General features: G+C 39.2%; 1 pseudogene; it reads left to right on the top strand.

Moving 5' to 3' along the window:
- Nucleotides 1-49,531: 49,531 nt before the first annotated feature.
- On the top strand, nt 49,532-98,440 carry LOC148837826 (uncharacterized; annotated as a pseudogene).
- The last annotated feature ends 45,739 nt before the right edge of the window (nt 98,441-144,179 follow it).

The raw sequence follows: 144,179 nt of genomic DNA, 5'->3' as shown, positions 1-144,179 counted from the left end.
CACAAAGAGAAAAAAAGGCTGCAAAGGAAGACAAGACAGAGAAACAAAAAAAGAAGAAAAATCATCTTCCCCAAGGCATGAGCTGCGCTAAACATCCTTGTTTTAATCAGTCTTGGAGACCAGATTCAGGCTAGGTAACTTGAGCATTATTTTAAGAAAGCTTGCTTACTTTATTTCTAATTTATTGTAGGGAATTTCTACAGCGCAGCATCCTCAAACAAAAAACATTCAATCATATTTTGTTAAAGTATTCTAAGAATATGGAAGTTAGTGTCAGTTAAGACATTCAAAAGCTATGGACAAGTTTTACAGCCCAACAATTACAGAAAAACTGGAAGCAACCCCAAATACTCTACTTATCATTTTTTGACTTGATATATGATACGATTATGATATATGATTCATTAGGTAAAAAAATGTATAAATTCCCCAGAAGCTGTGGTTAGTTACCTCCCATCCTTTGTCATTTGACCAACTGGTGTAAGACAATTGGGTGGGTTTATCTCTGGATAAATAAATATTTTCAAAATGTTATTCAGATTATGTAGAATTATTCAATCAAGTACAAGGGATGGGTGGAAGTTGGTTAAATAAAACAGGGAATGCTCTAGTTGGTCATCAGAGCATGTTGCGGCATTGATGCAGTTATCAATGTATCACCTGTAGAGGTCTGGGACAAAGCCGGCGTAGGAAGCAAAGAAGGATTCTTCTACCCAAATGACAAAAATATTGTCGGCTGGCAATATGTCTGCTACTCTTCTTACTCTGGAAAAATACCTATCCATTAATTATCCATGACTCTCTACTTCTGTCTATTACAAACACAGATTCACACAGTTATCTCCTGTATCTTAAACCTTGCAAATACTAAAAACTCTTTCCTTTTTTCACTGTTCTTCAGGCTCTGACGATTTTGCAGTGAAGACAAAGACTTCCATAACCAAGCCCTCAAAATCCACTCTTTTTTTTCATTAACAGAGGATACCCCACCCATGTTATTGACAGCACCCTCTCCCGAGCCAAAAATAGCCCTACGATCATCAACCCAAACTCCCTGACTCACAACCCCATTCCATATGTGCTTCCCTACCACCCTAACACCCCTTTCTATTCTCAAGACCATTATTGAGAACTTCTCCATTTTACAGGATGATCCCTCCACTGGTACCCTTTCATTTGACTACATCAGGCACTTTCCCCTGCAACAGAACTGACTGCATCACCTTTAAATACTGTATATCCAATACTACACATATTCAAGGCCCCTCTGGACAATTCTGGATTACCTAAATAACATCATGTATTTACAGCAACCTAATTTACTGCATCTTTTACAGAAAATGCCTAGTTATTTACATTGGTAAGACAAGAAGGAGACTGGGAGACCATTTTAGGGAAGATGTCAGGGATGTGAGGATCAAAGAACTCTCCAGACCCATAGTTTTCATTTCATCTCTAAAATCCATGATCTCTCCTTCTGCTTCCTTACAGAGGGGTTTTAGAACTCCTATTGCAGAAAGATATCTGAAACCAAAATAATCCTGAAACTAGGATCACACCTTCTCCCTTCTCTTAACAACAGACTAATTTCCTTCTAATCCTGTCTATTCATTTCCAGGTTTTGACTTCATACTTCTCTTCCAGTTCTCACTGTCAATACTCCTTCTCTCCTGCTCCCGCCTCTCTCAACTCTCGTCTTTTGTTCTTCCATGCTTCATCAAATGCTGGTTTCCCTCTCTCCCTTACACCTGAAGAAGGCTCCACAGCCAAAATGTCTGTTTCACATCCTGTGTAATGTCTTGCTTCAGATGTTGTGTTGATGTAAATTATTTTACAGAAATGGAATGTGTACATACTGTAACTAATTATAGGTATGCTACAACTCAAAGGCCATGAGATTGTGTGGATAGCTTAGGCTATGGTCCCCCTGATTGTAATTGCAATGTTAACTAATTGACTATACACAATGTGATGTTTCTTGTTAACCTGTACATTCAATTACTAAAAGTGCCTGTGAAAGGCACCACAGCTATAGAATACTATTGGATGAAAATGAAACAGAACAAATATACAAAGATCTTATGAAAACTGATTAAAACTGAACAGACAGAATAAGAACACAAGTACCAGCAGCTCTATTAGAAAAGATTCAGAAAACGGCAGGATTACAGAATGAGACTGAGTCTGAAAAAATATAAAAACACTGTCTCCTCAGTTTTTACTTTACAAGTGCTTCCATGACTGCCACATGTATTTGTCCAGACCCTGTCAACAAGGTAATCCTGAAGTGCTTGAGGCAACACAAATGGTACTGGCAGCCAAATAATCACAGTGAACACATTTGATTCAGGCAAATTGTTTGAAAGGCTTTTATCTGTTAACTTTGTGTAAGATATAGTGCAAAATGTTCTGTACATAAGTACTATCACTAACATTCAAAGGGTTAAAGCGGAACAAAAACAGGTCTAAAAAAATAAAGCATTGGAAGACTAAGTCATTGGAATTATAAATAACTACAGCCTCTTTTGTATCCAGGATTGGCTCAGTGTGCCCTTCGTGAGAATCTAATGAAGCCAGAGCCTCATTGGTATCACTGGCAACAGTCTCTCGAAATGCATCATCATGCTCCAAGAGTTTTGTGTGTCTTGATGGGCTGCTTCATTTTCTTGCCCAAAACAAGCATAGTATAAGTGTAACCAAGCACAAATAAATAATGTTCATTCACTGGTAAATGGGACAGGGAATAGAAGCTCATGCCTCTGAAAGTGGCGAATTACGTACTGTATATCATATCGGACAGCTTTGCACTCAACATTTTCCAGAACTCAGATGCTTGATTTCTGAAAGGACATATGTGACCCATAATATAATCAACAAATCAATCAATCTCTTTACAATGGACATCTTACAAAGACTGCTTACAAGATATACATAAGATGGGATTTTATTCTATCCTAGAAAACATCTGACTACATTATTTTGCCAGGTAGACAGATATTACAGAATATTACATCAAACCAGCGGACAAAGGAGGCGCTGTTGTGGTGTGGCGTAAGGATCTATACATCTCTGAAGCCTCTAGACAACTAACTGACACTTCTGCCTACCTCCCTCTCCAACAGGACCCTACCACTGACTACCAAAAGGAAGTGGTATCCACCATTTCTCTTCTTATCAGCAGTAATGAGCTCCCCCAGGAGGCAAACCGGCTCATCATGGAACATCCACAGGTATCTCAATTTTACCTCCTCCCCAAAATCCACAAACCGGACACCCCTGGACGCCCGATCGTATCAGCATGTAACTGTCCAACTACTTACATCTCAGCCTTTCTCGACAGCCTCATGAGACCGCTGGTTGAAGATCTTCCCTCATACATCAAAGACACCAACCACGCGCTCCAACTTTTTAATGATTTCCAATTTCAGGGTACCGAATGCTACATTTTTACCATGGACATCACATCTCTGTACACCGTCATTCCCCATAATGACAGCCTTACAGCACTCAAGCACATGCTGGACAAACGCACAGTGCTTGATCCACCCACCCACACCCTGGTACGCCTTGCAGAATTGGTCCTCACACTGAACGCATTCTCTTTCAATAATCTTTTTTACCAACAGGTCAGTGGAGTTGCCATGGGCACCAGAATGGGACCCAGCTATGCCAACATTTTTGTCGGCTGGGTAGAAGAACGCTTCTTCGCTTCCTACACTGGCTATGTCCCTGACCTCTACAAACGATATATTGATGACTGCGTCGGTGCCGCCACATGCTCCAACGATCAGCTTGAGTTCTTCCTGCACCATTTCACCAACTTCCACCCATCCCTCAAATATACGATTAACATATCTTCCACTACTCTTCCGTTTCTAGACATCCACTTGTCTATCAATTACCCCCGACTGTCCACTTCAGTTTATTACAAACCCACGGATTCACACAGCTACCTCCTGTACAGCTCATTTCACCCCAACCACACTAAAAACTCTCTTCCTTTTTCACAGTTCCTTAGGTTACGACGATTATGCAGCGACGACATCGACTTCGAGAACCAAGCCCTCGAAATGTACTCATTTTTCATCAACAGAGGATACCCCAGCAGTGTGATTGACAGGGCCCTTGCCCGAGCCAAAAACACCCCCCGGACCATCAACCCGATCAGGAACTCCCGCCGCAACAACCGCATTCCTCTGGTGCTTCCTTACCACCCTAACACACTTCCTATCCCCAGGACCATTAAACACAACTTTTCCATCCTACAGGATGATCCCTCCATTGGGGCCCTCTTTTCTGATCGCCCTATCATCTCATATCGCCAACCACCTAATCTGCGTAACCTCCTTGTTCACAGCTCCCTTGACCGCCCTCAACAACCATCCACACCAGGCACTTTCCCTTGCAACAGAGCTCGCTGTATCACCTGCAAATACACAGCCACCACCACACTCATTCAAGGCCCCTCAGGACAATTCCGGATCACCCAGACAGCATCTTGTACCTCCAGCAACCTTATTTACTGTATCTCTTGCAGTAAATGCCCAGCCATCTACATTGGAGAAACAGGAAGGAGACTCGGAGACCGTTTCAGAGAACACGTCAGGGCTGTAAAGATTAAAGATCTCTCCAAGCCCATTGTTTCTCATTTCACCTCTGATGGCCACGACCACTCTAATCTCTCCGTCTGTGTTCTCAAAGACGGTTTTCCAAACTCATACATCGGAAAGACCACCGAAACTAAAATTATTCTGCAGCTAGGATCACACCTTCTCCCTTCCCTTAACGACAGACTACTGTTCTTTTAAATTTTCTCCATTCATTGGAAGTTTCATTTCACACCTCTCTGCACCCATTCTGACTTCACACCTCTTGATTGGCCTCTCTTTCTGTCCCCTGCTCCCGCCTCTCACTCCTCCTCCCTCCCAACCTTTGTTCTCCCGCTACTTTACCTTTGCCTACTGCCCTGTCTCTCTCACACCTGAAGAAGGCTCCACGGCCGAAACGTTGTGTTCTCTTTCTTCTTTTTTTCAGCATGGAATAAACCTATTACTTGTTCCTTTGCAGCCTACGCATGCTGACGCAGCTACCCACCTGAGATATTACAGAATACAAGAAGATTCCATTGGTGTTGTTGATTTGCCTAAGCTCCACAATCTGTTCTAAATTACATGGTGCAACCATGGGCTAATAAAGACAAAATACATATTTTATGTATCAAAGGCATATAATTGTGCAGTTTATAGGTCTTGTCATATATGGCACACTGCTGTGGTGTAAAACATATTAAAATGTGTTGCTCAAATAAAAGTACTGTTACTTTACAAAACATGTATGCTAATGTAAAAGTTCCCTTCTACAAAACTACTTGAATAAAAATATGTAGTATCATCTCTTAACAGTACTTACATATTTGAAGCACCTACTCATAAATTCTTAAAATCTTCTATTACCTTGACTTTCACAGCAGTTCTATTTACTAGAGGCATTGCAATATTACACAAACCTACTGTATGGCTATATGTTTAAACAATTCAAGGGTACAGTGATAAAATAGGAAATTCCACTTTGAAACTTTTCATAGATTTCTCTTACTATTATGAATAACTAAATACTTCCTCCAAAGCCAAACAAGAGCAAACCAAATTCACTATCAGTTGACTTTTTATCGACTTGATCATTGTCACGATTATAGTCTCTCCCCCTTAAGGGCGCTCCAGCCCTTTCACTTCAGACTTCATTTTGTGCACCCGTCCCCTGTTCCCAGTCCACCTTAAAAGCCAGGCGCTGATGTTAATCCGGGCTCTGCACCTGATCTCCGTATCGTGCGAGTCCAGGACCTGGAAGCACCTGGTCCCGTTAAGGTTTTATTCTCTGTTCCTGTTCCCCTTCCGCTGGTTCCGACCCGGTTCCAGTTTTTATCTTGTCTGTTCTTGGATGGACCCCTCGGTTTTGGACTTTGCTCGCATTTGGATTCCCCCTTTGGATTTCTACTGGATTATTTGCCCCAGACTCACCCCCCTGGACACCTGTGCACTTTGGATACGCCCCCCTGTTTTCCTCCCCATATTCCTGCATGACTTTTTCCTAGTGTTTCCTCACTCCATTCCGAATTGTGTCGTTCGCATAGGGTCTGGAAAGAACTGTTGTGTTACAATTATTACATTGAAATATTATATTATTATAAAAATGAAGAAACTCTCACAGGCGGAAGAACTGATGAACACCTCCTCTATAGTAGGGGATGACTTCAGATGATCCCTGTTGTCTACAGAACAGACCAAATATTCTTTAAGTAAAATATTTGTTAAGTTTGAGCTACTTAATTTCTTGTGTGCAAGAAAATGTCATAGAAGCAAAAAAGGCATCCAGTAAGGGCTCCATGTGCTGCCAGACTTGTAAAATAAAATTTATAACCTTACTGAACTGTATACTATGTTAATGTGACACAAATGTGACATACAGAAAATTAGGAAACTAAAATAATTGCATTATATAATGTCTACCAAACAGCTTTCAGAACTAGCAGGTTTTTCTTTCCATATACTGTATGCCTCTGGAATGTGAATAGCAAATCACATTTTAAATCAATCTAATAAATAATTTTTAAATGTCATTTAAACCTTTCAACAGTGGTTGCATGTTCCATTTCCAAATATAAGACTGTTACGATTCTAGAAATGATCACATCAACTATAATGAAAGAGTTTAAAATTCCAGATGCAAAAGCAAAAACGTAAATTAGAAGTGAAAATCACTTCTTCCTTATATTTATACAGTACATTCACCCATCTTCTTACCATTTCATCCAATACATGGAATTAAATTAAAGGCACCAGAGGCTTATCTCACCAAGCAATGGGCACAATAATATTCCCTTAAGCCAGTTAACCTACCAGTCTACGAATAGTTCCCCAGGTCTGAAATTAAACCCAGGGCCTCGGCACTGTGAGATAGCAATGCTAACCACTGCACCACCATGCCACCTATTATTTATAGTGTATAGGTTATTTATAGACATTACTCAGTGGATGGTTACCACACCAAATATCACAAGTTGAATGCATATGAATGTTTAAAAACTTAAAAAAAAATTAAAAATCTAGTAAAAATTCTAATAATAATAGTGTCCATTCAGAGATTTTAGCATGTAATAGATTATTTGACTTTTGTTACCGTCTTATCTCTGGCTTGAGATTCATCATTCAGTCTGCCATATACATGATAGAGCTTACATCGATTGGCTAAGTAACTTAAAGATCGATTTCTCAGCTTTTTGATAATAGCATCTGGTCCAATGTCTAGAACTATTGCAGTATAATGGCAGATGAGATCAACTCCAAGTTCTTAAGCATTTTGTCAAATTGCTCATTAATGCCACATTGAAAGGCATCTGTCATAGCCTTAAAGAAAGCCATCTTTGCTGGATTAAGCTTGAGACAACTTCTGCATGGTACGAACATAAATATGATATTTCTGCAAATTCTAATGCACAATTAGTATTTATTTACAGTTTACAAAATAATTAGATTTACAAATAATGGTACAGAGGACACAGCAAAGTTTGGACACCCTAAAAATCATACCTTTTTCTCTTCTTGCTTTTGGATTTTTTCCCCACTCTTCTTTGTAGAACTTTTCTGTCTCAGAAATATTCTTTGGCCTCCATGTACTGCATGTTTGAGATATCTCCACAGGTTTTAAAAAATACTGGGGACTGTGAAGGACATTCCAAAACATCATTTCTGTAAATACTTCATGAGAGATTTAGAGTTATGAGTAATTATTTTGAGTTGAGTTTTAATTTATTCACTGACTCTGGGAGATTAGCTTCTAAGATTTGTTGATATTTATTTGAATCCATTCTTTCTTTCATTCTTCCTTCCACCATCACAGTATTTCTTGAGCCACTGTCTGCCACACAACCCCAAAGCATAATAGATCTACTCCCATGCTTAACTGTTGGCAAGGTGTTCTTTTCTTCAAACACTTCACCCATTTTTCTTCAAATGTATCTGCTGTAGTTGTGACCAAAAAGCTCAATTTTCATTTAATCAGTCCACAGCATTTTTGTTCCCAAAAGATTTTGGCTTATCAGGGTTTTATTTTGAATACTTTAAATGTTGAATTTTGTGGTGAGGTCATAGGAAAGGTTTCCTTCTGACAGCTTTTCCATGCAGATCATTTTTTGTGTATGCATTGTTGTACTGTGGACCTGTTGACAACTACAGATGCAGGCATTTAAAACTCATGAAGTATTTCGCGGTACACCATGGTGGGCGTGTCGCATGAAAACGCAGTAAAACGCAGTAACACGCGGTGTAACACGTCATTTGACGTCATGCCGGAAAGTATCCGGAATCACCTTGTAAAACCGCCAGGAGGAGCCAATAAAGCTTAACCTCTCATGTACAGCATTTGAGCTTTTAAATTTAAACTGTGTATTACAGCATGTTAATCATCAGTCATTAAAAAGTTGGTATATTTTATGAAAGCAAGATTGCTCAGTTGGACAAAAGTACACAACCTACCTTTATCATAAATATTTTAATTATGCAGAAATATTTTATGCATCAAAGCCTTTACCGAAGATATTACTAATAGTATTAATAATGAATGACTTTGCACAAGCTGTAAACTCAAAGTATTATGCTGGTCCACATTCTTTCTAACCATCATTTTAAACAAAAAGACTTTTATTTTTTTCTTTGACAAACACGACAGCATTTCATTGATCTAACTAACGAGGACAGGACATTAGCTAGCCAATATGATAAAGGAATAAATTACTTTTTTTGCTAATTTCTTTAGCACATTTGTACAAGCACTTGGAATCTGTCCAAGCCCTACTTTGTAAGGCATTTTCTTTTACTGTAACAGACATAAAAACTCCCTTGCTTTTAACAGAGCGTTTCATAATTTCTAACAACGAAAATTATTTAAACTACAACACTTATCATTCAACCAGAGCTCAAAATATCACATGGATCCTCAAGAGCACAGATCAAATCTAGCTGGTGCCACGACATTTCTTTTAACAAACATTTCTTTGAAAAAATAGAATAGCAACATTATGGACAATTAATTGACAATAAATATAGAAAAGCACATATTAAATTTGGGAAATTGTTTTAATATGTAAATAGTTCCCTGGTTCAGCACCCCTGGGTGTTTCTCTCTCTCTCACTCGCCCTCCCTCCCCTCTCTTCTCTCTCGCTTGCCCTCCCCTCTTCAATTCAATTTAAGGTGCTTTATTAGCAGGGCTCGTCATGTGTCTCTCTCTGGTCGGGGCGCGGGAGAGCTCACTGGCAGATGGTGACGGAGAAGAAAATAAAGGCAGCTTTTAACTCCAGAAGTCTGGGTTTTTAGGTCCGTCCTATCCGAACCCGAAATCGTTACACTATCATTCTGTCCATCGAAAACCTGTTTATATGTGACCTTTCAGAACACCTATCTATTTTCTTCCTAGCACAATTTATGAGCACTCTGTGATTAAATTAATTCTAATTACATTATCATTCTCACTATGCATAACAAGGAAGATTAATAAATATAAGGTTGTTTAATGAAAATCTATTGTTTATCTCATGGCTAAATAGTCAAGTCTAGCCAAAAGAGAAAATATTGACTTTATTTAAACTCCAGCGAAAGTATTAATGGTTTTTAATTACCATACTTTTATGGTACATGACTTTGCTTAAATGTATTTAAAAATAAAAACGATTGTTTTTTACTTTGTCAGAGAGTCTTCGTGATTTTGGCCATAGTCCGTCTCCTTACCAAAGCGATACAGTGGTGCAGCTTGAAGTCTGTGCCTGTATACAGTATGGTACAGATAAACTTGCACCATACAGATGAGCTAATACCTGGGAAAGACACTCCTATCTTATTTAAAACACAATACGCAAGTAAATGTGTCTGATGCATTAGCAAGTTAAATAAAAATTGCGTCGAAAAGCCAGGCGTAACAATTGTTTCCTTTTTCTGATCACTCACTGTTTGGATACTCGTCTCACCTGCCCTGTTTTTTGTTTTCATTTGCTGTGTATTCCTGCTGCGATCCACTCCTGCCCTCACACCTAAAAAAGACTATTTTCAAATCATTCCTAATAGAAATTATTTACCTAAATTATTTAATCCCGGTCCCGCCAGGGATTAAAAAAAACATGGAATCACGTATCTAAAGACGATACATAGACTTTTAATTATTTTAAACTGTATTACAGCAGCATAATGTGCTTTATCACAAAACTTCCTAGAGTAACGAAATGTCTTGCGTTGTACAGCTTTTCAGCTAAATATATTTATCGCTTACGCCTGACATAAGAGGTGCCCGATAAAAACGGGTTGAACAGCTCTGTTGGAGGTTTCGTGAAAAAGGAGGTTTCTCTCTAGGAGGTTTCGTGAAAAAGCTACAGGCATGCCAATCGTAATCATTTTTATTTTTAAATACATTTTAGCAAAGTCATGTCCCATAAGAGTACGGTAATTAAAAACCATTAATACTTTCGTTGGAGTTTAAATAAAGTTGATGTTTTCTATAGGAGCTGCTCGCCTGCGCGGTGACATCACCGCATTTCCCTATGAATAGCGACTAATAAGGTGTGAAAACATTTGTCTGTCTTTCCTTTGGGGAAAGGGAATCTGATCTGATCTGCATGACACTTTGGCTACAAAACTAAAAATAAGATACACTCTACAGACATTCACAACAGCGACATATCATAAAAAACATTTGCACATACTGTATTGTTAAATTATTACTTGTTTTTCAGGAAGTTAAAAAACACTTGAATTACTTATCCAGTCTCTCGAAATAAAATTATTTTTCAAGCAATGTGATGCAAGATGCTTTTTTAACCTCGGGCAATGTGTTTTTTCTCGAAAAAAAACTGCGAGCCTGCACTACAGCGACCACAGTACAGTATGGAGACCAAGAGCTTTTACGGGAACAGACGAGGTGCTTCTGCCGCCCCGGCTTGCAAAGAGTGAAGGATAAGCAAATACAGCAGGCTTCATCTGAAATATGCGATTATAGCACATATTACAAGGTATTATTGCCGTTTTGGATTTTACATTCAATTATAAATATTTCTTCGCAGCCTGTTCTTCAGGAAAACACCGCACGGGCGAAAAAATCTTCAAAATCTACCACCAGGACAGTAAAAAAGAAAGTGGTAAGACGGATGAAAAGAAAAGTTTATTTTGACGTCTGTTCCGCAATTGATGAATACTACTTTGTGACTTTATTTCTTACATGAATTATGTTATTTTGCCACAGGCTGTGGGTCTCTGCTCTCCGCCACTGGCCAGGGTGCCAACCTGTAGAAGCAGCACCTGTATGGAGACTTTTCAGCAGCAGCGGAAGCAGTACGACGCATTACTGGGGAGGATTGGGAGGTTAGACACACTCCTGAAGATGCAGAAGAAGGAGACAGTATGTTCAGGCATACTTGTGACTTTTGAAATTTACTGGGGGTGGACCACATCCGTAAATTTCGATGGGTCCAGAGGCAAAAATGCCTTGCCTTGCAATCTCCGAGAAACCATTAGTATCATGGTGAATCGGAGATTCTCAACACTTACTTCGTGCGACTGGAAAATAATTTGTGATCGGATCAACCACATGCTTTGAAGAAGGAGGTGCTCTTTTCCTCTAGTTTTACAGTCTGTCCAGAAACAAAACATTCGTGTTAAACAAGAGGAATGTAAAAAAAATGTGTACAAAAGTAAAAAAACAATTACTTTTTGACAATGAAAACCGGTGTGTGTGTCTCTCCCTCTCTGCAGGCGCGCGGGCGCGGTGGGGTGCTGTGCCAGCTGTACAAAACATTAAAGTATCCCTTTCCATTCAACGGGTGTCTGATTCGCTGTGTTTCAATGTCACCGAGCTAAACCCAGCACAAAGCAAGAACTGATCAATGTGATCTACACATTCTGGGAGGAAGAACTGACCGAACAAAATTGCAACAATTTTATTACAGGCTGTTTCGTGTTCTTCCTAGGATTGTTGAGCGGAGCAGGGCTGGCCGGGGCGGGGGGGACATTCGGGAATGTGAATCTGATTAAGAATGAATAAAAGCATTTTATTAAAAACGTGTTTGCGTTTGTCTGGGTGCTGACAAAGTAAAAAACAATTACTTTTTGACAATGAAAAACTGTGTGTGTCTCTCTCTCTGTCTCCGCTGGCGTTTGTAATCATTTTTATTTTTAAATACATTTTAGCAAAGTCATTAAACAACCTTATGTTTATTAATCTTCCTTGTTATGCACAGTGAGAATGATAATGTAATGAGAATTAATTTGATCACAGAGTGCTCATAAATTGTGCTAGGAAGAAAACAGATACAGATGCAGCCATTCAAAGTGCGTGTTACAGACACGTACTGCAGGTGGCGTCGCGCATTGTGACGCAAGATGACGCGCGGCACCGCAGTACGTGATTGGTTGACCGACAGGGGCACTCGTGGTCCGTTGGTCTGTCGTAGAAAGACTTACAGTAAACGTCTTTGCTGTGCCCGTTGTAGATATTGAATTTTACCACTGAAGGGAAATCTTAGTAGCTGAGAAAAAAAATGAATAGGAGCATACTGTAACGCGTGTGAAGGCCATAAACGATATTAATTTTGGAACATAAACATACAGTATATGGCTGGTCTTGGTACTTTAAAGAAAAAATACACACCAGTATTCCATTTCTCCCTACACATTTTAAGCATCGAAGTCTTTAACTAAAGAGATACCGGAGTCAACAGGCATACTTTTAGAATTTGATTAAAAGGGAATATAATATTGAATCGCGTATATATTTTATGAAAGCAAGATTGCTCAGCTGGACAAAAGTACACAACCTACCTTTATCAGAAATATTTATGCATCAAAGCCTTTACCGAAGATATTACTAATAGTATTAATAATGAATGACTTTGGACAAGCTGTATACTCAAAGTATAATTTCTTTAGCACATTTGTACAAGCACTTGGAATCTGTCCAAGCCATACTTTGTCAGGCATTTTGTTTTACTTCACCGGGCATAAAAACTCCCTTGCTTTTAACAGGGCGTTTCATAATTTCTAACTACGAAAATGATTTAAAATGCAACACTTATCATTCAACTAGAGCTCAAAATATCACAAGGATCCTCAAGAGCACAGCAAAGACTGTATTAAAAGATACTTGTATGAGATACATGAGAATCCAGGCTTTTTTTATCAATGCTTTCTTTTCCGTATACCAGATTTTATGGAACCACTTCAGAAGGGTGTCAGCCAGTCAGATTCCAGGAATCGGTACTTTAAAGGAAAAATACACACCGGTATTCCATTTCTCCCTAAACATTTCAAGCATCGAAGTATTTAACTAGCATGTGAAATAGCGTGTGAAAAAGTGGTAGTTTTAAGCTTTTCTGCTAATATAATATGGAATCGCATATCTAAAGAATTTAATAACGATATGATTATATTCGTGTACTGCGACAGGGCTGTGTAGGGCTGTTTCGCTTCTCTCTTCATGCGACTGTACCAGGAAGAGGATTTCTTTCTATTTGAAACGTGTATTTTAAAAGTTTAAGAAGTAAAAACCTTACAGCGTACACAGATTTCTAAACTGATCAGGATCGTTATCTTTGACTTATGCATAATAATGTTCACCGCTCTGTCCAGCAAATTAATAATAAACTTTATTTTATATAGCGTTTTAAACGAATAAGTAATTAGATTGCTCATAAACCTAATCACTTGCTTTTTCTTTTTATTTAGGCTCAGATTTCAACTATAGATCGTATTATTAATAACCATAATAACAACCAACCAACAAAAACAACCATATAAACATAATACCAACCAAAAACATAGATAACGACCACAATACAAAATCAAATATATCAAACCATTATACTCTCGCAAATTCCTCCAATTATCATAATCCCGCCCCTTATGCAAAACCAAACCCTCCTCCCATCCCAGTTTATCCTCTTTATCATAAACAAAATCCACCTCAATTTTCAACATAAAGCCTTACTGCTTACTGGGTTTTTGAGGGGGAGGGGGGAGGTGTCTTTCGCTGGAAATCTCGCCTGCTTCTACTTTACGAGTACAACCCCCTCTCTGCAGGAGTGCTGGCTGTGACGAATTAAACCGGTTTCACAGGTATTTTTAAAGTAGGAAGTACAGTGTTAACTGGTAGCTGGGCACCTCAATTAAGTCGCTTTAACGTGCTAATGCGTTGGTGTAACAGTCCGGGAGTGGCAAGCTTCTAATGTCAACTCGACTCGATTGGAAGACAATGTACGTATTTTAGCCCTAAATGAATTAATAGCAAACATGGTTTACATAAAATACATTTTTCCAAGAAAGTTTATAATAATGCGATCTATAGTTGAAATCTGAGCCTAAATATAAAGGAAAAGCATTTTCAGAGAGCAATCACGCTGTGTTTATGTAGAAAAAGCGATTAGGTTTATGAGAAATCTAATTACCTATTCGCCTAAAACGCTATATAAAATAAAGTTTATTTAGAGATGAATGATCAGTGTCGCAGTTTAAATAATTTTCGTAGGAGGGCTTGGACAGATTCCAAGTGCATTTTTGCAATTTACGTTGTAATACAGTTTAGAATACAGTTAGTCTAAGCTTTATCAGCTTTATTTATGGATTGCGATTTAGAAAAAGTCAAAAACCGCACTCAAAATGCAATTTAGAGCTTTCTGGCAAGGGGAGACACCCAAATTATAATGTAACATGCCACTGTTTGTGCATGAACAAAGTTATACTGCAATTTTCCTTAGATACGCGATTAAAAAAAATAAATTTTTTGAATCCCCGGCGGAACACACTCCATAAGAATCAGCGCTTTTATACAGTATATCGCCTTTAAACACATATATTTAAACACGCGTTTATGATTTAAATCAAAACGCGATTCAAATCAATATAAATGTTTATTTTGTAACGCATAGGTGACTATTCATTGTTATTAAAAAGACTTAAATTCGATCATGTTGTGATATTTAGAAATATAAATTTGTTTGGTGCGAGTGAGGTTTTATTTAATCTCTGACCAAGGGAAACGTTTCATTTTTTCAAAGAAATGTTTGTTAAAAAATAAAGTCATAGTTCCATGGGATTCAATCACAGACCATGTGACATGGGAGTCAGGAAACTAACACACAGCGCCACCAGATTTGATAACGCTATAAAAACGCTATAAAATAATGTGACTACGCACAGAACAAGTTTACAGCACAGTACAATAATAAATGCTGACCATGACTTTAGAAGCATAACTTACCTTACACTCAATTTAAACACAAGCTGTCTTTAGCCCTCTAAGCTGGTTCATACAGAAATGTAGAGATCCAGGCTCAGAACACACAGCTTCATTAGCGAATACATATGCAGGACAACTAGAGAAGACGTTTTACAGAGGATGGATTTTTAGAAACATCCCATCAGTGACATCACTGAAGTCAACTCCTACTGTGGGTAACTGTCGTGTGGATAGTTTCACAAGAATCAGACAAAGGTTTAAGCATCGCTTGTTCTAGATAAAACTGCAAAAAAAAACAACAACCCATAATGTACTTCTTTGCGGCTCTGTTTGCCCAAATCATATATTCACAACATTAAATTAGAAAATAATATTACGTAACCAAAATCCGCAATATGGAAACAGAACCTGTGTAATTGTTGACAGATGACGTTCTCGTAACATTTTTACAAGACAAACTACAACATTTAAAAAATGACTTGTATGTACTTGATATCTCTAATCAATCCACGGCAATATAGTTAAAGCAGTCCCCGCACAAAACGAAACTAAAACGCCCTGGGCATACCGTTTCGCGCTTCTTATCAGTTGCTCAAAAGTAATTTGACCGTATGAAATGCATAATATAAACCTAGAAACATATACAGTACGTGAGCAGTATTTACGTAGTATCGGTGTCAAGACATACCTCTCAAATACTGTAAATCAAGTTAAAAATATCTCAAGACCGATTCTGGTCATAATGGAACCATGTTTCGTGTATGTTTTCTTTAAAGTACCGAGACCAGCCATATACTGTATGTTTATGTTCCAAAATTAATAGCGTTTATGGCCTTCACACGCGTTGCAGTATGCTCCTATTCTTTTTATGCTCAGGCACTAAGATTTCCCTTCAGTGGTAAAATTCCATATAAATATTCAATACTTAAACGGGCACAGTTAAGACATTAAATATACATATACATACTGTATACAGTACAGTTTGCATACGGTAATATGTTTATGTTCCTAAATCAATCTCTTTTATGAGCATGTGTAAGGCATGATGAATCGATTCTCAAAAATTACTGTACTTTGCATGATTGGAAAAAAATGCGTGATTGCGAAATGCGGTGGTGTTACTTTTACAAAGACGGTCAATGAAAAAAATAATGTGGACCAGGGCAATACTTTGAGTTTACAGCTTGTCCAAGGTCATTTATTATTAATACTATTAGTAATATCTTCGTTAAAGAATTTGATGGCGACAGCTCAAACATGAGAGGTTGAGCTTTATTAGCTCCACCTTGCGGAAATTCCGGATACTATTATTTTGCTAGCGGTATTTACCGGTAACTTGCGGTATTTACCGGTAACTTGCGGTAGACTGCGTACAGCGTACCGGAAAATAATGCGGTATCGCCTGCGCATTTTGAATGGCTGCATCTGTAGGTGTTCTGAAAGGTCACATATAAACAGGTTTTCGATGGACAGAATGATAGTGTAACGATGACGGACACAAAAACTCAGACTTGCGGAGTTAAAAGCTGCCTTTATTATCTTCTCCGTCACCCACCGCCTGCCTGCCGGCTCTCCCGCGCCCCGACCAGAGAGATCTCTGTGATTAAATTAATTCCCATTACATTACCATTCCCACTGTGCATAACAAGGAAGATTAATAAACATAAGGTTGTTTAATGACAATCTATTGTATATCTCATGGCTAAATAGTCAAGTCTAGCCAAAAAGAGAAAACATCGACTTTATTTAAACCCAAGCGAAAGTATTAATGGTTTTTAACTACCATACTTTTATGGTACATGACTTTGCTAGACCCTTCTACTTTGAAAATACCTGTGAAACCGGTTTAATTTGTCACAGCCAGCACTCCCACAGAGAGTGATGAAAACCGCGCTGCGCCACTCCTATTTGGCATTTTAGTTATGGAGGCGGAAAGACACACCCCCCACCTCTGGGTGCATTTTAATATCAATCAAAATGTAAGTAGGACTTTGATTGGCGTTGAAAATGTATCGATGACATGCAAATCTGTAAAAACAAGTGATGAGCTAATGCTCCTTCTGAAAGTTTGCTGACTCCACTTCTAAACACAAATAATTCTAAGTGCTAACACATCTCTAAAATTGTTTCATAATTCGGAGAGGACCTGTTATTAAAAGAAAATCCATGCTTTATTATATGTAGTCACTGTATAACACATTTTTTTAGCTGGATTTTTTTTAAATTGTTATTATTTTTAAATTATTAAACAGAAAATTAGAAATTAGAGAACACAGAGAACAATGTAATAATCCCACCCCTATTATTGGAGGTACTGTATGTACATCCTCCAAATAACTAATAAAAGAGACTAAAAATGACTAATCCCAGACTAAAATTAGGCTAAAAGTGGTAAATATCATACAAAAATGTGGTCACTATGTCAGAAACAGCACTTCAAGCTATACTATCCCCATCTTTGGCACCAGGAATCAGAGTAGTACAAAACTGCATATTAAATTTTATCAAGTGAGGACAGAATCCACTTCATGTGATATTGTCTGTGTAGAATCAAATATATTCTATAAAGAAAATCTAAGTAAAGCATTTGAATATTTTGATTTTTGGTATTGTAATATCCTATATATATTCCCAATAATTATCTTACGAGATTCATCTTCAACATTCAAGTGCATATTCCAAACAGTTAACTGGTCATAAGGTTATGGTTAAAGCCTGGAATAGCCAAAAACATTATCAGCCAATTAATTTGATTTAGTTCTGCAAAGACATAATGCAGTGTGTGCATAGACAGTCTTGATTCTTAGGTTCTTTGAGGTTACAACAGACAAGAATTACAGAAAAAAAATCTAAGAAACTCGATTTAGATTAATAATTATGTAGTAAGAAGAATCACTAAAAATATGCTAGAATGTGGATTCCTTTGAAACCACAATGTGAAAAAATATATACCCAGATGTAGCCATCTTGAATGTATGAGGTACTATTAGTTATAGAGCGGTAGACAACGCAGTGTCATGGACTCAAGGACAGCATATTTTTATTTTTATTTTCAAGTAATCTGATGCAGGTCTCCACTACTCTAAAAAACTGCTAGATGGTGCATTGAATTTTTAAAGTACCACAGCTCTGGTTGTCAGAAGAATCTGAACAGTTTTAAACGTTTAATAACCCATTAGTGCTTTCCTGCGCTTATCATACTGTACACATACTAGTGACAAACAGTTTCATTAAATACAATGACTACATTGTTATGACAGGATGTTGTTACTTGACCTTATATCTAGGTATATAAAAATAGTTAAAGCAAAAGAAAATGTTGAACATGGTACAGTATCACAAAAACATACCTTGCTTGTTAACATTGCTTGTTAACAGATTTGGAAGGGAATGTATTCTGTATTGTATTTGAATTGGAACATATTTGAGTTGCCGTGTAGCACAGATGTGTAAATCTATTTTTCAACCTCACTGTCCTGCAGATCCCACCCAGGCCTTATTATATATTTAAACTACTAGCTGTGACATACTGCAAGGGGACAAAGACGAAACACATACAGTATATTTAGAATAGTTTTGGATTTGAGTGTCATTTATTGATTTTACATTTCTAAAATAATTTTCTTTTTTTATATTTTTAAAGATTTTTTTAATGATACAGGAAGTGTATCCATCACCAAATGTAATATTTTTTTTTAATCCGGTGTGTGAGCCGAATGCATATACAAAAAAAAAACATTTCCCAATATTCCACATACTGTACATTAAGAACATGTGAAGTAATATCCATACATATCCATACATCAACTATTTCTTCTTGCAGACTGCATTCATTTAGATGCAATTGTTTACATCATAGCAATGATTTAAATGACATTAAAATATTTTGAGCAGTGGATAACTCAACAATATAACTGAAAATTGCAATAGTAACAATTTCAGTTGTTTTGATTATATTATAGTCATTCCATGAAATTCCTTCTTTTCTGAGATGTTCTGTGAAACCAGGCATATTAAAAAATCAAGTTTCAATCCAGGCTCCATTCGTGGCATGTAGTTCCCTTTTCACAAAAAAAAGCTAGGCCATGCTTTTCCATTGTATAAGTTAACATAACATAGAAAATATTTTCAAGAGATATAGAGCTTTTTTTTACTTAAAGGGTTGTAGGAATATGGAACGAAGTACCCAGCCTTGTTTTTTAAAACTGCTAAGAAAAAAATGTTGAATGAAACTACCATTTCAGTAACATCTAACGTAACACATGTACTACCTAGTGATCTGTTCTGAGCAGTGAAAGGCTGAAAGTGGTTTTGACTGTGTATTACCACAGGCTGCTTTCTTCTGATGTGAGTTTAATGTACATTCTAGATGGCTGCATCTGTATATATACTGTACACTACCTCATAAAAATAGGTTTCTGTGCTCTCTAAATGCCTTCAAGTTATGCTATTACCAATTTTTCTTTAAGTTTCTTTAAGTGGAGGCTAATATATAGGCATGTTAGGGTTCAATTAAACAGTTTGTGAGCTTAAAACAAAGGAGTTTAAATTAAAATGCAAATTTGAGAAAGCCAGGCTCCCTGCAGAACTGCCATGCTGTAAAATAGAGATTTCAATGTAATCTATCCCAACTTCCTAATGTGGAATTTCAGCTCTAAAGCTTTTAAAGCTAAAAATCATGGAAGGAAGCACATTTGAATTAATTTTTAATTCAGTTATGGAAAAATATGCTTAAACATAATTTGTTCATTTCAGTCAGTCCAAAATAAAGAAGAGTGAGTCTCATTACCAAGTTATCTAAATGGTTTTAGTTTTCTTAATTGCAAAATGTAATGACAGTAATGCAGATTTTGACCAATTCATTTCATATCAAATGAAACTCCATGCTATATCAGATGACGTCAAGCAATCAATCTTGTCTTAAACAATCCAAACAACAAAAAGATTTCCATAACTATCAGCAGCCATATCACCTTGCAACTCACAACTGGCAACCCACTAAAGTTAAGCAGGTGTGAGCCTGGTCAGTACCTGGATGGGAGACCTTCTGGGAAAAACTAAGGTTGCTGCTGGAAGAGGTGTTAGTGGGGCCAGCAGGGGGTGCTCATCCTGCAGTCTATGTGGGTCCTAATGCCCCAGTATGTGGGATACTATACTGTAAATAAGCGCCGTCCTTCAGATGAGATGTAAAACCGATGTCCTGACTCTCTGTGGTCATTAAAAATCCTAGGTCGTCTCTCGAAAAGAGTAGGGGTGTAACCCCGGCATCCTGGCCAAATTTCCCATTGGCCCTTACCAATTATCCTAATAATCCCCATCTATGAATTGGCTTCATCACTCTGTTCTCCCTCCCAATAATAACTGATGTGTGGTGAGTGTTCTGGCACACTGTGGCTGCCGTTGCATCATCCAGGTGGGGCTGCACATTGGTGGTGGTAGAAGGGAGTCCCCATTACCTGTAAAGCGCTTTGAGTGGAGTGTCCAGAAAAGTACTATATAAGTGTAAGCAATATATTCACACCATGTTCATTTTTTTTTGTCTTTATCATTCATTAAGACAAAACAAGAGTTGAAAAGATAAAATATTGACATTTCAGCAACAAAGAATTTGTTACTTTTGAGCCAAGCAAAAAAGGATAAAATCTGGGCCAAAAAATGTCAGATTAGATTTAGGAGTAATGACATCAATGCCAGGTAATTTACTTGTTTTAATAACTTGCACTTTAGCACTGACTGGGATACTGATGCTTCCAACTTTGCTGCCTCTGCAGGAGATGGGCTCACAATCTGCAATTCAAATCTTCAGGAGGCTGAATGTTTAAAAAGATTGAGAGATTATTGAAGATTAGTCTCTGGTGTTTCTTTTATCAAATTGAATGTATTGTTCAATGTATTGTACAATGTATTATACAATTTAGATTTAAACAGGCAAAGTTTGAAGTTTATCTGCACAGGATCTGACAATAATACTCCTAATAGAAAACGAAGTAACAGTTAATTTTCAATGCAGCAACTTCATGAAAATTAAAAGGTTGAGTATGTTTTAAAAAAGCTAACATTCTAATTAATTAATTCCTCTAAGATTATTTATGCAAGTTTTATGCAAAGTTAATACTAGAATTATATTTAAGAATTATATTTAATTATATTATACTTTTACTGAATCCCATAAAATGTGAGATTCACTGGAACTTTTTACTTACTTTTAACTTAAAGGCCATGGGAGTAAGGAACAAGGTACCTGCCTTGTTTTTGAAAATGGTGTCCTGGGTTGTTTCAAGAAATGGTTGGATAAGATACAGATGCAGCCATTCAAAACAAGCAGGCGATACCACATTATTTTGCGGTGCGCTTGTCGCGGTGTAACACAAGTTACCATATTAATACCGTATATTCTCGTATAGTACCGCATGGTACCGCAAGTAAAATAATAGTATACGGAATTTCTGCAAGGTAGAGCTAATCAAAGTCTTTACCGAAGATATTACTAATAGTATTTATAATGAATGACCTTGGACAAGCTGTAAACTCAAAGTATTGCCCTGGTCCACATTCTTTTTTTCATTGACCGTCTTTGTAAAAGTAACACCACAGCATTTTGTTGATCCAATCACACATTTGTTTCCAATCATGCAAAGTACAGTAATTTTTGAGAATCCCAGATTCACCATGCCTTTCACATACTCATAAAAGATATTGATTTAGGAACATAAACATATTACTGTATGCAAAACTGTACTGTATGCAGTATGTATATGTATATTTAATGTCTTTACTGTTCCCTTTTAAATATTGAATATTTATACGGAATTTTACCACTGAAGGGAAATCTTAGTAGCTGAGCTTAAAAAGAATAGGAGCATAATGCATGTGAAGACCATAAACGATATTAATTTTGGAACATAAACATACAGTATTACAGTATGTAAACTGTATACAGTATGGCTGGTCTTGGTACTTTAAAGAAAAAATACACACCAGTATTCCATTTCTCCCTAAACATTTTAAGCATCGAAGTCTTTAACTAACATGTGAAATAACGTGTATAAAAAGTGGTAGTTTTAAGCTTTTCTGCAAATACACTCGATACCGGAACAAACAAGCATACTTTTAGAATTTGATTAATAGGGAATATAATATGGAATCACGTATCTAAAGAAATTAATAACGATATAATTATATTCATGTACTGCAACACAAGAATAGTATATGCTGTACAATGTCTGTTAATACTGTATGTGTAGGGCTGTTTCACCACTCCTCATGTGATCTTGTGAGTGGCGCTGTGGTGCTAGACTTGTAAGTGACAGGTTGGCTGTTCAAATCCAGCCAGCGCCATGACTTTTCTTTTAACAAACATTTCTTTGAAAAAATAAAATAGCAATATTATGGACAATTAATAGACTTTTTATATTTCTAAATATCACAACATGTTCGAATCTAAGTCATTTTTTAATAACAGTGAATAGTCACCTTCTTTCCTTCTGACAACGGTTCCTGCTTCTGCTTCCTGCTTCTATCGTGTGGGGAACCCTTTAGATCTCCCTTCAGATTTAAAAGGTTATTAATAATATCTTTGGTGTGTATGGCTGGTCTTGGTACTGTATTTAAAGAACAAATACACACCAGTATTCCATTTCTCCCTAAACATAATTCTCTTTGTTATATTTGAGGAAAAAAAATATTTATTCATTTGGAATTAGCTTGCTAATTCCAACAAAGCAAGCTCTCATAATGAGAATAAACAGCCATCTGAGGATAGTAAATTAAGTGCATGTATTATATAAAAACCTATGTAATCTATCTTCTTCCTTTTCTTATTACAATGGAATATTTCCACCCTTTAGTAACGGATAAGAGCTGTTACAATTGCTGTTAAAAGCCACACCTTCATGCATATTGCAAGCAGAATATCTTTCCCTGAACTGATAATATGTGGTATATGTGGTTGATTGATGTGGTATTGATGGAAATCTATTAATATTGAGAACAAGTGACCATGCCAATTTTACCAAGCAAAGCGAAATATACTGTAGTATAAACTGAGTTGCTTTCCGTTGTAGCGGCAATGCTTGTGAAGAAGACAGAATTAAGTGTTGCTGTGCTTTCCCAAATGAGGCCCCATCTCTCTCTTCATCTCTGTGGTGCAGCCACAGAGAAGTTATTCATGCAGGCTGAGTTAAGGTTTTCTTTTGATAACGGACAGCTCCCAAATGGGGATGCACTTAGCTAAGCCTGGCTATCATGATCAATGATCATCCATTGGCGCCAATCCATCTAGGGAGTGCCAGATGGACATCTGGACTGCATTCCTAAGTGTCAGGAGTAAGTGACTCATATCTCACCTTGATCAACCAATCAGGGACTGGTAGGGCCGAGTAACCCACGTAGGTCTCTGATGCCCATGAAACTTTCAGCCAATGAAGGACCTGAAGTTCCTCCAGGTAAAAACAGGCAGCACAGAGAGCCTGAAGAACAATTCCAAAAAGAACAATTGCAAAGAGGACAATTCCAGGGCAGGACAGCCTGCAGGCCAGAACAATTGGGAAGCGCAGGACATTCTCTCAGCGCGCCTCCTAAACATCCTCAGACTCAGCCCGGACAACCACGTAACGGCCAGTGTGTCAGAGTGCCAGAACTTTCCTTTGTTCTTAGAGTCGAGAGCAGAGGTTGCCAGCATAACCGAAGGATCCACCCAAAGTTGGCATCAGCAGCAAGCCTCGTGAACAAGTCGGAACTGTGGACAGCTGAATCAGTATTCAGAACTAGCGCATCATCAGGAATGAACCGGTCTTCTTCCTGACCTGCTGGGACCCACAGTCATCTTTTCTCCTATGCACCAACTTTGCTAGTTAAAGCCAACACTAACTAGCCGGTCTTCAGAGAGCAGCGCAGCAGGAATCTCTCCAGCCGCACCGAGCACTGCCTGGCACCGAGCCAGAGAGGGCGGATTGGACAGCAACAAGCCTGCAACTGTTTCTTTGCTTGTGTCTGCAGGAGATCTAAATCCCCATAGATTGGATGAGTATTCAACTTACTGCATTACAGCTCGAGAATTAAATTGTTATCCCAACCAGTTGATATCAATTTAATTCCTAAGAGTTATGTACTTGTTTTGAGTATCTGGTGTAGAAGTTGTAACCAAGTTCATTTACGAAATGGTCTAAATGAACGATATACTGAACATATGTCCCTCTTGATATGTGTAACTCTTTGTGACTGAATGAATACCTTTTGTATTCTGCTAACCCTCACGATAAGATCTGTTAGGTTTACATGCACATTCTATGTATTAATGAATGTATTCTTGTGTATTAGTACCTGTGTGTGCGCGTTGTTTGATTTATACCGCATGGTTGGATTCTAAGACCATTAAAATAATCATTTTGTGACTTACTGCTACAATTAATAATTGTCCCAGTAAATGCCCAAACCCCTACAGAACTGGTGCCTCGTGAGAGCACGCTACACCGTTTAGGATAGCGACCAGAGTCCCTTATCATAAAATGGGATTTCTAACCATTACCAATTCTGAATACTGTAAGTTTTTACTAGAACCTATTAGTCCTACTGTACCAATATAGAAAAGCACATATTAAATTTGGGAAATTTGGTTTCAAAAGTCCTCATATCAACGATGCCTATATTGTTTTCCTCTACAGTATGCTAATCTATTGTAGCGCATTCGCACCAGGCAGCGGCCAAAGAGCGCCCGGCTGGGGTACGCGGTGAGGGGCAGGACAGGAGTGGAAGTGGTCAGGGCGGGGTATAGTAAGGCCACTGACCAGTGCAGCTGTCCCACAGTGAAACGGGCATACAGTCTGGGAAGATCGCCCATTTTTCATGTAAATAGTTCCCTGGTTCTGCACCCCTGGGTGTTTCTCTCTCTCTGGCTCGTTCGCACGTTCACTCACCCTCTCTCTCTCTTGCACCTCCCCCCCCTCTCTCTCTCGCTTGCCCTCCCCCCCCGCTCGGTGAATAATATCACCGAAGATATTATTAATAACCTTTTAAATCTAAAGGGAGATCTAAAGGGTTCCCCACGCAATAGAAGCAGGAAGCAGAAGCAGGAACCGTTGTCAGAAGGAAAGAAGGTGACTATTCACTGTTATTAAAAAATGACTTAGATTAGAACATGTTGTGATATTTAGAAATATAAAAAGTCAATTAATTGACCATAATAATGCTATTTTATTTTTTCAAAGAAATGTTTGTTAAAAGAAAAGTCATGGCGCTGGCTGTGAAAACAGCGACAAATGACCCTGAACAAAATACAGTTTGAAATTATTTTTAATAATTTAATATTGTTAATTGTGATCAGATACGTTATTATAGTTCGGTTTCAGTGGTGTTTTTAACATCGCATTATTATTCTCAATTATAATTGTAATATATACTCTTTCGTTTTAAGGGTTGTTTTAAAGGCTTGTCTTGAATTGCCCTATTGGGATACAGTATTTTTTAATTGAATTTAATTAAACCAGTTTAACTGTTGATAATATTCACATTTGCTCATTCATATGTTTATTTTTGAATAGTTTTTTTTTTTGTTGCAAGAAAAACACATGCCTTGCTTGGGATTTGAACACTAACTTCCCAGTTGAATAACAAGCACCTAATCCACTATACCAAACTGGGATTTAGAGAGAGTGCTGAAACAGGTTGAAATGTTTCCAAGATAATCACGAGCGAATGATTCAAAGAAGTTGATGCAGATGTTTACAAAGAAAGTGGAATACGAAAATACTTTGAGCTATATAAATATATTTAGATCCTTAAATATCATTATTAATTTCTTTGGACATGCGATTCCATATAATATTCCCTATTAAACGGATTCTAAAAAGTATGTTTCTTTTTAATTGCAATAACGGGCTCCAAGTATTCATAGAAAAGGTTCAAACATTATAACTATTTATAAAGTATATAAACTTAATATAGTCAGAAGGAGCACGTTAAAAGTTTTCCAAAATAATGACAGTAATTAACCGAGTAAAAGACTTTGATGCCTAAAATGTTTATGAAGAAAGTGGAATACTGTTGTGATTTTTTATTGAAACAACCACTACCAGCCATATGCAGTTTGTATAATATATTTATATTCCTTTATTAAAATTGTTTATGACCTTCAGAGATGTTATGCTCCTCCTATTTTTATGCTCAGCTACCAAAATTTCCCTTTAGTTTATTAAACATATTAGCATATTTAAACATGCACAGTTAAGAGAAGCAATCGTTTCCCTAACAACTAATTCACCACAAGTGCCACCTCTTGGTCATTTTGGCCAATGAATCACATACACCACAGATTATTCGCCGAAGTACAGGTTTTTACCACACATTTTGAATCACTACATCTGTAAAATTAATGCTTTATTTACTTCCCTGGCACAGCAAAATAGCAGAATAAGAGGCATAGTTAATATGCCTCATTTAAAACTAACAGTAGACTTACAAAACTAACAGAAGGTAATACTGGTATGTGAACAATAAAACACCTTCCACAGTGCAATCTACTCATTAAAACTGATGGACAATTATGAGAACCAGATAATGCATTACAGTTACCATCTAGAGGGTACTAAAAGAAAATAAAGTCCATCCTTCCTAAAATATAAGAAAGCACAGCCCATTTTTCCTGAACTTTTCTATCATCTGTTCTGTGATAGCGATAGGTAGAAATAGCTATTATGTTACATTTCCCAAAATTTTGTCCACAGTGATTGAACTTTGGACCTGTAGGCAGATGGAATTCGTTCATAGCATCTCATTTCTACCAATCCAGACAATGAGAGAAAATGATTTAATTAGAGTTATGGTAAAACCTATTTATAATATAATTACAGATGCAGCCATTCAAAGTGCGCGGCACAGACATGTACCGCGGGCAATTGGCTACGTCATCACGAGTCATACTGCGGTACGTGATTGGTTGACCAACGGGCACTCGTGGTGCGTTGTTCGGTCGTAGAAAGATTTAGATGTCTTTACTGTTGAAGAAAGATGTGAAGACGGGGGTTTGAATTTAATCTTTTCTGTAGGGGGTTTAGACTTCTAAGTCACAAGCTGGGGTTTATGGCAGGAAAGGGGGTTAACTGATAAGGATTGCAGATGCAAGCTAGGAACCCCCCTGGGTGTAATGTTAAACTGACCGTTTGTCCAGAACATCGTAAACTGGCCAAATACCATGAACCCCCTCTCTTTACCATCAGACCGAGTGACGTCAGAAACGGAGAAGAAAACACTATATAACCCAAAAGTTTGTAACAGTACAGGGAACAATACTTCGGTTTTGTTGTTTCTTGCTGGAAACAAGACTTCGGCTTTATTGTTCCTTGCATGCAATAAACTCATCTGTTTTACTTCATCTCGGGATCAAGAACCTTATTTCTTCAGTTACAACAAATTTGGCGTAGTCGGCGGATGCTCCAGAAGGCGCAGAACTTCCCATCGGCAGGAGAGACGGTCAGCGCGCACATTACTAAGAGGTAAGGACTCCTCTTTTATTTAAAAGTCCCGACTCTCTCTGACCGATTGGGAAGTCTCTGCTCCCTGCGAGAATCGCCCGAGATGACTGAGTAAACGTGAGTTCCCGAATTCCTCTGGCCCGGGGAAGACACCGGTGTATGTAATGGGTTGTTTGCTGTAAGCCCAGAATTTGGTCTGGCAGGCGGTCCGCGGTATTGTGTACAGGCGTTCGAAGCTGGTGTATGCCTTAATTGCGCGTGGAGTTTTCAAACGGGTTTTGGACCTTTACCGCGAAGTTCAGGACTGGTGTGGGCCTTAATTGCGCCCGGAGTTCTGAAGGTCAGAACTGGTTTGGGCCTTAATTGCGCCCGGAGTTCTGAGGCTCAGAATCGGTGTGGGCCTTAATTGCGCCCGGGGTTCTAGAGCAAGTGGTGCATTAAATGCACGTAGTTCAGGACTGGTGTGGGCCTTAATTGCGCCCGGAGTTCTGAAGGTCAGAACTGGTGTGGGCCTTAATTGCGCCCGGAGTTCTGTGGCTCGGGATCGGTGTGGGCCTTAATTGCGCCCGGGGTTCTGGAGCTGAGTGGTGCATTAAATGCACGTATAATCCAGGGTTGGTGTGGGCCTTAATTGCGCCCGGGGTCCTGAGATTAGCTACGCCTTGATCGTGCACGGATTGGCGTGGAGTGGTTTTTTGTTTTAAAGGAAACAGGAGTAGAAGTGATATATATATATGTATGTATGTTTTTGGTGTTTTCCTTGTTTGTGAAATACATATACACATGCACGACACTAACATAAACACACCTCATAATAAAAGAGCAAAGCATTAAGTAGCAGGATTTAAAGGACGTTGAGACCCGAGAATCGCCCTGATTGAGCTCAGTGCGTAAGTCCACCCCGGGGCAAAAGCAGCGATGCTGGCGTTCTGGGGATGGTGAATTACTGATCAAGAAAGGGGGTTTTCGAGGTCTCGTTTCTTACCTGTGAACAGTGCAGTGTAAGTCCTCTCTAAAGTCTCGGAGAGGCATTTAGATCTGGAGGTAACAGACGCCCTTAGCTGAATGAGTGCAGTAATGCACAGGTTTTTCCAAGTGAAAACATCCCCCTACTGAATGAGCTGTTACCTCACACACGACAAAAGTAAATCTTAAAGAAACCAAACATGTGTGCTAATTGGGTGTTTGAGAAAGTGGTGGAAGTATCTGATTACATATCGGAAAAGTGTAAATTGACTGAAAGGGAAGAGAAATATAGGAAGAAGCTGAGTCTGTCAGAAGGAGTTTGGGGCGAAGATGCCTGTAAAAAAGCGTATGAACATTGGAACAAAAACAAAGATTTAGCTGTAGCCCTGGTGATCGGCCGACACCTGAGGTGGCAGATTAGCATGAAGGAGAAATCAGAATGGGATAAAAAAGAGAAGGAGTTCACAGAAAAAATAAAAGCGTTAAATGAGAGGAAAGATAATTTATTCGCAGCAAAAGAGGTACTAGAAAAAAAGCTAAAAGAGGCAGTACAGGAGAATAAGAAACTAAAGAAGGAATTAACTCCTGGTCACGCTGAACTGGTTAATGTGCTACAGCCGGCGACTAAGTTATATCCTGCTCTCCCACAGGGGAACAAACAGGCAGGAAACGAAAATAATTGGGATCAATTCCCACAGTGGCCATATGGAGATGGGGGGTCTGATTGGGATAACACTTGGTATGAGTGTGATAAAGACGGATCAGGGTCTCCCCTATTAGAGGGAGGGCGCCCGCAGGTCTGTACTCTCACTCGAAGTGGGAAAGGACTTGATGTAGCAGGGGCTGGCGCCGTTGATGACAGCGCCACTCTAACTCCGTCTCGCACCCCGCCGAGGGGGTCCGTTCTCGCACCTACCTTCCCTGAACCCCCAATACAATCAAATCCAAAACCGGAGGATATTGACCGGTGGGCTAGAGAAGTACCGCACCCAAAATTAGGGATGCAGCGAACCTGGAGTGCGCTTCAGGAATTAAAAGATACTTATGGTATCTCCCCCCTGACTGCCGCTATGATCCTCAGAAGGACAGGGGAAAAGCGTGTCGCAGAACTTAAACAATTGTGTGAGGATAACGGCAGAGGAGGGTGATGGGAATGGGTTTGGCGATGGCTTAAACAAAATTATCCACCAAAGACAGATTGGAAAAAGATATCTGCGTGTCAGCAAAAAGAAAGCGAGGATGTGGCTGACTTCACTGACCGCTTCGTCACACTCTGGCTGGAATGCTCAGGACTGAGTGACGAAGATGATGTGAATAGCGACGCCTCTGCTGTGATTAAACAAATTTATTTGGGCGGTCTTAAGCCTGATATAGCCAAAGCCCTTCAGTTAAAAGAGCCCGAAATAGGGCAAGATACGACCAAACAATTTGAGGAAATAGTTAAAATGGCATGGCAAATCGAGAGAAATATGTATGCTAAGGTGCGGGCAATACAAACAGGGTGGACACCCCCCATACTGAAGGGTGGAGCTGGCCCTGACACCCGACTAAATCCAAAAGGCGAAATTACAACTTGGTGCCATTATTGTAAAAATTTCGGACATTGGCAAAAGAATTGCAAAAAGCGATTAGCCAGTGAGGGCAGGATTGGAAGATACCGAGATCCCCCTTTCAATCCCTCGAATCGAGAGGGGCAAAAAAACCTGTTGTCACAATTACAGGATTTGAGCGAAGCAGACAAACGCGCTATCAGGGAGCTTTTAAACTAGGACTCCCCCTAGTGGCCTCCCTACGCCTATCTCAGGAACTGAGTGAAAAAGAGCTCAAATTACAATGCACGATTAATGGGATTCAAATGTCACTTTTATGGGACACTGGGGCTCAATTATCTTGTTTATCTGAACAGTCAGCCAAACGGTGTGGTGTCATGTTCACAGGGAGGGAGCTGGAGGCCACTGGTGTAGGGGGTAATCGAATAACACTCAGAGAAACTCAAAAACTCAAGATTAGACTAGGAGATGGGGAGGTAACATTTAATGCTGTCATGTGGGTAGGATCTACCCCAGATCTGTTGGGATGGGATGCTCTGAAATACCTACAAGGGGTTACATTAACCGTACATGAGGAGAGGGTGGAGGTAAACATCTGGTCCCTCCAAAAAGACGAACTAAAAGGGCATTCAATTTGGACTATGGATAAGGACGAATGCGGGCTTCTGGATATGGAACCCGCCACATTTACTGGGAAATCCCCGCCATACACAAAGCCATATAAAATCAACAAAGAGGCGGAGGAAGGGGTTCGACCAGTAATACAAAAACTATTGACTCAAGGCATTGTACGAAAAACACATAGTACAAGCAACAGTCCAATATGGCCCGTAAAGAAAGCCAGCGGAGCATGGCAATTCACAGTTGATTACTCAAAAGCTAATCAACACATCAACCGTCTCACCCCCTTAGTAGCAGACCCCTCTGCTATTTTTCAACTACTGACCCCTGAGCACCAGGTGTTTTCAGTAATTGACATGGCTAATGGGTTCTGGTCTGTTCCTCTACACCCAGAGGTACAAGATTGGTTCGCTTTTGTTGTAGATGGAGAACAATATACTTGGACCAGGTTACCACAGGGGTTTCATAACAGCCCCACCGTGTATCACATGGCACTTTGGAGGCATCTCCGGGAGCTGCCTCAAGTGTCCTCCGTCGTTATCCAATATGTGGATGATATTTTAATCGCGTCTCCTGACGAGGAAACCCACAAGAAGGACCTCCAAATTATTCTCGACCATTTGGTTAAAAAAGAACACATGGCTAGTTATAGCAAAGCACAGTTATGCCTAGACACCGTAATTTACTTGGGACAAAAGATTAGTCAGGGAAAAAGGGAATTGACAGAAGATCGGGCCCAGGCAATCCGAACACACCCTAGTCCCAATACGGTGAGAGAGCTCCGATCATTTCTGGGTCTGTGCAATTTCAATAGAAATTGGGTTGATGCTTTTTCTGAAAGGGCCAAACCACTTACAGACCTATTAAAGGGGGGAGGGAGGTCCCTTGATCCTATTGCTTGGAGTCCTGAAGCTGAACATGCTTTTAATGATTTAAAACAAGCTCTGTTACAGGCTCCTGCTTTGGGGTTTCCTCAGACAGATCAACCATTCTACCTCTACGTAAGTGAAAAGAATGGATTTTGGACAGCTGTACTAACACAGGAACATGGGGGTAGGTACCGCCCGGTAGGGTATTACTCTGGATCCTTGGACGAGGTAGCCAGGGGCTGGGGTCCATGTCTACGAGCCGCTCAGGCAGTCTGTCTAGCAGTACAGGCAGTCAATAACATAGTGCTAGATCAACAACTGATTGTTCGATGCCCACATGCGGTACACACCCTCATGTCCCTGAATCGGGTCAGTCAGGTTAATGCGATACGATGGAGCAACTGGCAGGTCTTGTTAGAGGCTCCAAATATTACCATTGAACGTGAAGGAGCTCTAAATCCAGCCACATTGTTACCTGACCCATCAGAAGCCTACATGTTAGAACACAGCTGTGATGTTTGGGCAATGGGAGAAGATGAGGGCATCAAAATAGCCGAGCAACCACTAAGGAATGTAGACCTTATCCTCTTCACTGATGGAACTTCATTCATAAATTCTAGTGGGGAGAGGAAAGCGGGTTGGGCTGTGACTACAGAACATGATATCCAATGTGGGGGAAGATATGAGGTACCCACGTCAGCACAGCGAGCTGAACTGAAAGCGTTGGTGGAAGCCTGTAAATTAGCAAAAGGCAAGACCACCACAATATACAGATGCAGCCATTCAAAGTGCGCGTCACAGACACGTACCGCAGGTGACGTCGCTCAGTATGACGCAAGATGACGCGTGGCACCGCAGTACGTGATTGGTTGACCGACAGGGGCACTCGTGGTCCGTTGGTCTGTCGTAGAAAGACTTACAGTAAAAACGTCTTTGCTGTGCCCGTTGTAGATATTGAATTTTACCACTGAAGGGAAATCTTAGTAGCTGAGCATAAAAAGAATAGGAGCATACTGTAACGCGTGTGAAGGCCATAAACGATATTAATTTTGGAACATAAACATACAGTATATACTGTAGCTGGTCTTGGTACTTTAAAGAATAAAATACACACCAGTATTCCATTTCTCCCTAAACATTTTAAGCTTTGAAGTCTTTAACTAACATGATACCGGAGTCAACAAGCATACTTTTAGAATTTGATTAAAAGGGAATATAATATGGAATCGCGTATCTAAAGAATTTAATAACGGTATTCGTGTGCTGCGACAGGGCTGTGTAGGGCTTTTTCGCCTGCCTGTTCATGCGAGCTGTCTTCTAGCCGACTGGTCTAGGTGCGTGACTAGCAACTGGGAGGTTGTGTGATCGAATCCAGCTGGTGCCGGACTTTTCTTTTAACAAACATTTCTTCGAAAAAATAGAATAGCGATATTATGGACAATAAATTGACTTTTATATTTCAAAATATCGCAACATGAACGATATTTGCGATATTTTGAACATATCTTCCCTTCTGACAGCGGTTCCTCCTTCTATTGTGTGTGTGTGTGCAACAGAGTAAATTTTTATAGAGAAATGGAGGCTGGACAGTATGCGTTACAATATAAACATTTATATTGATTTAAATCGTGTTCTGATTTAAATCGCAAACGCGTGTTTAATTATGTGTTTTTTAATCATAATCAGGCTAATGCATTTCTACATTTTCTGTATGAACCAGCTTAGAGGTTCATACAGAAAGACAGCTTGTGTTTAAATTGAGTGTAAGGTAATTTATGCTTCTAAAGTCATGGTCAGCATTTATTATTGTACTGTGCTGTAAACTTTTTCTGTGCCTAGTCACATTATTTTATAGCGTTTTTATTGCGTTATTAAATCCGGTGGCGCTGTGTGTTAGAGTAGTTTCCTGACTCCCTTGTCACATGGTCTGTGATTGAATCCCATAGAACTATGACTTTATTTTTTAACAAACATTTCTTTGAAAAAATGAAACGTTTCCCTTGGTCAGAGATTAAATAAAACCTCACTCGCACCAAACAAATTTATATTTCTAAATATCACAAAATACGTTCATTGTCTTCCAATCGAGTCGAGTTGACATTGGAAGCCTGCCACACCCGGACTGTTAAACCAACGCATTAGCACGTCAAAGCCCATCGAGGGTATTGAGCCAGTATTGCCTTTAGTATTCCCCCCTCTCCCCTCAATTCAATTCAATTCAAGGTGTTTTATTTGCATGACAGATGGGTACAAGCAGTGTTGGGTATGTATATTGTAACGCTTACGGCAGACAGGCACTGTGTAAGAGCCGGCGCACCAGAGCAGCGCACCGAGGGAGCGTCTGCATTTCTAACTTAGTTTTTAAAATTAGTCAAGCAATATGAAGCATCTCCTTTTACTTAGTGCCTGAGCATAAAAAGAATAGGAGCATACTGCAACGCGTGTGAAGTCCATAAACGATATTAATTTTGGAACTTAAACATACAGTATATGGCTGGTCTCGGTACTTTAAAGAAAACATACACACCAGTATTCCATTTCTCCTAAACATTTTAAGCATCGAAGTCTTTAACTAACGCGATACCGGAGTCAACAAGCATACTTTTAGAATTTGATTAAAAGGGAATATAATATGGAATCGCGTATCTCAAGAAATTAATAACGATATAATTATATTCATGTTGCAAAAGAACTGCAACGGACATAAAAACTCCCTTGCTTTTAACAGAGCGTTCCATAATTTCTAACTACGAAAATGCCAGGTGAAAGGATTTGTAAACATATTTTGTTAAAGCAAGTCAGAACCCATTCAGAGCCTACATTACATTTTAGCGTTTCATTCTGAGCAGAAGACCCTCACACCTGAAGAAGGGGGAGGTGTTTTTCGCTGGAAATCTCGCCTGCTTCTACTTTACAACCGGAGTGCTGGCTGTGACGAATTAAACCGGTATTACAGGTTACAATCACAGACCATGTGACATGGGAGTCAGGAAACTAACACAGCGCCACCAGATTTGATAACGCTATGAAAACGCTATAAAATAATGTGACTAGGCACAGAACAAGTTTACAGCACAGTACAAAAATGCTGACCATGACTTTAGAAGCATAAATTGCCTTACACTCAATTTAAACACAAGCTGTCTTTAGCCCTCTAAGGTGGTTCATACAGAAATGTAGAGATCCAGGCTCAGAACACACAGCTTCATTAGCGAATACATATGCAGGACAACTAGAGAAGACGTTTTACAGAGGATGGATTTTTAGAAACATCCCATCAGTGACATCACTGAAGTCAACTCCTAGGTACTGTAACTGTCGTGTGGATAGTTTCACAAGAATCAGACAAAGGTTTAAGCATCGCTTGTTCTAGATAAAACTGCAAAAAAAAACAACAACCCATAATGTACTTCTTTGCGGCTCTGTTTGCCCAAATCATATATTCACAACGTGAAATCTAGAAAATAATATTACGTAACCAAAATCCGCAATATGGAAACAGAACCTGTGTAATTGTTGATAGATGATGTACTCGTAACATTTTTTCAAGACGAACTACAACATTTAAAAAATGACTTGTATGTACTTGATATCTCTAATCAATCCACGGGTCCCAGCACGAAACGAAAGTAAAACGCATACCGTTTCGCGCTTCTTATTAGTTGCTCAAAAGTAATTTGACCGTATGAAATGCATAATATAAACCTAGAAACATATACGTGAGTAGTACTTAAGCACTGTAGTATCGGTGTTAAGACATACCTCTCAAATACTGTAAATCAAGTTAAAAATATCTCAAGATTCTGGTCATAATGAAACCATGTTTCGTGTATGTTTTCTTTAAAGTACCGAGACCAGCCATATACTGTATGTTTATGTTCCAAAATTAATATCGTTTATGGCCTTCACACGCGTTGCAGTATGCTCCTATTGTTTTTATGCTCAGCTACTAAGATTTCCCTTCAGTGGTAAAATTAGATATGAATATTCAATACTTAAACGGGCACAGTTAAGACATTAAATATACATATACATACTGTATACAGTACAGTTTGCATACGGTAATATGTTTATGTCCCTAAATCAATCTCTTTTATGAGCATGTGAAAGGCATGGTGAATCACTGTACTTTGCATGATTGGAAAAAAATGCGTGATTGCGAAATGCTGTGGCGTTACTTTTACAAAGACGGTCAATGAAAAAAAGAATGTGGACCAGGGCAATACTTTGAGTTTACAGCTTGTCCAAGGTCATTTATTATTAATACTATTATTAATATCTTCGTTAAAGACTTTGATGGCTACAGCTCAAACATGAGAGGTTGAGCTTTATTAGCTCCACCTTGCGGAAATTCCGGATACTATTATTTTGCTAGCGGTATTTACCGGTAACTCGCGGTATTTACCGGTAGCTTGCGGTAGACTGCGTACAGCGTACCGGAAAATAATGCGGTATCGCCCGCGCATTTTGAATGGCTGCATCTGTACACAGACTCACGATACCCATTTGGAGTATGCCATGACTTTGGAAGATTATGGAGTAATAGGGATTTTTTAACCTCTGCTGGCACTCCGGTAAAGAATGCAGATCTGGTGTCTGAGCTGCTTGCGGCTCTCCAACTCCCAAAGCAGGTAGCTGTAGTCAAATGTAAGGGCCACAGCAGAGAGGACACTCCCGAGGCCAGGGGCAATAAGCTGGCAGACTGGACAGCACGTCAAGCTGCCCTGGGGCAATGGGAGGAGTGGGCTATAGAAAAACCTCTTCAGATTATTTCAGTTTGCACAGTGAACATACAGGCACTCCGGACAGAACAGCTCAGCGAGCTCCAGGCCCAGGCCCCAAGGATTGAGAAATGGACCTGGATGGAACGCAATGTGGGGCTGCAGAAGGATGGGACCTGGAGGTGCCAGCGTACAGGCAGACCCGCCTGTCCCAAGCAACTAATGCCCTACCTGGCACAGCAAATACACTCCACAGGGCACCCAGTATTGCAAGTTGCTGACAGAGGCCACCCAAGGAGCCCGCGAGCAGGTCCTGGAGGCGTGGGGACCACCACCTGAAGGAGGGCACGACCTCATCCCAGGAGAGTGGGTGTGGATCAGGAAATTTCCTTCACAGGTTCTCCAGCCCAGGTGGGACGGACCCTACCAGATCCTGTTGACAACCGAGTCTGCGGTTCGAGTGGAAGGAAAAGATCGCTGGATCCACGCGTCACACTGCCGACGAGCCTCATCCCCATTTACAGACCCAGAATGAAATCATTTCTGTCAATAATGATAATTGTTGCTGTAGGACTATGTTCCGCAGGGATTAATGATCATCTCTCCCACAAAGGAGAACATGGAATTAATTCCTTTTTAGGCCTCTCCTATCTGACAGCTAAGAAAACCAACCAAAGTGCCTGCTGGGTGTGTGCCACATTACCCAAATATGTACAGGGAGGACTTCCTATGGGGGCCATTCCTTGGCGTCTCGAGGAAGTCATAGGCATGATCATTTGGAGGGATAATTTAGGAGATTTTAATATGACAAACTATGGGGGTTGCCATAACACAACTTTAACCTGCACAACATTACAATATCTACAGGAGCGAGGCTTAGAGCCCACGAGTTTCACAGGCTCTTACGCTCCTAAATATAACAGAAGCCATACACCACCATACCTGACTCTAAATAAGGAACGTGAGGGAAACATATGTTTTCAGCACACTAATGGTCTGCACTTGGTTGGATGGAGTCGTTGCAACCTTACCATCGCTGCAGATATATCCACCTCTACCTTCCAAATTCCAGGATGGGATCGGCACACCCCACAATTCGGTATAAGTTTCTTATTTTCAGAGGCATGGGGAGCGCCAAACGGAACATATTTCATTTGTGGAAAACGAGCCTACCCATGGTTGCCAGCCCAGTGGTCTGGCTCATGTTATTTAGGATATGTGGTTCCTCATATCCGTGTTCAAACCCACAGCCCCTTCGGACCTAACCACAGACCACAAAGAAAATTGGCTGATTGGGAATATTATTTAGGTATAATATTTCCACAAGCCGGCATGAACTTTCTGAGTCGAGAGTTAATTCAAATGGCCTCGACTTTAGAAGAATTAACAAATTCTACCTCATCTAGTCTGAAGGCTGTTAATGATGAGATGGTAGCCCTCAGAACAGTGGCCATGCAGAACCGACTAGCTTTAGATTATGTACTGGCGGCCCAAGGAGGAACTTGTGCAGTAATTGGCACTGAATGCTGCACATATATCCCTGATAATTCTGAGCACATCTCAGATCTGGCCCAACACATTTACAATGAGGGACAGAAATATCAGGACTATTATACTGAAAATTGGGGAATTGGATCTTGGGTAAAGTCTGTGTTTGGGGCCTGGGGCGGAATTTTTTTACAGTGTTTATTTGTAGGAATAGTATTGTTTATATGTATAATTGTAATCATCACGTGCACAAAAACATGTATCACATCTTGCTATAACCGTGGAACGTACAATGTCATGGCAATACATACCTGTTCGCCAAGAAAGGAAAGATCTGCCCTGACATTGTATGTATAAAAATAGGCTACACTGACGTATGCCATATTTTATAAGGGGGGAATGAAGAAAGATGTGAAGACGGGGGTTTGAATTTAATCTTTTCTGTAGGGGGTTTAGACTTCTAAGTCACAAGCTGGGGTTTATGGCAGGAAAGGGGGTTAACTGATAAGGATTGCAGATGCAAGCTAGGAACCCCTCTGGGTGTAATGTTAAACTGACCATTTGTCCAGAACATCGTAAACTGGCCAAATACCATGAACCCCCCTCTTTACCATCAGACCGAGTGACGTCAGAAACGGAGAAGAAAACACTATATAACCCAAAAGTTTGTAACAGTACAGGGAACAATACTTCGGTTTTGTTGTTTCTTGCGGGAAACAAGACTTCGGCTTTATTGTTCCTTGCATGCAATAAACTCATCTGTTTTACTTCATCTCGGGATCAAGAACCTTATTTCTTCAGTTACAACACTGTGCCCATTTAATATTGAATATTTATATGGAATTTTACCACTGAAGGGAAATCTTAGTAGCTGAGCATAAATAGAATAGGAGCATAACGCATGTGAAGGCCATAACCGATATTAATTTTGGAACATAAACATACAGTATAACAGTATGTAAACTGTATACAGTATGGCTGGTCTCGGTACTTTAAAGACAAAATACACAACAGTATTCCATTTCTCCCTAAACATTTTAAGCATTGAAGTCTTTAACTAACATGTGAAATAACGTGTATAAAAAGTGGTAGTTTTAAGCTTTTCTGCAAATACGCTCGATACTGGAGTAAACAAGCATAATTTTAGAATTTGATTAATAGGGAATATAATATGGAATCGTGTATCTAAAGAAATTAATAACGATATAATTATATTCATGTACCGCAACACAAGAATAGTACACGCTGTACAATGTCTGTTGATACTGTATGTGTAGGGCTGTTTCACCACTCCTCATGTGACCTTGCAAGTGGCACTGTGGTTTAAGTGCTGGACTTGTAAATGACAAATTGGCTGTTCAAATCCAGCCAGTGCCATGACTTTTCTTTTAACAAACGTCTCTTTGAAAAAATAAAATAGCAATATTATGGACAATTAATTGACTTTTTATATTTCTAAATATCACAACATGTTCGAATCTAAGCCATTTTTAATAACAATGAATAGTCACCTTTTTTCCTTCTGACAACGGTTCCTGCTTCTGCTTCCTGCTTCTATCGTGTGTGTGTGTGGGGGGGATCCCTTTAGATCTCCCTTCAGATTTAAAAGGTTATTAATCATATCTTCGGTGTTGCATCTTCCCAGTGTAGCTGATCTTTTGCTGCCTGGGTAAACTATCACAAAGCTTTAGAGAACTTAACATTTCTATTATCAACAAATTGTAAATACGACGTTTACATTGGCATTATTAATTTTTCACTTGAGTGTATGGAGGATTGTCAGCTGTCACTGAGAGCAGACCCCCCCTCTTAGGCTGCGCAAACGATTTTTTAGATTTTTATAGAGAAATGGAGGCTGTACAGTATGCGTTACAATATAAACATTTACTGTCAAACTTTAAACCAACAATTGATTTAAAGACGATCTGTCAAAGTGCAATGAAATACAATATTGTTGTTGTTTGTTAGTGTTGTTTTTATCCCGTAAAGCGCTTTGAGAAGCCACCTTTAAAGGCGCTATATAAAGGCGCTGATTCTTATGGAATGTGTTTTCTTTCTTCTTTTTTTCAGCATGGAATAAACCTATTACTTGATTCTAATGGACGTCCGGTCCCACCAGGGATTAAAAAAAAAAACATGGAATCGCGTATCTAAAGAAATAACAGTATACTGTAACTATGTTCATGCACAAACAGTAGCATGTTACATGATTAATTTGGGTATCTCCTCTTGCCAGAAAGTGCTAAATTCCATTTTGAGTGCGGCTTTTGACTTTTTTTTAAATTACAACCCATAAATAAAGTTGACACTGCTTAGACTTTTAATTATTTTAAACTGTATTACAGCAGCACAATGTGCTTTTTCACGAAACCTCCTAGAGTAACGAAATATCTTGCGTTGTACAGCTTTTCAGCTAAATATATTTATCTCTTATGCCTGACATAATGTGTCTGATCCATTAGGAAGTTAAAAAAAAATTGCGTCGAAAAGCCGGGCATTACAATGGTTTCCTTTTTTTGACAACTCACTGTTTGGATACTCGTCTCACCTGCCCTGTTTGTTTTCCTGTTATTTGCTGTGTATGCCTGCTGTGATTCACTCCTGCCCTCACACCTAAAGAAGACTATTTTACATTTCTTTGTGCGGTTCATAGTGCAATTAACCCTTGCTAGTACCTTTGCGGCCTTTTGAAAGTCTGTGCTGTCCTTTGAAAGCGAGATGATAATGTGAAAAAGACACAAATCGAAACCTGTTTTTAAAGCTTTTAAAGTCGTGCAATGTGTAAGCAGGAACACATCATTACATCTTATATATGAAAAATACATAATATAGCACCCAAACAAACTCAAACATGTTTTTAATAAAATGCTTTTATTCATTCATATTTTTAATTAAATGCTTTTATTCATTCATATCCCAAGTTATTTGAATCGCCACAATTCAAATAGAGAAAAAAGAGCTGACTGACTGACAAGATTTAAGATGTGGCTGTGTTCTTCCTGCGTTTGTGTTTGTCTGGGCGCTGACAAAGTAAAAAACAATTATTTTTTGACAATGAAAAACTGTGTGTGTGTGTGTCTCTCTCTCTGCTGGTGCGTGGGCGCGGTGGGGTGCTGTACCAGCTGTACAGAAAATAAAATGCCCCTTTCCGTTCAATGGGTGTCTGAGTCGCTGTGTCCTATCTTCCGACAGTCGCTGTTGTGAATGTCTGTAGAGTGTATCTTATTTTTAGTATAAGATATATGAGCTCCACCAGTCAGGACAGGAGGCTCTACTGTACACAGAGAGGGGTGGGAGGGGGGAACAAGCCGATACATACTCTTAGAGTTTGATTAATAGGAAATATAATATAAAAATATAGTACTAAAAATAAGATACACTCTACAGACCTTCACAACAGTGACTGTCAGAAGATAGGACACAGCGATTCAGACACCCGTTGAATGGAAAGGGGCACTTCAATTTTCTGAACGGCTAATATTAAAGCAAATACTTTAATATTCTTTTCTGTATGTTTATCAATAGTGGGTACTGGCCTAATTCGGCCCTGCACCCATTGTTAGGTGTTTTTCTCTGTACAGGAGGATGTTTCTACAGATCTACATGTGCAGAGTTTCTGTGGGGTGTTTGTCCCATTGAGTGTACTCCTGGTCTGTGACTCCACACTTCACTGCCGTATAGGGCAATGGGTTGGATTACACTCTCAAATATTTGGAGCCAGATTCTTGTTGGTGGATTGATGTTGAAGAGCCTCCTTCTTATTGCTTAGAAAGCCCTGAGTGCCTTCTCCCTCAGTGCCTTCACTGCCAGGTCAAAACTTCCAGATGAGCTGATGGTATATGTGATACAGTATGTGATATGCAGAGATATGTGTAGCTGGATGAGTGCTCCAATGTGTTGTTGTTAAGTGTGAATTTGTACCTGTTTCCCTGAGGTCTGGCTTTTTTCTGGAAAACCATAACTCTGGTCTTGTCCAGATTGACTGTCAGTGCCCAGGTCTGACAGTGCTGCACCAGCAGTGCCAGGTTCTGCCACAGCCCCTGTTCTGTGGGCGACAGCAGGACCAGAGCTTGCACAACTACTGTATAACTAAAAAAGACCTCTTCACTGTGTGAAAATACAACCTTTATAAGTTTATGCAGGTAAATAATTTCTATTAGGAATGATTTTTTAATATATCAATGTTAGATTAAATAAAACACATTGCTCGACATTAGAAAGCATCTTGCATTTCATTGCAAAATTTTATTTAGAGAGACTGGATAAGTAATTCAAGTGTTTTTTAACTTCCTGAAAAACAAGTATTAATTTAACAATATGTGCAAATGTTTTATGATATGTCGCTGTTGTGAATGTCTGTAGAGTGTATCTTATTTGCCTGTCCTGACTGGTGGAGCTCATTCAGCTGCGTCACTTTGGATAAAGGCACCGTCTCTTCAAGATAACGATCCGAAACACACAGCAGCAAGGGCAAAGCTTATAGCAGAAGGAGTGAACTGGGTGAAAACTCCAGCCGAATCCCCAGATTTAAATCCAATAGAGATGGTTTAGCATTCACTGAAAGACTATGTTCGGAAAACTGCTAAACCCAGCACAAAGCAAGAACTTATCACTGCGATCTACAAGTTCTGGGAGGAAGAAGTGACCGCAACAATTTTATTAACAGGCTGTTTTGTGTTCTTCCTAGGATTGTTGAGTGGGGCAGGGGGCATTCGGGAATGTGAGTCTGATTAAGAATGAATAAAAGCATTTTATTAAAAACGCGTTTGCGTTTGTCTGGGTGCTGACAAAGTAAAAAACAATTACTTTTTGACAATGAAAAACTGTGTGTGTCTCTCTCTCTCTCTGCTGGCGTTTGTAATCATTTTTATTTTTAAATACATTTTAGCAAAGTCATGTACCATAAAAGTATGGTAATTAAAAACCATTAATACTTTCGCTGGAGTTTAAATAAAGTCGATGTTTTCTCTTTTGGCTAGACTTGACTATTTAGCCATGAGAAAAACAATAGATTGTCAGTAAACAACTTTATGTTTATTAATCTTCCTTGTTATGCACGAGAGCGAGAGAGAGAGAGAGGGCGAGCGAGTGAGCGAGAGAGAGAGAAACACCCAGGGGTGCAGAACCAGGGAACTATTTACATGGAAAACAAGTCTCCCCAGACTGTTTGCCCGTTTCACTGTGGGACAGCTGCACTGGTCAGCAGCCTTTCTATACCCCGCCCTGACCACTTCCACTCCTGTCCTGCCCCTCACCGCATCTCTTTGGCCGCTGCCCGGGGCGAATGCACTACAATAGATTAGCATACTGTAGAGGAAAACAGTATAGACATCATTGATGTGAGGACTTTTGAAACCAAATTTCCCAAATTTAATATGTGCTTTTCTATATTTATTGTCAATTGTCCATAATATTGCTATTCTATTTTTTCAAAGAAATGTTTGTTAAAAGAAATGTCATGGCACCAGCTAGATTTGAACACCCACCTTGTGGTTTACAAGTCAGGCACAAGTCAGACCACAGTACCACCTGCAAGGTCACATGAGGAGTGGTGAAACAGCCCTACACAAACAGTTTCAACAGTCATTGTACAGCGTGTACTATTCTTGTGTTGCGGTACATGAATATAATTATATCGTGATTAATTTCTTTAGATACGCGATTCCATATTATATTCCCTTTTAATCAAATTCTAAAAGTGTTTGCTCAAAATTACCACTTTTTATACACGTTATTTTACATGTCAGTTAAAGACTTTGATGCTTAAAATGCTTAAAATGTTTAAGGAGAAATGGAATACTGGTGTGTATTTTTTCTTTAAAGTACCAAGACCAGCCATACTGTATACAGTTTACAAACTGTAATACTGTATGTTTATGTTCCAAAATTAATATCGTTTATGGTCTTCATACGTGTTATGCTCCTATTCTTTTTATTAGCCCCACCTTGCTGAAATTCCGGATACTATTATTATACTTGCAGTATCTTGTGGTACTATACGAGAATATACGGTAACTTGTATTACACCGCGAGAAGCACACTGCAAAATAATGTGGTATCGCCCGCTTGTTTTGAATGGCTGCATCTGCATATCCCCTTTTATATTTAGAGTTTATACTGTACTTCTGCTTTCTGTATGTAGCACACTGTATTTTTATTTTTTATCAATATTCAACTTAAAATATATAATAATGGTACTTGTGACTCTTAAAATGCACTATGGTATGAACTATAGCAGTTTCATTGAATTAGTCTTTTGTATTTTATTTTCCTAAAATACAGAGAGTATGCAAATAAATCCCAGAGCTATTGTGTCAGACAGGACACTGACCTGCTTTTACTGTTATAATAGCAGGTGCTTAGGTATCTCAACAGCAACAGGTTAAAGTGAGCTCTCAGCTGACTTCAAGCTTCTCAGACCTTTCAGTTGACGCTGAAATTTCCAGTAACTCCAACTTAGTTCTTTTAGAGTTCAAATCATAGAATTACTATTGTGTATATGACTGTGTAGTGTATGTGAATTTCAGCAACTATATCACCCTGCATCTTACAACTGACAACCCACTGAATCTAAGCAGGTATGCCTTTGGCCACTACCTGGATGGAAGACCTACTTGGAAAACTACGTTTGCTGCAGGAAGATGTGTTATTGGGACCAATAGGAGCGCTTACTCTGTGGTGTGAATTGTTTCCTAATGCCCCATTATTGTGATGGGACTATTATAATGAAAAATGACCCAGCCTGTCTTGCCCTTCTCTGTCCTGTCCTTAGTTTCCTATGCTTTGCTGTCTTTCCGGTGTCTCTATCTCTCTGGGGCTATATATTTCTGTGTCATTCTTCACCTTCACTCAGCATTGACGTTCGGATGTCCTGAGACCCGCCTAGTACCAGGTCGCCCCACTTCCACTGCCTGAGGGCATTGGTTTCTATACAACTCCTGAACTGCTGAGCCCGAGCTAATCCCCTGTTCCGCCGCTACGCATATGGATCTTTTTCCACTCTCTTGCCATTCCGCGGTTCGTCCCTTCCGACATCTGTGACACCGCCCTTTGGATAACATATAAAACTGAGTTCTTGGGTCTCCATGGTCAGAAAAAAATCCAGGGAGTGTCTTAAAAAGAATAGGAGTGTTAACCGTGGTCATCATGTCATTCACCTAACCGCGTTAAACCATACGGTGTCACGGGAAGCCGGAACCTACCCGGTAAGCAACGAGCGCAAGGCAGAGTACACTCTGGACGGTGCACCATTCCATCACAGGGCAAGTGTTAACCGTGGTGTCCTGCACAAATTTCCCCTTGGTTTTTAACAATCAAGGCCTCCTAATGATTCCATCTATAAATTGGATTCAATACTCTATTCTCCCCATGGATAGGCATTGTGTGGTGAGCCTACTGTAGGGGATTTGTGAATTTACTGGCACAATATTAAGTTGTAACATTAAATTGTGTAAGTTTACTTTGTTTATTAGGAATCAATTGGTAGAATAATAAGGAGTCTTCACCAGAATTTACAACACACGGAATATATTTATTGATACATAAAAACAATGTGTACATAAACATTCCAAATGTCAAACTGACATTATAGTTTAGATACAGAAAATCTTTATGTATAATGCATTCTACGTTAGTATACAAGGTTGCACAGTCACATTAAAATATTAACATTTAGGAATTCTTAAGTAACTATGGCTACTTAAATGAATTATATCAATAATAATATGTGTTAATATAACAGTTTTATGCTCATGAAGGGGAATATTTAATTATACTCATCCACAACCATGTATTTGTAACTCCCGCGCAGAAGGATAGGGGACTGGGTCCATCGCAGAGCTGGCCAATCCATAATCTACTGACTCAGTGCCACACTTAGACAACTCAAGGAATCGAGGAAAGAGAGAAAATGATTTGCTGTAGCTTTACTCTGTAGCGGCGAGGCTTAATAATAAGGCAGAATTAAGTGTTTCTGAGCTTCCCAAATGAGGCCCCATTTCTCTGTTCATCTCTGTGGAGCCACAGAGAGACCATTAGTGCAGGGTGATTTAAGGTTTCCTAGGACAGCTCCCAAAGGGGGATGCACTTAGCTAAGTCTGGCTATCATGATCAATGGTCATCCACTGGCGCCTATCAGTCTAGGGAGTGCCGGATGGACATCTGGACTGCATTACTAAGTGTCAGGACTAAGTGACTCATATCTCACCTTGATCAACCAATCAGGGACTGGTAGGGCTGAGTAACCCACGTGGGACTCTGATGCCCATGGAACTTTCAGCCAATCAACGAGCTGAAGTTCCTCCAGGTAAAAACAGGCAACACAGGCCTGGAGATTCAGATTCGGGAGATTCAGTAAGATTCTGGAGAGGATTCTGTGGACTGTTCTAAAGGGAATTCAAAGGAGAATTCCAGGGCAGGACGGCCCAGGAGCAGAAGGCTCCCAAGGGCAGGACATTCTCGCAGCGCGCCTCCTGACCATCCTGAGACTCAGCCCGGACAACCACGGAACGGCCAGTGTGTCCGAGTGCCAGAACTTTCCTTTGTTCTAAGAGTCTAGAGTGGAGGTTGCCAGAGAGTAACCAGCAGCAGGCCTCGTGAACAGGTCGGAACTGTGGACAGCTGAATCACTATTCAGAACTAGCTCTTCACCAGGAACGAACCGGTCCTCTTCCTGACCTGCTGGGACCCACAGTCATCTTTTCTCCTGTGCACAAACTTTGCTAGTTAAAGCCAACACTAACTAGCCGGTCAGTGAGCATCAGCAGCGCACCGTCGCAAGCCGCACAGCACAACCTGGCACCGAGCCAGAGAGCGCGGATTGGACAGCAACAGCCTGCAACTGTTTCTTTGTGCCCGCAGGAGATCTGAATCCCCAGAGATTGGATGAGTATTCAACTTCCATGCATTACAGCTCGAGAATTCAATTGTTATCCCAACCAGTTGATATCAATTTAATTCCTAAGAGTTATGTACTTGTTTTGAGTATCTAATGTAGAAGTTATAACCAAGTTCATTTACGAAACGGTCTTAATGAATGATATACTGAACGTATGTCCTCTTGATGTGTAACACTTCGTAACTGATTGAATATATACCTTTTGTATTCTGATAACCCTCTCGATAAGATCTGTTAGGTTTATATGCATATTCTATGTATTAATAAATGTATCCTCGTGTATTAGTACCTGCGTGTGTGCGTTGTTTGAGTTATGTCGCATGGTTGGATTCTAAAGCCATCAAAAGAATCAACTTTGTGATTTACTGCTACAATTGATAATTGTCACAGTAAATGCCCAAACCCTACAGAACTGGTGCCTTCAGAGAGCCACAACGTTACATATTTGGCTTCCCTGAACGGCTATGAAACACTACAACTCTGACAGTCAATTCCTTCAAATGGATTGTCATTGTCAGCTGAACTAAACTGAGGACAAAGTCTGTGCACAGGGTGGTGACTGCTCAGTTGGGGCGAGTCACACAAAAAGAGAAGAAACTCAGTTTGCGTCCGGCATAGTGGCTACTGCTAAATAATTTTTTATTTAGGCGTGTCAACAAAAAGTCCAAATGTATTACTCCAATGGTCAAGCGGGTGCACTGTGGTAGCTAGCTAGCCACAGGGTCCTGCTGCAGGCTAGACCTTGGGCTGATTTCTGTCATTATGTATGGGTTCACCCTCTAACTCTACGTTTTGGGAAAAACTTTAAGACATCAATGTTTAGACAACAAGTGTGGCAGGCATGTGGTTCTGTTGTTAGTCAGCCAAGTTGGTTCAGTGGAGAGAGGATAGCGACGAAGTTAGAGGTAATGCACCACTTTTTAATTTGGGGAAAATACAGTTGGTCAGTAGAGGCATGGCGCCAGGAGAGTGGCAACGTGTTGCATGTTGCTTCTTGTCTGTCTGTCTTTGTCTGTTTCGTGTTGTGGACTTTTTGTATCAAGTCCGTCTTTTCAGCAATTATTCTTGACCGACAAGTGCTTTTGGACACTGAATCCAGAATCGTTGATTTAAACACAGATATAGCCTATTGGAATCTTAATCAACTATCTTGGGTGCCTCTGCGTATGGACCCCACACCTGACTCAGAGCAGAGCCAGCGAATGCAACAGATGCAGAAGTGTGGTAGACAGGGAGAACTTCAAGCAAGAGTGAAGCGCAACGGCTATCGAAACCCAAGCCTGAGTGTTCTTCTGGCCAAAGTTCAATCCATGGAGAACAAGATGGACGAGCTAAGGGGAAGGTTAAGCCATCAGAGGAACATTAGGGATTGCTGTATTCTCTGTCTCACCGAGACCTGGCTGACCCCCAGTACACCTGACTCAGCTGTTCAGCTTGACGTATTCTCCACCTATCGCATGGATCGGTCTCTTTTGGCTGGTTAGAAAAAAGGCTGTGGTGTATGTCTAATGATAAACAAATCTTGGTTTTCAGATGTGAAAATTCTGAAGCGATTTTGCTCTCTGGACCTGACATATCTTACTGTAAAATGTCATCCTTTCTATCTACCTAGAGAATTTTTGTCTGTCATTATTTCATTATTTTTTTGGATGGCGGAGCAGTGGCACTGTGGCTAAGGATCTGCGCCTGTGGCTGGAAGATTGCAATTTTAAATCCTGTGACCAGCAAAGGAATCCTACTCCATTGGGCCCCTGAGCAAGGCCCTTAACCCCAGCTGCTCCAGGGGTGCTGTATAAATGGCTGACCCTGCTCTCTGACCCCAAGCTTCTTTCCCTGTCCGTGTGCCTGTGTGTCTCATGGAGAGCAAGCTGGGGTATGTGAAAAGACAAATTCCTAATGCAAGAAATTGTATATGGCTAATAAAGTGATCTGGTGTATATACCACCCCGACCAGATGTGAAAGCAGCACTTAGCAAATTAACTGCTTACCCTGATGATGTTGCGGGGGACTTTAATCAGGCCAACTTGTGGAACGTTCTTCCAAAATATTACCATGTCTTCATGCCAAACAAGGGGTGTGAATACTCTTGATCACTGCTACACTGCTATCAAAGATGCTGTACCCCTTGCAAGCATTTCAGACAGTCAGATCATCTATCGGTGCTTCTTCTTCCGGCTTACAAGCTGAAGCTGAAGCAGGAGAATGTGTCGACAAGAACAGTTCAACACTGGACGGAGAAGACAGATGAAGTATTGCAGGACTGCTTTGGATCTGTGGACTGCTGTGTTTAAGTTCATCAGTAAACCTGCACAAGTACACCACAGTCATCTCCGATTTTATTAAGAAATATGTGGATGACTGTGTGCCCAGAAAGACAGTTTCCTTTTTCCCCAACCAGAAACTGTGGTTTAACATTGATAAATATCACCGAAATAAGCGGAGGCCACAATCGAAGGCCTTTAAATCTGGCCATCTGTACCTTTATAAGAAGGTAAGGTATAACATGTGGAGAGCTAACAGGAACACCTAAAAGGCAATGCTGTAAGAAAATAGAAATACAAGCTGCCTCTTCCAATGTGCGCCAAATGTGGTGGGGTATCCAGACAATACCAAACCATAAAGCTAAAATAAGCAGTGTTACATCCATTGAAATTGACTATTTCGCTCGATTTGAGAACGGAACCATGGAACCGCCGACGCAGGTACTCCTGGACGCTGATGACAGAGCCGTGTCTATCACGGAGACTGAAGTCAGTTCAACCTTCAACTGGTGGACATACGGAAGGTAACTAGCCCAGACAGCGTTCCTGGATGGGTCCTTAATTCCTGAGCAAACCTGTTCAGACCACTTGGCCATGGTTTTTACAGATATTTTTAATCTTTCACTTTTACCCTGTTCCCCTGTGTTTTAAAAAACAACTACCATTATTCCAGTGCAAAAGAAAAATACTGCAACCTGTTTTAATAATTACAGACTGGTACCACTAATATCCACCATAATGAAATACTTTGAAAGGCTGGTTTGCATACTGGCATAACAGATCCACTGATGACGCTGTTTCCCCGGCTCTTCACATTGCCCTGGCTCATTTGGATGATCAAGACGCATACTTCAGAATGCTATTAATTGATTACAGCTCTGCATTTAACACAATAGTTTCTTCCAGACTAGTCAGGAAGTTTAATGACCTGTGCATCAACACCTCTCTATGCAGGTGGATTATGGATTTACTGACTGGCAGACCACAGACTGTTAGGGTTGATGGAAAGCTTTCTTCCACACTGACCATTAATATAGGTGCCCCTCAGGGCTGTGTGCTTAGCCCCATGCTGTTTTCTTTGTTTACCCACGGCTGTTTGGCCAGACACGTCTCCAATTTCATCTACAAATATGCTGATGACACTACCATCATTGGCCGAATCACTGCTAATGGGGACACAGCTTACAGGAATGAGGTCAAGAACCTGGTGGAGTGGTGTATTGACAATAATCTCTCCCTCAATGTCAGAAAAGCCAAAGAGCTGGTCATTGATGTTAGAAAGCAGGGTGGGGACCACACCCCTATTTACATCAATGGGGTGGTTGTTGAGATGGTTAGCAGCTTCAAGTTGCAGGGTACCTTCATCACTAATGGCTTAATGAGGTCCCAGCATGTAGCTGGAGCTACAAAGAAGGCACAACAGTGCCTTTAATTCCTCAGACAGTTGAAAAAATTTGGTCTATCTCCAACTGTCTTTATCACATTTTACAGGTACACTATTGAGTGTGTGCTCCCATGTGGTATTACAGTGTGGTTTGGCAGGAGCTCATTGTCTGACTGGAAGGCATTACAGGGGGGTGATCAGGTCAGCTCAGTCCATCATTGGAGTACAACTACCCTCTATTCTGGACATTTTTACAACTTGCTGTATCAGGAAGGCTGGAAGTATCGCTAAGGTTACCAGTCATCCTGTTTTCTTATTTTTCTCCCCCCTTCTCTCTGGTAAGCGTTATAGTAGCATAAAGGCACGAGCTTCCAGATTCAGAGACAGTTTCTTCCCACAGGCTTTGAGAATTCTGAACTTTACCCATACCACTAGCTCACACTGATGTTGTTTTTATTAAGTTGTATGTTATTTAACTTGTTGCTGGTGCTGTTCTGTGTTTATGTTTCTGGTGTTTCCTTAATGTCTTTGTATTGGAGCATACATGCAAATAGGCATTTAATTGCACTTATGTATATGACAATAAACTGAACTGAACTGGTCAAGAAGCTCCAGATGTACCTACAGTATAGATGCAGCCATTCAAAACGCGTGGGGTATTTCGCGGTACACCGCGGTGGGCTTGTCGCATCAAAACTCAGTTTCATGCAGTATCACGCTGTTGTAACAGAAAGAATAAGGTTCTGGATCCCGAGATGAAGTTAACAGATGAGTTTATTGCATGCAAGGAACAATAAAGCCGAAGTCTTGTTTCCCGCAAGAAACAACAAAACCGAAGTATTGTTCGATGTGCCGGTACAAACTTTTGGGTTATATAGTATTTTCTTTTCCATTTCTGACGTCACTCGGTCTGATGGTAAAGAAGGGGGTCATGGTATTTGGCTAGTTAAGAGATCCTGGCCAAATGGTCAGTTTAAGATTACATCCAGGGGGGTTCCTAACTTGCATCTGGAATCCTTATCAGTTAACCCCCTTTCCTGCCATAAACTCCAGCTTGTGATTTAGAAGTCTAAAACCTCATACAGAAAGGATTTAATTTAAACCCGGAAAGTATCCAGAATCACCTTGTAAAACCGCCAGGAGGAGCCAGTAAAGCTTAACCTCTCATGCACAGCATTTGAGCTTTTAAATTTAAACTGTGTATTACAGCATGTTAATCATCAGTCATTAAAAAGTTGGTATATTTTATGAAAGCAAGATTGCTCAGTTGGATAAAAGTACACAGCCTACCTTTATCATAAATATTTTAATTTTGCAGAAATATTTTATGCATCAAAGCCTTTACCAAAGATATCACTAATAGTATTAATAATGAATGACTTTGCACAAGCTGTAAACTCAAAGTATTACGGTGGTCCACATTCTTTCTAACCGTCATTTTAAATGAAAAGACTTTTATTTTTTTCTTTGACAAACACGACAGCATTTCATTGATCCAACTAACGAGGACAGGACATTAGCTAGCCAATATTATAAAGGAATAAATTACTTTTTTTGTTCATTTCTTTAGCACATTTGTACAAGCACTTGGAAACTGTCCAAGCCCTACTTTGTCAGGCATTTTCTTTTGCTATAACAGACATAAAAACTCCCTTGCTTTTAAAAGGGCGTTTCATAATTTCTAATGGAAATTATTTAAACTGCGACACTTATCATTCAACCAGAGCTCAAAATATCACAAGGATCCTCAAGAGCACAACAAAGACTGTATTAAAAGATACTTGTATCAGATACATGAGAATCCAAGCTTTTTTATCTACGCTTTCTTATCTACGCTAAGAAGTAGTCTTTAAAATTTATCACAGTAAAAAGTCAAATTTCTGGGGTGTCAGTATACCAGAGATTATGGTAACGTTTTAGAAGGGTGTCAGCCAGTCAGATTCCAGGACCAGAATTATCTGTTTTATGATCAAGAATATAATATGTAATCACGTATCTAAAGAAATTAATAATTATATTAATTTAAGGATCTAAATATCTAAATCTATGTATCTATATAGCTGGTAGTATTACTGCATTTCACTTTCGTTGTAAACACATTTTGTTAACACTTGAATCGCAGGTGGATTCTGTTTTTTGGTCTGTTATGGTCTATAGCTCAAATCCTGCTTCACTAAAAATTAGACACAACAAGAGTATTATTGGACAATGTTGTGAAGCTCTGGCGGAATTTCTCTGTAAACTGAAGAGTTATAGAGGAGACAGGTTGTGTATCGCTTCTTTTGACACTTGTAAAAAAACATTCCAATGTTAATGTGACACGGAAGATAATGTGGTGTATTGGTCGTTAGTGAAAAGATTTAATCATCTAATCTCTTTACTGTGCACATTTGAATCCGCTTAGTATTGAATATTTATATGGAATTTTACCACTAAAGGGAAATTTAAGTAGCTAAGCATAAAATGCAGAGGAGCATAAGGAAGGTCATAAAGGTCATAAACGATATTAATTTAGGAACATAAACATATCATGTAAACTGTATGTTGCTGTTATTGGTATTTTAAAGAAAAAATACACACCAATACTCAATTTCTCCCTAAACATTTTAAGCACCAAAGTCTTACATGTGGTTGACCTTCTGACCATATTACTGTAACATCTGTATTGCTGTTTCAGTGGGTGTCACACGACTTGCCTTGGTGGCGTCACGGCTTAAGTGACTCATTTATAGTATAAGATTGAAATCGGGTGTTCAAATACAGCAATCGCTATGAGTTTTCTTTTAATAAAAACACTTCTTTGAAACACTAAAATAGCAAATATTATGGACGCTACAGTATATTGACATTTTTTATATTTCAAAATAACTCATGTTCGTACTGTATGCACAGTACACAGCGGTACCGCAGGTTAAACTGTAGGGCGCAAATACACCTGAGCCAAAAAGCCCAACATATTAATGTGCATTCGCCTGGGGCTGCACGGTTTTCATCACTCTCTGCGGGAGTGCTGGCTGTGACGAATAAAACCGGTTTCACAGGTATTTTCAAAGTAGAAGGTGGCGAGTCTTTCAGCGAAAGACACCCCCCCCCCCCTCCAAAACCCCTTTTGTTTGCTTACAGTAGTAGTACTTAAGTACAGTACAGTGGTACTTCTCGCATTAAGAAAACTAGGTGTTAGCATTAACTATTAGTAATCAATAATATTAAACTTAGCACTGTAATAAATTGTGCTAATAATAAATTATATTCTACTCTGAGAATGTAGGGGGGAGGAAGAATGCGCGTGGTCTTTTCACTGATAAACTTGTGTCAAGCTGTCAACAAAAACCAGCTGTCAAAAAAAGTTTTTTTTTTTAAAAAGTCAATTGTGTGTCCATAATATTGCTATTTTGCTATTGCTACAGTAATTGCTATTGCTACTGAGTCTCTGTGTGTACAGTACATTGTTTGTGAACAAACCAGTTTCACAGGTATTTTCAACCCCCAGCCACTGTTGTTTAATCAGTTGTTATCCTGTAAAGCACTGAGAAGCCACCTTTAAAGGCGCTATTTAAAATAAAGTTTATTATTATTGTAATCATAGCCGGCCCGACGCCAAATATGTAATGTTTCATAGCCGTTCAGGGACGCCAAATATGTAATCATAGCCATAGCCAAAATGTAATGTAGTGGCTCTCTGAAGGCACCAGTTCTGTAGGGTTTGGGCATTTACTGAGACAATTATTAATTGTAGCAGTAAATCACAAAGTTGATTCTTTTGATGGCTTTAGAATCCAACCATGCGACATAACTCAAACAACGCACACACACAGGTACTAATACACGAGGATACATTTATTAATACATAGAATATGCATATAAACCTAACAGATCTTATCGAGAGGGTTATCAGAATACAAAAGGTATATATTCAATCAGTTACGAAGAGTTACACATCAAGAGGACATACGTTCAGTATATCATTCATTTAGACCGTTTCGTAAATGAACTTGGTTATAACTTCTACATTAGATACTCAAAACAAGTACATAACTCTTAGGAATTAAATTGATATCAACTGGTTGGGATAGCAATTGAATTCTCGAGCTGTAATGCATTGAAGTTGAATACTCATCCAATCTCTGGGGATTCATATCTCCTGCAGGCACAAACAATCAGCTGCAGGCTTGTTGCTGTCCAATCCGCGCTCTCTGGCTCCGTGCCAGGCTGTGCTGTGCGGCTTGCGACGGTGCACTGCTGATGCTCACTGACCGGCTAGTTAGTGTTGGCTTTAACTAGCAAAGTTTGTGCACAGGAGAAAAGTTACTGTGGGTCCCAGCAGGTCAGGAAGAGGACCGGTTCGTTCCTGATGAAGCGCTAGTTCTGAATAGTGATTCAGCTGTCCACAGTTCCGACCTGTTCACGAGGCCTGCTGCTGGTGCTAACCTCGGGTGGATCCTCTGGTTACTCTCTGGCAACCTCCGCTCTAGACTCTTAGAACAAAGGAAAGTTCTGGCACTCAGACACACTGGCCGTTCCGTGGTTGTCCGGGCTGAGTCTCAGGATGGTCAGGAGGCGCGCTGCGAGAATGTCCTGCCCTTGGGAGCCTTCTGCTCCTGGGCTGTCCTGCCCTGGAATTCTCCTTTGAATTCCCTTTAGAAAAGTCCACAGAAGTCTCCACTGAATCCCTGAATCTCTCTGAATCTCCCAGGCTCTCTGTGTTGCCTGTTTTTACCTGGAGGAACTTCAGCTCGTTCATTGGCTGAAAGTTCCATGGGCATCAGAGTCCCACGTGGGTTACTCGGCCCTACCAGTCCCTGATTGGTTGATCAAGGTGAGATATGAGCCACTTACTCCTGACACTTAGGAATGCAGTCCAGATGTCCATCTGGCACTCCCTAGACAGATAGGCGCCAATGGATGACCATTGATCATGATAGCCAGGCTTAGCTAAGTGCATCCCCCTTTGGGAGCTGTCCTAGGAAACTTTATCAAAAGAAAACATCCTAAATCAGCCTGCATGAATACTTTCTCTGTGGCTGCACCACAGAGATGGAGGATGAGATGGGGCCTCCTTTGGGAAGGCTCAGAACACTTAATTCTTCCTTATTAATAAGCCTCGCCGCTACATTATTATTATTGATCATATTTTTCCTCCCAGAACTTGTAAATTGTTGTTGTTATTGTTGTTGTTATCCTGTAAAGTGCTTTGAGAAGCATACTGTCCAGCTTGTCATGTGCATTCTCTTGTAAAATAATAAGTAGAGCTCCGGAAAGCCAGAAGGAGCGCTTCACCCCGCCTGCTGTGGGAAGAGTTGGCTTATTCCTTCCCTGCCTCACCAAGGGCAGACACTGCCAGGCCCTCATCGACACCGGTTCAACCATCACTCTGCTGCGGCCTGGTGTCCTGCCGGGCACCGAGGCAGCCGGACCCCCAGGGCGCTCACCGTGCACTTTGGGGCTGCGAGGGTGAAACACCCCTTCTACCTTGCCCCAGTCCGTGAGGACTGTATCCTGGGGTTGGACTGGTTGCAGCAGGTGGGTAGTTGCCTTGACTTGGGCGTAAGGGATGGGGTGCTGGGCCGGGGGTGGCGGGTACCCTCCAGCGGCGAGGTCTGGTGGCAGTTTGTAGTGTCACGGTCGCTCCATGGGGCAGTTCTCCAAGCGGTGCACGGCCAGCCGGAGGCCACCAAACAGTGACCTCACCACTGGAGGGCACCTGCCACCCCCGGCGCAGCACCCCGTCCCTCACCTCCAAGGCCTCCTACAGTGCACAGAGTGCCTTACAGACTTCGGGTAGGGGCAAGCTTATCTCACCGTCGTGGGAGTCAGCTCTGGCACGCTCGCCCCGACACCCGCGGCTCCGACGAGCCCAGGCAACGCCCGCCGTTGCCACCTCCGCTTCCCGCTCCGGTCAACCCACACACCCCGGACACCTCCCGCCCCGCCCATGGCGAGACTGATTCGTTCCCCCTGCCCCACCAACTCTTGCCGGCCCAAGTCAAGGCAACCACCCACCTGCTGCAACCAGTCCAACCCCAGGATACAGTCCTCATGGACTGGGGCAAGATAGAAGGGGTGTTTTACCCTCGCAGCCTCAAAGTGCACGGTGAACACCCTGGGGGTCTGGCTGCTTCGGTGCCCGGCAGGACACCAGGCCGCAGCAGGGTGATGGTTGAACCGGTGTCGACGAGGGCCTGGCAGGGTCTGCCCTCGATGAGGCAGGGAAGAATTAAGCCCCGGCTGTGGCCAACCCATCCCACGGCAGCAGGCGGGGTGAAGCGCTCCTTCTGGCTTTCCGGAGCGGGGGTAGCATCGCTCAAGGGCGGCATTCCCCCCTTTAGGCCGCCCTGCTCCCGTTTCCAGACGACCTCCAGAGTCCCCGGGGCTCCAGCACCCGGCACTCCTGGGCGATGTGCCCCCTCTCCCCACTATGGTGGCAGATGACCAGCCGTCGTCGCTCCCCCAGCATCGCCGCGCTGGCCGTCTCCTCCTCCCCATCTGATTCCCCGTGCGCCCATCCGTTGGTGCCCACCGGTCTCCTCGAATACGGCATCAGCCTGCTCAGCCAGAACCAGGGCCTGCTCCAAGGGGACTGGCGCAGCCAGCATCATGTGGCGCTGTACCTCAGTCGGCGCCAGGTCCCAGAGGAACACCTGGAGCGCTATCTCCAGGTGGGCCTCCACCGGGAGAGTAGGGTTACCCTAGCAGGCTAAGTAGGCCACGTCTGCAGCGATTGGACCCAGTGGCTCTCCCGCTAGGCAGCAGCGTTGGGCCAACCTTGCCCGCAGCAGTCCCGGCACCTCCCCTCTCCTGCCAAAACGCCTCCAGAGGGCCGACGCCAACGCCGCGTAGTTGTACCGCTGATTAACCTACCCCTATTTGGCATTATTGATATTGTTGAATTTTAATCCTATGTAATATTTATTTTTCCCCTGTTTTATTATTTATGCATTTCACAGAGTTATGTTTTACATATTGTTAGTATTTTAGTGTATTTTTTATAATGATTGTTTTTAAAGAGCTCTAAAGCATACAAAACACAAACAATACCCATCATAACCCTTTACCTATTGGCCTTCACTATAGAGCATCTTTGTTATTCATGCTTTTTAGACTTATTTAAAGGTATTTTGTACAAAAAATGTTTAACAATGTTTAAATTTTTTATTGTTTTAATATTTTTGCACTTTACTGTGTCCATTAACATGGTGGAAGTCCGGTATTTCTGATTTTACACATTCCCCTGTAGCAGATTTTGTCTGTTAAATACAAAGTCTGTTAAATCCGAAATCAGTTAAAGCAAAGTTTGTAAAACAGGAGGGCTTATTGTATGTACTGTATGTATATTTGTGTATGTAACTGTACATACTTAAGGAAATATGTGTGGTTGTTCCTAAAAACAACATGGAAAGGATAAAACTGTTAAACAAATCTATGTTTTAAAAACTGCCTTTTCACACTTAAAACTAATTTAAATGGGATACTCTCTTTAGCACATTAACATGGAAATATCTCACCTAATAAAGCATAATATTAATGTCTTCATTTGAGTGCAGTTACTAATAATTTGGGTATACTTGAACGATGGATTGGTGCAGCTTATTTCATTTGCTGTATGTCCCACTGGCTCATTTAAACTGGTGGATCCTGCTTTGTTCCCAGGAAGACATTGACAGGGCTGTGAAAGCTGCTAAAGAGGCATTTCAGCTGGGGTTGCCATGGAGCTGAATGGATGCTTCAGAAAGAGGGCGACTGTTGAACAAGGTGGCTGATTTAGTTGAACGAGATCGTCAGTTATGTAAGATATGTCAGGCTGTAAGAAACACTGTACTGGAGCCCATTTAAACAACTGCTCACAATAGCTTTTTAATTTTAAATTGTATCCTGTTTAATTGGATAAATTCACTTCAGTCTTGAATTTGTAAAAACCATAACATAAATGCATTGGTGAATTAAAAATACTTTTTTAACACAATTGTCAGGCTCTTGAGGAGCCTGGCAGGGTCTGCCCTCAGTGAGGCAGGGAAGGAATAAGCCCCGGCTGTGGCCAACTCTTCCCACAGCAGGCGGGGTGAAGCGCTCCTTCTGGCTTTCCGGAGCTCTACTTATTATTTTACAAGAGAATTCACCTGACAAGCTGGACAGTATGCTTCTCAAAGTGCTTTACAGGATAACAACAACAATAACAACAACAATTTACAAGTTCTGGGAGGAAAAACATGATCAATATTAATAATAATAATAATCAACTTTATTTTATATAGCACCTTTAAAGGTGGCTCCTCAAAGTGCTTTACAGGATAACAACTGATGAAACAACAGTGGCTGGGGGTTGAAAATACCTGTGAAACCGGTTTGTTCACAAACAATGTACTGTACACACAGACACTCAGTAGCAATAGCAATTACTGTAGCAATAGCTGAGCTAAGAATAGGAATGTTCCTGCTGTCAGTCTTTACTGAAGATATCACTAATAGTATTAATAATGAATGACCTTGGACAAGCTGTAAACTCAAAGTATTACATTAGTATTACAAAGGTCCACATTATTTGTAACTGTCATTTTAAATGAAAATACTTTATTTTTTCATCGACAAAAAGTAACACCACAGCATTTCGTTGATCTAACTAACAAGGATGGGACATTAGTTAGCCAATATGATAAAGAAATAACTTACTTTTTGTTTATTTCTTTAGCACATTTATTTGAACATTTCCATCAATTGTACAAGCACTGAAAAACTGTTCAATAGATAGATAGATAATACTTTATTAATCCCATAGGGAAATTAAATCCCTAGTTCGTCGGGCATTTTCTTTTACTATAACAGATATAAAAACTCCCTTGCTTTTAACAGAGCGTTTCATAATTTCTAACAACGAAAATTATTTAAACTGCGACACTTTTATCATTCAACGAGAGCTCAAAATATCACAAGGATCCTCAAGAGATCAACAAAGACAACAGAAAAAGATATGTGTATAAGATACTGTCCATGGGAATCCAAGCTTTTTTATCTACGCTGAGAAGTAGTCTTTAAAATTTCTTCATTACACAGTGAAGTCAAAATTCCGGGATGTGCCTATATTAGAAAATATAGGACTTCTTCGAATATATGTCAGGCATTCAGACTTCAGGACCGGAATTATCTGTTTTATAATGGGGAAAATAGTTTAAAATCCTGGGTTCGGTAAAATGTTTCAGGCATTCATGTGAAGGACAACAGAGCTTTCACTGGCTGATTATCATTATTATCATTATTATTAATAATGATATTAATTTAAGGGTCTAAATATCTAAACATATGTATCTATATACCAGGTAGTATCACTGTATTCCACTTTCTTTGAAACACGGAAAAACAGATTCACAACGCGACGCTGTGTCATTGTGTAAAAAAAACGGTTTGAACACCCTATATTGTAATAAGCTGCTGAGCTAAGAATAGGAATGTTCCTGCTGTCAGGGGGGGTGGAAAGTGCCCGCGGTCATTTAATTAGTATTACAATTCGCACTGATTCCCTTGTGAAGATATGGACATAAGAATATTCGTGCATGGTCAAAAAATGGCATTAAGCACTTAAAATTAATATGGTTAATAATAGTATACTGTAACATGCTGTAACAAAATCGGCTAAACTGGGAAGAAAATGCTTTCAGAGAAAACGTTTCACGTGTGAAGAACATAGATCTCCAATGCAATTTCAACCAAACCTGTTCCCACACACCGTGCCCCCACTGCCATTAAAATATACACAAAGCACTGAAATCTGACTTCTTTTAATCCTTCTGTGCCCGGATTGCAGTGGGTAAGATGTTTTTCCAAGAAAAAAAGAGAAATTAAAAAAAAAGAAATTTCACCAGAGCCTCTTCTCTTCTTGTGTCTAATTTTTAGTTTAGAAGGATTCAAGCAGGATTTTAGATGAAAGGCGGCGACCTTAATCAAGCTCAAATCATAATTGAACCCATTCAGAGCCTACAATACATTTTAGCGTTTCATTCTGAGCAGAAGACCCTCACACCTAAAGAAGGCTTGCGTTTTCTCTCTTCTCCTCTTAAGCATGTGTACAATGCTGTAATACAATTTTTAATAATTAAAAGTTTAAACAATATCAACTAAACTCCAGTAATATAAGTATCGAGTGGTATTAAATAAATACAGCTTTTTAGTATAGATTACACTTTTCTAAAATGTATTTAAATAAAAAATTTTCTCCAATCAGAGGGGTGTCAGATGGTGTCAGCCAATCAGCATTCTGAAGCCGTACCGTAATCTCTGGTATAGGGACACCCCAGAATTCTGTCGCATTTTCATTTTAGGAAATTATGAAACGCTCGGTTAAAAGCAAGGGAGATTGTCCGTTATAGTGGACATAAAAACAAGAGTTTGCTGTGGTGTTATTGGAAACCCAATTTTAACGCAAATCGCCAGCATTATATCCTAGAAGACATAGACCGGCGCCAGTGGGAGTGTAAAAGAAAATGCAGACGAACTAGCGATTGGAAAGTTTCCAAGTGCTTGTACAATCGATGGAAATGTTCAAATAAATGTGCAAAAGAAATAAAAAAATAATTTATTCCTTTATCATATTGGCTAGCTAATGTCCTCTCTTTTCTAGTTACCTGTGGCTGTGTTTCTGCGTTGCGTAGCAACGAGTGACTATATTCTCAGGCGGAGGAACGTAAACAGCTTAATTTTTGTGTTAAATCATTTTTTAAAATTAAAATTCATTCTATACAGCAATCGCATATTTGGGGACTGTTTCATAAAACTTTGATGCTTAAAATGTTTAGGGAGAAATGGAAGACTGGTGTGTATTTTTTCTTTAAACTACCAAGACCAGCCATATACAGTACAGTTTACATACAGTAATATGTTTATGTTCCTAAATTATTATCGTTTATGACCTTCAGATGAATTATGCTCCTCTTCTTTTTATGCTCAATTTTATTCAAAATTTCTCTTTAGTGGTAAAATTTCATATAAATATTCAATACAAAGCGGATTAAAATGTGCACAGTAAAGTGATTAAATGATTAAATCTTTTAACTACCAACCAATGCACCACGAGTGCCCCTGTCGGTCATTTTGGCCAGCCAATCACTTACCGCGGTACACTGTGGTGGCTTGTGGGTAGTTGCGTGTGGTACGGGTTTCTACCGTGCATTTTAAATGGCTGCATCTGTATGTCCCTCTGCCAGAAATCCAAGCACCAGCAGTGGACATCCATCTTAAAGGAGTATTGATAATGATTCTGGTCAATCTTGGGAAAGATTTGTAGATATTTGTAGATATCTGGTTCTGGCCTGGGGCCATTGAACTGGTCTCCTGACCTCGCTTTAGAGTATAGAATGGACACCTGCTGTTGTACGTGACACCACAGTAATAGGTTTCTGGCGCAGGCAAGATGGTGACGGTTTACAGAAAGCTCTCTCGTTGTGTGACTGTTTTAATGTTTATTTATACGTTAATACTCTTGTTTTGTGTTGGACGTTCAATGTCTGTCATTACTTATGACAGACAAACACTTTTAAACCTGAGGACAGACTCCTTAGGGTCATCAAACAACTTTTTTAATGTACCGGACCCCACCTGCTGGATCGGACAAAGATGCAGTGAATAACAACAACAGTTGGGCAGACGCCGGGGAAGAGGCGGTGTACTAGCGCAACTACAGAGGCGTCTGCACAGATCACCGCTGCCGTCCATTTTGTTAGCTAATGTTCAGTCACTGGACAATAAGATAGATGAGCTACATTGGCGGATCAACGCGGAAAGGGACCTGAGGGAATGTTGTGTATACGCTTTCACTAAAAACTGGCTGAATGCATGCATCCCGGACACCGCCATCCAGCCAAAGGGGTTCACCGTTTATCGCATGGACACAAACCACCAAGCAACCGGCAACACAAAGGAGGAGGCGTTTGCTTCCTGGTCAACAGTAAATGGTGCACCAACATGGAGGTAATCTCTAAATCCTGCACAAATCTAGAACACCTTACCATAAAATGTCGACCCTTTTATTTGCCAAGGGAGTTTTCCGCCACCATTATTACAGCCATTTACATTCAATCTCAAGCCTGCGTGGAAGCAGCACACAGCGAACTCCACAAAATTATCAACAAGCACGAAAACTCCCACCTGGAAGCCGTCTCAATTGTAGTCGGGGACTTCAAGCACTGCAATCTGAGGAAAAAACTGCAAAAGTACCGACAAGAGGAGGCAATATTTTGGACCACTGCTACACAACAATAAAAGGAGCATACAAAGCACTTCCCAAACTGAGTTTCGGTAAGTCGGACCACATCGCTCTCCTGTTGCTTCCTGGGTACAAACAGAAGCTGAAGACCTCCCCCGTTGTGAACAGGTCAGTGCGTTGTTGGTCTGAGGAGGCGGAAAGCAGGTTGACTGGGACACATTCAGAGCTCCCGACACAGATTTAAATGAGTATACAGACACGGTCACAAGCTATATTAAATACTGCACTGACATCTATGTACCAGAAAGAAAATGAGGACATTTCCCAATCAGAAACCGTGGTTCAACAACGACATTCGCAATAAAATAAAAGATAGATCCACAGCGTTCGGGGGACAAAAAGCTGTACAGGGTATCATGGTATGCATTAGAGGAAGCCATAAAACGTGCTAAACAGAGCTACAGAGTGCAGCTTGAAACGCAGTGCACTGACACCCGGAGGCTGTGGCACGGATTACAGTCAATCGCAGGCTACAAGAGCTGCAGACAGGAGATCGACACGAACAACACATCCCTGCCGGATGAGCTGAACCATTTCTATGCCCGCTTTGATGCTCTGAACACGGGCACTGCTGAGAAGACCCCAAGTGTGCAGGGTGAGTTTGTTCTGAAACTCTCACAGCAGGATGTGCAGAAGATGTATGGAGCAGCATGAGAGAGATCACTGGCTTCAAACAGGCTGGGGGTGCAACGGAGGGGAACCTGGAGATGGCCAACGAGTTGAGCCAGTTGTTTAACAGGTTTGATTCAGGGCCGTCTGTGGCTCAACACCCATCCCCCCACAGCCACACGCTCCCTAACCCTTCACAGCTGTGACTGCCCAACACCTCCTCCATCCCCCCACAAATGGCCGCCTACAGCTAATACCCCCAACAGCTACTCACCCCCCCATCCCCCACAGCTGCCATTCTCCAACACCTCCACCATTAACACCTGCAGCACTGACAGCGCTATGAGCACCATCCCCCAGGCCAGGCTGACCATCATGGCTGACCAGGTGAAGAAGAAGCTGAAGAGGCTGCACCAGGGTAATGCCACAGGACCAGACAATGTCTGTCCCAGAGTTCTGAGGGCCTGTGCTGATCAGCTGAGCGGAGTGATCCAGTGATTATTCAACCTGAGCCTGCGCTTGGAGAGAGTCCCTGTGCTCTGGAAGACATGCCTGGTCCCGGTACCAAAGAAAGGGCGCCCCTCTGTCCTTAACGACTACAGACCAGTTGCACTGACTTCTCACGTCATGAAGACACTGGAGAGGCTGGTCTTATCCCACCTGAGACCCCTGGTTAGCTCATCACTGGACACCCTACAGTTAGCCTACCAGCCCAATGTTGGTGTGGAGGATGCGATCATCTACATTCTGCAAAAGGCCTACTCACACCTGGACAGGGCTGGCAACACCATAAGGATCATGTTTTTCGACTTCTCCAGTGCCTTCAATACCATCCAGCCCTTACTTCTAAGGAGGAAGCTGGAGGAGATGCAAGTCGATGCCTCCATGACATCGTGGATCACTGACTACCTGACAGGCAGACCACAGTCTGTGAGACTTCAGAACTGTGTGTCTGAACAGGTAGTAAGTAACACAGGGGCTCCTCAGGGGACGGTTCTTTCTCCATTCCTCTTCACCCTCTATACTTCGGACTTTAAGTACAACTCAAAGTCATGCCACCCGCAGAAGTTCTCAGATGACTCTGCAATTGTGGGATGTATCAAAGGTGGGCAGGAGGAGGAGTACAGAAGACTGGTCAGCAGCTTTGTGGAGTGGTGTGGGGAGAACCACTTGGAACTGAATGTAACAAAAACAAAGGAACTGGTGGTAGATTTCAGGAGGAAAAGGGTCAAACCTACTCCTGTCTACATCCATGGGAGTGGCGTGGAGATGGTGAACTCATACAAGTACCTGGGAGTGCACATTGACGATAGACTGGAATGGTCTAAGAACATCGAGGCCATCTTTAAGAAGGGACAGAGCCGACTTTACTTCTTGAGGAGGCTCAGGTCCTTCAATGTATGTAGTAAGATGCTACATATGTTCTATCAGTCGGTGGTAGCGAGCGCCATTTTCTACGCAGTGGTATGTTGGGGCCCTGGGATTAGAGCAGTGGATTCTAAAAGGCTGAACAAGCTCATCAGGAGAGCAAGTTCTGTCATTGGGTCTGACCTGGACCCCTTGGAGGTAGTGGCTGAGAGGAGAATGGTGTCCAAACTAGAGGCCATCATGGAAAACATCTCCCATCCCCTCTATGACAGGCTTGTAGAAATGAAGAGCACGTTCACCAACAGAATGATTCATCCACAGTGTGACAGGAAGTGCTACAGGAGGTCGTTCTTGCCTTCTGCCGTAAGACTGTACATCGCATCCACCTTGCGTCTGGGCAGAGGCAACATTGACAGTGACCTGTTTCTAGACTGAACAGTAAACTGCTACATCTGTTCTTTTTCTTTTCCCGTTTACAACCGTTTTTGTGCAATATATCCCAAGGACCCGTGCAATACATTTATATTTATATTTACATCTATATTTATATTCATATGTGCAATACGACTTTTTGCGTACTGTTCTGCTCTAGTTTGTTCTTTGTGTGTCCTGGACTGTGAGTAACTCTTAGTTCCCCCCTCACTGTACTGATTGTATTGTATGTATTGTATTATTATTATTATTATTGTATCATTCATTACACTGTGGTTGTGTTGTCTGTGTTAAGCTGCTGTTGCACTGCAATTTCCATCACGGGATCAATAAAGTATCTATCTATCTAAACTCTGAACAGGGTGAAAATCCATAAGGCTGCAGGTCCTGCTGGGATACAACCTCACGTCCCGAGGACATGTGCAGCCCAGCTGACCGCAGTGTTTACGGACATCTTTAACTCCTCCCTGTCAAAGTCCATTGTCCCCACCTGCTTCAAAAAAACACTATTGTTCCATTCCCCAAAAAGGCAAAAGTGACGTGCCTGAACAATTACCACCCAGTAGCATTAACATCTGTGGTGATTAAATGCCTGGAGAAGCTGGTGTTGTCACACATCAACTCCTCCATCGAGGAGTCCCTGGTCCCCTTGCAGTTCACCTACCAGAACAACAGATCAGTTGATGATGCTGTCTCCCTGGCTTTACATACAGCCTTGGAACACCTGGACACTAAGAACTCGTATGTGAGAATGCTGTTTGTGGACTGCAGTTCAGCATTCAATTCCATCATACCCAGGCAACTGGTGACAAAGCTCAGGAGATTAGGTCTGTGCAACTCTGTCTGCAACTGGCTGCTAGACTTTTTAATTGAGAGACCACAGGTGGTGCGGATAGGTAATAAAACATCAACACCACTCACCCTGAGCACTGGAACCCCACAAGGCTGCTGTCTGAGTCCAAGATTGTACTCCCTGTTCATTCACAACCGCACAGCAAGATTCCTCAATAGCTTCAATCCACAAGCAGTGCGATTGGCGAACACATTTAGCCATGCCCCTCGGACCACACCTATACATCTACCTCATTATGATTTCTTATTTATTGGACATCTCCAGTCATTGTTTACATGTCTGCATTGTTTACATTCAAACTGTTTACTTGTACATTGTCTACTGTTTGTTTGTATATTGTCTTGATGCACTGTCTGCACTTTGTGTTTTTACACTTTTTTAACAATCGAGGGACTTTCTGTAAGTAAGATTTCCATTGTACCAGTACATGTACTGGTTACATATGGCAATAAAGTTCAAGTTCAAGTAACTGAAAGGTGGGGCAACATCATCAAGAATAGCCACTGAGCCATAAGTGGACTCTTAAACCCTCATTCATGGCAATAGCTTGGCTGGACTCAGACTATAACAACCTCTTTAAAGCTGTTGCAATTTGGGGAAATGCACCTTGTGTGTGTCTCTTTCAGTGTTCTCCGGAAGTGGCCATTTTCGTTACAATTAAATTAATCTTAAACCTTCACTGGACTATGCTGTGACTCCTTGCATCCCTTCAAATTCTTATCCTAAATATAAGGTTGTCACCCTCACTTGCTCACACACAGAGACCACTAGGTCATGCTGTGGTTGAACATAGTGAGGGACCCTTTCAATACAGACAGACAACAGGCTCCTTGGCTGGCATGTTGCAAATTGTCTTCAAGTGGTCCAGGTCTTCTGTAAGATTAGTATCCATGGCAACTGACATGAACAGGTGAGTCGAGATGTAGCTGACTGCACTGTAAACACTAGCTCACTCACCAGTGGGATTGAGCAAGATAAATTTGTTCCCATTTTAATGATCGTACTATGGAGAAGAAAGTAATTGGATCAAATTAATAGCAACATACCATAGCATGGTTTAAAATATCAATTTTATGCATTCAAAATACAATATCTAGTTTCTATATTCAGCACCTAAAAGGACAGAAATGACAAAAAAGTTGTTAAAATGTGTTGGTTGTGTTAGCCATTAACTCTGTGTTACGACAAGTGTCTAGGGGTAAAGGGGTGTAACATTTAGGATAATTTTTGGAAGCAGGTGGGTAAGGGACTAGGAAGCGTGATAACAAGGGTAGGTGCAAAAGTGATTATTTTAAGTTGACTAAGTGACTGGTATGAAATAAGACACAATAACAAACAGGGGTAAGGAACTAGAAAGGTGCCAAAGAAAAGAAAATAACAAAGAAAATGGAGCTGGCTAAGAAAGTAAGGGAAAGCTAACCTAACTACAAAAGAAAACCCAAAAAACACAGTCTTCGGCATCTTCAACACTCTAGCTAAACTCCACTGACTACCCAAAACCATACAAAACAAACGGCACTCACCCATACTAAACTAGTGTGACTAATACAAGAAACAACTACGTGTGTGCAAAATGTACCCAACAACCTAAACTAACTCTATACACAAAAGTTCACACAAATACACAAGTGAACTACGAATACAAACAAGAGTAGACATGTAACAGGGTACAAAAGAACACAGAGGTTGATACAATAACAAGTTTGGGCAAGGTTATGGCAAAATAAAGATAACACAAACAAACGAAAGTACAAAGAGACGAACAGAAACCAACAAAACAACAAAGCTGAAGCTAAATGAAAACACACACACAAAGCAAAACAACAAACCAACAAAGCCAAAACAAAATCAAAAGAGAAACGAAAACCAAATGGGACCAAAGTCAAACAAAAGACCTCTTCCTTCTGAAAACCTCCATGTTTTATACTGAATAAGATGCACTCTGATTGGCTGAGAAACTGATTGATGATGACATCATACTGGAACAATAGTGTAATGTTGAACCAATGAGAGAGTGAGTACAATCAAGGTCAGCAGTGTGGAACATAACAACAAAAACACACATAGACCACACACTGGGACGTAACACTCAGCAAATTATGACAGTAATAAGTGAAAAGGATGTGTTGGTTTAACAGGTACCATTGGTGTTTTTTCTTTATTGGACACAATGAAGATTAAGTAACCACTGCATATGTCTTTGTTCCTGTCAACATCTGACAGCAAAATAATCACACAGTATTTCTTCCAGCAAAAATAATAGTCTGGTGTATAGATACAAACATAAGGATTTTAATGTGTATATATTAGTTGAGAATCCACTCATATTTAAAGGTTTTTAGGACCTGCATGGCAAGCAAGGAATCTATTAAAGCTTTGACTTTGTTCTTGACCTCTGAGGAAATAAACTGATTAAACATTTCTTTAAAATGAAGGTCTCAATTGCTTTGGGATTGTAAATACTGCATCTTTATAACTGTATTGGGTTTTTGCTTTATTATTCTGCATTTCAGCCATTAATTTCCATGACAAGTTGAGAATAATGTATTTTGCATCAATGAATAAAATGTGATGTGTTATGACACTTCATGTTGGAAAAGTGCTTAAGAATGCATATATTGTAAATGGAAGCACATGACAGACTTTCAGTGTAAATCATTGAACAAATGAAGTATCAATTTACATATAATATTTATCAGCAAAAAGGCTTAACACATTCCACTTTAGATATCAACTGGTGATACACAGTTTTATTGAAGTAGTTTACATACACATTCTTAAAGACTGAAGTTACACTTTGAATGAGAAAAGCACTCACATTTTTAGTTTTCTGTTTGCAAAAAAGTATATTATAATACATGTATAGTGTCTAATCAACAAGTCAAATGTAAATCAAGATATTAAAAAAAACTCTCATTCTAATGCATTACTATTGCTACATTTATTAGCTCCAGAAGTTAAGTGAGGGAATATGTGTTTCATACAGTGGGAAGTACTGTATATCTTCATTTACAGTGTAAAACAAAGATTTTTCTGAAACTATTGTTCTGCCATACTACTATTAAAATCAATGCATGTCACAAGAAACCTGTGAGGTAAAATTAATGCTTTCTGGAAAATAAGGTAGTAATAGTCACTTGCTTCAGCATGCAAACTGCAGACTTAATGGTTTGTGATTCAGCTGCATGATGCTGCCTTCATGAAATTCTAAATCACTAATACAATATTCATGGTAATGAGCCTTTCTCTTTCAGAAACACATGAAAGTTAGCAAGTAATTGTATCATCAGTCTTTAAACTGCCTCCAAATATGATGTTAAGGCAAAGACCAGGATTTGGTAGGCCCACTGTTGATTGAAAACATTGAAGCCAAACTCATTGCTAATACAGTGGGTTGAAGCATTCAGTTATTTGAAGATTTTGTGAAGCAGTGCTTTAAACAGATGTGCTTATGTCTTTCCATTTAATATGGAAATTTTGAAAATTCATTAGACAATCATTTTAGATGCAGTATTTTAAATTAATTTTACCATTTCATTTCTATAAAACATGTTCAAAGATGTGTTAAATATTATGTCTTGTTTGTGGATGGCATGGTGGCACAGTGGTTTGCATTAATGCTTCAGAGAGGGAAGCCAGCTCTGGGCCTGTGTTCAATTCCTGGTTTGCTATCTGGGTGGAGTTTGTATGTTCTTCTTGTATTCATGTGGGTTTTCTCTAGGTGTTGAACCCCACAGTCCAACGATATACTGGTTGGTTCATTAGCTTCTGCAAAACTGGCCTTGGTGTGAATGTGTGTATTTGTGTTGGGTGTCCTGTCCAGGGTATATCATGCATTGCGCCTGTTAAGGCTTCTGCTCAATGAGAGAAGTACTGACCACCATAGTGCACTATAGCAAGATAATTATTTTTTTTATTAACATCAGATATAGAATAGTCTAACAATATTCCTAAACATAAATATTTAACATTTCAAAATTGGATCTCGTCAATTTGCTCATATGTTAGATACTAATTTGAAATCTCTGCCTGGCTCCGTGCGCATTTTGTAGCCCATATCTGAATAATTGATATTATTTTAAACAAATTGAATAATTTAAATTTAAATTGCTGTTAAATTGAATGTTGCTGTTAAGATTTTCAACCAAACCATTTTTTGTTCTTATTTTACAAGATTTCTGAATACGTAGGTACAATGTAGGCATAATATTATATAAAAATATATAGAAATCTTTTCTGAAGACTCACTTTTCTGTTTTTTGATAGACTTTAGAAATACTGTAAATTGTGTTATTCTATGGAACAATAGGGCCTTTGGTTGTTTTGGAGAAAAATAGGTGTGGGCATTTATACACAGGTGGAGTGTAGGCATCCACATGAGGTTTCTTTACAGAAATCTGCTGCACCTGATGTTAAGAGGTTTCTCTTCAACTTGCAAAAAAACTCAGTAGAAGAATAATCCCGGGTAGAAATTAATCTCAGATGTCTCATTTAGTTGAGAAGTTGTGTGGGTGCTAAGAATCAGTACTGAAGCAAGTACTGAAGATAACATGCTCTTCTGTCAACTCTTCCCATGAAGATTAATCCCTCATTTTGAAACAATGTTACAATTATGATTCAATTATATTGATGGGAAACCAGACAGGACGAAGGAATGGCACTCTTCCAGAGAATACCCCATGTTGAGAAGTGATGGTAAAAACAGAAGAAAAAATAACATAAGCAAGTGTAAGTAGGAAAGGAGCACATTTTGCCCATCTAGCATGTTTGTTTAACTTCTAGGAAATAACCACTTTTAGTGAATGGGCTGTGTGAATGAAAACGTATTAAAAGAAGCAAGTTTACCCCACAGTTAGGATTTGTCGGCAAGAAGGAGAAGGAATTGGTCATTGCAGATATAATAATAACAAACTTTATTTTAAATACAGCCTTTAAAAGTATCTTCTCAGAGCACTTTACAGTAAAAAGTGTAAAACAGGTTGTGACAGAGGAGTCTGTCACGGGGTACAGATAGCACAGAAAATACAACATTCATACACCTTCCATTGAGCGGTTGCTAGATAAGTTCCTGAGGGTGCACACTCAGGGCTTGACTAGTAACTGCTATTACTTAATTTTATATACATTCATGTACATAAACATACCTAATTTCACATATATTCAAATACTTAAACACAGGTATGAGTGAGTATAGTGGTGTGAATGGAGAGCGCTCTCAAAATGGATGTTACTCACTGTTTGGTGTCAATACTTCCTGGGTGAGTCAGCCTATGGTGGCCTCAAAAGGCCAAACCTAACCCCACTTCTCAAGGGTTATTTATGGAAAGGGGAAAAAACACTTTGAATTAGAGAAATGGTTTGTTCCAGAGGGGGAGGGGCTTACAAGCTATTTAAGCTGGCTCCTCAGCCTAAGGGTTGGTTGTTGGTGGTTTGGTAGTGTCATATTGATAGAGTGATAGATCTTTATTTGAATAATTAGTTTTTGTTTCTTTTTTGGGAGGTTTTATTTTCTGGTGTGGGGGACTGGGAGCACTGTAAATAGACTGCACTTGTTTGTTTGGGTGCTTTTGCGGTGGAGCCAGTTTGAGATAAAACAGACCTACTTTGGCCTTGCTCAGGCCATTGTGTGACACAGGTAAAACAACAGAAACAAAGATATGATATAAAAAGTAAAGAAACAAAAGTCAGACACAGACATCGATTAAATAAAAGCCTTTCTAAAGAAGAAGGTTTTGAGTTTAGGGGCATAGAAAGAGAAGGCCCCATAGAATGTAGATGAGCTTGGGAGACAGACAGGAGACCAGAGTCAGATCAACAAAGGCTATGAAGTGGGGAGTAGGATAATAAGTAAGACAGGTACTGAGGTGCCAAGCCATGTAGAGCCTTACAGGCGAACATGAGAATTTTGAAGTTTGCATGAAACCTGATAGGAAACCAGTGTATAGTGCCTAGGGCATAGTCTGGCAATATTCCTGAGATGTTTTTTTTTAATATTATAGCAAGTTTAACAATTTTATTATAATCACAACATTTTCTTCAGTTTAGATAAGGTAACTGCACTGGCTTTACATAGTTCAAGCCAGACTTCAGTCTTATCACAGTTTAAAAGAAGGGATTTTTTAATCATTAAGATTTCTATGTCAGAGATGCAATTAGAGAGTGCCGAGACAGTGACCTTAGTGTCTGATTTAGTATGGACATTGATTTGAGCATTGGAATGATGATTCAGACCTTGTGATCTTAATAGCTGACCAATTGGAAACATGTAAATGCTGAATAGTAGGGGGCCCAGCATCGAGCCCTGGGGAGCACCAGACTTAACAAACCCAAGTTCAGAAATGAAACCAAAAATAAAGACAACTTGTTGTCTATCGGTAAGGTAAGAGTTGAACCATTTAAGAGCAATGTCTCACAATGAGAAGGTAAGATCTCATGGTTTAGTGTCAAAAGCAGCACTGAGGTTTAGGAAAATAAAGATAGATAGAGAACTGGAATCAGAAGCTATAAGAAGATAATTGTCTGAAACCAGATTGGAAGGGTTTAGAGAGCTTATTTTCAATGAAATCATTATTTAATTGAGCATCAACCATATTTGGCTTTCTTTTGGCACAGAGGTAACAATAGCTGTTTTAAAGGCCATATCCTTTGTGTATCCTGCCTTTTGTCTGTTGTTTGCAAGGATAGTTTCCGGCTTCCCTGCAAACCTGTATTGTACAAAGAGGTTAGGAAAGTAATGGATGCAGACTGATGTTATTTTTTAAGGACTTTCTAAATTTACACAAACAGGAAATAAATGTACTGTAGCTGATGAAAATAAAAGGAAATTGTGTGTCAAACATGTCTGTCATTGAGGCAGCTCATAGGCGACTCACAGTTGATGGTTTCTTAAAGTTGATTACAGAAGATACTCTTTTCAGGTCACTTGGTACTGAGTAATTGTTTGGACTTCTTTTCAGGATAGGATCTGTCTCCACCATGACTCTGTATTGGACAGATTTGTTACAAAATACATGGATGGATGTTTTTAAATATATTTCATAACATTTTGTATGCCTTTTATTTGTTTTCCTACATTGTTTAGAAGATGTAAATGATGTCTCAGCATAAATATCTTTGTCATTTTCATAAGTAGCATCTGAATGTTATCCACTTTTTATCAATATTTCATTGTTTACATGAACAAAAAATGCATTCCCATGAATGCCTATATCCTGTAAATTGAGAATTAACTTATGAGGAACTTTATTAAAATTCTTCTAAAAATTTAATATATTGTATATGTCCATTACTTTCGTTTCTTGTTTAAATAGCTATAAAAAGTTACTTAGAATCTTAAGTCTAGTTTTACTAAATTCATGTTGACTACCTTGTAGGATCCTATCTCTATATAGATAATCCTCTATATGTTTTAAGTTATTAATTATTGAGATGTGGGTAGTAGGCAGGGGGCAGGGAGAAGCTCATGATCCTAATCTGTTGCACTCCTAAATGGAAAGGTGCAGTGAGCTTGCTTTCATCCTGCTCTGCTCTCCTCCCAAACAAGACCCTGGCCGCCAGACCGAGAGTAAGTAAATTAATGAATGTTAAATTTCCAGATGTTGAGACTGCTGTACCATTGTTCTTGGTTCATTTTTGTCATCCTTCTTATGGCTGGGCTGTACATTAGCAATTTTCCAGTCAAAGTGTACTACTCTTTTCTTGAGAGACTGTTGAAAGTTCTGCCAGAGGCAGATAACATTACTTTTAACTTAGATAGAATTGGTAAAATACATCAGGCCTTGAAGATTTATTAATCTTTTATAATTTAATAACCCTCTCACCTTTAAGGTGCACTTTCCACTGCAGGGAAAGAAATATGTTAATACTGTCAGATTCCACAAGAGATAATAAACCTTTAATATAATAATAATAATAATAATAATGAGAAACAAAATGCTGTAATGGTGGTGAAAAGGGATACATTTTTAAAAAATATATAGGATTTTTATTTATTAACTTATGAATAAGTAATAATATAAATTTGTATTAAAATGATTCCTAAAATATATTATGTTTATACGGTATAACATTTAAATCAAAGGATTTTTGCATTACATTTAAATAAAATAAGATGTAAAGGTTTTATAATGCCATAGTGTAACTTCATTTAGATTTGTGTTTTGCTGCTGTAGCGGCAATGCTTGATAATAAGTGTTGCTGTGCTTTCCCAAATGAGGACCCATCTCTCTCTTCATCTCTGTGGTGCAGCCACAGAGGAGCTATTCATGCAGGCTGATTTAAGGTGTTTTCTTTTGATAAGGGACAGCTCCCAAATGGGGATGCACTTAGCTAAGCCTGGCTATCATGATCAATGGTCATCCATTGGCGCCTATCTGTCTAGGGAGTGCCAGATGGACATCTGGACTGCATTCCTAAGTGTCAGGGGTAAGTGACTCATATCTCACCTTGATCAACCAATCAGGGACTGGCAGGGCGTGGTAATACCACGTGGGTCTCTGATGCCCATGAAACTTTTAACCAATGAACGACCTGCAGTCCCTCCAGCTAAAACAGGCAACACAGAACAATTCCAGGGCAGGTCGGTTCCGAAGGGCAGAACAGTTCCCAAGGGAACACAGTTCCCAAGCGCAGGACATCCTCGCAGCGCCTGCTGGACTTCCAGCCTCAGGGCTCCTCATAACATCTTCAGACTCAGCACGGACCACCACGTAATGGCCAGTGTGTCCGAGTGCCAGAACTTTCCTTTGTTCTAAGAGTCTAGAGCAGAGGTTGCCAGCAGTAACCAAAGGATCCACCCGAGGTGATCATCAGCAGCAAGCCTCGTGAACAGGTCAGAACTGTGGACAGCTGAATCAGTATTCAGAACTAGCACTCCATCAGGAACGAACCGGTCTTCTTCCTGACCTGCTGGGACCCACAGTCACTATTCTCTTGTGCACAACTTTGCTAGTTTCAGCCAGCACTAACTAGCGAGTCTTCAGAAAGCATCAGCAGCACATCGCAGGAATTTCTCTCCAGCCGCAACGAGCACAGCCTGGCACCGAGCCAGAGAGCGCGGATTGGACAGCAACAAGCCTGCAACTGCTTCTTTGTGCCTGCAGGAATCTGAATCCCCAGAGATTGGATGAGTATTCAACTTCACTGCATTACAGCTCGAGATTTCAATTGTTATCCCAACCAGTTGATATCAATTTAATTCCTAAGAGTTATGTACTTGTTTTGAGTATCTAATGTAGAAGTTGTAACCAAGTTCATTTACAAAACGGTCTAAATGAATGATATACTGAACGTATGTCCTCTTGGTATGTGTAACTTTTCGTAACTGAATGAATATATACCTTTTGTATTCTGCTAACCCTCACGATAAGATCTGTTATGTTTATATGCACATTTTATGTATTAATAAATGTATTCTCATGTATTAGTACCTGTGTGTGTGCATTGTTTGAGTTATACCGCAAGGCTGGATTCTAAGACCATTAAAAGAATCATTTTGTGATTTACTGCCACAATTAATAATTGTCCCAGTAAATGCCCAAACCCCTACATTACTTGGATACTACACTGCTACAAACACAGTCTAGAGAAGAGCAATTAATTACACTTCCAGGCTTCTAAGGGAGTGTCTTAGACTGAGTAGCTAAAAGAACTGAACCTTTTAAGACAGACATAACAGAAAAGATTATAAGGAGACCTGAATCAAGTATTCAATCCTCAGTCCTCAAAAGCATTGACAAAACTAACCCTGTGGACTTATTCAGAATCAGTGAAATTCATAACCAGAGGATAGAAATTGAAAGAAAGTGGGCATGTATTTTAAACTGAAAACAGATTAGACATCATCACACAAAGGGTATGTGCATATTTGCAGTCTGGAACAAGCTATCTAGCCATTTAATTGAAGCTGATATCATTACGTCATTCATGAAACAGCTGAAGGAAATTCTATATAAAACATAAGACCTAATAGGACTGATTTTTCTAATTAGTGATAATTATCAACATAATCCTTAATAATAATGTCCTCTAAAAACACAATCACACTAAAGTAACAGAATTAAAAATACTTAACCTAATAAATTCAAATTAGTAGCAAGGTTGATATATATATATATGAATTAACTTCTAAACTGTTTAATGTTATTGAAAACAGATGTGTTTATTCCAGTACATAGAGAATATTTCAGTTACAAAAGACAGTTATGAATCATAAAAAAACATTAAGAAAAGGATAGTAAAGTCTTAAGTCATGAGAGAGAAAAATATAAAATATAAATTTTTAACAAAAGACATGGTTGTGGCAGTTTTCTAATCTTAAACGGTATTACTCTATTTAGTCAGTTACAGATGCAGCCATTCAAAGTGCGCGGCACAAACACGTACCGTGCGCATTTGGCTACGTCATCTTGCGTCATCACGCGTCATACCGTGGTACGTAATTGGTTGACTGATAGGGGCACTCGTGGTGCGTTGGTCGGTCGTAGAAAGATTTAGATGTCTTTACTATTGAATATTTATATGGAATTTTACCACTGAAGGGAAATCTTAGTAGCTGAGCATAAAAAGAATAGGAGCATAATTCGTGTGCCATAAAAGATATTAATTTTGGAACATAAACATACGGTATTACAGTATATGGCTGGTCACGGTACTTTAAAGAAAAAATAAACACCAATATTCCATTTCTCCCTAAAAATCTTAAGCATCAAAGTCTTTAACTAACATGTGAAATAACTTGTATAAAAAGTGGTAGTTTTAAGCTTTTCTGCGAATACGCTCAATACCAGAGTCAACAAGCATACTTTTAGAATTAAATTAATAGGGAATATAATATGGAATCGCATATCTAAAGAAATTAATATTCATGATATAATTATATTCATGTACTACAACACACTAGTACACGCTGTACAATGTCTGTTGATACTGTTTGTGTAGGGCTGTTTCACCACTCCTCATGTGACCTTGCAGGTGGTACTGTGGTCTAAGTGCCCGACCTGCAAACCACAAGGTGGGTGTTCAAATCCAGCCGGTGCCATGACCTTTCTTTTAACAAACATTTTTTTTGAAAAAATAGAATAGCAAAATTATGGACAATTTATTGACTTCCTGAAACGGTGATTAAAAACCATTAATACTTTCGTTGGAGTTTAAATAAAGTTGATGTTTTCTCTTTTGGCTAGACTTGACTATTTAGCCATGAGATTATGTTTATGTTTATTAATCTTCCTTGTTATGCACTGAGAATGATAAGCACCCCGCCGTGCCCGCGCGCCAGCAGAGAGAGAGACACACACACTACACTATACTACACAATGTCTACACTCTGCAGACATTCACAACAGCGACTGTCAGAAGATAGGACACATTGACTCAGACACCCATTGACCGGAAAGGGACACTTTAATGTTCTGTACGGCTGGTACAGCACCCCACCACACCCGCGCACCACCACACACCGGTTTTCATTGCCAAAAAGTAATTGTTTTTTTTACTTTTGTACACATTTTTTTTACATTCCTCTTGTTTAACAGAAATGTTTTGTTTCTGGACAGACCATTAAACTAGAGGAAAAGAGCACCTCCTTCTTCGAAGCATTTCGTTGATCCGATCACGAATTCGTTTCCAGTCGCACGAAGTAAGTGTTGAGAATCTCTTATTCACCATGCTACTAATGGTTTCTCGGAGATTGCAAGGCAAGGCACTTTTGCCTCTGGACCCATCGAAATTTACCGATGTGGTCCACCCCCAGTAAATTTCAAAAGTCACAAGATTTCGAAACACGAGGGCGGCGTAGCTGTCGGCTCTCGCTTTCCCATCTATACCGATGCACTGCAAGTACAACCCCCCCTCTTTCTCTTGAGTGATGGGCAACAGTTGGATATCTGGGAGAATTGTTTGTCCCACTGGCGTCTGTGAATTCCGCTCTGTAAACGTTGCTTCCTGAGGGGAGATAGGAAGCAAGGACAGCATCAGCCAATTCCTGCGCGGTGGTGAGCAGAGATGCTCGGATGGAGTGTCCTGAGGCAGTGTGTGCTCTGTGGGGGGCAGAGCTTCCACCAGGCATTGCAACCTGCGCGGCGGGGAGAGGCACTTATCGGGAGACAGCTGTTCTAGTGTTTGACTACCAGAACATACTGTCTCCTTCTTCTGCATCTTCAGGAGTGCCTCTGACCTCCCAATCCTCCCCAGTAATGCGTCGTACTGCTCACGGTGCTGCCGAAAAGTCTCCATACAGGTGCTGCTTTTACAGGTTGGCACCCTGGCCAGTGGCCGAGAGCAGAGACCACAGCCTGTGGCAAAATAACATAATTAATGTAAGAAATAAAGTCACACAGTAGTATTCATCAGTTGCGGAACAGACGTCAAAATAAACTTTTCTTTTCCGCTTTCTTTTTTACTGTCCTGGTAGATTTCGAAGATCGTTTCGCCCGTGCGGTGTTTTCCTGAAGAACAGGCTGCGAAGATATATTTATAATTGAATGTATAATTCTAAAGGGCAATAATACCTTGTAATATGCGCTATAATCACGTATTTCAGATGAAGCCTGCTGTATTTGCTTACCCTTCTCTCTTTGCAAGCCTTGGCGGCAGAAGCACCTAGTCTGTTCCCGTAAAAGGTCTTGGTCTCCATACTGTACTATGGTCGCTGTAGTGCAGGCTCGCAATTTTTTTTTTGTGATGGGAACTCACCCAATCCCTTGGTGTATTTATGCTATATTCTCATGTACGGTTAGAATGTGTTCATTGTCTTCCAATGAAAGACGGGTTCCTTTCACCAAAGTCGGGAGACATTAGAAGCTTGCCACACCCGGACTGTTACACCAATGCATTAGCATGTTAAAGCTATCCCATTGAGGAGCCGGGTACAATAATTGTTTTGTTCCTTGATTTTCTGATCTGCAAGGCCATTTGGCTGCAGCAAACTCTGAATTCTGTCTGGCATTGCCAGATTGTGAAAAAATAAAAGTATTTAAATCAAGATGGGGGTTAAGGGAGTCGTCTCTATGACACTCTCCCTTATAAAATTAACGTGAAACAAAACAAAAACTAAAAATAAGATACAATCTACAGACATTCACAACATAGACATATCATAAAACATTTACATATATTGTTAAATTATAACTTGTTTTTCAGGAAGTTAAAAAACACTCAAATTACTTATCCAGTCTCTCGAAATAAAATTATTTTTCAAGAAATGTAATGGGCAACGTCGGGCAATGTTTTTTTTTTTAAATCTAACATTGATAGATTAAAAAGTCATTCCTAATAGCAATTATTTACCTGCATAAACTTATACAGGTTGTATTTTCACACAGTGAAGAGGTCTTTTTTAGTTATACAGTAGTTGTGCAACCTCTGGTGAGTGTGTCTTTTTTGATGAGTTTCAAAGGGAAATAGGTTCGTATTCGTCTTCCCTAACAAAACAGGGGCAGGGGGCAGGGTGTGTGGGTAAACTTTCATACCTGACTGAGAAAGCTTTAGGGAACTTAACAGGTTTTAAGGCTTTCTGTGTTTCCCTTCCAAAGTTCATAAAGGACATTGAGTGTTTCCTGGATTTCACTGGTTATTAAAGATTTATTAATTACATCACCACCACTGGCCATGGGGCCATGGGGTGAGAGAGGGCTGCAGCCTGAGCCCAGGCCTGCAGGCCTGCAGCCTGAGCCCAACACTGTTTAATAGCTATATCAATGAATTAGCAGGAATGTTGGAACAGTCTGCGACTCCTGGTCTCACACTACACGACACAGAAATCAAGTTCCTGCTCTATGCAGATGACCTGGTCCTGCTGTTGCCCACAGAACAGGGGCTGCAGCAGAACCTGGCACTGCTGGAGCAGCACTGTCAGACCTGGGCGCTGACAGTCAATCTGGACAAGACCAGAGTTATGGTTTTCCAGAAAAAAGCCAGACCTCAGGGAAACAGGTACAAATTCACATTTAACAACAACGCATTGGAGCACTCATCCAGCTACACATATCTCGGCATGTCACATACTGTATCACATATACCATCAGCTCATCTGGAGGTTTTAACCTGGCAGTGAAGGCACTGAGGGAGAAGGCACTCAGGGCATTCTACACAATAAGAAGGAGCCTCTTCAACATCAATCCACCAACAAGAATCTGGCTCTAAATATTTGAAAGTGTAGTCCAACCCATTGCCCTATATGGCAGTGAAGTATGGGGTCCCCTCACAGACCAGGAGTACACTCAATGGGACAAACACCCCACAGAAACTCTGCACATGGAGATCTGTAGAAACATCCTCCGTGTGCAGAGAAAAACACACAACAGCGGGTGCAGGGCTGAATTAGGCCAGTACCCACTATTGATAAACATACAAAAAAGAATATTAAAGTATAGGCTTTAATATTAGTCGTACAGAAAATTGAAGTGCCCCTTTCCATTAAACGGGTGTCTGTGTCGCTATGTCCTATCTTCTGACAGTCGCTGTTGTGAATGTCTGTAGAGTGTATCTTATTTTAAGTACTATATTTTTATATTTTATTCCCTATTAATCAAACTCTAAGAGTATGTATCAGCTTATTCCCCCCTCCCGCCCCTCTCCGTGTACAGTAGAGCCTCCAGTCCTGACTGCAGGAGCTCATCTTGCTATGTCTGGAGAGAAGCCAGGGTATTGGCTTGTGCCCCCCTCCCACCCCTCTCTGTGTACAGTAGAGCCTCCTGTCCTGACTGCAGGAGCTCATCTAGCTGTGTCTGGAGAGAAGCCAGAGTATTGGCTTGTGCCCCCCTCCCACCCCTCTCTGTGTACAATAGAGCCCCTCCTGTCCTGACTGGTGGAGCTCATCCAGCTGTGTCTGGAGAGAATCCAGGGTATCAGCTTCAACCACACGGCTGGGCAGCTTGTTCCCCCCTCCCGCCCCTCTCTGTGTACAGTAGAGCCTTTCAATATTGTATTTCATTGTATGAGTTTTCTTTTAACAAAAACACTTCTTTGAAAAACTAAAATAGCAAATATTATGGATACTAAAGTCTACTGACATTTTTTATATTTCAAAATAACACGTTCGCACTGTATGTACAGTACACAGCGGTACCACAGGTTGAACTGTATGGCGCAAATCCACCTGAGCCCAAAAGCCCAACATTATGTGCATTCGCCTGGCGCAGAGTGGTTTTCATCACTCTCTGCAGGAGTGCTGATTATGACGAATTAAACCGGTTTTACAGGTATTTTCAAAGTAGAAGGGGGCGAGTCTTCCAGCGAAAGACACCTTCCCCCCCTCCAAAACCCCTTTTTTTTCTTACAGTAGTACTTAAATACAGTACAGTAAGTACAGTACTTACTTACCATAGTACTTCTCGTGTTAAGAAAGCTAGGTGTTAGCATAAATCCTGAGCCTAAATATAAAGTTAAAATCTTGACAAACAAAGCAATGTATTAAATGCGCACAAAGAAATACACAGAAAATAAATCCGTTTTGACATCTCAAATCAGTTTCGATCAAGGTCTCCAAAACGAACAAGAAAAAGAGCATTTTCAGAGAGCAATTACGCTGTGTTTATGTAGAATAAGTGATTAGATTTATGAGCAATATAATTTCTTATTCGTTTAAAACAGTGAAATGTCAGCTGCAAAAGATCACCCGTTTTTCGCACATAAAAAGTGGTTATTAACTCTCGAAATCTGTTTTTATAGGTTTTAAAGTCATGCAATGTCTAAGCCGGAACACATCATTATATTTCATTTTTTATTTCTTTTTTAAAAAAAATTAAAAATAATTTGCTCAGCCTAACAGTATTGTTGTTATTGTTTTTATCCTGTAAAGTGCTTTGAGGAGCCACCTTTAAAGGCGCCATATACAATAAAGTTCATTATTATCACTATTGTTAATTTGCGGGACAGAGATGTGAACATTATTACGCAGAAGACATAGGTAGCGATTTACATTGCATTGTGCATTGTGCTGCTGTATTACAGTTTAAAATAATTAAAAGTCTAAACAGTATCAGCTTTATTTATGGGTTGTAATTTAAAAAAAGTCAAAAACCGCACTCAAAATGCAATTTAGAGCTTTCTGGCAAGAGGAGAAACCCAAATTAATAATGTAACATGCTACTGTTTGTGCATTAACATAGTTATACTGTCATTTCTTTAGATACGCGATTCCATGTTTTTTTTTTATCCCTTTCAGGACCGGGCGCCCATTAGAATCAAGTAATAGGCTTCATTACACTTTGACAGATCGTTTTGACAGAAACCAAATTTCCCAAATTTTGTATGTGCTTTTCTATATTTATTGTCAATTAATTGTCCATAATATTGCTATTCTATTTTTTCAAAGAAATGTTTATTAAAATTAAAGTCATAGTACTGGCTGGATTTGAACACCCAACCTGTTGTTTAGAGGTCAGGCACCTAGACCACAGTACCACTAGCAAGGTTACATGAAGAGTGGTGAAACAGCCCTACACAAACAGTATCAACAGACATTGTACAGTGTATACTATTCTTGTGTTGCAGTACATGAATATAATTATATTGCTTTTGCTTTCTTTAGATTCGCGATTCCATATTATATTCCTTATTAATTAAATTCTAAAAGTATGCTTGTTGACTCCGGTATCGAGCGTATTCGCAGAAAAGCTTAAAACTACCACTTTTTATATACGTTATTTCACGTTAGTTAAAGACTTTGATGCTTAAAATGTTTAGGGAAAATTGGAATACTGGTGTGTATTTTTTCTTTAAAGTACCGAGACCAGCCATATACAGTTTACATACTGTAATACTGTATGTTTATGTTCCAAAATTAATGTCGTTTATGGTCTTCACAAGCATTATGCTCCTATTCTTTTTATGCTCAGCTATTAAAATTTCCCTTTAGTGGTAAAATTCTATATAAATATTCAATACTTAAACGGGCACAGTAAAGACATTAAATATGTACAGTTTTGCATACAGTAATATGTTTATGTTCCTAAATCAATATCTTTTTAAGCATGTGAAAGGCATGGTGTATCGGAGATTCTCAAAAATTACTGTACTTTGCATGATTGGAAACAAATGCGTGATTGGATCAACGAAATGCTGTGGTGTTACTTTTACAAAGACGATCAGTGAAAAAAGAATGTGGACCAGGGCAATACTTTGAGTTTACAGCTTGTCCAAGGTCATTCATTATAAATACTAATAGTTTTATCTTCGGTAAAGACTTTGATGGCGACAGCTCAAACATGAGAGGTTGAGCTTTATTAGCTCCACCTTGCTGAAATTCCAGATACTATTATTTTACTTGCGGTATCATGTGGTAATATTCAAGAATATATGGTATTAATACCGTAACTTAAGGTACACCGTGTCAAATGCACCACAAAATAATGCGGTATCGCCTGCTTGTTTTGAATGGCTGCATCTGTACATTACTCTAAAAATCCAGAACCAAGGTATTGTTTCCAATAGGGGTACAAGAAAATTGTGAAATACAGAAAATACCTAGCAGGATAACAAATGTAGTGACAAGTCACATTATTTCTAATACTCTTTGTGCGCCTTGACAAAGAAACCTGGTGCCTCTCCCTAAATGCACAAGAAGGTGCGTAAAAAGGCTCCTCTGGTAAGAGACCCCATACATGCTGAAACACAAGTCCTTTTTCTCAGTTAATTCACTGACTTGAAAATCTGTCTCTAAACTGGCTGACTGACCTTTACGACGATATGACTGCAAGCAGTCCAAGTCGGGACTTAAACCTTTCTCTAAGTCACCAGGCTGTGTGAGTCAGTAAAGTGCAGAATTCTGTCCAAGCTATTCTCTCTGAAACAGAAGAAATCCACTGTTATTTTTGCCCGATCAACTAAATTAGACAGTTGCACTCTTTATTTTGTCAACTTTCAGAATATTCTGCACAAAGCTATAGCTCGGAACGAACTGAGATTTCCTTTTGTCTACCATGTAGCCCCCAAAAAGACAAACTGTGCACAGGCTGTTTAGACCAAAGTCTACAAGAAACTACTTTGGCAGAGCTGCCTCATCCCAATGCAAGCTGCTAAACAAAGTTACGGTATTAATACCATATATTCTTGAATAGTACCGCATGATACCGCAAGTAAAATAATAGTATCCGGAATTTCAGCAAGGTGGAGCTAATAAAGCTCAACCTCTCATGTTTGAACTGTCGCCATCAAAGTCTTTACCGAAGATAAAACTATTAGTATTTATAATGAACGACCTTGGACAATCTGTAAACTCAAATTATTGCCCTGGTCCACATTCTTTTTTTCATTGACCGTTTTTGTAAAAGTAACACCACAGCATTTCGTTGACTGACATTAAATAGTCAATGCATATTTTAATTCTGAAGTTATTAATCCTTGAGAGAACGATCAGCATTCGTGTTCATATCAGATCATTTCAGATATATTCTATTACATTTGCTGTTTGTTAATCATCTGTTTGTTTACATCAATAAATTGTGTATGGTATATTTAGAATCCATGTGTGAAACCGTAAATTAATATACTTGATTCGTTCCTAAAAGTCATCTCACAATTCACTGTTACAATTTCTGATTGTTACAGCTAATTAAAACCACAATCTCCTACACCAATAGGTAAAAAATAAATAAGAGTAACACCCAAATTGTAAAGATACAGATGCAGCCATTCAAAACAAGCAGGCAATACCGCATTATTTTGCGGTGCGCTTGACGCAGCCTACCGCAACTTACCGTAAATTCTCGCATAGTACCTCATAATACCACGTGGTACAGCAAGTAAAATAATAGTATCCGGAATTTCCGCAAGGTGGAGCTAATAAAGCTCAACCTCTCATGTTTGAGCTGTCGCCATCAAAGTCTTTAATGAAGATATTATTAATAGTATTAATAATGAATGACCTTGGACAACCTGTAAACTCAAAGTATTGCCCTGGTCCACATTCTTTTTTTCATTGACAGTCTTTGTAAAAGTAACACCACAGCATTTCGCAATCACGCATTTGTTTCCAATCATGCAAAGTACAGTAATTTTTGAGAATCTCCGATTCACCATGGCTTTCACATCTCATAAAAGAGATTGATTTAGGAACATAAACATATTACTGTATGCAAACTGTACTGTATACAGTATGTATATGTATATTTAATGTCTTTACTGTGCCCGTTTAAGTATTGAATATTTATATGGAATTTTACCACTGAAGGGAAATCTTAGTGCCTGAGCATAAAAAGAATAGGAGCATACTGTAACGCGTGTGAAGGCCTCCCCCCACTGCGCAGGTTGCAATGCCTGGCGGAAGCTCTGCCCCCCACAGAGCACACACCGCCTCAGGACACTCCATCCCAGCTTCTCTGCTCACCGCCGCCCAGGACCTGGCTGATGCTGTCCCCGCCGTCTATCTCCCCTCAGGAAGCACCGTTTACACAGCGGAATTCACAGACGCCAGTGGAACGAACAATTCTCCCAGATATCCAACTGTTGCCCATAACTCAAGAGAAGGAGGGGGGGTTGTACTTGCAGTGCATCAGTATAGATGGGAAAGCCAGAGCCAACCGCTATGCCGCCCTTGTGTTTCGAAATCTTGTGACTTTTGAAATTTAGTGGGGGTGGACGACATCGGTAAATTTCGATGGGTCCAGAGGCAAAAGTGCCTTGCCTTGCAATCTCCGGGAAACCATTAGTAGCATGGTGATTCTGAGATTCTCAACACTTACTTTGTGCGACTGGAAAAGAATTCGTGATCGGATCAACGAAATGCTTTGAAGAAGGAGGCGCTCTTTTCCTCTAGTTTAACAGTCTGTCTAGAAATAAAACATTCCTGTTAAACAAGAGGAATGTAAAAAAAATTGTACAAAAGTAAAAAACAATTAATTTTTGACAATGAAAAACTGTGTGTGTGTCTCTCTCTCCCTCTGCTGGCGCGCGGGCACAGTGGGGTGCTTATCATTCTCAGTGCATAACAAGAAAGATTAATAAACATAAACATAATCTCATGGTTAAATAGTCAAGTCTAGCCATGTGTGAGTCTAGTCTCACAGAGCTTCAACAACAGATGACAACTTGTGAGTTAGATTAAGAATGAATAAAAGCATTTCATTAATAACGTGTTTGCATTTGTCTGGGTGCTGACAAAGTAAAAAACAATTACTTTTTGACAATGAAGAACTGTGTGTGTGTCTCTCTCTCTGCTGGCGTTTGTAATCGTTTTTATTTTAAAATACATTTTAGCAAAGTAATGTACCATAAAAGTATTGTGAGACATATTTGGGTTAACATGTTCAGTGTTCAGTGTGTGGTAATTTGTTTGGTGCGAGTGAAGTTTTATTTAATCTCTGACCCAGGGAAAAGTGTGGTGTGGACGGTTGAGGAGAGAATGCAGGCTCGGGCTGTGTCCGTTATTCTTGATTCTTTTTTTATTTTTCTGGTTTGGTCGGATAGTTTTTGTTTTTGTTTTATCAATAAAGTTTGATAATCGACCAATGAAAGCTCTGTTGTCCTTCACATGAATGCCTGAAACATTTTACCGAACCAAGGATTTTACAGTATTTTTTCTTTATAATAGCAATAACAGCAACATACAGTTTACATAATATGTTGATGTTCCAAAATTAATATTGTTTATGACCTTTATGACCTTCGCTATGCTCTTCGTTAATGTCTAAGCCAGAACACATCATTATATTTCATTTTTTATTTCTTTTTAAAAAAAATTAAAAATCGTTTGCCCAGCCTAACAGTATTGTTGTTATTGTTTTTATCCTGTAAAGCACTTTCAGGAGCCACCTTTAAAGGCGCTATATACAATAAAGTTCATTATTATTACTATTGTTAATTTGCTGGACAGAGATGTGAACATTATTACGCAGAAGACAAAGATAGCGATTTACGTTGCATTGTGCATTGTGCTGCTGTAATACAGTTTAAAATAATTAAAAGTCTAAACAGCATCAGCTTTATTTATGGGTTGTAATTTAAAAAAAGTTAAAACCAGCACTCAAAATGGAATTTAGAGCTTTCTGGCAAGAGAGGGACCCAAATTAATAATGTAACATTCTACTGTTTGTGCATGAATAAGGTTATACTGCTATTTCCTTAGATACGCGATTCCGTGGTTTTTTTTGAATCCCCGGCGGAACCGGGCATCCATAAGAATCAAGTAATAGGTTTATTCCATGCTGAAAAAAGAAGAAAGTAAACACATTCCATAAGAATCAGCGCTTTTATATAGCGCCTTTAAAGGTGGCTTCTCAAAACCCTTTACAGGATAAAAACAACAATAACAACAACAACAATATTGTATTTCATTGCACTTTGACAGATCATCCTTAAATCAATTGTTGATTTAAAGTTTGACAGTAACCTCAACACTAACCCTATTTTATTTTTTCAAAGAAATGTTTGTTAGAAAAAAAAGTCATGGTTCCGGCTGGATTTGAACACCCAACATGTGATGTATAAGTCAGGAACCTATTCCACAGCACCACTGGCAAGGTGAGATAATGAGTGTTGAAAGAGCCCTACAGAAACAGTATCAACAGACATTGTACAGCGTGTACTATTCTTGTGTTGCGGTACATGAATATAATTATATCGTTATTAATTTCTTTAGATACGCGATTCCATATTATATTCCCTTCTAATCAAATTCTAAAAGTATGCTTGTTGACTCCGGTATCACATTAGTTAAAGACTTCGATGCTTAAAATGTTTAGGGAGAAATGGAATACTGGTGTGTATTTTTTCTTTAAAGTACCGAGACCAGCCATATACTGTATGTTTATGTTCCAAAATTAATATCGTTTATGGCCTTCACACGCGTTACAGTATGCTCCTATTCTTTTTATGCTCAGCTACTAAGATTTCCCCTCAGTGGTAAAATTCCATATAAATATTCAATACTAAAACGGGCACAGTAAAGACATTTAAATCTTTCTACGACCGACCAACGCACCACGAGTGCCCCTGTTGGTCAACCAATCATGTACCGCGGTATTTTGCGTCATTGCGCGTCATGAGGTGCGAGGCCGTAGCCAATTACCCGCGGTACGTGTCTGTGCCGTGTACTTTGAATGGCTGCATCTGTATGCCAAGAATATACCCAAGTGTTTGGTATAATTAAAAACACCTGAGTTTTGTGTGTGAATGGGGAACATATCTCCCTATTCTAAAAATACACCCACTAAGCAGGAGAGGCCATTTTTAACTAGAGATTCCATATACAGGATATCAGAGTTTCCCAAGAACAACAGAATGGCAAGCTCTCTTATCAAGGTTCAAATACTTAATTTGAATCTGGTCTTTAAGGATGTGCAGGACAAAGTTCTCTTGCTTGGCACATGCTTTCTTCTCTCTCCTTGTGTCTTTCTGCCTCTTTCAAAATCCTTCCCTCTCTCTGTCCCTATCTCTCTGCCTATCTGTCTTTTGTGTCTTCTGTTCCTTGACTGTCCCTTAATCATTTACCCATGAGGGAATCCAAAAGGTTAAGACTTTTGTGCTCTGGGAAAGCAATAGCGGGTTTTATTCTCATAACTGTCCTTAGCCTTTGAGAGTAGCTGCCTGACAGCTGACAGAGGAATCCCTCATAACTCTTTTATCTGGTAATAGACCAGATAATAGGTAATAGACATTCCATTGTGAAACTAATTGTTCTCTTGGTAAACAAACAGCTAAAACTGCCTAAGAAAATGTCTTGTAGATGTTTTCCTGCTGGAAAGTCTGCTATTGTTTTGGCTTCCCCTTGTATGACTAAATTGTTTGAGCTACATTCAGAACTGTATTCTGTACTGTCTCGCTGTATGCATACAACAAAGATCTGCTTTTCTGCTCACTACACCCAGAACTTAATCAACCATGGTAAACCAGACAATTCCTTTAATCTTTATGTCCCAGACCCCCTACCATTCAGCAACTGCCTCATTTCTTTTCTTGCTTTGAAGCTTCTGAGAACTGCAGATGTTGACAGTAGCCAGATGTTAAACATTGTCTCTAAACTCATCTCAATAGCCAGAACAGCATAATATGAATTGTCATAAAATAACTCAAGTTCTCAGTTCAAAGCACCATCTCACCATGAACTTGAAATGTCAATCTTACTAGCAAACTGCAGAAATGGCCACTCTTTCCAGTATAGGTATAACTACAGTATACTATGCAACAACTTGCTAAGCAGCTATTGAAGAGGGATGGATTGATGTTTTGCTTTTAATTTACATAATTTTATATATTTAAATTTATATATTTTGGTTATTTAACTGATGTGTATGATTCATTTTTTATAATATCCACATACATACATTCATAACAAACTAAACTTCTCAGACAACAAAGAGATTTTTTTTAACCATGCAAAAAATAGAGGAGCTTTGATATAAAGAAACACATTCTAGAATTGGCCTACACTAGGCTGGTAGAGAGTGTGGTTTCTGTTAATTGGTATGGGATTCCTGGTGTCAGGGGTAGATCCAAGCTCTCAAGGATTATAAGCAAATTATTGATCAGAAACATAACCAGCTGAACCACATAGGAGTGTTAACAGGAAAGCAGTGCTAATAGTAAATTATGCCTCACATCCACTACATTCCCAATTTGAAATATTAACATCTGGAAGACTTTCCAGAGTGCAAAATATTTTTCAGAAGAAATTAATTCTGAGTGCCATTACTCTTTTAAATACTTATGTATGAGCCCTTTCAAAGTATTATAAAAAGTAGTATAAAATAGTAATAATGCTTATACAAAGTAGTATAATGCTTATACATTAATCTTATGTTTTACACTTGAACCTCATGTTTTTGTACTATATTCTGTGCTATTGTTATTTATATTAAATTGATTGTATACATGGTAAAATCTGTAAAATGTTTTATGTACACTGTTTATATTGTTGTGTAAGTGATGCCAAAGGAAAATGTCTAAAGTATGTAGACAATAAGTTAGATTCTGATTCTGTATACATATTCATGGGTTTAATATTTTGTTTTACAACAAGTACAGTTGTCATTTAATTCAAATTCTAGTGCTTCAGTAGCTTTGTCAGTGATGCAAGGAAACCTATTTTATCCTGCTACTAGGGAGAAACCTTTTGGGGTAGTGAAATCCACATGAAAATATTTTAAGTTAACTGTATATATACAGAAGAAAAGAAATACAGCGTGTCAGCTGTGGATCCTTCATCAGGTGGCAACCAAAGAAGAACATCCAAAAAAAAGGCTTCACAGCTGAAACGTTGTTTCTTTTCTTCTCTTTTCAGCATAGAATGAATCTTTACTTCTTCCTTTGCAGCCTAAGCATGCTGACACAGCTACAGTACCTACTTGAACTTCATATACAGTATACTCTATATACTATATATGTGTGTATGTGTGTTGATGTTGCATCATGAAATAGAAATGCAACTTGTTCCATAATGTGTGCATTTCACAACTCCCTTGTTCATTAGAATTCTTTGAATTTGGTGTGTGTATAGGAAGTGGGCAGGTTTCAGATATCCCTCAGAGTTGTGAGTGTGCTGTTTCCAAAAATATATCTGACCTAATATTTTAAAATTATTAGGTTAAATGATTAGTTAATTATCCTTAGAACAAAATTAAAAGTCTTTCCAAAAATTCGAATTAGAAGTCTTTTTTGAGAAACACGGCAACAAGAATTGCCACCTAGTCAGTGAGCGCAAAGGGGCGGGAACTGATCCAAGTTTCTAAACCTTTTATAAATAAATCCCTAAATTGTTATTTGCATCCAATTGCTATAACAATGGATTATTCTATAACATCTTTGGAACCTCAACACAAGTGCATGAAAACAACTTAGGTAGAAAACTCAAATCACAAAAAAACGGAAAAGCTCTCACATTAAATAAAAGCAAGTCATATAAAACAGAGAAATAAAGGGCAAATACCCTGCAATAAGACTAATAAATCAGAGCAAAAGAAAAGCCAAACAGATGAAGTTATTATTCAGCTGAATGATTTTCTCTGGGTAAATCAATAGAGGTTGCTATTGCAAAGTACACTTATTTCATTTTTATAGATTTATATGTCAGGTTACCCAAAGGCTTTTAGGCTTTTCAGTTATGGACATGGAAATACCATATTTTCCTTAGTTCATAGAAGTCAGAAGTGACCATTTTACCTGTAAAAAGCAACAGACATTTCCTTCATATATATCAAACATCAAGACTATCACTTAAAAAAATATACTTTCTGTATTGTCATGTTATTTTTAGTCTATTAAATAGCAGAGAAGTAGAAATGGTGTTTGTTCACTTTCAAATGACTTATGAAATTACATAGTTCGACCTAACATTTTTGTTGCTGTTATTATTTTTACATCCTCTTCAGCTCACTACTGAGTCTTTTCAGTGAGTGCTGCTTTCTACTTCACATGAAGATGTTGGTGTTTCTTTTGTAATTTGGTGTTTGGGCTTTTGTAATTTGTGGATACAGAGATGGGGGTAAGATGTGCGATTACCAGGACTACTTGACTACTTGGCAATGAAACTAAGTCAATGTCAGGAGAGACCATACTTACAGTACCATACTTAAAATTAATATTGGCCCATAGGCATATAGGCAACAGAGACTGACTGAAGGTCATAAGGGTTGTATTTTTCTCGTTTCTGTATGGACTTTATTCACAGAACTGAGTCGGTCTACTTCTTTTTCCTAAACATCCCTTCTTGTCAAAGTCATTAGGTCTTGAAGTCATGCATGCTTTAATGTACCAAGTGGTACCACGCCGATTGATCTGAAGCTTGTTCATCCCAGTCATTGGTGTTGTGTACATGCCTCTGTACTTGAGGACTATGTTACCATTTAATTTAGCAGCCCTTTGAGTATTGGCCAACACTCACTGAACTGGACAAGAGAACTTGGTGAGGAAGGTAACTCTCTGGATGCAAAGGCTTTTCCATTAAAGTTGATTTCTCAAGATCAAGGTTTCAATGCTGGAGAACACAATTTCGTTTAAGATGCTTAATCGGTCAGCAGTCTTCCCATTTGAACCCAAGCATCAAATGAAAGCTCCATTGTTAGGGGTTTTGAAGGATCTTAAAGTGATATACAGTGTGATTTCACTGCAGAAGACTGTGATAAGCACACCAGCCGTGTAAACCAGAACCCTGCTCAACATTCAGTGGTACTTGTTTTGAAAGACACATTGTTGCCAGTTAAAGAAGGCAGCACAGTTGTAGTTTTTACCCAGTGATGGATTTCTTTATGGATGCAAACTTGTTAGATGAGGTAGCTGCACAGATGTGGGAATAGCACCATATACTCCAGAGCCTTAAAATTTATGTAGATTACATGAAAAATGATCTTTTTGGCAGGGAGTGGATGGTTGAGGATTTTCACCTTAGTGACATTTTTGCCAATAGTTCTAATCCAGATTACATGTCAAGGTCAACCTTGACAGAATGGTAAATCATGGTATTCATGGTACATATAGAATATATATATATATATGGATGATTTAAGGTATGTTTGCTCATTTCCTTAAAACTTAACTTTAAGAAAAAGTCCTATCTTCTATTTTTTGCCAAGTTTATGATCTTTGTCTTGGGAGAAGGGAGTCTTTTCTTGAGAATCACCAAGCCTATCTGGTTCATAGCCAAATGGTTTTTCGGTAGTGTTTGTGCAACTCTTATCTCTCATTGAGGTTTTATGGCCTTTGTAGAGCTACAAGGAATAACCAATGCCCCATTATTCAGATGTCACAAGTAGAGGATGCAAGCAGACTTAATTTTTACCAAGAAATGAACACACATACCCTAATATCAGATAGTATGATTTACAGGTGGGAAAAATAGGGATTGAGAAGGAAGTACATTGAATTGAAACTTTTTTCCTGCCATTAGCCACTAAAAGAGAAAGAAAATTCCTTTGCTCAGCAGTTTCATGCTGTCCAGCACTCAATAGCTGTAAAAATCACAACGTAAGTACAAGTTTATTTGTCATTCCAGCCATATACAAGTATACAAAGGAGCGAGATATCATTCTCCAGGTCTACGGTGCGAATACAGACAAGGCACAATGCTATAGACAATGTAGACATTTCTGACAGGGTCTCTATGGTACCTCTATAGAATGTGCATAGTATGGGGGGGGGGGGGAGGTTTGCCCTTTTCAGTTGCTGCAGGAAGTAGAGATGTTATTGTGCTTTTTTAGCTAGGGAGGTGGTGTTGATGGTCCAAGTGAGGTCATCTGTGATATGCACACCAAGAAACTTAGTACTTCCAGCTGTCTCCATGTGCAGTGGGGAGTGATCAGCACGGGCCCTCCTGAAGTCAATTATCATTGATGTATACAGATGCAGCTGATGTATACAGATGCAGCCATTCAAAGTGTGCGGCATAGACACGTACAGCGGGTAATTGGCTACGTCATCGCGCGTCGTACCGCGGTACGTGATTGGTTACCGACAGGGGCACTCGTGGTGCGTTGGTTGGTCGTAGAAAGATTTAAATGTCTTTACTGTGCCCGTTTAGTATTGAATATTTATATGGAATTTTACCACTGAAGGGAAATCTTATTAGCTGAGCATAAAAAGAATAGGAGCATAACGTGTGTGAAGACCATAAACGATATTAATTTTGGAACATAAACATACAGTATTACAGTATGTAAACTGCATATGGCTGGTCTCGGTACTTTAAAGAAAAAATAAACACTGGTATTCCATTTCTCCCTAAACATTTTAAGCATCGAAGTCTTTAACTAACATGTGAAATAATGTATATAAAAAGTGGTAGTTTTAAGCTTTTCTGCGAATACGCTCAATACCGGAGTCAACAAGCATACTTTTAGAATTTGATTAATAGGGAATGTAATATGTAATCGAGTATCTAAAGAAATTAATAACGATATAATTATATTTAAAAGATGATCTGTCAAAGTGCAATGAAACCTATTACTTGATTCTTATGGATGCCCGGTCCCACCAGGGATTAAAAAAAAACATGATATTGCGTATCTAAAGAATAATATAAGAAACAGTATAACTATGTTCATGCACAAACAGTAGCATGTTGCATTATTAATTTGGGTGTCACCTCTTGCCAGAAAGCTCTAAATTGCATTTTTAGTGCTGTTTTTGACTTTTTTTTAAATTACAACCCATAAATAAAGCTGATGCTGTTTGGACTTTTAATTATTTTAAACTGTATTACAACAGCACAATGCACAATGCAACATAAATCGCTACCTTTGTCTTCTGCATAATAATGTTCACATCTCTGTCCAGCAAATTAACAATAGTAATAATAATTAACTTTATTGTATATAGCGCCTTTAAAGGTGGCTCCTCAAAGCGCTTTACAAGATAAAAACAATAAGAACAATACTGTTAGGCTGGGCAAATTATTTTTAATTTTTTTTAAAAAGAAATAAAAAATGAGATATAATGATGTGTTCCGGCTTAGACATTGCACGACTTTAAAACCTATAAAAACAGATTTCGAGAGTTAAAAACCACTTTTTATGTGCGAAAAACGGGTGATCTTTTGCAGCTGTTCACTGTTTTAAACGAATAAGAAATTATATTGCTCATAAATCTAATCACTTATTCTACATAAACACAGCATAATTGCTCTCTGACAATGCTCTTTTTCTTGTTCGTTTTGGAGACCTTGATCGAAACTGCTTTGAGATGTCAGAACGGATTTATTTTCTGTGTATTTCTGTGTGCGCATTTTCTACATTGCTTTGTTTGTCGAGATTTTAACTTTATATTTAGGCTCAGGATTTATGCTAACACCTAGCTTTCTTAACGCGAGAAGTACTACGGTAAGTAAGTACTGTACTCACTATACTGTACTTAAGTACTACTGTAAGAAAAAAAAGGGGTTTTGGAGGGAGGGGGAGGTGTCTTTCGCTGGAAGACTCGCCCCCTTCTACTTTGAAAATACCTGTAAAACCGGTTTAATTCGTCATAATCAGCACTCCCGCAGAGAGTGATGAAAACCGCACTGCGCCAGGCGAATGCACATAATGTTGGGCTTTTGGGCTCAGGTGGATTTGCGCCGTACAGTTCAACCTACGACACCGCTGTGTACTGTACATACAGTACGAACATGTGTTATTTTGAAATATAAAAAATGTCAATAGACTTTAGTATCAATAATATTTGCTATTTTAGTTTTTCAAAGAAGTGTTTTTGTTAAAAGAAAACTCATACAATGAAATACAATATTGAAAGGCTCTACTGTACACAGAGCGGGGCGATAGGGGGGAACAAGCTTCCCAGCAATGTGGTTGAAGCTGATACTCTGGATTCTCTCCAGACACAGCTGTATGAACGCCACCAGCCAGGACAGGAGGCTCTACTGTACACAGAGAGGGGTGGGAGGGGGGCACAAGCCGATACCCTGGCTTCTCTCCAGACACAGCTAGATGAGCTCTTGCAGTCAGGACAGGAGGCTCTACTGTACACAGAGAGGGGCGGGAGGGGGGAACAAGACGATACATACTCTTAGAGTTTGATTAATAGGGAATATAATAGAAAAATATAGTACTAAAAATAAGATACACTCTACAGACATTCACAACAGCGACTGTCAGAAGATAGGACATAGCGACACAGACACCCGTTTAATGGAAAGGGGCACTTCAATTTTCTGTACGACTAATATTAAAGCCAGTACTTTAATATTCTTTTCCGTATGTTTATCAATAGTGGGTACTGGCCTAATTCGGCCCTGCACCCGTTGTTAGGTGTTTTTCTGTAGATGTTTCTACAGATCTCCATGTGCAGAGTTTCTGTGGGGTGTTTGTCCCATTGAGTGTACTCCTGGTCTGTGAGGGGACCCCACACTTCACTGCCGTATAGGGCAATGGGTTGGACTACACTTTCAAATATTTAGAGCCAGATTCTTGTTGGTGGATTGATGTTGAAGAGCCTCCTTCTTATTGCGTAGAAAGCCCTGAGTGCCTTTTCCCTCAGTGCCTTCACTGCCAGGTCAAAACTTCCAGATAAGCTGATGGTATATGTGATACAGTAAGTGATATGCCGATATATGTGTAGCTGGATGAGTGCTCCAATGTGTTGTTGTTAAGTGTGAATTTGTACCTGTTTCCTTGAGGTCTGGCTTTTTTCTGGAAAACCATAACTCTGGTCTTGTCCAGATTGACTGTCAGTGCCCAGGTCTGACAGTGCTGCTCCAGCAGTGCCAGGTTCTGCCACAGCCCCTGTTCTGTGGGTGACAGCAGGACCAGGTCATCTGCATAGAGCAGGAACTTGATTTCTGTGTCGTGTAGTGTGGGACCAGGAGCCGCAGACTGTTCCAACATTCCTGCTAATTCATTGATATAGATACTAAACAGTGTTGGGCTCAGGCTGCAGGCCTGCAGGCCTGGGCTCAGGCTGCAGCCCTGTCTCACCCCACGGCCCCATGGCCAGTGGTGGTGATGTAATTAATAAATCTTTAATAACCAGTGAAATCCAGGAAACACTCAATGTCCTTTTTGAACTTTGGAAGGGAAACACAGAAAGCCTTAAAACCTGTTAAGTTCCCTAAAGCTTTCTCAGTCAGGTATGAAAGTTTACCCACACACCCTCCCCACACAACCTGCCTCCTGACCCTGTTTTGCGTTAAGGAAGACGAATATGAACCTATTTACCTTCGAAACTCACCAAAAAAGACACACTCACCAGACCTTGCACAACTACTGTATAACTAAAAAAGACCTCTTCACTGTGTGAAAATACAACCTTTATAAGTTTATGCAGGTAAATAATTGCTATTAGGAATGACTTTTTAATCTATCAATGTTAGATTTAAAAAAAAAAAAACATTGCCCGATATTAGAAAGCATTTTGCATTACATTTCAGAAAAAAAAAAATATTTCGAGAGACTGGATAAGTAATTTGAGTGTTTTTTAGCTTCCTGAAAAACAAGTAATAATTTAACAATATATGTAAATGTTTTATGATATGTCTATGTTGTGAATGTCTGTTGATTGTATCTTATTTTTAGTTTTTGTTTTGTTTCACATTAATTTTATAAGGGAGAGTGTCATAGAGACGACTCCCTTAACCCCCATCTTGGTTTAAATACTTTTATTTTTTTCACAATCTGGCAATGCCAGACAGAATTCAGAGTTTGCTGCAGCCAAATGGCCTTGCAGATCAGAAAATCAAGGAACAAAACAATTATTGCACCTGGCTCCTCAATGGGATAGCTTTAACGTGCTAATGCGTTGGTGTAAGAGTCCGGGTGTGGCAAGCTTCTAATATCTCCCAACTTCGGTGAAAGGAACCCCTCTTTCATTGGAAGACAGTGAACACATTCTAACCGTACATGAGAATACAGCATAAATACACCAAGGGATTGGGTGAGTTCCCATCACAAAAAAAAAACTGCGAGCCTGCACTACAGCGACCATAGTACAGTATGGAGACCAAGACCTTTTACGGGAGGAGACGAGGTGCTTCTGCCGCCCCAGCTTGCAAAGAGCGAAGGGTAAGCAAATACAGCAGGCTTCATCTGAAATACACGATTATAGCGCATATTACAAGGTATTATTGCCGTTTTTAATTATACATTCAATTATAAATATTTCTTCGCAGCCTGTTCTTCAGGAAAACACCGCACGGGCGAAACGATCTTCGAAATCTACCAGGACAGTAAAAAAGAAAGCGGTAAGACGGATGAAAAGAAAAGTTTATTTTGACGTCTGTTCCGCAACTGATGAATACTACTGTGTGACTTTATTTATTACATGAATTATGTTATTTTGCAACAGGCTGTGGGTCTCTGGTCTCGGCCACTGGCCAGGGTGCCAAACTGTAGAAGCAGCACCTGTAAGGAGACTTTTCGGCAGCAGCGGGATTAGTACGGCGCATTACCTGGGAGGACTGGGAGGTTAGAGACACTCTTGAAGATGCAGAAGCCGGAGACAGTGTGTACCGGCAGTCAAACGCTTGAGCAGCTGTCTCCCGATGAGTGCCTCCCCCCACCGCGCAGGTTGCAATGCCTGGCGGAAGCTCTGCCCCCCACAGAGCACACACTGCCTCAGGACACTCCATCCCAGCATCTCTGCTCACCACCGCGCAGGAATTGGCTGATGCTGTCCCCGCCGTCTATCTCCCCTCAGGAAGCAACTTTTACAGAGCGGAATTCACAGACGCCAGTGGGACAAACAATTCTCCCAGATATCCAACTGTTGCCCATCACTCAAGAGAAAAAGGGGGGGTTGTACTTGCAGTGCATTGGTATAGATGGGAAAGCGAGAGCCAACCGCTACGCCGCCCTCGTGTTTCGAAATCTTGTGACTTTTGAAATTTACTGGGGGTGGACCACATCGGTAAATTTCGATGGGTCCAGAGGTAAAAGTGCCATGCTTTGCAATCTCCGAGAAACCATTAGTAGCATGGTGAATCAGAGATTCTCAACACTTACTTTGTGCGACTGGAAAAGAATTCGTGATCGGATCAACTAAATTCTTCAAAGAAGGAGGCGCTCTTTTCCTCTACTTTAACGATCTGTCCAGAAACAAAACATTCCTGTTAAACAAGAGGAATGTAAAAAACAATTGTACAAAAGTAAAAAACAATTACTTTTTGACAATGAAAACCAGTTTGTGTGTCTCTGCTGGCGCGCGGGTGCAGTGGGGTGCTGTGCCAGCCGTACAGAACATTAAAGTGTCCCTTTCCATTCAACGGGTGTTTGAGTCGCTGTGTGCTATCTTCTGACAGTCGCTGTTGTGAATGTCTGCAGAGTGTAGACATTGTTTAGTGTAGTGTGTATGTGTCTCTCTCTCTCTGCTGGCGCGCGGGCGCGGTGGGGTGCTTATCATTCTCAGAGCATAATAAGGAAGATTAATAAACATAAACATAATCTCATGGCTAAATAGCCGTCTAGCCAAAAGAGAAAACATCAACTTTTAAACTCCAATGAAAGTATTAATGGTTTTTAATCACCGTTTCAGGAAGTTAAAAAACATTTGAATTACTTATCTAGTCTCTCGAAATAAAATTTATAGAAAAAACACATTGCCCGACTTTAGAAAGCACCTTGTATTACATTGCTTGAAAAATAATTTTATTTCGAGAGACTGGATAAGTAATTCAAATGTTTTTTAACTTCCTGAAAAACAAGTAATAATTTAACAATATGTGCAAATGTTTTATGATATGTCGCTGTTGTGAATGTCTGTAGAGTGTATCTTACTTGCCTGTCCTGACTGGTGGAGCTCATCCAGCTCTGTCACTTTGGATAAAGGCACCGTCTCTTTCAAGACAATGATCCGAAACACACAGCAGCAAGGGCGAGGCTTATAGCAGAAGGAGTGAACTGGGTGAAAACTCTAGCCAAATCCCCAGATTTAAATCCAATAGAGATGTTTTGGCATTTGCTGAAAGACTATGTTTGGAAAACTGCTAAACCCAGCACAAATCAAGAACTTATCACTGCGATCTACAAGTTTTAGGAGGAAGAAGTGACTGAACAAAATTGCAACAATTTTATTAACACGCTGTTTCGTGTTCTTCCTAGGATTGTTGAGCAGGGCGGGGGGTATTCAGGAATGTGAGTTATGTGAGTCAGATTAAGAATGAATAAAAGCATTTTATTAAAAATGCGTTTGCGTTTATCTGGGTGCTGACAAAGAATAAAACAATTACTTTTTGACAATGAAAAACTGTGTGTGTCTCTCTCTGCTGGCGTTTGTAATCATTTTTAATTTTAAATACATTTTAGCAAAGTCATGTACAGATGCAGCCATTCAAAATGGGTGGGGTATTTCACGGTATACCCCAGTGGGCGTGTCGCATCAAAACAGAGTAACACCAGTATATCGCATCATTTGACGTCATGCCGGAAAGTATCCGGAATCACCTTGTAAAACCGCCAGTAGGAACCTCTCATGTACAGCATTTGAGCTTTTAAATTTAAACTGTGTATTACAGCATGTTAATCATCAGTCATTAAAAAGTTGGTATATTTTATGAAAGCAAGATTGCTCAGTTGGATAAAAGTACACAACCTACCTTTATCAGAAATATTTATGCATCAAAGCCTTTACCGAAGATATTACTAATAGTATTAATAATGAATGACTTTGGACAAGCTGTAAACTCAAAGTATTTACGCTGGTCCACATTCTTTCTAACCATCATTTTAAACGAAAATACTTTTAGTTTTTTCTTTGACAAACACCACAGCATTTCGTAGATCAAACTAACGAGGACAGGACATTAGCTAGCCAATACAATAAAGGAATGACTTTTTTTGCTAATTTCTTTAGCACATTTGTCCAAGCACTTGGAATCTGTCCAAGCCCTACTTTGTCAGGCATTTTCTTTTACTGCAACAGACATAAAAACTCCTTTTCTTTTAACAGAGCGTTTCATAATTTCTAACTACGAAAATTATTTAAACTGCGACACTTATCATTCAACCAGAGCTCAAAATATCACAAGGATCCTCAAGAGGACATCAAAGACTGTATTAAAAGATATTTGTATCAGATACATGAGAATCCAGGCTTTTTTATGAACGCTTTCTTTTCCGTATACCAGATATTCTGGAACCACTTCAGAAGGGTGTCAGCCAGTCAGATTCCAGGAATTGGTACTTTAAAGAAAAAATACACACCACTATTCCATTTCTCCCTAACGATTTTAAGCATCGAAGTCTTTAACTAACATGTGAAATAGCATGTAAAAAAGTGGTAGTTTTAAGCTTTTCTGCTAATATAATATGGAATCGCGTATCTAAAGAAATTAATAACGATATGATTATATTCGTGTACTGCGACAGGGCTGTGTAGGGCTGTTTCGCCTCTCTCTTCATGTGATTTCCCTAGTAGCCCACTGGTCTATGTGCCTGATTACTAACCTTCAGGTTGTGTGTTCAAATCCAGCTGGCGCCCCGACTTTTCTTTTAACAAACATTTCTTCGAAAAAATAGAATAGCAATATTATGGACAATTAATTGACTTTTATATTTCTAAATATCACAACATGATCGAATTTAAGTCATTTTTGATAACAATGAATAGTCACCTTCTTCCCTTCTGACAACGGTCCCTGCTTCTGCTTCCTGCTTCTATTGTGTGTGTGTTGGGGGGGGGGATCCCTTTAGATCTCCCTTCAGATTTAAAAGGTTATTAATCATATCTTCGGTGTCGCATCTTACCAGTGCAGCTGATCTTTTGCTGCCTGGGTCAACTATCACAAAGCTTTAGAGAACCTAACATTTCTATTATCAACAAATTGTAAATACGACGTTTACATTGGCATTATTAATTTTTCACATGGGTGTATGGAGGATTGTCAGCTGTCACTGACAGTGGACCCCCCTCTTAGGCTGTGCACACGATCTTCTAAATTTTTATAGAGAAATGGACGCTGTACAGTATGCGTTACAATATAAACATTTATATTGATTTAAATCGCATTTTGATTTAAATCGCAAACGCGTGTTTAATTATATGTGTTTTTTGAATCATAATCAGACAAATGCAACATAAATTGATACAGTATCTTTGTCTTCTAAGTATCTTAATAAACTTTCAGCATAGCTTTCTCCCCGTTTAGATTTATTTTTCTTGGGATTTTGGGATCAAATGTGGAAGGATTAGATTGTAATCGTTTTTATTTTTTAAATACGTTTTAGAAAAGTGTAATCTATACTAAAAAGCTGTACACCACCTGCTATACAGATACATATTGTAATACTTTCGGGTTTGGATAAGATGGACACAAGAACTCGGACTTGCGGAGTTAAAGGAAGTGAAAGCCTTTATTTTTCTTCTCCGTCACCACCTGCTAGCCCGGCTCTCCCGCGCCCCCGGCCGCCAACAGCGCGAGCCAACACACAGCCCGTGTGCCCGAGAGAGAGAGAAAAGAGAGAGAGAGTAAGACCTAGGGGTGCAGAAGCAGGAAACTATTTACAAGGAAAACGGATACCTCCCCAGACTGTACGCCCGCTTCACTGTGGGACAGCTGCACTGGTCAGCGGCCTTCCTAAACCCCGCCCTGACCACTTTCACTCCTGTCCTGCTCTTCCCCGTGCACCCCAGCCGGGCGCTCTTCGGCCTCTGCCCGGGGCGAATGTATATTTAGATATTTAGACCCGGCGCGGCACCGAGAGAGCATCTACATTTATAACTAAGTTTTTAAAATTAGTCAAGCAATATGAAGCATCTCCTTTTACTTTTAAGTCCCTTAATTATCATTGAGCACAGCTTTCTCACCACTTAGATTACTTTTTGATACCATCCTTACACAAAGCAGAAACTTCTTGTATTTTCCGATGACATACAAGTGGAAAGATTACAGATTTTAATCGTCTTTAATTTTGTTACGTTATACGTTTTAGGAACGTTTCATCTATACAAACACCACAAAACTATTCTCGATTGTATTTCTGAATGTTATGTTACACCTACAGTAGTTCACTGTTTTAAATACATCTAATTAAGAAAGTTAGGTGTAAGCACTTTAGATCTTTTTTTCTGAACCAGGGAAAATCTGATCATGTTTCTCTATAACAATAATAAAAAACTTTATTTTACATATCACCTTTAAAAGTGGCATCTCAAAGCAATACAGTAGATGTAAACCACAGATTACAAAGTAAATACCCAGACAAACGCAAACGCGTTTTTAATAAAATGCTTTTATTCATTCAGCAGAGAGATACAGATGCAGCCATTCAAAATGCGTGCGTTATTTTGCGGCATACCCCGGTGGGCGTGTCGCGGCATCACGCAGTGTCACGCAGTGTGACGTGGTTAATCGCGCGTCATTTGACGCTCTGCCGGAAACTATCCGGCGTCACCTTGTAAAACCGCCAGGGGGAGCTTAACCTCTCATGTACAGCATTTGAGCCTTTAATTTTGAACAGTGTATTACAGCATGTTAATCTTCAGTCATTAAAATGTTGGTATATTTTATGAAAGCAAGATTGCTCAGTTGGACAAAAGTACACAACCTACCTTTATCAGAAATATTTATGCATCAAAGCCTTTACCGAAGATATTACTAATAGTATTAATAATGGATGACTTTGGACAAGCTGTATACTCAAAGTATAATTTCTTTAGCACATTTGTACAAGCACTTGGAATCTGTCCAAGCCATACTTTGTCAGGCATTTTGTTTTACTTCAACGGGCATAAAAACTTCCTTGCTTTTAACAGGGCGTTTCATAATTTCTAACTACGAAAATGATTTAAAATGCGACACCTATCATTCAACTAGAGCTTAAAATATCACAAGGAAAAATACACACCGGTATTCCATTTCTCCCTAAACATTGTAAGCTTCGAAGTCTTTAACTAACGTGATACCGGAGTCAACAAGCATACTTTTAGAATTTGATTAAAAGGGAATATAATATGGAATCGCGTATCTCAAGAATTTAATAACGGTATGATTATATCCGTGTACTGCGGCAGGGCTGTGTAGGGCTGTTTCGCCTGCCTGCTCATGCGAGCTGACTGTAGCCGACTGGTCTAGGTGCGTGCCTGCCAACGGGCAGGGTGTGTGCTCGAATCCAGCTGGTGCTGAACCTTCCAGTTTTATTTATTTATTTTTTAATCGCGTAACATATTACCATATGCAAACTGTACTGTATACAGTATGTATATGTATATTTAGTGTCTTAACTGTGCCCGTTTAATTGAATTTTAAAAAATTATTTAACACGAACATTAAGCTGTTTACATCTTCCGCCTGAGAACAGTCACCCGTTGCTACCCAACGCAGAATGGTGATTGGCTGACACCATCTGACACCCCTCTGATTGGAGAAAAAAGACGTGCTAGTTTGCTATACATACTGTAACAGGAAGAGGATTTCTTTCTATTCAAAACGTGTATTTTAAAAGTTTAAGAAGTAAAAACCTTACAGCGTACACAGATTTCTAAACTGATCAGGATCGTTATCTTTGTCTTATGCATAATAATATTCACCGCTCTGTGCAGCAAATTAATAATAAACTTTATTTTATATAGCGTTTTAAACGAATAAGTAATTAGATTGCTCATAAACCTAATCACTTGCTTTTTCTTTTTATTTAGGCTCAGATTTCAACTATAGATCGTATTATTAATAACCATAATAACAACCAACCAACAAAAACAACCATATAAACATAATACCAACCAAAAACATAGATAACAACCACAATACAAAATCAAATATATCAAACCATTTTACTCTCGCAAAGTCCTCCAATTATCATAATCCCGCCCCTTATGCAAAACCAAACCTTCCTCCCATCCCAGTTTATCCTGTTTATCATAAACAAAATCCACCTCAATTTTCAACATAAAGCATTACACAAAATCAATACCTCAACACTCCATACTCAACAACGATAATTCACAAACAGCCAGAACATGTAACTACACATTCCCAAACAGACCTAATTTCCATAGCCCCGCCCCTTATGCAAAACCAACATCCCTCCCCTGTTCTCTCTCTCCCCTGGCGGTTGTAATTGTTTTTATTTTCAAATAAATTTTAGCAAAGTCATGCATTTTAAAAATCTTAAGATTTTTATATTTATGTCTTTATTTAGTGGTTTCATTAGTGACAAAGGCTAAACTTTCTTGGAAAAATGTCTTTTATGTAAACCATGTTTGCTATTTATTCATTCAGGGCTAAAATATGTTCATTGTATTCTAATGAAAGAAGGGTTCCTTTCGCCGTAGTCGGGAGCCTAGCCTTTAACTAGTAAGTACTGTACTTACTGGGTTTTTGAGGGGGGGGGGAGAAAAATCGTTTTCCCAGCCTAACAGTATTGTTTTTAACCTGTAAATTTGCTGGACAGAGAGGTGAACATTATTACACAGAAGACAAAGATAGCGATTTACGTTGCATTGTGTATCGTGCTGCTTTAATACAGTTTTAAATAATTGGAAGTCTAAACAGTATCAGCTTTATTTATGGGTTTTAAATAAAGGTGATTTAAACACGATTTAAATCAATATAAATGTTTATATTGTAACGCATAGGTGACTATTCATTGTTATTAAAATGACTTAAATTCGATCATGTTGTGATATTTAGAAATATACATTTGTTTGGTGCGAGTGAAGTTTTATTTAATCTCTGAGCCATACTGATTCTTCTGGAAGCCAGTTTCCGCCAGGGAGTAAAAAAAAACACACTATGGTATTCTCTCCAATGCAGTGCAGTTAAAAACATACCTCTGATGCTGCTCCTAAATGAATATCGTTTATGACCATCAGAAGCTTTATGCTCCTTTTCTTTTTTCCAGTGGATTGAACAGGGAGAGGCATTTCATGATGTACTTTTCACTGATGAAACAACAGTGGCTCTGGAACAGTTTTCAACCATGTCGTTTTATAAAAAGGGGAGATATGTACACGTTACTGAAGCTAAACGTTTAGCCTTTGTCACTAATGTAAACACTAAATAAAGACGTATAGAAATCCCTACGTTACAGACTGTATATGGCTGGTATTGGTAGTTTAAAGAAAAAATACACACCAGTATTCCACTTTCTCCCTAAACATTTTAAGCATCAGAGTCTTACATGTGGTTATTTATTGCATAATTTAATTTTGAAAGCCACTGAGACATCAGGTACTACTGTTGTATGGTACAAGTGTGGTACTTTTAGGGGTACCACGGTACAGAACACTAGTTATTTAAATATGATTGATAGATAAATAGGCCCACTTTATTCATCCTGAAGAAGATAGAAGACATCCTGATGTCTTAACACAGATACTACAGTGCTTAAGTACTACTCACGTATATGTTTCTAGGTTTATATTATGCATTTCATACGGTCAAATTACTTTTGAGCAACTAATAAGAAGCGCGAAACGGTATGCGTTTTAGTTTCGTTTCGTGCTGGGACCCGTGGATTGATTAGAGATATCAAGTACATACAAGTCATTTTTTAAATGTTGTAGTTCGTCTTGAAAAAATGTTACGAGTACATCATCTATCAACAATTACACAGGTTCTGTTTCCATATTGCGGATTTTGGTTACGTAATATTATGTTCTAGATTTCACGTTGTGAATATATGATTTGGGCAAACAGAGCCGCAAAGAAGTACATTATGGGTGGTTGTTTTTTTTTTGCAGTTTTATCTAGAACAAGCGATGCTTAAACCTTTGTCTGATTCTTGTGAAACTATCCACACGACAGTTACAGTACCTAGGAGTTGACTTCAGTGATGTCACTGATGGGATGTTTCTAAAAATCCATCCTCTGTAAAACGTCTTCTCTAGTTGTCCTGCATATGTATTCGCTAATGAAGCTGTGTGTTCTGAGCCTGGATCTCTACATTTGTGTATGAACCAGCTTAGAGGGCTAAAGACAGCTTGTGTTTAAATTGAGTGTAAGGCAATTTATGCTTCTAAAGTCATGGTCAGCATTTTTGTACTGTGCTGTAAACTTGTTCTGTGCCAAGTCACATTATTTTATAGCGTTTTTATAGCGTTATCAAATCCGGTGGCGCGGTGTTAGTTTCCTGACTCCCATGTCACATGGTCTGTGATTGAAACCTGTAATACCGGTTTAATTCGTCACAGCCAGCACTCCGGTTGTAAAGTAGAAGCAGGCGAGATTTCCAGCGAAAAACACCTCCCCCTTCTTCAGGTGTGAGGGTCTTCTGCTCAGAATGAAACGCTAAAATGTAATGTAGGCTCTGAATGGGTTCAATTGTGATTTGGGCTTGATTAAGGTCGCTGCCTTTCATCTAAAACCCTACTTGAATCCTTCTAAACTAAAAATCAGTGTTAGTGAGTTCTAAATAAAGAGGTATCCAGGTAACAGTGAAACGGGCGGACAGTCTGGGGAGATCGCCCGTTTTCCATGTAAATAGTTCCCTGGTTCCGCACCCCTTGGTGTTTCTCTCGCTCTCTCTCGGGTCACCTGATCATTAGCTCGAAAGATTTGAGTGCTTTGTGTATATTCTAATGGTAGTGGGGGCAGGGTGTGTGGGAACAGGTTTGGTTGAAATTGCATTGGAGATCTATGTTCTTCACACCTGAAACATTTTCTCTGAAAGCATTTTCTTCGCTGTTTAACCGATCTTGTTACAGCATGTTACAGTTTACTATTATTAACCATATTAATTTTAAGTGCTTAATGTAAAATCTTGTAAAAATATATTTTCATTGTTCAAATATACATTAAGTCTGACTATCATATAATAAGTTAAATACAAAACTAAAGAAAAAATAGGGTTAAATATAATTCAAAATATTTTGCTAACAATGTTAACTGTTTATGAATAATAAAATGTATTAGCTAAGGAGTAGGATGGCACAGTTGTTAGTATGTTTTTTGTTTTGTTTCTTTTTCATAAATACAACAGTAGTACCTGATGTCTCAGTGGCTTTCAAAATTAAATTATGCATGCAAACCTGTGAACTAGAAAGATAACTAAGATATCCATCCATTTATAATGGTGGCAAAGTGGTTAGCATTGCTATCTTGCAGCACTGGGGTCCTAGGTTCAATTCCTGCAATCCTGTGTGTGTGGGGTTTACATGTTCTCTCTGGGTTACATGGTTTTTCTCCATATGTGTGATTTGACTCCCTCTCGCACTCCAAAACATACTGGTAAGTTAATTAGTTTATGGGAAACCTGGCCCTGGTCTGTGTGTGTTTGTGTCTGTCTGTCCTGTGATGGACTGGCGCTATGTCCAGGGTGTATTCTGCCTTGTGTCCGTTGCTTACTGGGATAGGCTCCAAATCCTCTGTACTGGATAAAGAGATTAGAAATGGAAGTAAAGGCACTGTGTGGATGGAACTATACACAGTGTTAGAAACCCACTATGAAATGGCAGCATCTCACTGAGAATAAAATATTTTATACTGCTGGCTTAAGGAAACAGCCTTTCCACCTCTCTTGCACATCAGTATCCATACCTAGTTATTTAAACAAATTGCCTCTAATTATAAACATCTTAATATGCTGGCTCTGTGGATCCGCATCAGCTATGTTTGCCCATTCCTTCAATTCATGTGCATCCAACACACAGTTCAATGCCAGCAACTACACATAATCTAAAATACAATCCTTATTTCAGTATCTATGTAAACATATAGTCTGTTAACTTCATCATCTTCATCAAAAGTATGCCTAACCCCATTAGGAAGTGTTCTTGTTATAAGTGTATTCCTCAGCTTTCCCCAAACTATCTTCTTCTTGCCAACATCTCTAGTCTTTTATCTTGCAATAACTCAGCCAACACTTAAATCTCCAAAAGCTGCTTGTGTTAATTTCTTTAAATCACAAATATCATGTGTAAATACTGGCCATGTAATACTCTGCATTGTGGAATAATAGTTTATTTTAAAGGGAACTAGAGAAACTAAGAACTAGAGAAATCAAGAAAGGCTTTTTTTCTAGAATTAATAAATGCACATCCTGTTCACTGGGGAAATTAAATCCACACTGAGCAATCTTCAATATGTTCACAATATGACAGCAAGAATCCTATCAGGGATGCATTACACCTGTTTTCAAGTCCTTGCACTGGTTACCTATCAGATTTCGAGTCAACTTCAAAATCCTTATCCTCCTTATGTACTGTCCTACAACTGGTATTATTGATCTCCGAATTATTGTACTTGACATGACTTCATTCAGCCTTTCCTGAACGTCTATGACAGGCAGAGAGAGTGCTGTTTCTGGTGCGATCTTTTACAGCTGACATTTCACTGTTTTAAACGAACAAGAAATTAGATTGCTCATAAATCACTTATTCTATATAAACACAGCGTAATTGCCCTCCGAAAATCTTCTTTTTCTTGTTCGTTTTAGAGACCTTGATCGAAACTGATTTTAGATGTCAGAAAGGATTTATTTTCTCTGTATTTCCTACATTGCTTTGTCGAGATTTTAACTTTATATCTAGGCTCAGATTTCAACTATAAATCGTACAGTAATTAATAGCAGTAAATACTGATGTTTATACATAAAAAAGTCATGCCTTGGAGTATAGACCCCCAAAGGAATGCCATAGACTCAAACTGCAAAATAAACACATACAGAAAGAAAGTATTTGTATTGTAATTGCAAATCCTGGTACTGTATGAGTGATTGGTATGACTTTCCTCATTACAAATCTCTTATTAGAATTTAAATTTCTCTGTAACTCCAGGTCAGAACAGAGAAAATGTAACTGCCTTAAGGAGTTTACGATTATGAAAAATAGAAGGATAAGCATGATACGTATGTCTTCTGTCATTTTCTAAGTCATGTTACTGAGCACCAAATCTTATTGAGAACATGAATCCATTTAAGGTTTATACCATTAAAGTAACGGTTTATTCCATGCTGAAAATGTTTGTACCAGACTTTTTTGAGGCCTGTTTAATTGTGTCTGAAGTCTGATGTTGTAAATTTTATTGTTAAAAAGATCCATGAAAATGTCACTACTAAAGTTAGCTGGTACTGTTGGTACTGTAAGTGGCAAGTAGAGCTCATATTTTAGATTTTGTGTAGTTGCTAGCGTTGAACTGTGTGTTGGATGCACATGAATGAAGCGACGGACACAAGGCAGAATACACCCTGGACATAGCGCCAGTCCATCACAGGACAGACACAAACACACACACACCAGGGCCAGTTTAAATCTAACCTCAGAACCTTTCTTTTCAGAAGACTTAGTGTCTGTATCTGCTTCATTTTCTAATTTTGGTAGCACCTCTACCTGCTTGTCTTTCTTATATGCATTTACTTTGTAATCTGTGGTCCTTTTATCTGTTTTTACATCTACTGTATTGCTTTGAGATGCCACCTTTAATGGTGATATATCAAATAAAGTTTTTTATTATTGTTATAGGGAAACATGATCAGATTGTCCCTGGTTCAGAAAAAAAAGATCTAAAGTATACTAGTTTGTCACTCTTCTAATTCCCTTTGCTAAATGACTTTTCATACTAATCTGATCAATCTAACTGCCAGTTTTCTGTGCTTTCTCTATCCTGCTAGATTTGCAATTATTCTGAAAATTTTCATCTTGAAATAACTCATTTCTAAATACCTTTTTCACTGTTAACATCTTGCAGCAACTCTGCGACAAAATATACACTCTGACAGTTCATCCTGCTACCAACATTAAATAAAACAAATCTTAAGATTTCTATATTTATGTCTTTATTTAGTGGTTTCATTAGTGACAAAGGCTAAACTTTCTTGGAAAAATGTCTTTTATGTGTTGCGGAAAAAACTGACTTGCTTTAACAAAATATGTTTACAAATCCTTTCACCTGCCATTTTCGTAGTTAGAAATTATGGAACGCTCTATTAAAAGCAAGGGAGTTTTTATGTCCGTTGCAGTTCTTTTGCAACATGAATATAATTATATCGTTATTAATTTCTTGAGATACGCGATTCCATATTATATTCCCTTTTAATCAAATTCTAAAAGTATGCTTGTTGACTCCGGTATCGCGGTAGTTAAAGACTTCGATGCTTAAAATGTTTAGGGAGAAATGGAATACTGGTGTGTATGTTTTCTTTAAAGTACCGATACCAGCCATATACTGTATGTTTAAGTTCCAAAATTAATATCGTTTATGGACTTCACACGCGTTGCAGTATGCTCCTATTCTTTTTATGCTCAGGCACAAAGTAAAAGGGGATGCTTCATATTGCTTGACTAATTTTAAAAACTAAGTTAGAAATGCAGACGCTCCCTCGGTGCGCTGCTCTGGTGCGCCGGCTCTTACACAGTGCCTGTCTGCCGTAAGCGTTACAATATACATACCCAAAACTGCTTGTACCCATCTGTCATGCAAATAAAACACCTTGAATTGAATTGAATTGAGGGGAGAGGGGGGGAATACTAAAGCCAATACTGGCTCAATACCCTCGATGGGCTTTGACGTGCTAATGCGTTGGTTTAAGAGTCCGGGTGTGGCAGGCTTCCAATGTCAACTCGACTCGATTGGAAGACAATGAACGTATTTTGTGATATTTAGAAATATAAATTTGTTTGGTGCGAGTGAGGTTTTATTTAATCTCTGACCAAGGGAAACGTTTCATTTTTTTCAAAGAAATGTTTGTTAAAAAATAAAGTCATAGTTCTATGGGATTCAATCACAGACCATGTGACATGGGAGTCACGAAACTACTGTAACACACAGCGCCACCAGATTTAATAACGCAATAAAAACGCTATAAAATAATGTGACTAGGCACAGAAAAAGTTTACAGCACAGTACGATAATAAATGCTGACCATGACTTTAGAAGCATAAATTACCTTACACTCAATTTAAACACAAGCTGTCTTTCTGTATGAACCTCTAAGCTGGTTCATACAGAAAATGTAGAAATGCATTAGCCTGATTATGATTAAAAAACACATAATTAAACACGCGTTTGCGATTTAAATCAGAACACGATTTAAATCAATATAAATGTTTATATTGTAACGCATACTGTCCAGCCTCCATTTCTCTATAAAAATTTACTCTGTTGCACACACACACACAATAGAAGGAGGAACCGCTGTCAGAAGGGAAGATATGTTCAAAATATCGCAAATATCGATCATGTTGCGATATTTTGAAATATAAAAGTCAATTGATTGTCCATAATATCGCTATTCTATTTTTTCGAAGAAATGTTTGTTAAAAGAAAAGTCCGGTACCAGCTGGATTTGAACACACAACCTACCAGTTGCTAGGCACGCACCTAGACCAGTCGGCTACAACACAGCTCGCATGAACAGGCAGGCGAAACAGCCCTACACAGCCCTGTCGCAGCACACGAATACCATTATTAAATTCCTTAGATACGCGATTCCATATTATATTCCCTTTTAATCAAATTCTAAAAGTATGCTTGTTGACTCCGGTATCACGTTAGTTAAAGACTTCAAAGCTTAAAATGTTTAGGGAGAAATGGAATACTGGTGTGTATTTTTTTCTTTAAAGTACCAAGACCAGCTATATACTGTATGTTTATGTTCCAAAATTAATATCGTTTATGGCCTTCACACGCGTTACAGTATGCTCCTATTCTTTTTATGCTCAGCTACTAAGATTTCCCTTCATTGGTAAATTCAATATCTACAACGGGCACAGCAAAGACGTTTTTACTGTAAGTCTTTCTACGACAGACCAACGGACCACGAGTGCCCCTGTCGGTCAACCAATCGCTTACTGCGGTGCCACGCGTCATCTTGCGTCATACTGAGCGACGTCACCTGCGGTACGTGTCTGTGACGCACACTTTGAATGGCTGCATCTGTAGAGAGACATCCAGCAGAGAGAGACACACACACCGGTTTTCATTAACAAAAAGTAATTGTTTTTTTTACATTCCTCTTGTCTAACAGGAATGTTTTGTTTGTGGACAGACTGTCCACAAACGTGAGACTGTCTTTCTCAGACTCACATTCCCGAATGTCCCCCGGCCCAGTCAACAATCCTAGGAAGAACACAAAACAGCCTGTTAATAAAATTGTTACAATTTTGTTCGGTCAGTTCTTCCTCCCAGAATTTATAGATCGCATCGATCAGTTCCTGCTTTGTGACGGGCTTAGCAGTTTTCCGAACATAGTCTTTCAGCGAATGCCAAACCAACTCTATCGGATTTAGATCTGGGGATTCGGCTGGAGTTTTCACCCAGTTCACTCCTTCTGCTTCAAGCCTCGCCCTTGCTGCTGTGTGTTTCGGATCATTGTCTTGAAAGAGACAGTGCCTTGATCCAAAGTGCTCCCTGATATATGGGGCGGCATGCTGTGTGACCACGACTTCCTCGAAGAATTTACGGTCCATAATTCCTTCGAAAATAAGAAGTGGTCCCGGGCCTCTTCTAGATATACCCCCCCAGACGTGAACCTTCAGTGGATGTTTGGGCTTTGGCTTGTCCACATATCTCCCCTTTTGCAAAATGACATTGTTGAAAACTGTTCCAGAGCCACTGTTGTTTCGTCGGTGAAAAGTACATCATGAAATGCCTCCCCCTGTTCAATCCATTGGAGTGCCTGTTTGAGTCTTTCCTCTTTGTTTTTTAGCCTTATCATGGGGCATGTGTTGGTTTTTCTGTATCTCCATCCAAGCCTCCTGCGCGCTCTTCTTATCGATGTCGGACTAACGCTCGCACCATAGGTCAGCCCATAGCCGTCTTTGGACTTGCATCACCGGTAGCTCATCATTTTCATCAGTCAGTCTGTCGACAGCTTGCACAATAGGACTTGGAAAAAAAAAAGAGATCAACAGTTAGTTTTAAAAATAATGTGCGTAGTTGTATTTACATGCAAGAAAAGTATTTTTAGAAAGTTATTTACCTTTGAATCATCCTCGGTTTAGATTCTCTTTGCCTCCTCTCCCCTTTATAATGTCATCTCACTGTGCTTTCACAAATGTCCATCGAAGTCAAATGCTGTACAATGTCCCGTGTTGACTTCCCGTTTTTTTTCATCTTCATTATTTGGTGTGAGAGAGTCTTCGTGATTTTGGCCATAGTCCGTCTCCTTACCAAAGCGATACAGTGGTGCAGCTTGAATTCTGTACCTATATACTGTATGGTATGGTACAGATAAAACTTACACCATACCGATGAGCTAATACCAGGGAAAGACACTCCTATTTTATTTAAAACACAATACGCCAGGAAATGTGTCTGATGCATTAGCAAGTTAAAACAATTGCGTCGAAAACCTGGGCGTAACAGCTGTTCCTTTTTCTGATCACTCGCTCTCTGGATACACGTCTCACCTGTCCTGTTCTTTGTTTTCCTAATTTGCTGATTATGCCTGCTGCGATCCACTCCTGCCCTCACACCTAAAGAAGACTATTTTAAATTTCTTTGCGCGGTCCATTGTGCAATTAACCCTTGTATGTGCTGTCCTTAAGGTGATATCACATAAAGGTGATATGTAAAATAATGTTTTTTATTATTGTTATAGAGAAACATGATCAGATTTTCCCCGGTTCAGAAAAAAAGATCTAAAGTATACTAGTTTGTCACTCTTCTCATCCCCCCTTTGCTAAATGGCTATTGAATAGAGTCACATGAAGAGAGAGGTGAAACAGCCTTACACAGCCCTGTCGCAGTACACGAATATAATTATATCTTATTAATTTCTTCAGATACGCGATTCTTTTAATACAGTCTTTGCTGTGCTCTTTAGGATCCTTGTGATATTTCGAGCTCTGGTTGAATGGATAAGTGTCGCAGTTTAAATAATTTTCGTAGTTAGAAATTATATAACGCTCTGTTAAAAGCAAGGGAGTTTTTATGTCCGTTACAGTAAAAAAAAATGCCTGACAAAGTAGGGCTTGGACAGATTCCAAGTGCATTTTTGCAATTTACATTGCATTGTGCATTGTGCTGCTGTAATACAGTTTAAAATAATTAAAAGTCTAAACAGTATCAGCTTTATTTATAGGTTGCAATTTAAAAAAAGTCAAAAACAGCACTTAAAATGCAATTTAGAGCTTTCTGGCAAGAGGAGACACCCAAATTAATAATGTAACATGCCACTGTTTGTGCATGAACAAGTTTATACTGCTATTTCCTTAGATACGCGATTAAAAAACTTTTTTTGAATCCCCGGCGGAACCGGGCATCCATAAAAATCAAGTAATAGGTTTATTCCATGCTGAAAAAAAGAAGAAAGAAAACACATTCCATAAGAATCAGCGCTTTTATATATCGCCTTTAAAGGTGGCTTCTCAAAACGCTTTACAGGATAAAAACAACAATAACAACAACAACAACAATATTGTATTTCATTGCACTTTGACAGATCGTCCTTAAATCAATTGTTGATTTAAAGTTTGACAGTAACCCTAACACTAACCCTATTTTATTTTTTCAAAGAAATGTTTGTTAAAAAAAAAGTCATGGCTCCGGCTGGATTCGAATACACAACATGTGATGTATAAGTCAGGAACCTATTCCACAGCGCCACTGGCAAGGTGAGATAATGAGTGTTGAAAGAGCCCTACAGAAACAGTATCAACAGACATTGTACAGCGTGTACTATTCTTGTGTTGCGGTACACGAATATAATTATATTGTTATTAATTTCTTTAGATACGCGATTCCATATTATATTCCATTTTAATCAAATTCTAAAAGTATGCTTGTTGACTCCGGTATCACATTAGTTAAAGACTTCAATGCTTAAAATGTTTAGGGAGAAATGGAATACTGGTGTGTATTTTTTCTTTAAAGTACCGAGACCAGCCATATACTGTATGTTTATGTTCCAAAATTAATATCGTTTATGGCCTTCACACGCGTTACAGTATGCTCCTATTCTTTTTATGCTCAGCTACTAAGATTTCCCTTCAGTGGTAAAATTCCATATAAATATTCAATACTAAAACAGGCACAGTAAAGACATTTAAATCTTTCTACGACCGACCAACGGACCACGAGTGCCCCTGTCAGTCAACCAATCACGTACCACGGTATTTTGCGTCAACGCGCGTCACAATGCGCAAGGCCGTAGCCAATAACCTCCGGTATGTGTCTGTGCCGCGCACTTTGAATGGCTGCATCTGTACCATAAAATATGGTAATTAAAAACCATTAATACTTTCGCTGGAGTTTAAATAAAGTCGATGTTTTCTCTTTTGGCTAGACTTGACTATTTAGCCATGTGATATATAATAGATTGTCATTAAACAACCTTATGTTTATGAATCTTCCTTGTTATGCACAGTGAGAATGATAATGTAATGAGAATTAATTTAATTACAGACTGCTTGTAAATTGTGCTTGGAAGAAAACAGATAGGTGTTCTGAAAGGTCACATATAAACAGGTTTTTGATGGACAGAATGATAGTGTAACGATTTCGGGTTCGGATAGGACGGACACAAAAACTCAGACTTGCGGAGTTAAAAGCTGCCTTTATTTTCTTCTCTGTCACCACCTGCCAGCGAGCTCTCCTGCGCCCCGACCAGAGAGAGACACACGATGAGCCCGAGAGGGGGGGGGGGAGGGCGAGCGAGCAAGAGAGAGACGGGGGGGGCGAGAGAGAGAGAGGGCGAGCGAGCGTGCAAACGAGCAAGAGAGAGAGAAACACCCAGGGGTGCAGAACCAGGGAACTATTTACATGGAAAACGGGCGGTCTCCCCAGACTGTATGCCCATTTCACTGTGGGCTGCAGCTGCACTGGTCAGCGACCTTCCTATACCCCGCCCTGACCACTTCTACTCCTGTCCTGCCCCTCACCTTGTATCCCAGCCGGGCGGTCTTCAGCCGCTGCCAGGAGCAAATGCGCTACAATAAATTAGCATACTGTAGAGGAAAACAGTAGAGGCATCGTTGACATGAGGACTTTTGAAACCAAATTTCCCAAATTTAATAAGTGCTTTTCTATATTTATTGTCAATTAATTGTCCATAATATTGCTATTCTGTTTTTTCAAAAAAATGTTTGTTAAAATAAAAGTCACAGCGCCAGCACCCAACCTGTGGTTTACAAGTCGGGCACCTAGACTACAGTACCACCCGCAAGGTCGCATGAGGAGTGGTGAAACAGCCCTACACAAACTGTATCAACAGACATTGTACAGCGTGTGTTGTAGTACATGAATATAATTATATCGTTATTAATTTCTTTAGATACGCGATTCCATATTATATTCCCTATTAATCAAATTCTAAAAGTATGCTTGTTTGCTCTGGTAGCGAGTGTATTCGCAGAAAAGCTTAAAACTACCACTTTTTATACACAAGTTATTTCACATGTTAGTTAAAGACTTTGATGCTTAAAATGTTTAGGGAGAAATGGAATACTGGTGTGTATTTTTTCTTTAAAGTACCGAGACCAGCCATATACTGTATGTTTATGTTAAAAAATGAATATCGTTTATGGTCTTCACACGCGTTATGCTCCTATTCTTTTTATGCTCAGCTATTAAGATTTCCCTTCAGTGGTAAAATTCCATATAAATATTCAATACTTAAACGGGCACAGTAAAGACATTAAATATACATATACATACTGTATACAGTACAGTTTTGCATACAGTAATATGTTTATGTTCCTAAATCAATATCTTTTATGAGCATGTGAAAGGCATGGTGAATCAGAGATTCTCAAAAATTACTGTACTTTGCATGATTGGAAACAAATGCGTGATTGGATCAACGAAATGTTGTGGTGTTACTTTTGCAAAGACAGTCAATTAAAAAAAGAATGTGGACCAGGGCAATACTTTGAGTTTACAGCTTTTCCAAGGTCATTCATTATAAATACTATTAGTAATATCTTCGGTAAAGACTTTGATGGCGACAGCTCAAACATGAGAGGTTGAGCTTTATTAGCTCCATCTTGCGGAAATTCCAGATACTATTATTTTACTTGTGGTACCATGCGGTACTATACGAGAATATACGGTAACTTGCGTTACACCGCGAGAAGCGCACCACAAAATAATGTGGTATCGCCCGCTATTTTTGAATGGCTGCATCTGTATATAATTAAAAATAATTATGAATTTTTTTGGATCCCATAACAGACAGTTGTGGGAAAAGTTACTCCCAGATCACAAGGTGAATTTTAAACAGGACATGCACACTTAAACTGACTGAAGCAATCAATATTGACCAGCTCTATGAAGAACTCTGTACAAACCAAAGAATTAACGAGATAGCAAAAATTGACTGTAAAACCAACCAACAAAAAGGTGAGAAAGGGAACAAAAAGAACTTCCAGATAAGTGTTTTGTTCATTTTTAAAATCCCAGAATCAAGTGCATTTGTGGACTGGATCATTTAATTGACTGGTAGAAAATAGTCAGATGTAATGTATAAATGCAGTCTGATCAAAAGTGAACTTTTATGTTATGAAAGGACTTTTTCAAACAGAGGAATTGTTGAATGCTATTCAGAGCAACAGGAAATACCCTTGAAGAGATAAATAGGCCTACATCGTAATTATTATAATTCAATAGCTGGATTAAAACACTATAAATAACATTGATTGCTTGATAGAATCTGTAAGGAGAAGTTACCTGTGGCTAGTTTAATATAATGGAACATAAACACAACAATTACCCCAGTGGTAATGATGTTAATAGTGTTCATTACAGGAAAGCGTCTTTCCAAGCTTCAGAATCAATACGGCAATATCTACAATGATTATATCAGTAAGCAGGGAAGCAATCTAAGTTGTAACTAATTTAAGAATAAAGTTGTGAAAACAAATACAGGCTCATAATTACTCCTGCAAATACATATTTAGCCAATGGAATGTTGGCTACCCTTTCTTAACTATTGTAATGCAAAATTACACCTACACTCAGACTGAAACATCTGTTATCACATTTACGATCACAGCAAAAAATCTAGATCCTTGTACATCCTCTGGTAATTCTTTATGTATTTTCTGTGCCATAATTTAAAACACTTCATGTGAAATCCACTTATAACCTTATCTGGCTCAGAGATTTGACAGTTTGTCTGCTTTTCCTCATATTGTAAGACCCTCACATGCCCTTACAGAAGACAACATTTCCATCTGAGCACATCTAGCTTCTTTAGTTTAGCACCAGAACAGACAACAGATTATATGCTCAAACTTTGCAAAATGGGTATTTGTCATGATAGTCATGACCTGGAGTTTAATGAATTATTGAATAATGGAGTTAAGATGAAGATTATTATATTAAGTTAAATTACCTAACAATAATTAGCAAAAAACATACCAAGTTAAACAGAGATATTCCATTGAGATAATTTCCCAAATACTTTATTGAAGTTAGATGATTATTATATACACACACCACATAAACAGTCAAATATACATACATTATTAATCTACAAATCTTTACAAATCAACACATATTTTATGCAACAGTTAAATTATATGGTTCTTTATTTTCTCATTATGTGACCTATAAACTCTAAAACACATTTTTCTACGGACAATAAAATATTCATTAACAATCAACAAGATGATAATGATGATTGCAGTGCAACAGCAGCTTAACACAGACAACACAGTGTTGTAACAGAAAGAATAAGGTTCTGGATCTCGAGATGAAGTTGAACAGATGAGTTTATTGCATGCAAGGAACAATAAAGCCGAAGTCTTGTTTCCCGCAAGAAACAACAAAACCGAAGTATTGTTCAAAGTGCCGGTACAAACTTTAGGCTTATATAGTCCTTCCTTGGTGCTCTGATTCGTCATTCGTTATTAAGGGAGGAGGTCACGGGTTTGACCAGTTTACAGCTTTTTGGCCAAATGGTCAGGGATTAGTCCCCAGGGGGTTCACTAGCTCTCCTAGCTCGCATCTGGAATCCTTATCAGTTAACCCCCCTTCCTGCCATAAACTCCAGCCTTAGAAGTCTAATCTTCATGCAGAAAGGACTTAAAATTAACCCCGTCTTCACATCTTACTTCAACAGCAACAGTTTAATGAATGATACAATAATAATAATACAATACAATCAGTACAGTGAGAAGTGCACTATGAAGAGTTACTCACAGTCCAGAACACACAAAGAACAGAACAGTACACAAAAAAGTCGTATTGCACAATATGAATATAAATATATAAATGTATTGCACAGGTCCCTGGCATATATTGCCCAAAACGGTTTTAAACGGGAAAAAGAAAAAGAACAAATGTATCAGTTTACTGTTCAGTCCAGAAACAGGTCGCTGTCAATGTTGCCTCTGCCCAGACGCAAGGTGGATGCGTTGTACAGTCTTATGGCAGAAGGCAAAAATGACCTCCTGTAGCGCTCCCTGTTGCACTGTAGGTGGACCAGTCTATTGCTGAACGTGCTCTTCATTTCTACAAGCATGTCATAGAGGGGATGGGAGATGAGATGAGAGATGGGAGAGAAGAGAGAAGAATTTATAAAAATGGCTTAAGAGCCATCAATCAATTCAGTACAAAACTATTAAAATGGCAAATGCCTCCCTCTTAAAAAGAACACTATTAACACCTCCATCCTTTTCAATGTGGATTTTCTTAAATCTCAGATATCTAAGAAGCAATTTCATAACTAACTTCAACAAAATGAAGGATCTATATTGGATCTGACATGTTTTGACATTATAGAGCTGTCATGTTCAGTAATGCCTTGTTTCTATTGTCTTTTAGGTTCACCAGCATAAGCTTTTCCGTATGAATAAGACTTTAAATAAAAGCTTAAGTAATACATGCAATAAATTATTTTATAGGTGTAGCATCCTCTCACGAGGCACCAGTAAATGTAGGGGTTTGTGCTTAACTGGGACAATTATTAATTGTAGCAGTAAGTCACAAAATGATTCTTTTGATGGTATTAGAATCCAACCTTGCTGGATAACTCAAACAACGCACACACACAGAACACACACAACCATGCACTCTGACCTTAATACACAATAATACATTTATTAATACATAAAATGTGCATATAAACATAACAAATCTTATCGTGAGGGTTAGCAGAATCCAAAAGGTATATATTAAATCACAAAGAGTTACAAATACCAAGAGGGACATATGTTCAGTATATCATTCATTTAGACCGTTTTGTAAATGAACTTGGTTACAACTTCCACACTAGATACTCAAAACAAGTACATCACTCATAGAAATTAAATTGATATCAACTGGTTGAGATAACAATTGAATTCTCAAGCGATAATGCAGAATGTTGAATACTCATCTAATCTCGGTGGATTCAGATCTCCTGCAAGCACAAAGAAGCAGTGGCAAGCTTATTGCTGTGTCCAATTGGTGCTCTCTGGCTCGGGACCAGGCAGTGCTGTTGTGCTTGCGACGTGGTGGGAGCGATTCCTGCTGCGGTGCGCTGCTGATGCTCTCTGAAGACTGGCTAATTAGTGTTGGCTGAAACTAGCAAAGTTTGTGCACAGGAGAAAAGTGACTGTGGGTCCCAGCAGGTCAGGAAGAAGACCGGTTCGTTCCTGATGAGGCGCTAGTCCTGAATCCTTAGATTCAGATTGGGTTCACGAGGCTTGCTGCTGGTTAACCTCGGGTGGATCCTTTGGTTACGTGCTGGCAACCTCTGTTCTCGACTCTTAGAACAAAGGAAAGTCCTTGCACTCGGACACACTGGCCATTACGTGGTGGTCCGGGCTGAGTCTGAGGATGTTCAGGAGGAGCCCTGAGGCTGAATGTCCAGCAGGCGCGCTGCGAGAATGTCCTGTGTCTGGGAACTGTTCTGCCCTTAGGAACTGTACCACAGGCACTCTGTGTTGCCTGTTTTTACCTGGAGGAACTGCAGGTTGTTCATTGGTTGAAAGTTTCATGGGCATCAGAGACCCACGTGGGGTTAACCTGCCCTACCAGCTCCTGATTAGCTGATGATGAGTAACCATGCACTCTGACCTTAGGGTTGTAAACCAAGTTTGAATAACACTTTCCCTTGGAATCTCCCAGACTTTGAGGTGCCAGAGACCATTTGTTAGGGTGGTTGATGTGGCTCAGCTTTTGGGAGTTGCTCCTTTTCAGGACACTCTATCAGCTAGAAAAACACCTTAGATGTGAACTAAACGGAATGTCCTCTTTGTATCAAGCACCACTGAGATGAAGGAGAGAGGGACTGGCAAGGGAGCAGAAAATGGATGTTGCAATGCATCCATTCATTTCTGGAGCAACCTCTCTAATTCGTGCAACTATACGCTGTGTCAGCTTGTCATTGCTCTAGCACCGTCTGTACAAACTCCGATGCATTTTATCCAGTCAATGCCATTCTCTTTGATAAATTCATTCAGAAGCTGAAACATGTGCTCTCCTGTAGTTCCTGTTGGCAGCGGCTTACAGAACAGAAAGTCCTCATGGGACGTACCCTCAAGCTCGTATCTAACGTAAACGAGCAAATTGGCCAAATCGATGACATCTACAGACTCATCTAATTGCAGTGAAAAGCATCTGCTCATCTTAATGTGCTCTATCAGCATACTTTTGATATAATTTGCCATATCAATAATTCTATGAGTGACTGTGTCTTTCAGAAGGGGCAGCAGGTCGAGCTGTTTAGCAGCTTTTTCTCCACACATAATACGTGTCAGCTCTTTTGCCAACGGTAAATAAGGTTCTTCAAAAATAGCGTGGGGCTTACCTGCTTTAGCAATCCACAAGTTTGCATTTTTCCCCGTTTCCATTTCAGGAGTCTGTCTCAGAAGTTAAAATAAGTTTTTATTTCATGCGCATGGGAACGAAACACAGAGACACTCGGTGTAATTTCCTCAAATTAACCTAGAACAATTCTTAAATATTTTTCTGTTATCTATCACGCTTTCCTGTGCTCACAAGATTGCCAGCATTCGTAGCACACATTTCTATGCATTCCTGTGCTTACAACATTGGCATTGTTCCAAAGTCACGCACATTCTCCTACCTCCCTATTTGCTGGAGATAACTTTTTTTAAATACAATTGGTCACTTGCGTTCGTAGCACGCATTCCTATACAATGGTATAGAATTACATTATAGCTCTTGTGTCCACTCAAGTATTAGCGCATGCTGTATTGTAGTATGTAGACTGCATATTTAAACGTATTAAAATAAAATAATTTTTATCCCGATTTTTCAGTGCACACAGCAAAGTTCCAGGGTCATATGGTGTACCAGCTGACGGCGTTCCAGTGGTACCACAGTTTGAGAACCACTGTTCTAGATGATGTCTAGATGTATTGGCAACAGTGGATCTTTCTCTGTACAAACAAAAGACAGTATGGTATCAAAAGGCATCTTAGACCCCTTTAAAATACAAGTAATTATCTCCTAAAGAAATAAAAAGGGGGACAGGTCATTTGCAAATAAATAGTACCATAGTTTGAGAACCACTGCATTAGCCCAAACAACCGCAAGCTGGTATCCATAATATTGTGGAAGACTGAGAGAGATGAACTCTTGAGAAGGATCAAGCCAACTGTCTTTCTGCAGCTAAAGCCTGTGATTTTTCACACTCATGTGTTTTATCAAAGTGAAAAAAAATCAGATACCAGGATACCAAATGGAATCCTGTTTGTTTGTGTTTGACAGATGTCTGTGTCTTGTTCCTTGTGTGTTTCTTTGATATGTTGATATGTTAAAGTCTTGCCCTGTATAAAAGGAAAACTATAACTACAGTCAAGCAAGCATATTTATTGATTGCTAGGGGAAACCGTGACTCTGTACTATTCTCCCCTTCAGCTGATTGAATAAAGATCTCTGACAATCTCCTAACCTGAGTGAAGTTTTCTTCAAGATATATAATTCACCTAGATGTCTGGAGGGTCGGCAACCATTAAGCCAGGACCCTCAGAGGTTTATTTTCTACTACCTGAATGTTTCCTTCTCTGCTGTACCTACTGTACATGGTCTTCTAGTACTATACAATCAACCACTCTGTCACGGAAGCCGGGGGCTAGCCGTGCAGAGATACCAGTGAGGACCCCATGTGTAGCGGTAGGAATGGAGCAAACACGGGGGTTCGGTCCGGGCTCAAGGTATCAGGTGGAGTCAGGAATGAGACATAAGCCCTCAAGTAGCGGATATGGGGTGACCTGGTGAGGCGAGCCTCTCGACAACCGATTCCAATGCCGAGCAAGGAGGATAGGGAGACCTAGAAATATATAGCCCCAGACAACAGAACACACCGGAAGCACAAGTAAAGCACAGGGAAACTAGGAACAGGACAGAACAGGAGTGCCCTCCTGTACCCTGTAGAGGGTAGATGTAGTGGGCGTGACACTCTGTATTTCTGTAATGCATTCCATTGCATTTCAGATCCCATAGGAGACCACGTATGACTGTAAGATATTTGTTTAAAGCCACCTATTGGAGTGAAAATAGATAGACCAGGCTTAATTGAGCAATTGGCATTCAGCGTGAAGGAAAATCCACAGGCAGAAAGGAGCATACGTGACTTGCTCTGGGGGAAATTGCCCTATCCCGTGGATTGATGTCAGAAACTGATGTAGAGAGCCTAGATAGCACAGGTGTAGTCTTTTGTCCATTTTTGCTCCTTTACCACCAACAGGAAGGCTTGCAATGTCTGTGTCAGAGAGGGTTTAATAGGTGTTCAAAGATGAGAATGAAGGACTGATCTCCAAAGTGATTTGTAACTTATTCACTTGGGTAAACTTTTCCAGTGTCTCATTAGGGAAGGTGATTGGTACTGAGCACTGAGGACTTCACCCATTCTGGCCTTCCAGAGATTGGCTGAAGAAGGAAGAAAAGAGTGGAAGACAAATTAAAGTGAATGTGTTACTTAAAAGCTATAAGGAATGAATGACTAATCAGTGGACTGTGCAGGCGTCTTGGGAAGGGGACCACCAGTACGTCTTGGAGCCTGTAGAGTTTCCAAATGCATGATACAGTGACAGACCACACACAAACGCGCAAGTGTTAGGGTGATACAATGACTCAGAGTTACAGTACAGTATATTTTATGGTTCTTGAATTGACATTCACCGCAGTTCCCCAGCAATTGGTACAACCGAAACAACTTGGTTCCACCTCAGTATTTGAAATCTGCATTGGTGTTTTGGAGAATCTTTGTGTCTGTAACTTCCTCAGCCAGGCAAATTAAAGACAAAGAAATGAGCACATTATTTCATTATATTTGCCAGCTTGTTTTGTCATTATTAGCATTTGATTGAGCAACTGAAATGGTGTTATTGAACAGAAGTTCATGTGGAAGTCAAATTCTAATGTTGCAGTTCTGCTTCGCTGTGCATAAAATGATTCCCGGCTAAAATACAGCTCCCTGGCTAAACATTGTGCCACCATGCATTCCTCTCAAGCACCACTCTTTAAACCTCAACACCACTGTTGCAGTAGCATTCTCTGGCTTATACCACCTAAGTCGGGATAGGTGTGACAGCGCTTTCATGTTCTCAGCCAGATTAGTGAGTTAAAGGGCTAGCTTCTTAGTTATTATTATTGTGTCAGGAACTCTGTAGTGATTATAATATTTATAAAATGCTTATGTCATTTGTATTTTACAGTTTCACACTTCCTATTGTCACAAATGGGCAAGACGAAGTCGAAGTCAGATAGGCAGGCTGTGTCGTTATCCAGGAGGCTTGAAGAAAGATTTCTCAAAAAGGTTTTGAGATTGAAGAGCTCAGAAAGACAGTTGACTGTTTAATATCATGCAGTAAAGTGAGGGTTGAGGAGGTTTAAATAGAAGGTGCGGTGAGAAACAAGAGACATGATAGGATGATTAGCTTGTGCATTGTCATTTTTGGGGAACTGGATCAGGCTGGTGTCTGATTGGCTGAGGTCGTGGGAATGTGCCAGCGTTTATCAGAATTATGTGACTGATTATGTGAGAGCATGACACCTATCCAAGTAAATTCTTCAAAGAAAAGAGATATCAGCTTGAGATATCAGCTTGCTTTCTCTAAAGGCTGTTTGAATGAGTGTCTAGTTGATAGGATACCTGAATAGAAGTTAGTGAGGCCAGTACACGATACTGTTGATTTTAGCTGTCAAAACAGAGACATTTGAATGTTTAAAATTACTAAGAGAATGTTCCCCTAATATGCATTTTTTCTTAAAAGCAACAATGTATGTGGGTTAAAACCAAACATATTCACAAGTAATCATTTCATACAAATATGTGTTTTCATACAAACATACAAACATAGCATGTTGCATGGCAGTATTCATGTTTATAACAATAAGCATTTTTTTCACTTAAGGAAATCTATATATATATATTCATGGTGATTATTGATGAATGAAGAAAATAAAGAGCTTAATATGTTTAAAAGGAATGACATGAGGTCTCAGTTAATTTGAGTTTACAGTACTTGATCCCTGGTGTTGATTACAAAAGACCTTAGGCTGGTCATATACTTATGTGCTCCACTTGTCTTAAAGACCTATTTAATCATATTACTTATAGATTTTATCACTGCTTTTTTGCTTTTTCCAAAGATAAATAATAGAACATAATATAAAACACAGACCTTATGCAAAAATATAACTATCCTTCCATTTTCTAAGTGTTTCATCCAGCAAGCAGCAGGATACACCCTGGATGGTACAGCAATCCATTGCAGGGCACCACAGAAACACAAACACAGACACACTCACACTAGGGTAAAATTTCCTATATGCCAATTAACCTACTAGTATGTATTTGGACAGTAGAAGGAAACCAGATCATCTGGCAAAAAGCCATGCTTACAAAGTTTACAAAATCAACCCAAAGCTCCCCAAGAAACCAGGGCCCTAGCAGTGCAAGACAGCAATGCTAACCTTCTGCACCACCATGCCACCCTGTTAAAATACAGTTTATTTTAAATAAACTGCTATTAATTAAAAAGTACAAGAGATAATAATTTTCTTTTTTATGGAAATCTGGTATCCCCATACTGTCATGAAATCCACCCACAAAAGTGTTTTATGTGCTGAAGCTGTAAAATAAATGAGTAGATAAATTACGTGTCAGATAATAGCCAATGTAATTGTTTTGTTGGTGTGGCACTTGTGGTTATTGGGTCTCTCTAGAAAATATGCAATTAGTAATTATTGCAAATGAAGGTAGAATGCCTTTTCTTAAACACTTAAACATTAAACATTTTTTGTAATTATTATATGGTTCCTTTTTTTGTATTTATTTAATAGATTTCTGCAATTTCCCTCACGGGATCAATAAAGTATCTATCTATCTAGATTTATTGAAATGTCTCAGAACCTTATGAAAAATTCAAATATTGGTTTAAATGTTTGTGATCATGCTTCTATGCTGGCTGTCTCTTTAAAATATCAAATTGGGTAATTCCCTTTGTCTCTATTCCTGTTAGAAAATCTGATATGTGATTGTGCACAGTACATATATAATTTGACCTCTAGTTGAAGAGGCAATTTTTAAAAATACATATATATTTATAATTATATTAACAACAACAGTAGAAAACCTGTGAAATATATACATATAAATACAAAAATAATTAATACTAAGATAATCGCTGACTTCCATGAGCTGTCTGTATGTCATCACCACTGATAGGGGCAATAGAAAGTTAAAAAATTACATGTGGAGGCAATTTTCCAATTTTTCAACAGTTTTTTTGCTTTGTATTATTTGTTTATTCACTAAGAATAAATTCTAATGCAATTAAAACAAAGTAGTACATGATCAGAAAATGTATCAGAGTAGTATAAGGGAAAATACTTTTAAAGACTGGCACCATGACACTATAATTTAAGATTAGTGATTATTTTGTTATTTTAAAAAAGATTAATTACTCAGTCTGAAATGAGATTCCAATAGTATCCTTAATGACTCATCTACATTTTAATATATTTTTTTATTGTAATAATTTCTCTATTCTGGCTATATGAAACACAAAGAACGTAAATCATAATTAATACAATTTCAAGCTATTGCAAAAGTATCAGTTGCCATTTTGAGCCTGATTAGAATTTGAAACTGACAGAATATTTTTCCAAACATTTTTTTAAAAGTATTTGCATATTTTTTTACAATTCTTAAGGAATTTACAACTAAAGGGAGGTTTTAGTATCTGAGGATAAAAAGAAGAGGAGCATAATGCATCTGAAGATCATAAACAGTATTATTTTAGGAACAAAAACATATTATTTAAACTGTATACAGATGCAACCATTCAAAATGCATGGTACAAACCCGTACTGTGGGCAACTACGCATGCGCCACCGCACCGTACCGCGGTACGTGATTGGCTGGCCAAAATGACCGACAGGGGCACTCGTGGTGCATTGGTCGGTAGTGAAAAGATTTAATCATTTAATCTCTTTACTGTGCACATTTTAATCCGCTTAGTATTGAATATTTATATGAAATTTTACCACTAAAGGGAAATTTTAGTAGCTGAGCATAAAAAGAAGAGGAGCATGATGCATCTGAAGGTCATATACTATTTTAATTTAGGAACATAAATATATTACTGTATGTAAACTGTACTGTATATGATTGGTTTTGGTAGTTTAAAGAAAAGATACACACCAGTCTTCCATTTCTCCCTAAACATTTTAAGCATCAAGGTTTTATGAAACGGTATCCAAATATGCGATTGCTGTATAGAATGAATTTTAATTTAAAAAAAATTATTTAACATGAAAATTAAGCTGTTTACGCTCCTCCGCCTGAGAATATAGTCACTTATTGCTAAGCAATGCAGAAACACAGCCACAAGTAACTAGCAAAGAGAGGACATGAGCTAGCCAATATGATAAAGGAATAAATTATTTTATTGTTTATTTCTTTTGCACATTTATTTGAACATTTCCATCGATTGTACAAGCACTTATAAACTGTCCAATCCCTAGTTCATCAGGCATTTTCTTTTACGCTCCGGGCATGCTCCCACTGGCGCTGGTCTGTGTCTTCTAGGATATAATGCCGGCAATTTGTTGTTAAAATTGGGTTTCCAGTTACGCCGTAGCAAACTCTTGTTTTTATGTCCACTATAACAGACAATCTCCCTTGCTTTTAACCGAGCGTTTCATAATTTCCTAAAATGAAAATGATTTAAACTATGCTACAGAATTCTGGGGTGTCCCTATACCAGAGATTATGGTACGGCTTCAGAATGGTGATTGGCTGACACCATCTGACACCCCCCGATTGGAGAAAAAAGACCTGCTGCTTCCTGGTATGTTCTACATACCAGGAAGACAACAGCATATGTTGTTTCTATTCTAAACGTGTATTTTAAAAGTTTAATTAAGAAGTAAAAACCTTACAGCATACACAGATTTCTAAGCTGATCAGGAGGAAGAAAAATCACCCGTGTTTCACACATAAAAAGTGGTTAAAACTATCGAAACTGTTTTATTTATTTTATTTTTATTTAGATTAAGAGTTCCCGTAACCCCCATTTCCATTTAAATCGCAAACACGTGTTTAAATGTCTTTATTGATTCACAATCTGGCAATGCAACGTAAATCGTTATCTTTGTCTTCTGCATAATAATGTTCACCTCTCTGTCCAGCAAATTAATAATAAACTTTATTTTATATAGCACCTTTAAAGGTGGCTTCTCAAAGTGCTTTACAGGATAAAAACAACAATAACAACAATACTGTTAGGCTGGGCAAACGATTTTTAATTTTTTTTAAAAAGAAATCAAAAATGAGATATAATGATGTGTTCCGGCTTAGACATTGCAAGACTTTAAAACCTATAAAAACAGATTTCGAGAGTTAATAACCACTTTTAATATGCGACAAACAGGTGATCTTTTGCAGCTGACATTTCACTGTTTTAAACGAATAAGAAATTAGATTGCTTATAAATCTAATTACTTATTCTACATAAACACAGCATAATTGCTCTCTGAAAATGCTCTTTTTCTTGTTCGTTTTGGAGACCTTGATCGGAACTGTTTTGAGATGTCAGAACGGATTTATTTTCCGTGTATTTCTGTGTGTGCATTTCCTACATTGCTTTGTTTGTCGAGATTTTAACTTTATATTTAGGCTCAGATTTCAACTATAAATCATACACTAATTACTAGCAGTAAATACTGATGTTTTTCTCCCTCTTACCACAAAAATATATATGTATTGTAGCTGGGATTAACTTTTTTCCGTACGTGTCTCTACCAACTGTGACTCGGACACGGAACAGTTAAAGATGGCGACAAGTCAGGCACCCAGAGGTTGGGGGGGAAGACTTTCCGCCTCCATAACTAAAATGCCAAATAGGAGTGGCTTAAGCGACATCCACTGTCGTGTAACTGACAGTTTGAGGTAGCCTATCGTGTAAATGTTGCTTTGTTGCTAATAGGTTAAGCTTTCTAAACTCCAAATTCATGTGAATGATTTTTCGCCCTGTTTCATAATAAATGCTGACCATGACTTTAGAAGCATAAATTACCTTACACTCAATTTAAACACAAGCTGTCTTTAGCCCTCTAAGCTGGTTCATACAGAAATGTAGAGATCCAGGCTCAGAACACACAGCTTCATTAGCGAATACATATGCAGGACAACTAGAGAAGACGTTTTACAGAGGATGGATTTTTAGAAACATCCCATCAGTGACATCACTGAAGTCAACTCCTACTGTGGGTAACTGTCATGTGGATAGTTTCACAAGAATCAGACAAAGGTTTAAGCATCGCTTGTTCTAGATAAAACTGCAAAAAAAAACAACAACCCATAATGTACTTCTTTGCGGCTCTGTTTGCCCAAATCATATATTCACAACGTTAAATTAGAAAATAATATTACGTAACCAAAATCCGCAATATGGAAACAGAACCTGTGTAATTGTTGACAGATGATGTTCTCGTAACATTTTTACAAGACAAACTACAACATTTAAAAAATGACTTGTATGTACTTGATATCTCTAATCAATCCACGGCGATATAGTTAAAGCAGTCGCCGCACAAAACGAAACTAAAACGCCCTGGGCATACCGTTTCGCGCTTCTTATCAGTTGCTCAAAAGTAATTTGACCGTATGAAATGCATAATATAAACCTAGAAACATATACAGTAAGTGAGCAGTATTTACGTAGTATCGGTGTCAAGACATACCTCTCAAATACTGTAAATCAAGTTAAAAATATCTCAAGACCGATTCTGGTCATAATGAAACCATGTTTCGTGTATGTTTTCTTTAAAGTACCGAGACCAGCCATATACTGTATGTTTATGTTCCAAAATTAATATCGTTTATGGCCTTCACACGCGTTGCAGTATGCTCCTATTCTTTTTATGCTCAGGCACTAAGATTTCCCTTCAGTGGTAAAATTCCATATAAATATTCAATACTTAAACGGGCACAGTTAAGACATTAAATATACATATACATACTGTATACAGTACAGTTTGCATACAGTAATATGTTTATGTTCCTAAATCAATCTCTTTTATGAGCATGTGTAAGGCATGGTGAATTTATTCTCAAAAATTACTGTACTTTGCATGATTGGAAAAAAATGTGTGATTGGGAAATGCTGTGGTGTTACTTTTACAAAGACGGTCAATGAAAAAAAGAATGTGGACCAGGGCAATACTTTGAGTTTACAGCTTGTCCAAGGTCATTTATTATTAATACTATTAGTAATATCTTCGTTAAAGACTTTGATAGCTACAGCTCAAACATGAGAGGTTGAGCTTTATTAGCTCCACCTTGCGGAAATTCCGGATACTATTATTTTGCTAGCGGTATTTACCGGTAACTTGCGGTATTTAACGGTAACTTGCGGTAGACTGCGTACAGCGTACCGGAAAATAATGCGGTATCGCCCGCGCATTTTGAATGGCTGCATCTGTATCACCATAGGAAGCAGCCTCCAATTACCCAGCCTGTAAACACAGGAATAAAGCTTTGTTTGAATTCTGAAACCCTTTATTTATGTCCTGTTTTCATTCAGGTATGGGTCAACTATATACACAATACTGCTGATAGCAGGAAAATTAAAATATTCTTTACTCAGCAGCTTATTAGCAGCTGCACAATGCTGCAAGCAAGTGTTTTACACATTAAGCAGGTCCTTTGACCTTTCAAAGTCTTGCTTTGGGTTGTGAAACTGTTTTTTAATTTTTTATGATATTTTGAAGATGACACTACAGGTAATACACTGGGATGGGGGGTGCTTCCAGTAATTTCTGGGTTTCCTGTGTTTTATTTCAGTTTCACATTGGTTCTGAAAGTTAACACTTATGCAAGAGGGGAGTTATCCTGAGAAAAGATGTACTTTTCTTTACTGTTTTCTTGGTTTTCAAACATAGCCATTATGCTATGCTGTGCAGTATGGGTGGCTGTTTACTTATCAATATGCCTGGAATCTAATACCATTAAAAGGGTTACAAACAGCAGGAGGCCATTCACTCAATCTAGCTAATGTAATAGTTAATAATATATTAATTTGAGGCCCTTATCCTGCTTTTTTAAAAGAAGCCCAAGTTAAATGATCAAAAACACAGTTGGACAGGTTGAAATTGACCCACAACTGGCTAAAGAACTGTCTCTTGCTGTCTGCATTAAACCTTGTTCACTCAGTAGTTTAAACTAAGTGTAACATGCTATGAAGAAGAATGCAGAAAGATACTCTCACATTTTTATGAAAGCTATAGTTTTTTAAATCTTTTAAATATTGGGTGCTCCTACAGTTAAAGGACCCAAAGAACAGCTCAAGGGCAAAGTATCCATATATTTTGCCAAAGCTATTTGAATCAAATGGCTTTTTTATTCCTTTTTAGGAACATATTTATAGCAAACAAATTATGCTTAGGGAGGTTTTTTTACAGCAAGAAATTATGTTCTGTCTGTACAACTGAAACATGTTTTGAAGTACTTTCACAATGCTTTTCTGTTTTAATTAATCCAAACATTTCTGGCTCCAGCATGCCAAACAACATGGTCTTTAACATCATCCCTGAAGGAACTGTATCAGAGACATTTTTTAACTGCACTGCATCAGGGAGAATCAGTATAGCTTCTTGGAAATCCATTTTTCCTCCATCAAAGTTTAACTCGTTCAGAGCGCAGCACACAAACACACACACGGGCAATGCTGAGAAGACCTCAAGTGTGCAGGGTGAGTTTGTTCTGAAACTCTCAGAGCAGGACGTGCAGAAGACTCTGAGCAGGGTGAAAATCCATAAGGCTGCAGGGCCTGATGGGATACCACCTCGAGTCCTAAGGACATGTGCAGCCCAGCTGACCACAGTGCTTACGGACATCTTTAACTCCTCCCTGTCACAGTTCATGGTCCCCACCTGCTTTAAAAAAACCACTATTGTTCCACTCCCCAAAAAGGCAAAAGTGACATGCCTGAATGATTACCGCCCAGTAGCATTAACATCTGTGGTGATGAAATGCCTGGAGAAGCTGGTGTTGTCACACATCAACTCCTCCATCACAGAGTCCCTGGACCCCTTGCAGTTCGCCTACCAGAGCAACAGATCAGTGGTGATGCTGTCTCCCTGGCTCTGCATACAGCCTTGGAACACCTGGACACTAAGAACTCATATGTGAGAATGCTGTTTGTGGACTACAGTTCAGCATTCAATTCCATCATACCCAGTCAACTGGTGACAAAGCTCAGGGGATTAGGTCTGTGCAACTCTGTCTGCAACTGGCTGCTGGACTTTCTTATCGAGAGACCACAGGTGGTGCGGATAGGCAATAAAACATCAACACCACTCACCCTGAGCACTGGAACCCCACAAGGCTGCTGTCTGAGTCCAAGGTTGTACTCCCTATTTACTCACGACTGCACAGCAAGACACAGCAACAACTGCATCTTATCATTAAGTTTGCCGATGACACCACTATAATAGGACTGATCAGTGATGATGACAAGTCCACTTACATGGATGAAGTTGTACAGCTGCTTAGGTGGTGTCATAGCAATAACCTGGACTTGAACATAAAGAAAACGAAAGAGCTAATAGTGGACTTTCGGAGACACAGGCCATACACTCACAGCCCACTCAGTATTGATGGAACGGAAGTGGAAACAGTCACCAGCTTTAGGTTTTTGGGAATTCACATCTCTAAAGATCTATCCTGGACTGTGAACACTGACTCTATCATGAAGAAGGCTCAGCAGCGCCTTTATTTCTTGAGGTGCCTCAAGCGATGGGGGATGCCAATACATGTGTTGGTGAACTTCTACCGCTGCACCATCGAGAGCGTCCTAACCAACGGGATCACCGTGTGGTATGGCAACACCTCTTTGCGAGAAAGAAAGGCACTGCAGAGAATGGTCAATATGGCCCAGAAGATCATCGGCTGCGGTCTCACCGAGATTAAACAGCTCTATGAGGACCGCTGCCGTGGTAGAATTCTGGCCATCACAGAGGACAGTCACCACCCCGGGCATGAGCTCTTCACCCCACTGCCCTCAGGCAAGAGATATAAGAGCATACGGACAATTACCACTAGATTCTTCAATAGCTTCTATCCACAAGCAGTGAGACTGGCGAACACATTTAGCCATCCCCCTCGGACCACACCTACACCATCACCATCTACCTCTTTATGATCTCTTATCTATTGCACATCTCCAGTCATTGTTTACACGTCTGTATTGTTTACATTAAAACTGTCTACATGTTTACTTGCACATTGTCTATTGTTTGTTTGTACATTGTCTTAATGCACTGTTTGCACTTTTTCTTGTTTTTTACACTTGTTTTACAATCGAGAGACTTTCTGTAAGTAAGAATTCCATTGTACCAGTACCGCTTACATATGGCAATAAAGTTCAAGTTCAGTTCAGTTCAGTTCACCAGGGCCAGATTTCCCGTAAGCCAATTAACCTACCAGTATGTTTTGGAGTGCGAGAGGGAATCATATCACACATAAGGAGAAAAACCACGGAACCCAGAAAGAACGTGCAAACTCCACACACACAGGATGGCAGGAATTGAACCTAGAGGTTTGCGTGCATAATTTAATTTTGAAAGCCACTGAGACATCTGGTACTACTGTTGTATTTATGAAAAAAATATACAAAAAGCATACTAACAACTAATAATCCTATTCCTTAGTTAATACATTTTATTTTTATAAACAGTTAACATTGTTAGCAAAATATTTTGAATTATATTTTTCCCTATTTTTTCTTTAGTTGTGTATTTAACTTCTTTTCTGATAGTCAGATTTAATGTATATTTGAACAATGAATATATATTTTTACAAGATGCGGGGAAAAGTGCAATAATTTATTACAGTGCTAAATTTAATATTATAGATTACTAATAGTTTATGCTATCACATAACTTTCTGAATAAGATGTATTTAAAACAATGAACTAAGTGTAACATAACATTCAGAAATACAATCGAGCATAGTTTTGTGGTGTATGTATAGATAAAACATTCCTAAAATGTATAACAAAATTAGAGACGATTAAAATCTGTTATCTTTCCACCTGTAATGTCATTAGAAAGTACAATAGGTTCCTGCTTTGTCTAACAATGGTATCAAAAAGTAGTCTAAGTGGTGAGAAAGCTGTGCTTAATGATATTCAAGGGACCTAGAAGTCAAAGAAAATGATTTACGTTGTTTATTTTAAACACTAAGTTATGAATGCAGACACAATAAGTGCTTCGCATTGTGAATCTGTTTTTCTAAGAAAACATTTGTCAGTCTGTCTGTAGGGGGAAGGTGGACTGTCTTTCATTGGAAGACTTGCCCTATTCTACTTTGAAAATGAAGAAGCCGAGAAAAGACAAACCGGTTTGTTTACAAACAATGTAGATGCAGAGGCTCAGACTTTGTGGAGTGAAATTTTGCACAGCCAGCCAGCACTCCCATGCACCAGCAGAGAGAGAGAGAGAGAGAAGACATAGTGGTGTGAAAACTGCGCAGCGCCAGGTGAATGCACAACATTAATGTAGGGCTTTTGGGCTCACGTGGGTTTGCGCCCTATACCCTGCGGTACCACCGATGCAGTCACGTGACAAGCACTGAAACAGCAATATACATATCAATGGAAAGTCTTATACTACTGTTTGTGCAACAGTACATGAATATAGTTATATCGTTATTAATTTATTTAGATACCTGAATCCATATTATATTCCCTATTAATCAAATTCTAAAGTATGCTTTTGTTTACTCCAATAACAAGCGTATTCGCAGAAAATGTGAAAATGATCAATTTTCACAAAGTATATAAACGTACAGTAATATGGTCAGAAGGAGCACGTAAAAACATTTCTGAAATAACCACATATAGGAGTTTGATGCTTAAAATGTTTAGGGAGAAATGGAATACTGGTGTGTATTTTTTCTTTAAACTACCAAGACCAGACATATACAGTACAGTTTACATAATATGTTTATGTTCCTAGATTAATATAGTTTATGAGCATGTGAAAGGCATGGTGATTCGGAGATTCTCAAGACTTACTTTGTATGATTGGAAACTAATAACTGATCGGATCAACGAAATGCTGTGGTGTTACTTTTTGTCAATGAAATAATACTCTTTTCGTTTACAGAGATGAATACAAAAAATGTGGACCAGGGTAATACTTTGAGTTTACAGCTTGTCCAAGGTCATTCATTATTAATACTATTAGTAATATCTTCAGTAAAGACTTTGATGCATAAAATATTTCTGCATAATTAAAATATTTATGATAAAGGTGGTAGGTTGTGTACTTTTCTCCAACTGAGCAACCTTGCTTTTATAAATTATACCAACTTTTAATGTTTAATGATTAACATGCTGTAATAAACAGTTTAAATTTAAAAGTCTAAAGAGTATACAACTTAAATTCTTAATGAATAAAGATTGTCCCTTAGCAGTGATCGGGATTCGAAACCGGGTGTTTTCTGGTGACAGCTCAAATGCTATACATGAGAGGTAAAGCTTTATTAGCTCCACCTGGCGGTTTTACAAGGTGATTCCGGATACTATTAACATAATCTAATTTGCATACGGTAAAATGCAGTATGACGGGTTTTGATGAGACACGCCTGCATACCCTGCTTGTTTTGAATGGCTGCATCTGTACATATAGAAAGTAGTCCAATAACAAAGTTTAAAAAATGTTTCCATTAATATCAATTTGGCTCAGAAAAATGGTTTCACAGTATGCAACTATCTTTTTAAACCATTTTCATCAACAGACTTTTGTCACACATTTATGTATGTGGATGCCCAGGAAACCTCCATAGATCCCTATCCTAGACATGTTGCATCTATTTTGTTCTTACAATCATTTTTTTTTTAAATATAATCTTCCATATTGTATCACTTTTGATTATTTCTCTTACATTCTCTTGAGAACCGTTAAGATTTCTTCTGACCATTATTTGTGTCTAATATATTTGATCCATGGTATTACCTTCACATTTATGTCAAACTTTATTTTTATTATTTTTGCAGTTTTATTGAAAGTTCTTAACTGAAGTTCAGGAGGGAAGACAAAGCCAATTACAGCCATCTGTTTGAAATTATAGCCATAACCAACTTTAGTTATATATACTGCATTTCATGCAAACAACTCTTCTCGCATTTTTATTGCATGCATCCCATCTCCACCCCCTCTCCACCTTTGAACTATCCCTTGGCTCTGAATGGGAATGATCCTCTTCATTCTATGGCCAGGAGGCTACCCCTCAATCAAGTGGTAAACTCAAAACTTCCATCCAGCCATCTGCTTTATCCAATAAAGAGTTGCAGGGGAGCTGGAGCCGATCTCAATAAGCAACAGGTGCAAGGCAGGATAACCCAAAACATATATATAGGAACAAGTAATAGGTTTATTCCATGCTGAAAAAAAGAAGAAAGAGAACACAACGTTTCGGCCGTGGAGCCTTCAGGTGTGCACACCTGAAGAAGGCTCCACGGCCGAAACGTTGTGTTCTCTTTCTTCTTTTTTTCAGCATGGAATAAACCTATTACTTGTTCCTTTGCAGCCTACGCATGCTGACGCAGCTACCCACCTGAACTACAAAACATATATATATATATTTAAAATATTCAATAAACATTGACAGTTTGCTTCTTGGATTTAGGTACTATTATATTGAAATATATATGTTGTTCTGTAATACACAATGGTGCTAAACATTAATAGTCAGTGATTATTACTCCATTGCATCTCCTACATCTACAACTTGACATTTTATTTTATGATTGATTTTTGTCATTTCAGCCTTTGCGTGTATTTAAAACAGAACAATGATAATTTAGAAAAAACTACAGAAAAACCCCTACAGTGTCTGACAAGTTAGTGGTTAGAAACAAATTACACCAAAAACAAATTGCAGTTCTTCAACCATTCAATTATGACGGCTTAACAAATAATCCACAGGTGCTGAAAGTGCTCGATGATTTATATGTGATTTTTTTATATCTATGAGTGCTATGGGTATGTATTGTACTATTCTGTTGGGCAACACGGTAGATTTCCTGCCAAGATAGTATTCTGTTAGGGAACTAAACATTTTTTTATTACTAAACAAATATAATATAATATTATTTATATTAATAAATTGTATATATATATTAACTAAACAATATATTTATTATATTTGTAGTGTGCTCTCACGAGGCACCAGTTCTGTAGGGGTTTGGGCATTTACTGGGACAATTATTAATTGTAGCAGTAAATCACAAAATTGATTCTTTTAATGGCCTTAGAATCCAACCATGCGATATAACTCAAACAACGCACACACACAGGTACTAATACACGAGGATACATTTATTAATACATAAAATGTGCATATAAACCTAACAGATCTTATCGTGAGGGTTATCAGAATACAAAAGGTATATATTCAGTCAGTTATGAAGAGTTACATATATCAAGAGGACATACATTCAGTATATCATTCATTTAGACCGTTTCATAAATGAACTTGGTTATAACTTCTACATTAGATACTCAAAACAAGTACATAACTCTTAGGAATTAAATTGATATCAACTGATTGGGATAACAATTGAATTCTCGAGCTGTAATGCAGTGAAGTTGAATACTCATCCAATCTCTGGGGATTCAGATCTCCTGCAGGCACAAAGAAGCAGTTGCAGGCTTGTTGCTGTCCAATCCGCGCTCTCTGGCTCAGTGCCAGGCTGTGCTGTGCGGCTTGTGACGGTGCGCTGCTGCTGCTCTCTGAAGACTGGCTAGTTAGTGTTGACTTTAACTAGCAAAGTTTGTGCACAGGAGAAAAGATGACTGTGGGTCCCAGCAGGTTAGGAAGAGGACCGGTTCGTTCCTGATGAAGCGCTAGTTCTGAATAGTGATTCAGCTGTCCACAGTTCCGACCTGTTCACGAGGCTTGCTGCTGATGCTAACCTCGGGTGGATCTTTTGGTTACTCTCTGGCAACCTCCGCTCTCGACTCTTAGAACAAAGGAAAGTTCTGGCACTCGGACACACTGGCCATTCCGTGGTTGTCCGGGCTGAGTCTCAGGATGGTCAGGAGGCGCGCTGCGAGAATGTCCTGCCCTTGGGAGCCTTTCTGCTCCTGGGCTGTCCTGCCCTGGAATTGTCTTGCACTCCTGGAATTCTCCTTTGAATTCCCTTAAGAATAGTCTCAAAGGCTCTCTGTGTTGCCTGTTTTACCTGGAGGAACTTCAGCTTATTCATTGGCTGAAAGTTTTATGGGCATCAGAGACCCACCTGGTTACTCGGCCCTACCAGTCCCTGATTGGTTGATCAAGGTGAGATATGAGTCACTTACTCCTGACACTTAGGAATGCAGTCCAGATGTCCATCTGGCACTCCCTAGACAGATAGGCGCCAATGGATGACCATTGATCATGATAGCCAGGCATAGCTAAGTGTGTCCCCATTTGGGAGCTGTCCCTTATCAAAAGAAAACATCTTTAAATCAGCCTGCATGAATAGCTTCTCTGTGGCTGCACCACAGAGATGAAGAGAGAGATGGGGCCTCATTTGGGAAAGCACAGCAACACTTAATTCTGTCTTATTAACAAGCATTACCGCTACATATTGAAAGATACTTCCATCAATCTAATAAATATATGCGTACAGTACATGAACAGTATATACATTATACAGAAGTAATAAATTATATTTTTATAGTACGTATTTGTTAATATTAACAAATAATTTAATTTAACGAGTGTCTCTCAATCCCACTATTATATTTATGAAAAATATAAATAAATTTCAGGTTAAGAAAATGCATGTTTTATTTAGAAAAAATACATTATGTATAAAAATCAAGTGGAGCCCTTTTGACCCTGTGTGTTTGTTTATCCAAGGATCTCCTACAACAATTTCTTGCAGGATCCCAGGGAATCATCTCAGGGAAAATGCTTAGTGTTTGTTCTAGGAACCTACCACTAATGTGAAATGTGCCTTCTGATCCCTGTCCAAAATACACTTCCTTCTAACTTGTGCTCTTCCTTCACTGCTTAGCATATAGGAACCCACTGGGTTTACTTTGGCAGTGCTTTGAGGATTTTGAACACTTGGTTCTTTAATATTAAAATTCCTTTGATTTTAATTATACACATTTCAGGACAAAATAAACTTTTTTTACCATTTATAATACCACATTTTCTATAAAAGAACTATGATCAGTCAAAACTGATTGTTGAAGAGCCCATGGGTTGCGCTCTCTCTTTTGGTCTCTGCCAAATGATGTTAGAGGACATTGTTTGATAGGCTTGTATCAAGTTAAATCTTGCCATGTCTAGTCTTAGGCCTTTTTGTATTCGCTTTATTACTTATATAGTGTTTTCCTTTCCTATGCTGATGTAATCTGTAAAATGCAGGTTTATTGTATCAGTATCAACATCACTGATACAAATGAGAAAAACAGCAGGCCTAATAGTACTCCAGTACTCCACTACTTACATCATTCCAATTACATACTTCTCAAGTTATTATTCTGAATATACCATTTCTCAATTAGTTCATATATATTCATTTATCTTTCGTATATGTCAGTTTCAGATTCGTTTATTAAAGTGGACCTTTCAACTCAAATATCTCTTGACATCTTAACTTTTAAAAAAATGTTTGTTCTTGCCTTATTTAGTTCTGTAGCTTGCTCAAAGTAGTTTAAAAAGTTAGATAATCATTATTTGATTTTCCTAATTATATAATGACTACATTTCATGAGATTATTACTGTAGCAATACTTTCAGTTATGTTAAGATTGTGTATGTGTATACCAAGTAACAATTTGCTTTCCTGTACAAGACTTGAGGAGCATATTATATCAACCATTCTTGGTTGACCAGAAAAGGAAAATGGTGATTGGCAATGTTAAACATTATTAGCCAAACCGTGGAGATACAGTATCTACAAATGCACCTTGAAGAGAATTGTAAGAAAGTAATAACAGCTAGTTTTATTCACCAAATGTTTAATGGACCCTTCATGCTGTAGTACCCTAAGAATCATTAGTGAATTTTTGCAGCTTTAATATTCTACCCCAAATGTTCATCCATCCATCTATTTTCACTCTGCTTTTCCTGGTGAGGGTCGCGTTTGCAGCAGGCCAAGTAGATCAGCAAAGAACTCCCTGTCCTCAGCAACAGATTCCAGCTCCTCCTGGGGGATATCCAGGAGCTCCCAAGTCAGCCAAGAGATATAAACCCTCCAGCGTGTCCTGAACCTGCCCGGAACAGCTCCAGTGGAAGCCAGAATCTTCATAAAATGCCCAAATGTTATAATATGTTACAATCCCAAATGCTGTCCAATGAAATAAAAAGTACTAAAATGTGCACTGCCATTGAAAGTTTTGTAGAGGTTACCAAATTTACAATTGACACTCAATTTTAATTACATGTATTTGTCACGCTCATAAACCCCTCCTCTTATGGATGTTCCACCCCTTCCTTGTTTTCTACTGATCCCCTGCACCTGCCTCCGGTTCCTGCCCCCCGTCCTATAAAAGCCAGGCATGCCTGCCAATCTGGGCTCCGCTTTGGAAGATGGACGCCCGAAAGCCTGCCTTACCACGAGTCTAGGAGTGATTCGACGGCACAGGCTTCATCACAGCATCCTGACCTTCTGAGTCCAGGATTAGGGAGCGTCTGGTCCCGTGACCCCCCTTTTATTCCCCCGTCCCTCCGTCGGATCCTGCTCCGGCTTCTAACTTTGTTCGTCTTCTTCAGGATGAATCACCCGGTCTTGGACTATTGCCACTCATGGATTTGCCTCAGACTCCTTTGGACTGTTTGCCTTGGCCACGCCTCACCCGAACACCAGCACACCATGGACACACCCCCTGTTTTCCTTCCAGCCCCTTGCATGCCTTTTTCCCCGTGTTTTCCTCACTCCTACCCGGATTGTGTTGTCCACACAGGGTCCTGAAAGAACGCTTCATTACAGTATTTTGCTATTATATTTTTTGTAAATATCAGTTGATTTAAACTTTGCAAAACCCAATAATAGTTGGAATAAAAGACATGCAGAAATTAGTTTGAGAAAATTAAATCCTGTCAGAGGTTTGTTTGAATTTACTGGCACACTATTTAGTTGTAGCCAGCAGCCATATCACCCTTCTGCTCTCAACAGGCTACCCATTGAAACTTAGCAGTTGAGCCTGGTCAGTATCTGGCTGGGAGACCTCCTAGGAAGCTATGATTGTTGCTCGAAGTGGTGTTAGTGAGACCACCTGGGGGTGCCAAACCTGCCGTCTGTGTGAGTCCTAATGTCACAGTATAGTGGCGGGTACACTATACTGTAGTTGGCGCCGTCTTTTGAAAGAGACTTTAAACTGAGGTCCTGACTCTCAGTGGTCATTAAAAGATCCCTGGGCATTTCTCGAGAAGAGTAGGGAGTTATCCCAGTGTCCAGGCCAAATTTCCCCTCTCGGCCTTTACCCAGGCCTCCAAATTGTCCCCATGTATAATTGGCTTGTACTTGCCTTGTGATGGACCTTCCAGGGTGTGCCCTGCCTTGCCCTCGTTGCTTGCTCCGGCTCCGGCTTTCCGCGACACTGTATGGTACAAAGCGGTTTGGTAAATTACATGACATGACAATTTAGTTGTAACAGTAAATTGCATGTTTATAATTGGCTATTAGAAATCAATCGGCAGAACAACAAAGAGTCTTTACAAGGATTCACAGCACAACAAGGATTACTGATACCGTGGTAGAGCTGTCCAATCTGTGCTCCAGTCCTTAGGCAGCTTTACATACTGGGGAGAGAGAGAAAAAGGATCCTGCTGTACCTTCATGCTGGCAGTTAGTTCTTTCCACTGGGGTGTTGAGCAGAACTGGGACAAAGTCTGAACACAGGGTGGTGAGTAACACAAAAAGGAGAGAAACTTGGTGTGCTCCTGGCATAGTGGCTACTGGTGAACAATACTATATTCATCTGGACTTTCCTGAGAAAAATCCTTATCCAGAAAACAAACTCATCTCCCTTATTTTATCATAAGGAAAGACCACTAGGTCATTCTGTGGCTAAGATCACAGAGAGGAGCCTCACTGGAGTTTCACAGCAACCTCCTTTTTGAGATTAATCAAAAAACCTTGCTGCTACAACTGCAATTTGGATATTATTATGCAGGAAGTTAAATTAACTAAATCTTTTGTTCTGTTTTTATTGCACTATACAGATATTAAAGGAGCCCACTTTACTCTTATTTTCTCCATTACTTTACAATTTCTTTTGAGTAACTGTTTTGTTTAATTGGCTTTCTGAGGTTCAGCAATCACAAATGGGATTTATTTTACAGACTTAAAAAACCGAATCCTTCATGCTAGAATGCTCATTTTGTTATGTTAAAGAAAACATTTCATTGTTAGTGGCAGGTACCGAGAAATAAATCTCCCCCAACAAATCCTCCCTCTTCAAGTCAGACACAAACACGCACACACTCACACAAGGACCACTTTTTACAGAAGCTAAATAATCTGTAATTATTGTGGACTGAGAGGAAACTACATCTCCCAGATGAAACCCATGTGAGCACAGGAAGAACATGCAAACTCCATGCAGATAGCGTCCCAGAAATTGAACCCAAGGTTCAAGCACTACAAGGCAGCAATGCTAATCACTGTGCCACCATGCCACCTTGTTGCACTTCTTACAGAACTAAATTGATTAGTCTATAACAAGAGCTGTACTAATTTAGTCCCTTACTTTATTTTTAATAAAACTAGAGCAGCTGACACTTTGGGTTTATTGCAATTGAGAATGGAGCTGGGGACAAATGTCAGCAGCAATGTTCATTGCAATTGGTATTTACCTAGCACACTATTTTAGTACTAACAACAAACCACAGGACTAAACTAACCATGGGATCATTTCCTTTCAGTATGCTGCTTTAATTTTGTTACAATTGTTCCAAAATTACTCCAAAATATATGATCCAGGAGGCTTTATTTTAGGCCTTTTTTGGCCATAATAAACAAAGTTAGAATTCAAAATTCAATATTCATGCTCTGTTTATAAAAAAGAGAAACATAATTAGACCCATGTGTAAATGTGTATTGTGAAGTCCTTAACCAGTTAATAAATAATTAAGAAATGTAATTAAGAGGTGTTAGTGGGGACAGCAAGGGGCACTCACCCTGCAGTCTATGTGCATCCTAATGAACCAGTATAGTAACAGGAACATCATATTTGTAAAATAAAACAATAAATGTTTGCCTGTTTCACCCGGCTGGGGTGCGCGGGGAAGAGCAGGACACTAGTGAAAGGCGGGGTTTAGGAAGGTGTACAGTCTGGGCAGGCATAGATTACACTTTTCTAAAACGTATTTGAAAAATAAAAACGATTACAATCTAATCCTTCCATGTTTGATCCCAAAATCCCAAGAAATATAAATCTAAACGGGTAGAAAACTATGCTGAAAGCTTATTAAGATACCTAGAAGACAGAGATACTGTATCAATTTATGTTGCATTAGCCTGATTATGA

This window comes from Atractosteus spatula, chromosome 3, assembly GCF_055471065.1.
Source record: "Atractosteus spatula isolate fAtrSpa1 chromosome 3, fAtrSpa1.hap1, whole genome shotgun sequence".
NCBI lineage: Eukaryota > Metazoa > Chordata > Actinopteri > Semionotiformes > Lepisosteidae > Atractosteus > Atractosteus spatula.
Note: the sequence above shows the minus strand (reverse complement) of the source record. Positions and strands in the feature narration are given on the sequence as shown.